This window comes from Stegodyphus dumicola, chromosome 8 (assembly GCF_044657685.1).
Source record: "Stegodyphus dumicola isolate Sdum_Otavi_A_Nest chromosome 8, ASM4465768v1".
NCBI lineage: Eukaryota > Metazoa > Arthropoda > Arachnida > Araneae > Eresidae > Stegodyphus > Stegodyphus dumicola.
In genome coordinates, this window is record NC_140775.1 from 20,173,441 (window position 1) to 20,299,566 (window position 126,126).

Here is a 126,126-nt window from a genome sequence, read left to right on the forward strand (position 1 = left end):
GAACTTGTTAAGAGCAACTTGCTCGTTTCATGTCCCCACAGGTTAAATCACCGAAACGCCCTTGCAACCAACCCATTAGCCGGGGAAGAAGTTCACTCTAAATCCCTCTGAGAGTGGGATTTGAAGAGTGACAGCAGATTTTGCTCCGTTTCTCGTTAAACAACGGAGATTTACTCTCTTGGTAACAGAATATGTTTCGTCATCTGCAACTATGACAATGGAGAAGAGAGTGAGTTGAGAGATAGAATGACCCCCTGTCGAGACAGAGTGCCCGAACAGGTTGCTGAAGCTCGCCATTTCAAGCGAGGACAGTGTCGTAACAATGGATGCACCTCCTTTGCCAAAAGTAAATTCGCTTTTAAAGCACATATAAAGTTATTTCTTACTAGAAATATCTTAAGCACTATAAATTATAGTCTTATAGTTAGATTTATGTGTAAAATTTGAAGGATGTAATAAAAAGTAGTTTTAGTTTGCTCTCTTTGTAAGGTATCTGTAAATTTGCTTTAGAGTGTAATGCTGTAACGTAGTTTTATTTATAGCTAACACGATGAAAGCTATATGCATGCATGGTATTTTTTGTAAACACTTCTTAATTTTTAGTTTTGTACAATTTACACAACACTATCGATTTTAATTATTTAAATTCAGTTTTGCATGCATTTTTAATTCAAATAGGAAGAACAGCGGTTAAAAAGAAATCCATACTATAGATTTGATTTTTTATAACACAACCAACACAAGTTGGTAGAATTGCAGCATATCAGCAAGAAATAAAAATCGTATATATACTTTGGTGAAGTCTTATTGTTTTTAACTTATAGTACTTTTTAATAGTTTTTTTTTTTTTTTTTTAACTTTTAGATTTTTAATGTCATTTTTTGTCATGTCATTTTAATGCCATATTTTTAGTGTCATATTGATCATTTATATACTGTATGTACATGTATTTCCTAATAAAAAGTTTTTCATGCATTGCTTATTACTTTGTTCATGGAAATTATTATAATTCTGCAGTTATGCTAATGATTTCTGCTTGGATTTAATCAATAAATAAAATACATAAGAATTTTCGGCAGAATTATGAAAAATGAATTTTTATCTTACACATGTGAGCTAATCTATATTATTTCACTTTAAAATTTACTTTATTCTTTGCATATGAGACTTGGAATTAGAATTAGCAGATATAAAAATAAGTTATACTCTAAAAATATATGTAAACAATTATTAACCTGTAATGATTAATGTATAGAATTCTAAAAGTAAAAAGCGTTAGAAGCTAACTGAATATTTTAAGCTTTATTCATAATTTGGGTAATAGGTTAATTAATTTTAAGCTCATCATAATTTTGTAATAAGAAATAGAAACATTTCTTTCTCAATATTTTATGCAATATATGAAGTTAAAAACAATAGCATGAGAGTATTTTATGGTAACTTATTTTCTGAATCTCATACATTGCAAACAATGTTGAATAATTTTCATATAAGAGAAATTAAATGCACACTTTTTTCTTACTTCAATTTGTATATTAAAATTTATTCGATTTTCTATGCGTACTATGCACAAGTAGACAAACAACCAGTAACATCAATTCACAAATTGTATTAAAATATTTATTTATAAGTAGCATTTTAGGAAGTTAAATCTAGCAGAATATAATGCAGGTTTACTGAGATATATATGATCAGCTGTTTTAACACATTCAAATTTTCATGGTTATAAAATTTTTCAAGAAATATTTTTAATAAATTAATTTTCCGACTATTATGATTATTTAATGGCTAATTTAGCTCACATGATTGCATGTTCTAATCTTGTGAATGAAAGCTATGAATAAGCATAATTTGTTTTTTAAAATTAAAATATGCATGCGAAATTCAGAATCTATATCACTATATAGAAGTTTTTAAATTTCTTTTATAAAACTTGTAGAGACATTAGGTATTTTTTTTTTGGAAGCAGCCAAGATGAAAAATATACAACCGCCTTCGCCGGGAATCGAACCGCGGACCTCTGGAATACGCGTCCAGCATGCAGACCACCACACCACGATGACATGCCAAGAAGGCGGGACAAAAACCTTATAAACTAAGCAGTTTTGATTTCTCAAATCAAAATTTGAAAATTTCTGAAATATTTATTCAAAGTTTTATGTACCTGAAAGACCTTATTTTTTATTCAAAAACCAAGTTTTCAGTCCGAATTTCTTGTTATTCCAGTTTTTATGTATAAGTTGCATTGATTTCTTATTTTTATTACTTACTACACATAGATAAAGGCAAAAACCATGTTTCTGTAAAATAAAATATATTCTGTGTATTCAAAGTAATTTCATATCAGAAGTACTGTGAGATAGTGATAGCGTTAAGTATTTCAGAAAGTTAAATATTGTAACATGATACCGAATTTCCAATATTTTAATGTGATATATTTCGTTAGATTTGGAAAGAAAAACTATACGTCCAAACAATGAAGATATGATTGTCCTGTGATGGCTACTTTGATTCATAATCTTCTTCGTCACCAATAAATGTTTTTGTAAGTGTAGGTAGCAAATATAAAGCATATGTATATGTCAGATATTTAAAATCCCAATAGCTTGTTAAAAAGTAATGTAAAACATTTTTTCAAGAGATAATATTAACCAGAAATCTAAAACTTTACCTCAGCCATAAAATTTACATACAGCAAATACCAAATTTCAGTTTGCAAATAAAATAAATATAAAATAAGTGTATAAAAACGTACCATCAAGGAGTGAGCAGAGTATTATAATTCCTTGTAATGTGTGTGGTTTCACCCGAATATCGGGCGATATCTCACTATCGAGAAGAGCGAACGAAGAAAGGGTCACTCTTTTTTGTGTGTGAGAGGGGACCGTTTTTTCCTAGAGCAAAAAGTCGCTCCTTCGAGGTTAGTGCCATTTTGGCATTAGATGGAGGTGGGATGTCACTCCTTTGGGAATCGGATAGGACTCTTTCGGATTTAGTGTGTTCAGCTGGCTATAGCTTTGAATGAGAACAGAAGTTTTCTATTCCCTTTTCCTCGACTGGTGACCCCTCCCTAAAAATATAACATAATGGTGCTTTGATGAATCATCCTGATATGAATATAGTCCAGATCAAGTCCACAAATTCATAAAGGTTGGTCATAAAGGTTCACGAAGCGGCTGTGACTGTCATTGGCGAAAATCTCCGTCGGCTCACAGGTGACAATGCAAGTTTACACATTTACGTCTCAGTTTTGATGAAGAATCTTTCGAAAGACTGGATCCATGGTTTCCTAATTCTATTCCTCTACCATCAGCCTCTCGGTGGAGCTTTTGGATAGACAGTATTTTAAATGTTCTCAAGCCGCAAAGATACTATACATTTACAAACAGCCATGTCTTGTTCCAGGATTCGAACCAGGGCTCCGCACTATAGCAGTCGACTCCTTTGCCATAATTCCAATAGGGCAGCATAATATATTTAAAATGTGAAATATTTTTAAAAAATAAAAATTTATTAAATACCTATAATTTAATTATTTAATTATGCCTCCCAACTGCGATAAGGGTTAGCGGCGACTGGCGAAGCAAAGGGTCTAGGCTCAAATTCCGGAGAAGACATGGTTGTTTGTAAATGTTAGTGTCCGTGCGGCATGGGAGCACTCTAAATATTCGGCGAGCCGAAAGTCTTCAGGAGAGGTTGGTGCTAAGAGAAGAGAGATGGGAGATTTTGGGACCTGGGATGCTGTTTATCAAAATTGGGGACATAACTCAGCAAAGTTCTACTAAGCATGTTGCGGTAGGCTCTTGCCAACGACAGGCGCAGTCTTGCCCTCCTTGCCACGATGAATTTCGTGGACCTGTGCTGATGTTGCTGTCAGACAAGTGAGGTAAGTCACAACAATAATAACAACAATTATTTAATTACTATCTATTGATTTTTTTATTTAATTTCGCAGCACACTGCGGGGTCTTTAAGAATCTATAATCTTAATTTTCTAAATTCCTGTTTGTACTTTAGAATAGATTCAAATGAGAAAAAAGTAAATAATTAATCTTTCTCAGCATGTTCCAAAAATAAAAATATTCGTGCATTATTTCTTACTTATCTTTACATACAGCAATCAAAGCTCAATGGTTGTCTTTTTATGTACACACAATACTTTCGACAGCCTGTTTCAGACTTTCTGCTAAAAACAATGGCGGCTTAGCACATGATAAGCAGCGATAAAGTGTGAGGAGTATTGTTAACAGAAATGATGAGTTGACAGCAAGGGGGAAATGGAGAAGCGAACACAGTAACAACCTTGCTTGTCTTTTATAACGCATAAAAGCAACTAAGATAATAAACAAAAGCAGATGTCACTGTTTTCTTAATTTAAATTGCCAAGTTTGCTAATTTCTCTTTTACCTTCGAACCAACATAACAGAAACCAAATTTCAAAGATAAAATCAATATTTTTTTAGCAATTGCACAGCTAGGCCACAGTGAGCCTCAGATGTCTCATAATTCTGCTATAGTCCATCTAAAGTATTGGATTACTACCTAAAATACAGGTTCTGTACATGCAGCTCACGACAGGTAAGCTCCCTTCTGCTTTCTCAAGGCAAGCGTTATATAGCATTAGATTCATTTTCAAAAATCCGGGTGTTAAAATTAATTTGCTTTGCAAACAAACTCTTTAATTTGGATGTAAATAAAATTAAATGAGGATGAACAATCTGCGATTTGCATAGATTGTTAATGAAAGATGTATCTCTAGATCTAGGGATGCGCATTTTATCCCTGACTGAAACAAAGTTTTTTTATTTGTTTATTGGAATGATATATTGTACCTTGTAGTCTATGGCTATCAAAATGGAATCTATGCGTCTTTAAACAAGGGTCCTTTTAGTACTAAAGATTAAATTTATGTTCCACTTCATTCCACTGAGCAGAGAAGATCGCGTTGGGAAAAGTTAAGTTGATTTTGAAGAGATGAGAATTCCATACACGCACATAGCCAGACAAGATTGGTTTTTCTCAAAAGTATACAAAATCTAAGATTAATTTAGAAGATTAATAACAGATTACGAGCAAACAATATCAGGTTTTTAGCTATTTACATAATAAAAAGCAACGTAAATACCTACCCTTATCTGAACATAAATAATAAATTTTCAGCGCATTAGAAAAAATTAGAAATGATTCATCACAAATAATAAAAAAAGTATGTTCAAAGATACTATAAAAAATATGTTCAAAGATACATCCAGCGAAAATATATCGTCATTTAAAATAAATACAATCCCGAATTAAAATAAAACCTTTGACTTTAAAATGTAAATGAGTACATTTAATTCTTATTTTAAAATCTTGAAATTTTCTTCTGGAATAAATTTTTAATTTATCAGAATTGTTTTTTACTTTTCTTTCTATTAAGATATGCAGTCTGTTCCGAAGCTTAATTTTTTTTTTTTTTTTTTTTTTTTTTTTTATTGAACCTAACTTGCAATTTCAGTTGAAAAAATATACATGCTAATTTAAGTTTCCCGTCATTCTCCAATGCTGTTAATTATTTATTTTAATTAGCTATTACTGTGCGCAAATCTAGTCTTCTGGATATAGGTTAGCGTATAAAATATTCAAATTAGTTGATTGAAAGTATGTTGCGCAAAGAATGAATGTTGGAATTCAAATGTTTAGTATTGTTTAAATTTGATGTAGCTTATGAGAGGGATTGTTTTGCATTAGCTACGAATCAAAAGCCTCATTCAAGGGAAAGGCAAAAGTGGCAGTTAATTATTAGACTCGAGGGGAAGGATGTCACCCAAGATCTGAATTTCCGCCAAAGTATTATATTAAGAACTTTAACCGCCTCTTAGGCACTGAATCAGCTAGTAGAAATCCTGGTCAAGGCTGGTCAAGACTAACAACAGCATTCAAAAACCGTTTTCTAGCTCGAAGAAACCAATAGTTAAGATCTTCAGGCCGGTACAAGAACTCACTTCAGCCGTTTTACTGTTGCATGGAGACTTCGCCGGGTTAAATGTTATACGAAAAAAATTAATCATTTATGTCCCATATGCTTCATCTTCCAAAGTAACCGTTTGAGGTACTGTGCGTCGTTATCAAGTTCAAGGCACCAAGAGCATTGAGACCATCTTGTGGAGATGTGTGGAGCACGCAAGGTGAAATTGTCTCGTCTCTATTTTGCTGTGTAATATTCGCCCCAAGGTAGGCATCTTTGTGGAAGTTTCTACAACTGGTCACAGATATGTAGACGAAGTCTTGAAATCTCAACTGTATCCCTAAAAAATTAGTGTTGCTGGCACAGAAATTTTGCTAATCGATGGTATTGCGAGTATCTTTATTGTTGGAATACTTGTAAACAGAAGATATCATTCGAATGGATAAGCCACCTGACTCGTGAGATCTGAACCTGTCTGCACATGGGCTGAATATCTTAGGCCGCCGTAGTGCAGAGCGCCTAATTCTTCTGAAACCTCAGGGATTTGAAAAGTGCGCCAAAGCGCAAACGTGGCGCAAACTGCATGCCACGTTTTCCAAAGAAAACGTGGCATGCAGTTTGAAAAGAATTGATCAAGAGTTTGGTAAATTCTATGAAATCAAAATGCGAAATTTACATTTCTGTCGGTGGTAATAAAGTTATACACTATATTAAATGAAGATTTGTTTCAAAACAGCAGAGATGACTTTTTTTCATTATTTTAAAATTTTTACAACTTTTAATTCAGTATTTTGAGATTAATATATTTAGAGAGATTAATAATTTTGAGATATTATATCTATAAACACTGTAATGTATAAGAAAAAATAATTTTAAATCTTTTGGCAATAAGTAATAATTAAATTTCATTTTTTTCAATATCCTTTAATTTTGATCAGCGATAAAAAATAGATGCCTTGTTGTCCAATGTAGCAATTCCAATATTTTTTTTTATTTTTACAGCAGTGGAAAAAGTCTTTATTTGACAGTTTTCCTGAACTTCTGTCGTATGCCCACCAAGTAGTAGTGTCGCTTAATACTGGTAGCTCGGTCCGGAGTTCGAATCCCGGCGAACATGAGTGGTTACATGCGCGCTTTCGCGATTTTTTCTATCTGTATATAAGCCCGCTTCCCTTATAAAGTCCTCTACAAAGGCACCCCTCTCCTTAGGCAGACAGAACTCGAGTGTTTCGCCACAATCAACTAAGCCAAACTAAGCCAAACGTTTTCATTATTGTTGTCTGAGAGTTGTAAGCTTTCCCAAAATGATGCCCTATGAAGATGAGTTTTAATTTTAAGCAATAAAAGAAATCACACGTAGCCAAGATACGTCTATAGGTTTGATGTAGAAGAATTTTAATAGTGTTCTAATCAATCGCTCATGAGAATGATACGTATTACGTGGTAAACTGCCGTGATCAGGGGGCCATGGGTTCGCAGTTTGACGACAGAAGCATAAAGTGATTTTCCTCCATCTCAGTTTATAGCTCGACCGCCTCATCCGCGACCATGACGTATGCGCCATTCGGATCGAATTATTCTCGAAATAAGGTGGAAGGATGGGGACTTTCTTTTCCTCCAGCATAGCTCTTTCCGGAGAAGTAAAGACCTTTCACGTCGCAGTAAAAAATACCACCCCTTTTGGACAAGTCTATGTGTTTTGGCAGAATGCCAACCAGAGTTGCGCTTGGAGACGGTCGAACTATATCTGCGTGTTACTTGGTCTGTATTAACAACATTGTTTTCAATTCGTAAAACTGAAAGACGTCTTGACACCGTTCAGGCTCAACTCTGTCCCTCCCATCCATGAAAGCAATGTGTCACCTGAAGATTCGGACTGAAGACAAAGCAGCATCCGCATAAAATGTCTTCAGCATTTACAGTATTTTAGAACCAAACTTTCCACGCTCTGCACAAGAATTCATCGTGTACTATTAACTGAAACTACTCTGCATTTTCCATCCGTGCTGACAAATCCTTACGCCTTCTCCTAGGATGCAGATTGCGGACAAAGTGTCAGACTGGATTTCCTTCTGTCGCCCCTCTTGCTGTAAACAAAAATATCATTCTAATTTCTTCTAAGACAGATAACGTATTTAATTTTTAAATAATATTGCTTTGTGCACTGTATAAGCAAATTATGAAACATACAACTCTATTAATGTTTCTATAACTATTTTGCTTTCTCTTACCAGTTTCCAAATGAGCAATATGAGACGGAAACTCCAATGTGATCTATTGTCTTAGTATTTCAACAAAAGCTCTACTGGGAAGCATAGTATTGGATTTACTTTAAAGAAATAGACAATAGTATTATTTACATGACAGTAATCCATCTTTGAAAAAAGACAGTTAAAAAAGAAAAGGAATGAAAATCTGAAAGCTTTCGGATTTTATATTACGCCCAAAAGGGCGCTTTTTAACGTTTTGTACGGAACCTTTATTTATTAAATATCGCCCTTACTTGAACCATAGAATTCAATATCACAAAATAATTTAAAAAGAGCATATCGTTAGAATTTTCGATACACAGTCTAAAGCGCTGACGATAATTTCCCCCCCCCCGTGGCACAGTGTTGCCATTGCTCGCTTTGAAATCTTTGAGTTTGTTAATCAAAAATTAGTAAAATTTTTACAAAATTTTAAATAGATAATAAAACAAATTCGAAATTCAAATTTCGGGCTTCCAAGAGCCATGTTCACTTGGAGGACCAGGTTATTCAAAATTTGATGGCCCTAGGTACCATAATATTGACGGCTCTAGGTACTGTAATCTGCATTAATTTGAGAAACATTAATGCATTCATGCATATTCGATTCTCCATTATTTAGTTTCTTTAAATATAATATATGGCGACAATATTTGATGACAACAGTTTGAAAAATGAATCAACGCAGAAAGTGAAACGACGCAAAATACCGTTTTGAGACTAACAGCCCTTTGGGTCTAACGGCCCTTGGGGCTAAGAATTTTCTTGATTTTATTAATAGTATTTCGAAAGGTGAATAATGAACTGAAAAACCATAACAAACATTAAAACATTGAGTGAAGATCCTTCTGATGCGTACAAAAATACCAACATTCACATAACGCACTCGTAGTCTAAGTGAACACTTCAAGGGCTTTCCACGCCATATTTAGAGCAACGCTGTCTGCATTTTGTACTGCACAAGAACCTTTTGGGAGGCACAAATTCTTCTTCTTTAACTATTGAAGCTCACCACATTTAAAAACATTTTTAACGCAAATGAATCAAGCAGATAGCTTTTAAGTGCTTTGAAGAGATATGCATTTTAACGATTGAGATAAATGCGTTTGTTTAAAGCATTGTATCCCTCGTTTTAAACTATATTCATATACTTACAATTCGTAAAATTTCATACATTTATTACAAATAGTTCCTTCCTTAAAAATTTTAGTGTTTTAGTGTTTCCGCAATTGATATAAACCGCAACTTTCAGAAATTCACGGTAAAAAATCTGGATGTCTAACTATCTGTAACAATATATGCATACTTCTCCCTCCAAAAAATAAATAAATAAATTTGTTAAGTATTTTTGTGTCATTTTTGATCGTAAAAGGATTATTTTATTTGTTTATTTAGTTGATTAATTAAATTATGGAATTTTTTCTACTCTTTGGCATTTGAATTGACAAATTTTGACAGATTTTTTTTTTCTTTTGTGATACCCTTATTAAAATTTTAAGTTTCATTAATTTTTGATGAAAAAGTCATTGAATAAAAACTGTCATCGTTAAAATATTACCTTCTGTTTTAATCTTCCAGGTAAATTTCATATTTGGCAAACTCACGGATAAAAATAAATTTAGAAAAAGGAGAAAAAAAGCAAAAGACAAAAAAAGTTAATTTAAGATTAAGTTAATCAACTGCATTATTTTTTTTTCTAATTACGTTATGTAAATATTAGAGGATACGATGTACGCGTATGTGAACGATAAGGCTTAATGATGTCGTTTGTGCAGGGATGCAGTTAATTTTATTTTTTCACATGAAATAAAGATAAGAGATTTTTTTTTTTTTTTTAATGTGAGAAACATATTTAGCACAGTCTTTTCAAGCTTTTGAAATATTATATTACTTTACATTGCCATGCATTTATCATTCAGCGCTTTGGCAGCCTGTTCTCAGAGTGTTGCCATTCGTAAAACATAAGACTTTTAATTTATATTTTAAATTTAAACAGTCTGTAATTACCCGTACTTAATAAATAAAAATATTTAAAAGAAACAGATGCAATTCTTAATAATTAAAATATTTATTTTAATAACATAATTACGCAATATGAATTAAAATATATTTAACTTATAATGCTTTCAGATGATAATTTGTATGAATAGTTTCACCATTATCATCTTAATTAATAAAAAAATATTTCTAACACCATAATTGAAACAAAGCTTCTTTTTAATTTTAATTATACGTAAAATTTTACTCATCTTGTAAATCTGGGCTTAAACTCATTAGTTTCTATTTTATAAAAAATAAACAAAGTTAATTCCGCTGTCTCTAAATTCATAATAATAGAAAAAAATATGTTTTTAATTATAAATTAATTCTTTCCTCTTTCTTAAACCAAAAACCAAGAAAAATATGATGAAATTTGCAACAACTCAAATGTATATACTTCATCAACAGATAAAATGAGAAATTTCACCTTTTCTTTAAGACGGAAAAAGAAATGATATATGAGTTTCCCTAAAGAAACTGACACGTGAGGAAAAAAAAAACGTAAGACTGTGTGGACAAAAATGTGATCTCTGCTAATCGAATACAAACGCTAATAAAACTGTTTAAAAAATAATAATTAAAATAAATTTAAAAGTCTAAAAGCTTTCAGATTTTATAATACACCCAAAGAAACGTTTTTTAACTTTCTGTGCATTACCTTTATTTATTAAATATTCTTTGCACTTAAACCATAAAATTCAATTCAACAGCAATATCGCAAAAGAATTTTTAAATGAGCATACGTTTAGAGTTTCCGATACACAGTGTGCGAACTGGAGACATTTTTTTTTTTTTTTTTTTTTTTTTTTTTTTTTTTTTTTTTTCCCGTACAGTTTTTGCCATTGCTCGCTTTGAAATCGTCGAGTTTGTTAATCAAAATTTCGTTGAAATATTACAAATATGGAACCGATAATAAAACAAATTGCATATTGCAAATTAGGGCTTCCAGATGCCTATATTCTATGGAAGATGACGTTATTCAAATTTTGATAGCTCTAGGTACCGTTGTTTTATCACAATTCCAGAAACATACCTACGTTTATGCAGATTCTTCATTATTTAATTTCTTTAGGGAGATGATATTTGGTAGCAACAATTTGAAAAGTGAAACAACGCAGAAAGTGAATCGACGCAAATTGCCAAAACGAAATTAATAATACTTCTGGGCAAATTGCCCCTTTGGACTAAAAATTATAGGCATCAGCATTAAAATTTAAAAGGCTGTAATAAGTTCCAAATTATAATACATTTGTTTCATGCAATTAGAACATTTATCTAGCTTCCTTACACCAAAAAAAAAAAAAAAAAAAAAAAAACCATCAGGAAAAAAGTTTAATGCTATTGAGTGAAACTTCTGATTCATTTATGGCCACAAGCACACACCAGAAATAAAGAAAACACTAGAGAAAAGATTTACTTGACATTAAATTTAATCCGCAATTTGCAGTAAAGAACACCATGTAAAATGAAGAGTTTACGACGCCACTCGGCATTGAATTTTGCTTTTACCATACCTCCATTTGCATTTTCTAATCCTTATTGTTGACACTAGATGGCAGCACTTAAAAGAAAGCAACATCATAAATTTTACATTATTTTTCACAAATGAAATTTTAAATATTTATATCATTTTCTTTTGCCTAATTTTGTAAACTCACCTGCCTCTTATATTCCCGAAAGTTCTCAAATTTATATCTCCTTTAAATGCTTTACTTCCGTTTCGTTTCATTTTCTACTTAACAAATTTCATTTTCTACACTTAAAGCACTTAGAAACAAATTTGTTGCTTAAATAAAGTAGTTTAAAACTTCATTAATGGGAAGAATCGTCTTATGTAAAGTATGTCTTGAATAATTTTGATTATTAAATTATTTTATTTTCGCTAATTTTAATCAGTAATTGAATCTAAATGCAAATAAAACAGTTACAGGACACTTAATTTGGTAGCTGATTAGGCTATAAAATGAAGCCTTGCCAATTGTAATGTTTGTGATTTAAAAGTTTATGAACGGAAATTTTAGTAGAGCTTGAATTATAAACACAGTTCTGCTTTGTGATGTAACTAAATGAGAATAAAAGTCCTGTTAAGAAACTTCTTCAAAGAAACTTTTGGCTACCACACTTGTCTTAGAAAACGGAAAATAGGAAAAATTTATGTTTTTAGGAAAATAACTAAATCACACTAATTTCACAACTATAACACTATTCTACAGTACAATTTAGGCAGAAAATTTCATGTATTTTTAGGGTTATGAATTGATGCCAACGGTACTGAATGAACAAATTATTAGCAAAAATAAATGATGTATTTCTGTCCTTTTTAACAAGAAAATTTTAATCATAAAAAATAATCAAAGTAAATAGATGACAAATATGGTAAAATAATCATGTTATCATGAGTCTGAAATCTGACTTAAAACATCTCATGAAATGTCAGCTTACAGTCAACATCATCAGTAGTGGAGTTGTCGACCAGTTCAGATTTCTTCTTTAAATAGTTTGTGCTGATCAGCTCACTTAATAATGTCTGATATACTGTATATAAAGTTAAACATTTGATCGTAATTTATATGAATCTTATCTTAATGAGCTGACTGTACTGCAAGATATTGAGCAACGCAATTATGAATATATTTTGTGTTATGCTTCATGTATAGAATGCTGTGAATTGCCAAACAAGACACCTGTACTTTGTATTTTATATTCACAGCAACACGTCACGACTGCATGTTTTTGTATTTTGTAATTTTTTCCCCCTGAATGTGTATTATTAACAGTTTGTTTAAGTTCTTTGTATTAAGTATTATGTTGCATATAATCAAGAGTTATTACAAAAGTCTATTTTATATAATCAAGAGTAATGTTCAATGTAATATGTAGCTAATACTCATAGTGTATTGAGTGTAGAAATACGTTTTATAAAGTATAAAATGTCTTAAGTATAATGCAGTGTTGAATGTGAATGTATTATAAAAATTATAGTGTATTGAGTGTTTTATATATAGCAACGTGTTAACGTGCAATGCGAAAAGGAAAACGTTTAATTAAAAAGTTATTCTTGGTATGTTTTCAGAAGACAGCAAAATTTATGCAACAGTGAATTTTTAGCATAATGTTATTTAATTAAAATTAGTATGGGCTGTACTTTGTCCTCAAATCTGTTATTTCTATTTTGTATATTATAAATACAGCAAAGTAACCAATGCGTATTTCTGTATGTAATTATGTAATTAGTTTGTAATGTGTAATTTTGCTCTTTATTTAATGCCTGTTATATCAAAAACTATGTTTTATATAACCAAGTTATGTACTATATTATCAAGCTTATGCCTTTACCAGCCGTTCTCAACCTTTTGATTACCGCTTATTGTCTACACAAAAATTGAAAAACCTGTAGTACTACCACTAAAGTACTACTGCCCCCACCACTCTTGCACAAAGCTCAGATCGCATAAATTTACGAGTGTTAGAGAAAAAACTCAATCAGGATGTTGAGGTTTTAATTTTTGAATTTAATAGTTAAAACTACTTTGCATCTTTGCGTACCACCTATTTTTCTTTTGCGTACCACCGGTTGAGAACCCCTGGTTTATACAGTCAATTACATTCAATTACAGTCAATTACATTCAATTACAGTCAATTACATTATTCAGAACCTATGTTAAATTGTCAAGAGTAATGTTCAGCATAATATGTAGCATAGATTATTTAGTGTATTAAATGTAGCAATGAGCTTTGTAAATGTGCCTTAGTACAGTGCAGTGATCAATGCAATTCATATTATAAAATGTATAGTGTAACGAGTATGTGCAGCAATGTGTTCACATGCGATGTCAACAGGAGAATGTTTAATTACAAAGTTAGTTTTGGACTGTTTTCAGAGTACAGCAAAATCTCCACAACAGTGAGCTTTTAAAACTGTGTTATTCCATCAAAAGTTAATATGGAATGTATTGTGTCTTCAGATCTGTTTGCTGTATTTTGTATATTCTACTTTATGCAACGCATGCAGAAAAATCTGATACTTTGCCCTTGTATGGCCATGTAATGTCTTGATTTTGGAGTGTAGTTTTAGATAGTTGCGGGATCCAGACGATACCCGAAGGATGGAGCTGCGAGAGCGTAGCAGCTGATCATTATTGATGTTTAAACCTGGCCGGTGTACAGTCTGTCTATCATAAGAAAAAGCGGCCGAGCGGTGAAGTCGCTCAACACTGGTAGTTCGGTCCGAGGTTCGAATCCCACGAACGGTCTGGCTGCATGGGCGTTTTCGTGTTTTTCCCCATGTGTAACGTGTATACTTCCCTTAGAAAGTGCTCCACAAAGGCATCCCTCCCCTTAGGCAGATAGCCCTAGTGTGCTTCGCCATAATTAAATACACCACCACCTATCATAAGAAAAGCTCTCGCCAGTTAGTCTGCAGCTGTCTGTTGCCATAGAAACGAACCTTGATCCATTTTCCGTAGCGGTGTCTTGAAGACGAATGATAAACATTTTTCCCCTCAGCCAACAGTCGCCAAAAACAAAATGACAATAAAGCAACCCTTGGTTCGCTCCTATTTGAAATATATTAGCCCTGTTGCTATAGCGACCGCCACCCGCCAGACACTGTGGCGGGCGCTATTCTTTTCGTAGACAGACAGTAGTTGATCTCTGAGAAATTCTGTTCAAAACAGTAAGCTACGGTTGAAAACCAGTAGCAATTGTTCGAACCGCACGAAGTAAGCGGTAGTGGTTACAATAGCTCGAACACTCTCAAATGTAACAGCAGGTGACAGACGTTTATGTCATTGACGAAAGTGGCGCTAAATGTGCAGCAGCAAATAGCTGTTTCAACGATATCAAATGCATAACAAAATAATCGTGAGGCCATAATGCAGCAGTTTTGTTACCAACTACTTGGGAACAGAGTAAGCGGCTTATTACAGTCTTTAAGACTAAGAAGAGGAAATGTAAAAGGACTGTCGGCAACATCAATGCAAAAACATTAGTAAGAATTTTGGAATCTTTCGAAAACGATGGATCCTGGTCATAATACTATTATCACATTATTCAGACCATGTACAGCCATGTTTTTTAATCACCTTGTACGTTATTGAACTCTACACGTTTTTCACTGCTTGACACAATAACATTTTCATTGATCAAAACATTTACTGAAAATGGATCAAAGAAAACACGCAGATACGCTTAAATACTATTCATATTTAACGTTGAATGTAAATTATAAACATTTCTCACAGAACACAGACTAAAATCACTGAGCAGCAGATTCAGTAACACACCCAATCTATATCAGAATAATTTCTCCGAAAATATGTCTCAAATATGTTTTTAGGAGCTGGGTTCCTCAAAACGTGTTCTGAAAATAATCTAAAATGTTACTTTATTGGTGAGAAATCGCCAACTTGACAGTAAAATTTTTCAGCAAATTTAAAGGAAGACTTTTCAGCCAACGTATATGATTATCTTTAAGCTATTTTCATTATTTGAAAGTAAATTGCGCAGGATTAGTAAAATAATATATGAATTAAGCACATATAAACTATAAGTCTCCATATAGTGAAGAGTTCACAAAATAACACTCACATACTAGATGAACATACAGTTACTTATGCCCTAAAAAAATAAATATGTTTATAAAACAATGCACAATAAAAAAAGCAAACTTCATATACATAAAAAACAGATTCAAACAAATAATAACAATTACTTACTTTAATTGCAATATTACTTTAATTAATAATATTATAAGGTATTTTCCCGCCTTCTTAGCATGCCTTCGTGGTGTAGTAGTCAGCACGCTCGACGCTTATTCGAGAGGTCCGTGGTTCGAGTCCTGGCCAGGGCATTGCTCATTTTTCACCTCTCCTGCTTTCAAAAACTACCTAATGTCTCTACAATGTTAACTATCGCATAATCGATTCGAAGAGAATGGGCTACGAATGGATCAAGAAAATAATTGGTTTTAGATATGAAGACATGTTAAAGCCGAAAAAACCCGAAATTAGGCACCTCAGCCTCAAAATACTTGGTTGAACTGTGAATCAAAGAAAGAAGTTAACAGTACTATTCCAGCGAACCAAGAGGCTAAAGAATCTTGTTTTTTTTGGTCTGCAATACGTATTATGCAAAACAACTTCAACCTGGATTAGGAAACTAAAATATTCATGTGACTTTTTTATTAAAATATTAAATTTATGAAGGCGAACTGGGACCGAACGCAATATCTTGTATTTCAATAATGCATTCTCAATGATCTTTTTCCATAATAACATCAAAAATGGGTATTATTTCCACCTCGAAAACACAATTCTGCACGGAATCACTTTTGACTTAAAACTGTGGCCTCTATCGATTGCCACCACATAAGGAAAGAGAAAAATCTAAGCACCAACTCTTAATAAAACGGTGTTTTGCCAACCAAGATAATCTGATTTAGATTCACTTACGAAAGTGGAATTGCCTCTTCATCTTAATAGCCTGGGACTTCGCGATTGGTTTCTTCCCTTTTTAATATATATCTCTCTCTTTTATACTTCATTTTGCAAAGTAAAGGAAGACTATAATTACGGAAAATGTCGGCTATTATATTTCAATGGAAATATCCATTTTGACAGTGTCCGAATTCATTTTGACGATTTTTTTTTTTTTTTTTTTTTTTTTTTTGTGTGTGTGTGTGACATCTGTACATACGTACGGAATAAAGGATTCCTTTTTCCAAAATGGTTTTAATATAAATTCATTTTCGTGACGTCTGTACATACGTATATACCACGCATGACACAAAAATGATTAGCCGTAGAATGTTGAAATTTTGTATATAGGAGTATTATAACAACTAGTTGTCCATCTCTCTTTCTTATTGCATTTGGCAGCAGCAAGCCTATACTCACCACATATACCCAGCTCCTTACCCGGCTTAAAAGTTCTTACCCGGAGTTTATTTTCCTAATCGTTGGTTGTAATCATATATTTCTAATCAGTGAAATGTTTTAAACAACAAAAATATTCACGTTTTGGCAGTGCCAAATTACGAAAAAAAATCACCTTCGGCAAATAGCGAAGTCTAACTTCTCTCCCGATTCCTTTACTTATAATGTATATAAGCCGAGTAGAGAACTTGGTATTATACTTCTTGGCGAACTGAAGTAATGTAAATAGTTACATCCTGAGTAACTACATTAGAGGTTGCTTGAAACCAACGAGAGCCTTTACCTTCTATATTAAGTTATGCAACAAGCATTGTAGAATCAAGAAAAACTCTGTCACTAAATCAAAGGTTACATCAGCCTTTCGTTCACATTTTCATTTCTTATAATGATGCTCTCTTTTACGAAAACGTCAACACTCCTTTGTCTTTAAAGCTAACCGATAGACTAAAGGAGTATTAGATGAGACTGATGCTCTCGAATAATCCAAAATTTTAATTTCTGCCCGATGGTAATTTAATTTCGTATTTAATAACTAAATTAGAAACATAAGTCCGAAGCAACGAAACTTTAGCAAGTATAGAAATTTTAAGCAAAGGTGGATTTAAGTTTTTGCGCAAGACGCAATCGAAAGGGCCTCTGCTTTGCAGAAAGTCTTTAAATCATTAATGAATTTCTTTTAATTCTCTGTCTTAAGGTCGAAGACGCCAACGGTTCAGATAAGTTAGGTACTCCACTTCATAAATCCACGAATTGGTTTACAATAGTATATCTTAAAATATTTTGGAACACAGTGCCACCTTCTAATGCTTAAAATATGAAGTCATTGGTAGAGCAATTGGCTGGCAGAGGAAAAGCTGAATCGATACTATTAATTTTTTACCGCCTTGGGCGGATGGAGCTAATATTTATTTAAATATTTCTTCTAGTAATCTGCTAATATATAATGTACCTATTTTCTCATAACAAAAGACACTTCATTTAATTCTTTCTCTTCCCCAATCCTTTGGTCTTCTCCCTTCGTCCTTCCTTTTGTCTTCCGTAGTTTTCAGATATTAAACTTTTATTTCTTTTTAATTGCTAAAAACTACACGCAAAGATTGCATCATTAATGTATAGCATATATAGGTTTCATATGGTTGAAAGGGTTTAAAACAATTCCTGAAATTCTTTATTATAATGTTTATTAGTATCTGTACATATTTTTGCCGTTGTCGTAAACACTGGCTGGACTTCAAAGAAATCTTCCTTGTCCACAAGAAGTAGTCTTATCTGTTGAACAACCAGAAGCTATAACCAACTCTGCATATAATTAGTATGAGATTTGGGTGATTTGACCTGACTGATTGTTTGGTTAAAACATGATCTGAACAGATATGCTACCGTCATTTCGCTTCGGAACAATAAAAGTCCCAGTTTGTGAAACGTAACTTAAGGGAACTCGTACACCTTAAAACCCTTAAGATCTTCGACTATGTTATTGTTGCAAGAATTGGGATAACGTATTTATTTTAAAAGAACTTACTTCCAATTTTTACAGCTGACTACAAAGTATAGTCGCTTTGGGAATTAGTAGCCAGAAATTTTGTGTTGCCACAAATATTTTTATAATTTAATCTGCTTTGTGAAACAACTTTTTATGCGTTCACGTCATGTTTCCACCTTGCGAGCACAATTTAAAATATTCTGCTGTATAATTTAATTCTATATTTAATATAAAGTTTTCATAACATTTGAAAACAGTTGTGAACCAATAATACTAAGAATTTCATGGCAAATTCTTATTTTATTTTGAGTTGAAATTATAAAATGTATTTTATTAAAAGGATGGTTAATACTTTCATGATATCATATATATATTCATATATGATAAATTAAAATGAAGCTAAATAATACAAATTTTTTTAAATACATAATCAGCGGAAAATGTAATACCACACAGAAAATAAATGAAAACTTAGAACAGGTATTCGCCTACGTTTGATTCTCATACATACAAGCAGAATTTCTATAGAAAAAAGACTGATGTTGACTCCTTATGATTTTCTTGTACAACCTATTGAATTATGCACATTTTCTGATGCACTTCATTTAAACTGATTTCTTCGAATTATTTTAACTTGAATAACCGATCCCTCAAGGCAAACTGAAAGTGACATGAACAACTGCAAGTTTTGAAATTAATTGCCCCGGTTAATTTTTGTCGTACGGGAGTCAAATTTCTCATAATTTTATTGTTTCATAAGGAGTATAAAACTTTCCCAAATATTAAGTATAGGAATCGTGTGACAAGTGTTGGCGTTTTTGTGCAAGATAGCATCATTATAAAAAATGAAAATCTGTGTGAAAAGCTGATGTTAGTTGATCGAGGTAGCGTTTGATCTAGTGACAGAATTTTCTTTGACAATCCGTTTGATCTAGTGCGTTTGATCTAGTGACAGAATTTTTTTGAATCCTACAATGTTTGTGGCATAACTTCATATAGCAGATAAAGTTGTCCCTTGATCACAAGGGTTATTTTTCTAAAGCACTTGCTCAGGCTGTAACTGTTTGCATTACTCTATTTTGTCAAGAAGTATGGTACTAAGCTCTCTACTCTGCATACACTTTGCATACATCTATAGCTGATTGCAGCGTATATGGGACATGATGCGAACACATTACTTGCTAAATTTTGTTTCTGCTAACCATATCTGTAAACTGCCTTTAATTTATTGGCTAGCTTCTCTAAATCCCAATTAGCTATCATATCTCTTGTAAGGCGAGACAGTCCAAAGATGCGCATCTATACAACTATGTAGGGTTTCTCCCTTCCCTTAGAATAAAAATTTTACGGTTTTGCTTATAGCATTAAGAACAGTTCGCAAAGGTGAAGCATTAAACAAATCGTATTCATTTCTTGTAGAAATCTCAGAAGTTTCTCAATTTCAGAATTAGAGCATACAGTTTTCATATTCCCTATAATTTGGATATGCGTTAGTTCATTGATACGTTTGCCTTCACTCATGATTATATTCCTTTAAACTGTATTCGAATGCAGATGTGCTTCAATACTAAGCACTTCTATTTCAGCTTGTTTCTGTTCAATGGCATTTTAAACCGAGTGTAAATAACTGGAATAGTGGCATTTAAGAAATGCAATGAAATCACTGCATAGAAGCAGCTATTCAGCCAGTACATATTTCATTGGTTCTTTTGGTTGTCTTCGAGAAGTATCAAAAGATTATTAAAAAGCATACTTGCTCAATCTTTTGAAGTGGTTATATAATACAATATTAAGATCTGAAAGCTAGATTTCAGATGCTACTTGATTGGCAGTGATTCATTCGTCTTCGATGCTACCTTTTAATTTGTTTGACGTAGGATTACGCTCCTCCATAATGGTCTGATAAGAAAATAAAATTCAAGACTTTATTTGAGGTGTGCGAGAATGCTTATATCTTTGAAACTACAGATGTTACTATCAGTCTAAATACATTATTAGACAGATAAAAGAGCACATTAGCAAACCCAGTATTTTTTTTTTAATTGGACCGAGGATATACGCATAGTAACGTGTCAAATACAAAGACATGTAGGTGACATCAAAGCTCCGTGCAGGTGCACAACCGTATGTGAGTGATAAGATCGTCTGGCAGACAGTCGCGTGTTGACAATTAGTGTGTTCGGGTGCTGTTTGCTGCATTTTATTTTATTTTGCTAAGTGGTAAGGTCGTCTGGTAGACAGTCAGTGTGTTCGAATAATGTCTGCTGTATTTTATTTTATTTTGCTAAGTGGCAAGATCTTTGGTAGACAGTAGTGCGTAGACAGTCAGTGTGTTCGGATGGTGTTCAGTGGCGTAGCGAGGGGGTGAAAAAGGGTGTATGATTCCCTGGGCGCCGCTCGCAGACGGGCGCCAAATGGTCTCCAAACAAGATTTTCCGGAAAATTTCAGTTTTGATTTTGATCGATTTCTGGAAAATATATTTAAAATTAATAATTATTGTAATATAATTAATTATTTATTTTCTTGATTTGTCTGATAAAATGTGTAATAAAATGTTTGCAGTATATCAACAAAATACCTCCGCATACAAAACGTTCTTTCTGACCACTTTATTTCTCTAAAATAGAGTTTTTTTTTTTTTTTTTTTTTTTTTTTTTTTTAATGAAATGCTCATATAGCTCCCGCTTTTTATTTAAAACGATAACACGACCTTGTACCGAATTTCTCAAACATATCCAGTTTCCAGAAACGATTCCATAGCCTGGAAATGACATTTTTGGAAACTCCTAACACTTGCTACTATGGATTTCGTTTGACTCTCCTGTAAACGACTGATGGCCTGCCTTCCTGACTACCGATTCAACTAAGTCATCTTGCTGAGACATCGGATATTTACTGCTGCAAAGCATTCAACGCGTGTCAATTGTTTTTAATCTCCTACTACAAAGGAATGCTGCAGATCGCCCCTTATCTAATACGCATAGTTTTCGACGTAACAGACTAAATTTGCATATTTTGTAAAGGTTATAATTTTCCTTTATAATATCTTCTATTTCTTTTTGTTAAAACGGTTGTCGATTATATGGTTATTTCATACTGAACTCACAATATTCCCTAATTGTTTTGAGCAATGAATGTGACTGCGAAATATTACTCCGCAGTAGAAAAGAAACTGAATCTAAAACTCCATTACAGATCTACGGAGAAAATGTTTTTCCAAACCTAAGAGTCGCACTTCAAATACTCCTTAATATTTCATTATTAAATGCTAGCTATGTACGTTCGTTCAGCAAATTAAAATAAATTTTGACTATTTACAATCAACGGTGGGACAAGATTCCCTAAGTCATCTAGCATTTTTAAATGTGGAAAGGGAAAAATTTGAAAGGATCGACTTTGATGAGGTAATTGATAAATTTCCTTCATCTAAGGCAAGAAAAATGTATACATAGTAATTAATTGTATTAATGTATTATAATATTATATTATTATTAATTAATATATCTACATATCTGTACTATATATTAAACTTTTAACTGTTTAAAAATGTACTTTTTAAAAAACAATTACATAAATATGTAAAATAAATAATACCTTTTTAACTAATTCCAGATCATCGTATGTTTGATTTTTCAGCCGACACAGATACATTTCCGAATCCAGTGATAGTGTAGTTAGGTAGTGACTATTAATATGTTTTATTTTTATGGCAGATTCAGCATTTTATTACTATTTTCATTATTTTCTTATTACGAATATATTCTATACATTATAGTATTGTAAGTGTTTTTTTTTGGGGGGGGGCGCCAAAAAGGTATTTTGCCCCGGGCGCCAGTTATGCTCGCTACGCCACTGATGGTGTTTGCTGTATTTTATTTCGCCAAAAATAATTAATAATGAATTTGAAAAAGGAATTAAGGCGATCGAGGCAAAGAGAAGCAGAACGAAACAAATCGATACGACAATGATCTGGAAATAAAACATACGATGATCTGGAATTAGTTAAAAAAAAACAAAAGAAGAAAGAAAGAAATGTTTGAGAAAAGAAAGTAACAGATGATACTATGTATCTTATTTCTCATATCATCGACCAGTTTATATAGAATCATAATAAATAAAAAATTAAATATATTATGTGTGTAAAAGCTTTTGTTTATTTTATTTACTGTATAATATCCTCATATTTCCGTTAGTAATTCTACGCATTAAACACCAATGACTCTTTAAACTGAAAGAAAGAGCCTACGTTTAAGTTTTTTCTTTCTTGAATCAAAATGAAAACTATCCTAACGATGGATTAATAGTTTCCAGAGAGTGGAAAATGGAACATTTTTAGAATTTTTGCTTCTCTTCTGAAGGCAAATGCAGTGCAATAATCGACAAGTTATACTGAAGCAATTTGAAACAGAGAATAGATACATAAAGAAGTAACGAAAGCGGGAGAAAACCGAAGAGAAATCTCAGTATAATGTAATTATCTTTTATCTATAAATAAAGTTATATAATATTATTCCGATAATATAATACCATGTTGAGTAAGAACTACCTTCAGTATCAAAGACAAACACTGCTTAACAATGGAGATGATTGCCTGCTTTGTCATTTAGGTTTGCTGTTTATTCCAGGAGCTTTACAATGAAATTTGTAAAAGAAATAACAAAATTACTATTCATTTGTTAGTTTGAAGAATCCGAAATCATTTGACTGCAATATTTTCTGATGTTAAATAAATATTGATTAAAGAAGTTGGTAAAGATTTAATTAGAAAGTTGGACTTTTTAAAATTAATTCATTTCCCCACTCTAGAATAATTTAATGCTTTCTTGTAGCTTAAGCTATGAATGTAATTTTGGTAACTGAAGAAAAATACGCACAGAGTTCAAATCTTTGTAGACTTTTAAACGCATTAAAAGATCGTGATTTTTCGGAATTACCATTAAAAACCTGAAAACATCAGAATAATTCAGAGTTCTGCAATGATATTTATGCACAGTAGATCCTAAAGCCGCTTAGGTTAAATCCAGATCTTAGCTCGGATAACATTATGGAATGACTAATTCGAAAAAGAATGCAAAACAGCACTCATAAATTACGGTGTGTGTTTGGTGTATTTAATTATGGCAAAATATTCGACGGCTATCTGTTTAAAAGGAAGGATGCTTTTGTGGAGGACTTTCTAAGGGAAACTGGCTCTTATACACACAGCATATGGGGAAAGCCACGAAAATGCTCATGCAGCCAACTCGTCGTTCGCCTGGGATCGGACCCAAGTCGAACTACCAATGTTCAGCGATTTCACAGCACGGCCGCCGGTGGGCACTTATAAATTACGAATTAGTTTTAAAAACATATTGTAAATACAGACTATACGTATTAATAAATTAAATAGTAAATAATATTAATTAAATAATTTTTATATATTTAAAAACTAATATTTTTTTTTTTTTTTTTTTTTTTTTTTTTTTCCAATTTTAACTCTAGTTTTGAATCAAGACTCTTATTCACCACAGGTTTCGCAACATTCATTTCATTAGTTATCAGAATTATAGGTTCTTTATTATCAACAAGTTCTAGTGTTTTTAATTTCATTGTAATAATTTAAACGATTGTCGTTGATTCGAGTTCATTACTTTAATTAACATAAATTAAAAAGAAGGAAAAAAAGAAATTACAGTATTTCTTCTCGTATTTTTCTCCCTAGCTTTTTATCACAAAGATCTGTAAATTTCAAAAATATTCCTTAATTTTCTACTTCTTCAGAGAACGAGTTCCCTAAATTTTGAAATAGAATCGTCCACATAGTGATTGTTTTTGTCTTACTAACAAAGCCAAACACTCTAAGACTACGTGCGAAATTTATACCAGCTTAAAACAAGAATCAACCATTCACAGCGAAGCGAACACGAAGTGACATTTTGTCCACGAATTGGCTAAGTTCGCAATACATTCATCTTCTTTAATTATTCATATCTGATTTGAAGCCTAAGGAGTAGCAGAGATAACAATAAGAATGTAAATTATTGTATCTCTTGTGGTATGTAACATGAAAGGATTCAGAAAGTGAAGCATCCTGACACAAATAGGGTTACAGAGGTAAGTCCATTTAGCATTGTGTTAAATGACTATTTAGCTAAATTGGTGATATAAAACAAAGCTGGCGATGGTTTTGGCGACTAATTTCTGTCTCCAAATTTGTCTAGAAATCGCCAAAAGTCGCCAAACTTGGAGATATTTTGATCCGATCCCTATGTAACTGTAACTGGTCCGATCACTTACGTAACTGTATCCAGCTCTATGTGTCTGTAACAGTGTATGTCTTCCAGCAATTTTGAGAAATCAAAGATACTGGAAATTTCTCGGCGGGTGGCATTTATCACTGCAAGAGATAAAGAACGTTTAATTTTACCACAGACAGGAGACAACTAGTTTAGAATGAGTTTCGTAAGATTATCACATTTGACTATAACTGTAAAAGTTTAACGAATTCAACTATTGAAAAGTAATAAAGGTAGTCCTTATTAATTTAGATCTTTATTAGCCCAAAAGAGCATTAGCTCAGAAGTTCTACTCGTCTGGAAACGGAATTTTGCGTAGGTTACCTATAGAGCTATCAAATTTTGAGTGAATATAGAGTAATCCTCCTCCCGAACGTGGGCGCTTGGAAGCCCGAATTTTGAATTTCGAATTTTTTTATTGTTTATTTCACATTTTGTAAAATTTAAACGAATTTTTTATTAACAAACTCAGCAATTTCAAAGCAAGCAACGGTAACACCGTACGGGAAAAACATTTTTTATATCCAGCGCGCAAGACTGTCTGTTGGAAATTCCAAAGATATGCTGCTTTTAAATATTTTGTGACATTGCTGTTGACTTAAATTTTATAGTTTAAGTGCGAAGAATATGAATATAAATATACATATAATACAGACAGATATAGTATAGAATATAAATGGCATAGTACAATATTAGGAATTTTGATATGATGCTTTTAACTGTGCTTTTGTTTAAATATGTGTTGAGTGTGCTGCGTCAACGATAAGGCTGATTATTACCGGCGAGGAGGGTTGCAGCACGTTTGTATAATACATTCATTACATTACGGCGCCATCTAACGGTTTTAATAAGACCTGACAGCAGGAATGCCACAACGGTGATATGAACCTAAAATGTGAGTCGTCAGCGCAGTTTTCTAATATGTATGCCCTGAATGATTGGGTTTCCAGAATCTTCTGTTGACAGTGACAGAGGAGAAACACGCCAAAGCTGAACATAAAAGTAGCAAAGGAACAATCTTGCGTTTGACGTAGTCATGATTTCAATCGATTTCGAAGACAAACAAATACAGGCGACAGGTGACGGAAGACGGGAACGCCTGGTGTTTAACAGAGGTAAACAGGCATATGTCCCACACCCTCCCCTATCTAGTGGCAGCAACTCCCTGGAGCCTCATGAGGCCACCTCGGGAGTTTATTGAAGAATTTTACGTAACAGTACATGGCCATACGGAAACGTTTTAAGAATACATTAGCTTTGACAAACAGGTACAGGTTCCTCTTCATCAGGAGCAAAGAAATCTGCAAAGAAAGCAATGGTACTAAAACGAACAAGAATGTAGCACTATATGTCGGCAGAAGTAGTAACAAAAATTGAAAAATTAAGTTAATAGAATTTTAAAAGTGTAAGGAAGCATTTGATTTTACTTAACGTCTTTAACTAAACAAGATAAATCTTTTTGAATGTGAAGACTTGTTCATTTCGCCTTTTCGGACATGAAATTCGGGTTCCTTGATAGTAAACTTTAACGCTCTTTTAGTTTGGCCAATATACCTCATACCACATTGATAGGATATGCTCCCCGAAAATGTTGTTGTTGTTGCTGTGACGTACGTCACCTGTCTGACAGTACCATCAAAAGAAGCCCATGAAATTTCATCGTGGCAAAGGCCTTGAAGTGACAGTATGAATTTGCTTAATTCGGCACCCCAAATTTTGATGGAGAGCACCCAGAGGGAAATCGATTCGAGGGTCTTCCATCCTTCTTCCCTTAGCATCAACTTCGCTAGAAGACTTTCGGCTCGCCGCATATTTAGAAAGCCCCCATGCAGCACAGACATTATACATTTACAAACATCCATGCCTTCTCCGAGATTCGTACCCGAGCCCTTCGGTACGGCAGTCAGAGTCACTAACCACAATCTCAGTTGGGAGTCACTCCCCAAGAATTACATCCTTAAGAATTAGAACTGGAATACATAAGAATAAAACTATGGATTTTATTGACAGGCGAAAAAATGTCTTGAAAATAGAACTTCTGGCAAATCCACGCAATTCTGTAGTCGACAGAAGGATGAAATGGAAGCAAGACAAGGTTATCTATGCTATTTTGAATAGCGGAATGTCTAACTTTGATGGCAAACTAAAAAATCTTTAAAGGCTTTATGAATGACCACGGGAGAAAATCCTTAGTCAATGGCAATTAATCTCAAGTAATTGAGTTCATTAGCAAGCAAAGGTTCGGAGAACAATTTTAGAAAGCTCAAAGTCGCTATGCAAAAGAGAATGAAAAACATAATTTTAGCTAAAGTATTTCCAAAAATATACTGAACGTGCCATTATTTACATGCTTTTATTAAATATAAACTCTGTTCGAAGCGTCGGAATACTTATGTGAAATCGGTTTCAGAATTATTTGAATTAACTAGCTGTTTTACTTAAAATATTTTGTATAACTTACTTCAAAACCAGCAGGTTTTTCCAAAAGCTGTTTGATAGTATACGTGAAAAAAAATTAAAGTCATTTCGTTAATAGTTAATAACTTATATTTGTAAATAAAGTTGAGAAACACAAGTGTTCGAAAACAAATGTGTGTTACTGTATATATGGTTTTAGACAATGCCAACTTAATACCCGAAATTGTTGTACAGCAAGTGGCGTAGTAACAGCGATAAGCTCTTTTTCTCAGTAACAGTAATTAAAGTTTTGTCGGATTCGATCCATCTATGCGAGCACCAAGTGCTTTGATGAAGCTTAAAAATGTCAGAAACGCGTTGCTCGAATTCAACACTAACAGACTTAACTATCTTTTAAGAAACAAAATTATCAATTATTTACTGTTGCAATATTTACTAATAACTTATGGCAGCATTATTTAATTTCTTACGATCAAAATCAACTATACTGAAAAAATAAAATCTCAGGTCTTGAAAAAGAATCTTTGCAACGTTAACAAGATCCAATTCAGTGTTTGTTTCAGAGCCTTAAACACTTACTTTAGAACCATTAGATTCCAATCTCTGAAACAGGAAAATGCATTTCGAATTTACAATGATTCCCGGAGGAGATGTTCATGCGCATGCGCGAATCCGCGGTGAAGGAATTCGCATCGCGGCTCCAGAGGACCTGATCGTCATCCTGGAAACCGAGCCCTAGAATCTTTCTATCCCACCAAATTCTTTTCCCAAAATGGCGCATGTTTATACTATCTTCAAGCATTATATCGCGTAGAGAACAGAGACGTAACAGAGGTAAGCTTCCGTCTGTTTACTGTTTTCGTGCTTTCTTCCAATGCATCTTATTCGCAAGCTTTTCCTTTACAGCTGCTGCCTCGGTTCAGTCAAAATAAACAGTATCTGTCACTCCTGGCAACAGGAGGATGGAGAAATATAAACACTATTTGCAGAAAGAAACAAACCTTAACGTGACGAAATATGCTGGTTTGAAAGGAAAGGCAGATCGAGATTCCAAAGAGGCTAAATCAAAAATCGCTATGCATAAAAATTTTAAATGACAACAGAATAAAAATCTTCTACGCTTCACTAATCTTTCACCGTATAATTTTTATATTTTCGAAAAAAATAAGCGTAAAACAAAAGATTTATTTGTAATAATAGAAAAGTACAGAAAAGGAATAAGTTAAATATAGGGTATTCGAAATGTGCTTATAAAAATACTAATGATGTTAAATGTTTATAAAATATAATTGATCAATTTTTTAATGTATCAAACTTATTGTTATGTATTGGACAAACGATTTTTCTTTGATCATGTGCATAATATTAGCTTTAGAAGTGCATATTGATGACATTAATAATGTAAATATTAATAAATAATATGAATCTGATACATTATAAATTATGTAGAAAGTGTATGCTATTAAAAACGATATTAACGAAATTTAAGAATTGAGTTCATTATTTTAAAATTTAACAGTTTGTTATTCTCATGCATTCTTATGTTATAGTTCATAAATTAAGTTAGAGATTTTCTCCCGCAACACTGGCAACAGTTCTCAGAATTGGCAGTTTGCCAGTTCACTTACCCGCTGAATTGCATGACCGCCTTTATCCTGCCATGAGATTTTTTTCGTTTTTTTAGTTTGTAATTTAAATTTATAATTTCTAATTTGTGTTAAAATTATATAAATTTATAATTTGTGTTAGTTTATAATTTAAAATATTTTGCTTCATTACATTTAATGATGTATATATCATCTCAATAATGGGAGTTTGTGAAAACGGAGACCAAAATAAGTAATTATATAAATTTAGCTATTAAATGTGGTTCTAATACAGGTTATCATGTTAATGATAAAAAAAACCTGTGCCACTCGGAGCGTTAAATATCATTTCATTTAAATCTTGCAGAAGCTTTCAGAACTGCCGCTGCAAATTGAATTGACTGAATTGACTGCAAATTGAATTGAACTGAATTGAGATACCTATTTTTGTCCACATTTAGGTTCTATGGCTAAAGTTATGCTAGAGGACTGAGTTTTGTAAGCATCACACAAATAGGTTTTAAAAAATTAGCTGTAAAAATTTTAGCTCCTCGGTGTTAATTGAATTTGGTATATATTTATTAATATCTCTTTTTTTATAAAACTTACTTGATTCATTCTTTCAAAGTTCAAAATATAGGCTCAATCCAATTAAAATGCGCAGATATTTTCTGTCATATTACGATTGCAAAAGCTCTAGGTTTAAAACAGAAGTATTTCAAAGAAAAAATATCACCAAGGGGTTGACTGAAATCAATAACTAGTTTTAACTCTTTCCAAGCACCTTAGAAGAATATTTACAACAAATATTTCCCTTTGTGTTCATGTTCCAGATATAAAAAAAAAACTAAATTTAGAAGAAAATAAATGAATTCCTGTATCTTCCTATAGTTTAAATAACAGTAAATGGCATTTATTTAAAACTTTTCTCATTAAGTTTCTATAATTTCTTAATTTTTGAAGAAAAATAAGGTTGACTTCTAACTGCGCAAAATCAGGAACTATTTAAAGAAATGCTACTTGTAATTCGTATAAGCATAAAAATGTTTTTAAAAAATTCTGAAAGGTTTCAGATTTTAAATACGTCCAAAGGGGCGTTTTTTTAACGTTTTGTGTGTTACCTTTATTTATTAAATATCAAGTTCAACGTACTCAAACTATAAAATTCAGTTCAACAGCAATATAGCACATTGATTTTAAATAAACATATCTTTAGAATTTCCGATACAGAGGCTGGAGATAATTTTTTTCTCGTACAGTGCTGCCATTGTTCGCTTTGAAATCGTTTAGTTTTATAATCAGAAATTCGTTAAGTGTTATAAAATATGAAATCGATAATACAACAAATCTCAACTTCAAATTCGTGCTTCCACATGCCCATATTCTATGGAAGATTACGTTATTCAAATTTTGATGGCTCTAGGTACCTTTGTTTTACTACAATGCGAGAAAAATACATACATTTATGCAGATTCATCATTATTTAATATCTTTAAATATAAAACAGGGCGATAATGTATGGTGGCAACAATTTGAAAAGTGGTGCAGCTTTTTAAAGTTTTCAGCGCAAAATGCCTAAACGAAATTTATAGTCCTTTAAGGGAAATTGACCCTTTGGACTAAAAATTGCGAAAATTAATTTCAGATACTGGAATAATCAAAACGGGATCTACCGGAAGCAGGATGATTAAATAGTTGATTTTAATGGCTTCTATTTCAATAGGAAACGTTTTCTGGCTTCTCCATTTGCATTTACGCATTTTGTCAGCACAGATTTCCAAATCATTAAATAATCGATTTTAATACCGGTTTATAGGTTCTGTTACACCGTAGATGCGTTCTACTAATAAAAAAGGTCGAGTTAATTGGGTAAAAATGAATGAAAGAAAAGGTATTTAAAAAATTACTTAGAAACATGTCTTTAAAAAACCATAAATCTCTCTTATGAACTTACAAACAGAACTTACTCTCTCTTACAGATAGAACCATAAATTGTCTCTGTCTGTAAATTTTTCAATCTTGTTACGAATTTATTGTGCATACATTTGAACTAAAGTAAACCATAAATCAAAACCTTAAGCAATGTAATGAGAAAATAGATTCTCGTATTAGCGCAAAGAGGTGTTAGCCTAGAATGGCTATTTGTCTCAAAATGGCATTTCGCGTCGAATCGCTATAAACGGTTGTATCACTTTTCAAATTGTTGCCACCAAATATTATTGCCGTGTATTATATTTAATGGAATTAAATCATGAAGAATCTGCATGAACGAATGTATGTTTCTCGCACTGTGAAAAAGCAACGAAACCTAGAGCCATTGTATTTTGAATAACGTAGTCCCCCACCCGAAAATAGGCATTTGGAACCTCGAATATTGAATTTTGAATTTGCTTTATCATTTATTTTTACATTTTGGCGAATTTTTGATTAAGAAACTCAACTATTTCAAAGCGAGCAGTGGCAACACACTATACGGAATAAAATATTTTTATCTCCAGCGCGTGAAACTGACTATCCGTATGCTATTTTTAAATATTTTAGCAGAAATTCTCTCGAAACGTGTATGTATGTGTAAATGAAAAATAACGCGCCTTTGGGTGTAATATGAAATGTAAAATCGTAATATAAAATTTTAATGCTTTATTTATGCACAATCCTTATAAAGCGATCACTGAATTTTTCTCTAGAAGCTGGTCCTTGAAGTACAATGAAGTTAACTGAGACAACACCTCGGAATTATAAAGCAGAGGAATATTTTTCATTCATAGAATTTTTAACTCTTTATAGCCTACTGTTGACCAGAGAATTCACTATGAAGCTAAACAGTAGATTAACACATATATTACAATAAAGTAAGCTAGATATACGGAAATATTTCACATATAAAACTATACAGTATTCTTAATGTCGTATGTTTTTTTGTTTAGAAAAGTATCAGTATATATGTTCTGTCACACACGATACAAAACAGCTATCAGGATGTACATGTATTATTCCCATACTGGATACAAATTAAGATATTATTTATGTCTCTAAATATTAGACATTATAGAAATGGAAACATATTGTCAAAAAAGAAAAAAAAATATTGTTAAATACAAAGATTTGTAATGCTTATTTTGTTACTAACTTATAATGTTTCAAGATTAATAAAAATACACATATTTTAGTATAAAGTTAGTTTTAGTAAACGTTCTAGTTAATTGACTTGTCATTGGCTACTAGAACCTTGGGAAAGAGTCTAGCCACTATTCGCAGGTCTTTTTACAACTATAAAAACAAGGTCCAAGGGAGGGTTAAAATACCATTTTTTTTTCCACAAAGAAATATTTGACAGACACCCCGAGAGATCCTGTAATCCCGAGAGAGGCCTTCTTGACAGAGGGCCTCTCTCGGGATTACAGGAAAGCCTCCATTTGGGCTTTAACTTAAGATAGAAAATAAGGAACTAAACTAATTCTAACTAAAATTTCGAAGGAGCTGTACAGGTGACAGGTGACGGAGGACAGGTACGCCTGGTGTTTAACAAAGGTAAACAGGCATATGTCCCGCGCCCTCCCCTATTTAGTGGCAGCAACTCCCTGGAGCCTCATGAGGCCACCTCGGAAGTTTATTGAAGAATTTAACGTAATTTCATGGCCATACAGGGGTGTCTTAAGAATACATAAGTTTTGATCGATAGGCGAATGATTTGTTACATCTTGGTTTGTTAGACACAAATTACAGCATATACAAACACATACACTTATACTTGCACATATAAAGACACATACAAAAACTCGTGTAAAACACACATAAGAGCTCATATATAACACATATAAAACATATAAACACATTATAGAATAATATAAATTAGATATTAGTTTGCACACACTTATACAAGTAAAACATATACTTATAATGAAACATAATTAAGCTAATATATATTATACACTTACACATTTAAAGACGCATGTAGATCACATGTAAAATGTGCATATAAAACATACATAAAACATGCAGTCACACTGTAGAATATTAGTAGATTGCTTGCACTTGCACAAGCAATATACACAATGCTTATATACTTTGAGTAGTTACGCAGTGCTTATATTAGATACACGATGCTTATACTAGATAGTTACACAATGCGAAATCAGATAGGCACGCAATACGAATAGATACACAATGCGATATCAGATACACTATGCTTGTAGAGTATTAGTTATTAGATTGCACACAATAACACAGACAAAATAAAACACTGTACAACAAAATAAAACACAGTTTTTACACGTAGCACCATGCAGGCTGTGTTGCGTGATGTTGCCAAGCTCAATAATTCTGTGGCTGGAGCTGTACAGAAATAACTAACCAAGTTGGCTCGTAATGAAACCTTCTAGAGATATTAGGTTTTGGAAGAGGAAAGATGAAAAATGAACAGCCGGCTTCGCCGGGAATCGAACCATGGACCTCTGGATACCGGCCCAGCGTGCAGAACCACTACACCACGAAGGTACGCTAGGAAAGTGGGAAAATACCTTATAACCTGACCGGCGACCGACGGGTACGTAAGACTACGGCCGAACGACTTAAAGCAGACTTAAAGCAACCACGTGGCTCGAAGGCCGAACACGCTCTATTGAAAACTTCTGAGCTTTCCTTCGGGAGTGATTGAACTTCTCGTTAAATACTGATTCTACCTTACTTACATAAATCGCGAGACTGAAAACTCATTCTGGTAGAGAGTTGTGGATGTGAAACAAGAATTTAAAGGAAAGGATTTCAAAATTAGAAACAGCTATTAGAAAACTAAAATAAATCCCTACAATTGTTATAAAGTCTCACTCTCTTTGGTAATATAAACTAGATGAGAAATTTGAAAAAACGTAAGTGACTTATCGCTATGTCTGGGACATTACTGCAAAGTGTGTAAAAGACCCTTTTATTTAACTCAGAAAAAGTTAGCAGAATGCATGCTTGTGATTACAGAAGCGGCCAGGATTCTGTGGCGTAAATCAGAAACGTAATGAATTGAAATTAAACTAGTTCATCTTAAGCTCGCCGAAAACGCTGCACAGAAAAATGCGCTTAAGTTGGATCAGACCTCATGTCGATGTGAGAAGCCTAACGAAGAGAAACGCTGCAGATAAACTACTCTAAAAAAATCAACTAGCAACGTGGCCTTCAGTAGGCGGAACACGCTCTAATTCTATCATCTAAAACCTTCCTTAAAATATTACTCTTGCTATCTCATTTCAGTACGGGTGAGCTAGAAATTAGCATTCTGACAGGAAAATGTAAAGCGAGAAAGATAGAAAAGCTAACTGGTTAATAAAAATAAATAGATACTCTACAAAGTACTATTTATTTTTAGTACTGCATGAATATAAATTGATACTGGTGAGTGCAGTCCTTGATTTCTTTGAATAATAGATAATACAATAGACATCGCTTAATGTTGTCTTAATGTAACCATTTTCGGATATTGCCGAATGCTCTGCCCCTTTAAATACGAAAACATGGAAAATACAGCGCTTACTGTGGTCAGCAATTCGGTTAATGATACCAAAATATTTAAGAATTTTTTTAATCGAAGTAAAGTTCCGAAATAAAAGGTAAAGTCACCAAATAACTGCATTGTAAGAATTGTTAAGTTGCAGAAAAATGTCACCAAGTCAGGGATTAAGTCGCCAAATATTTTGGTTTAAATTTTAGTTAATCATTTCAACTAAGGCAAAAATGCTCAGTTTGACCTCAGTTAGTATTTTCTATAATTCTATCGATTCTTAAAGGATCAGACACAGGTCCCTCTTCTCCAGGAAGAAGATAATACCTTCAAAATTAATATTATTTTCCTGAAAAAAAAACATTCCTCTGAAAACATCTACGCCAATTGTTTTTTGTTTGTTTGTTTGTTTGTTTGTTTGTTTTGTTGTTGTTTGTTTGTTTTATTGGTATAATATTAAATTTTACATTGATAAGTTCATTTCGAATGAGAGATGCTCCGAAGGTTTGGAAGCATAGCATTGGTCAAATAATTTCCAGAACAGTTATAAACTAAATTTGCATTAAAGACATTATGAGCAGGCCATAAACAAACTTTTACATTTTCCTAATTAAAATGCTGTGAAAGTATGTATCTATATGTTCTAATTACATTTATATTCAATCAGCTAAATTCTTTTGCTTTTTGAAGAATATTTTTTCTCATTGTTTACGTTATCATTCGGTTAGGGTCATCAAAATAGCCTTGAACAAACATGATCAGAGTAAGCGGGTGAAAAACAATCTGATATCACATGACTTCTTTGTACGACCTATTAAATCATACACATTTTTTGCTGCACTTCATTTAAACTTATTTCCTCGAATTATTCTAGATTGAATAAGGGATCTCTCAAGGCAACTTGAAAATGACATCAAAAATTGCATATTTTGAAACTAAATATTCCTGTCATTTTATGGTCGTACTTCTTATAATTCAAACTTCTTATAATTTTATTTTTTTTATAACGAGTATAAAACTTTCCAAAATATAAGTACATGAACCGGAAGAGCGCATTAAAAGTTAGGTTTCGCTAGTTAGATTAGAAATTGTTTTTTAATTTGACATTGTCAAAATATGAATATTTTCGTCAATTAAAACACTTCTGTAATTGGTAATATACACTGGTTATCATAAATTAAGGAAAAATCACAAAAATAGCGATAACTCGCTCAAAAATAAGCCAAACCGTGTAAAATTTCAATATGTTGCCAAGCAAGAGTAGCTGAGTAAAACTCCAATATGCAAATTAGAGGCGCTGCACTCGGAATACGTCATCTGCGAGGAGCATAAAAGTCCATGTTTGAGAGCAAGCCCACATATATCACTGTGATGGTGACATCAGAAATCTGAGATAGCCAATTCGTAACAATGATCTCCAGGCATCATTTGCCTGCAGAACTAGACAGAAAGCCATTGGGAGACTAGAGACAGGACAAAGTCAAACAGAAGTGGCCAGATGGCTAAATGTGAGTCCTTCTGTGGTTCTTAGACTTTGGAGACAATTTCAAATCACAGATTCGGCATCTAGGAGGTTCAGCCAAGGACGGCCAACTGCTACGACGAGCGCCGATGACCGATATTTGACATTATGTTCACTCAGGAATAGAACCGCTACTCCGACTCTTCTTAGATCCTCCCTTGCTGCAGCCACCGGAAGGTTGATGTCAACGTCAACTTTGCGTAAAAGGCTTCACGAAGGTGGTCTGTATGCGAGGCGAACAACCATTTGCGTGCTGCTCAAGTCACGCCATAGGAAGGACCGTTTACCGTTTGCAGTGGGCACGACAACATGTCCACTGGAAGCCTGAGCAATAGAGAGCTATTCTCTTTACGGATGAGCCCAGGTTTAGTCTAGAACGTGATAGTAGGCATTATTTGATATGGAGAGAACCTGGAACCAGTTATCATCCGTCAAACATCCGTGAAAGAAATGCATACGGAAGAGGCAGTGTCTGTGTTTGAAGTGGCATCTCTTTGGGTGGACGCGCAGACCTACATGTTTTTCCAAGGGGAACCGTGAATGCTCATGTTTATAGAGATGACATCTTTGATGCTTATGTGCGCCCATATGCCGGGGCAATAGGTGATGCTTTCCTGTTACAGGACGACAATGCAAGACCACACAGGGCTCGCATCGTATATGATTATCTTTAACAGGAAAAAAATTATGCGCATGAAGTGGCCAGCTTGATCCCCGGACTTGAATCCTATGGAGCACGTTTGGGATACTTTAGGGAGACGTCTAGATGCTCTCAATCCGCCCCCTTAGACCCCTGCCGCACTTCCAACTGCTTTGCAAGAGCAATGGCTCTCGCTTCCTATGGAACTGATAGACCGCATAATTGAAAGCATCACGCATCGCTGTATGTGCTGTATTGCTTCTAGAGGCGACCATATTCCGTATTGAAGTTACTTTTCCTGTATCAAACTGACATCTTCGATTTGTTCATTTTATACATGTGCTAATTTCTATACTACCAAAACTGTCTAGTAATTTCTTTTTATGTTATTTGATACCTTACTATGTGGTGTATATTGTGCGTAAGTTTCATAAAATTCTACATGTAACTTTTTCAGTAATCGTGATTTTTCTGATTTTTCCTTAATTGATGATAACCAGTGTATGACTACAATCAATGATTGCGAAAATATAGGCTGAGTAAGGACATTTAAGTTAGGTAAGAAGGTGAATATCTATCTATCTGTATCTATATATTACAAATGCATATACTCTCACACACACACACATAATTGAAATGAAAAAAGGTGTTATAGCATTCCCATATAAAAAGTTTAACGTTCTACGGGTACGGGTAATCATTTTTGAGTTATGCGAAATATGTGCTTAGGTACGTACAGGCGTCACGAAAAAATCCACTTTGAATCTATTTTACAATCCGTTTTAGAAAAAACAGTCCTTTACTCTGTCCGTACGTATCGACGTGACGAAAAAAGTCTATTTTGAATCTATTTTACAATCCGTCTTTGAAAAACTAGTCCTTTATTCTGCCCGTACGTACAGATGTCACGAAAAAAATCAACCAAAAGGATTTGGGAACGGTCAAAATGGATATTTTCGTTGAAATATGATATCCGAAAAATTTTGCTATTGTAATACTTCCTTTACTTCGTGCATGGAAGTAAAAAAAAAAAAAAAAAAGAAAAAGAAAAAAAAAAACGCATCTGGGCAGTATAGCTTCAAACTTACAAGAAAGAAAACATTTTATAGGAGGGAAAGACTCTTACTTATTACAGGAGAAGTTAATTCTTCTCCTGCATATTTTATTATTATATGATTTTATAAATTATAATATGCTTATTCGCTTCAAAGAGCTGTTCACAAAAGCACTGAACTCTCTTATCTCATTAGGATCTGAAATTAAGGGCTATGCATTTACATGAGACATTAGAAAAAATTTCTGGAAGGCATAAAAAAACCTCGCTTAAAAGCATTCTAGGAAACGCTTTGTAAGAGATTTGTCTGTACACAATGAATAGCTTGCCGTTGGATTTTAAATTAATTTTGTCTTAACATTTACTTGAATAATAACTCAAAAGTACGTATCAGTAAAAATAAAACCGCTTTCATTTAACTGAAGTTAGTAGGCATTAGCTTTATAACAAGAATAAATTATAATATGCTTATTTTACTATTCATATGAAGATTCTGCTCTGAGCTCACTTCATTTCAATAAAAAATAACAGTGAAGTAATTGTTTAACTACGCTTTAAGAGAATTTTAATTAGGTAAAAAACCTTTATTGTTAAAAACCGTTAAATGGGTTTATTATTTGCTATTAAATCTAATTTTCTAAATTCTTATTAGACTATCCAATAAGAATTGACTATTTATTCAACAGATGACTATTTATTCAACTGCTACGAATACCAAAACCTAGGATTTTAAAATACCTTTCATCATCCACTGACAAACATAGATCAGGAACATCAGCAAAAGTCAATATCTGCTCAGTGACATATGACACTGTACTGCCATTGCTAAGAATATATATGGCAGCCTGGAATAATTGACTGCTACTTCTCTAGCCTTCGAAAAATCTAGACCCCCCCCCGGCAGCTACGTACATTTGCATTTTATTATGTATTTTTTCCTCTTCGTATGGAGTATTTACCTTATGTTTTATATCCCTGTATTACTTACTGAAAATAATTTTAAGATTTCTGCACATACAAAATAATGTATTTTTTCCGATTCCTAAGAGGGGACTACAACACTTGATGATTCTAATAATACGAATAACTTCTTCACAGCGGTGGTTTCTCAAAACGACACATCACATTAATACAACAACAATGCTACGGCACTACAACTATTACACAACGTAAATACATAGAATATTCTCTTTCGATACAACAGCGCCCTCATACGATGAAAAGTTGCAACAATGTATAACTTTGTTGTATGACTTATCTCCGTGGGTATACATCTCACGTTAATGTTGTACTAATACACTGTTCTGTTACACATAATGTATAGATAATTTTATGTCTTGCTTTTAACGTTAATTATATGAAAATATTTATGTAAATATTACCATGTTCACATTTCAATGTATATTGTGCTACAATTTATATCTTTACAGTAGTTTATACAATTTGTGTCTTTACAATATTGTATCTGTGTATATGTATAACTATTTTGTTTCTTTATGTGCATGCAATTGATGTAATCCACAGAACTGAGTTGTCTGGACATTTTGTCTGTTCTCCTTCCCTGCTAAACATCCTTATATTATTAAATAAAATCGTAAAATCGAATTTTAAAGGCTAACTAATTTTTTTTCCAATTTTAGTAATTAATAATTTGCGTAATCTTTAAAATAAAATAAGGATCTTGGAAATTAGATAATCCTATAAGACTTAGAGTTTTTCTATTTATTTCAAACATTCTTCTAACACTTCTAACATTCTTCAAACATTCTAAACACCACCCCACACTTCTGAACATCTCGGATATATTATGGTCATGGGACAGAATTATTTTACCTTTTTTATACCCTTTTTTCTATTATTATAGCCCTTTTTTATATTATTATACCCTTTTTCAGGACAAATGCTAGGTTCATTTACATAAGAAATAAAAATCTGATGTGTACACTACATGACTTCCTTGCACGGAATATTAAATTATACGCATTTTTTTGCATTTCATGAATTAAATCTACATCATCGATAGCACATAAACCACAATTGAATAAATGCACTGTTTAAAATTCATTGTATTTGTTTACCATAGCGACACTCTGGCGCCAGGTTCACTTAACAGCATTACATTTCGTCCATATTATAACTTGACTTATGACTTACGTTTTTCTGGTCATTAACCACTAAAGAGTTTTCACCAGTAGATCGCATTAAAGTGCACTAGGCAAAGATATTTTCAAATAAATGTTACTAGGGAAGTACCAACACCCGTGGGCAAAGAATATTCAGCTGCGTGAGCAGGCATATCTTAATACTTACAAAAGTAGGCGTTCATCATAAAAATTGTGCAGTGATAAGCAATGGCATTAAATTGAAGCATGGAGGCAGGTGCAGTGAGTTATATGGCAAATGCAGATGGTGAGTGCAATATAGCTAGTGAGAGTGTAGAATAAGCAGTAGTGAGACATCATGAAAATGGCGCGAAGACAGTTTGAAGCTGTGAATGGCATAAGAGATCAAAGTCTTTCAGAAGTATGCAGTAGCTAGATAGGCCGTAAAAAGTTCAAAAGTTCGTAGAATCATACGATACATATTATAACTCGGAATGCATATAAATTTATATCATTTGAAGAATTATCGAATCGCTTCCATATGTTCTATTCAAATACCATAATAAATCTAAAACGATGTATAAAATAAATTAAGCAAACGAAACAAAAAAGAAACAGTTTTTCACAGACAATTCAGTATTTCTCATTCAATTAATTCAGTTCTCACTTCCCGACAAGGCAAAAATACATAAAAACTCAAAATACCTATATTAAAAATTACGAAGTAACTCTTAAACACTTATTTCCTCGAATAAATTCCAGAATGGATTAAGGATGATTTAATTCGCAATAATAAAATAAGGCGTTATCTTTGAAGCTTAGTTTCTCTAGATTGGCAACAAAGCCGCTATTTTGCCCAGTTTGAAATTTAAACAAACATTTCCGCCATCCGCAAAATGCATTAGGCTGGCTGCACATAATAACTTTTAAATTGTTGATAATTCCACAAATATTGCATGCAGATTTACTAAAGGCATAAAAATCTTAACCGGAAGATAAGAATAATGTAATTCAATCATTTGTAAAGCAAAAAATGCACAATTTACAAACATATAAGAGTAAAGAAACTGAGCTCACTGAGCCGAGTAACAGAGTGGATATATATATATTTATATGCTTTTGGTGCGATTGCAACCAAAGTATGAGGTGCACATCTACATGTTATAGCAGTCCTACATACAAAATTTCAGCATTCTGAAGCTACTCCTTTTTGAGTTATGCGAGATACGTACGCACAGACGCCACAAAAAATTATCTTCAGAATTCCTTTTAAATCAGTTTTATAATTTTTTGGGGCAAAAGTGTCCTTTATTCTGTCCTTACTTGCGGATGTCATGCAAAAGCATCATTAAATTGCATTGGATAGCAATCATTAAATTAATTTAATCATTAATTACATCATTAAATTGCATTGGAAAGGTCAAAATCGATATTTTCGTTGATATATGATACCCGAAATTTTCCGCGATTACAATACTTCTTTTTTACCTCGTACAAAAAAGTAAAAATGACTCAATTTTTAACATATTTTAAATAATATTATTTTTAATATTATTTTTAAGAACGTATTGCAATATTCAAACTCCAAAATTTATCTTTTGAAAATTTCATATTAAGTTGCATAACGAGAACAATATATATCTTTAAAGACAAAAAATAGCGCCTAAATATTCGGTTTTTGAATTAATAATAACTATTTAACTAATAAACGGGTGCCACAGGTAAAGATTAGGAAACGCATGATAGAAGTTTATTTGAAAGCGTAAATTTAAATGCATGAATTTAAAAAACAAATGCTAACTGTTAATGTATATCATAATATATTATGCACAACAATAAGTTTTAAAATATTCAGCAAAATAGTTTCAGCATTTTTATTAAAATATTCTATAAGGAAAATAGGTTAGTATAAATTTTCCTTGCACAATAGCAAAAATTAAGTTGAGATGTGTAGCAAAATTCTGATAATTTATTGTAATCATTGAAACTCTCGTTTGGGTTAGTTCAGTTACTTCCGTACAGAATACATTTCAATTTACATAAAAGGTTATCTATGATAAATATTTTGCAAGCTGCATATAGTATGAGGTTACTTATTTACCCTGAATTTCCAAATTTCTTACATATTTTTACATTTTTTCTGATTCAGAGAAATAAATAACTGACATTTCAAAAATAACTATACATGAAAGCGAAGGAAAAAGACTAGAAAGTATGAAAAATTTTAGCATTTATCTCTATAAGAAATGCCATCATCCACTACACGTCGGAAGTATTGCTTCCTGTAAGAAACACCTTTTTTTTAAAGGCTTAGAATTTCTGTCCCTGTCTTTCGGTCCATATATCATTGAAACGTTCCATAATAGCTCGTGTCTACCAACTGAAAAATATTCTTTTAGCTAAGCTGTGCTATAATTTTGGAATGTAAAGTTATTTTTCAATTCCCAGTTCATATTTTGACGTTAGAAATATTCTTAGCGAAACTTTTCTTATTTAAAAAGCCGCTGAGTTGTGTTATGTTACTCTATGATGCGCGTAACTTGGCTAGTATAACCATTACGCAAGATAATATATTTCATTTTTTTTTCCATCCATTCTACGAGATATAAGATTCATAGTTTATATTTCAAATGCTAATGATGTTCTTAACTAATTAAAAATTCAAAAGCACTTCTTAATAATTTCAGTCTTTAATTTCTATGATATATCATATCGATATATTTTAAATATATTTAATTTGTCATAAATATAGCTGATAATTTTATGAATATTTTTAACGTTAATTTAATTATATAAGTATGTGACACATCCAACATCATGTACTTTAAGTAGGCTATATACAAATATCAGTCATATATACCCTATCCTTTTAGTCTTTTAATAAACAAAGTTTTCTCTTTTTTAAAAAAAATCGGATAATATAACAGGAAACCGCTGATGGAAAGACCAATATTCTATTCATCATTCTGCAGAAAATAACAAAGAAGTAAATGGAATCACTTTCAAAGGAAAGACATTCTATTAACTAGCAAAGAAACTTGGTCGTCTACTTAACGATGGCGAATCACGACATAAGATAAATGTGTATGTGTACAGTATACATTACGATATAAGGTCATGGATCTAGTGGCAGGGGGGATAATCAATAATAAATGAATCAGGAGACCTTATAAAACCCCAGCATTAAAATGCTGTGTTTAAGGTATATCGATTCACAAGCTTGAAGAAAGTTAAAATGATGTAAGGTAGCATAAATATTGAATTTTTTTAAAACAGAAACTGATTTTTCCATGGCTTGAAAAGGAAAATGATAATGGCTATGATATTAAAAAAACAGAAAAAAAATTATAAGCCATATTTCCCTTCATTGTACGTGCCTTCGTGGTGGGACTGAAAGCACACTCGACGCGTATTCGCAAGATCCGAAGTTCGAACCCCGGAGTGGAATTGCGGATTTATTCAGGTTCGTGGCTTCGAAAAATTCTAATAAGAAAATTCATTTTATTATATAAAATAAAAATTCATTATTTTATCACAAGGAGCCAGTAAAAGTTGAGAAGAATTAAACCTTCAAGCAAATTTTCTAATTCACAGTTAGGCAAGAGCACATGAAATATGCTCTTGCCGAAATATTATTTATAACTGAATTCTTAAAACTGCAACACTAAATATAATAGAGAATAGTATGTTGAAGACGTAAGCATTCACACAACGCGCTGAAACTAGGCCGATTTCTACAATTCTTGGTAAATGCGCAGTATGAGAGAGTTTTCCAAGGCCGGTTTAAGACACCTTTCTATCGACCTATGAATCATTAAAAAACATCCGCCAGGATTTTTAGTAAAATATGAAAAATTATGTTTACGTATAGAAATGTATCCTATTTAAGCCGAAGGAACATTCTTTGGATTAACTGGGACGCTCCAGGAAACGCTTGCAAAAAATTCACAAAGAACTGAAGAACTGTTAATCGAAGCGAATTTCTGCATTGACAGACAAAAAGGCGATTAACTATCTTACACAATAAGACAAATGAAGAAAGAATGCAGTAGGCTGAGAAAATCTTTAATAACCGAAGTCCATTAAGGGAAAAATGATTGGTGCTAAAGTAAAACAACAAGAAAATGCTTTTGACTGAAGATAGTGTTATCAGTGTGGATCTTTTGATTAATCACATCCTCGCTTGTCAAAACATAAAATGGCTAAGTATGTTATCTGTAGTGACCAACTACCCGGGAGTGTGCGGGACCATCCCAAAATTCAGTCTTCTCTCTTCAAGATAGGTCAAGAAAAATGTCCTGCATTATGTAAATATTATCAGATTTCGTAAAGATGAACTTTGAGGGATATAATTTATTTGATATTCGTGCTTTCTAGATACATATTTTAGAAAATTCGTGAGATCTGCGAAAAAAGGGCTTGCGAAACAATTTCTGGAAGTATTCTAGCTGCATTTCTTCTTTGAAAAATGAGCAGTGAAACTAATTCATTTGAAAAGTTTTTAATGAATCGTCTTTTGAAAGTATTCTAGAATGAAAGCACGTGAATCGCTTAATCATAACAATCATGTTTATTCTAAATTTATACCTTTTATAATTAACCTCGAATTACAGTGCAGAAATACAGTGCATATTTCCACAGTAAATACAATAAAATTTCTTATGGCACCATATCTGAAATTGTACAGCATTAAAGGAAAGAAACAACCTTTTGTTTGGCGTAAATTTAGTCAATAAGTCAATTTGTTTCGGGGACAAACAGCTACAGGTCCTTCTTCATCAGAAATCTGCAAGACTCAGCAGGGACCTGTACGTGTTTGCCCTCAAAAACGATTGACTTAGTGAATAAATCTAGGGCAAATGTCGATGTCAGCAAACTACGAGGAAAGTTCTGTGATCCACAAGCTTGGTAAATAATCATTCTTCACAGGACTAGAACCATAGGTCCATTTTATGGTAGGCGCGGGCTTGGCAGGAACCGTACTGGTTCTGTCGTGTCCGTTGCCTTCGCTGTGGGAGCGTTAAAATCATGTAGATATTAAGCGCTGTGCCGGGAAGGGGCGGCTTCCCGCGCAGCCTACAGTGGGATGGATTGTGGCGATGAACATGTGAAGTCCCTGCGGCCTGTTCGGTGGGTTGGCGCCCCGTCGGCACAGTCGTCCGAGGGAGGTTATATGAACATGTAAGGCAGCTCAAAGAAGCAGCCAGGAAATGTGGCCCGACTTGGTGTTAATGTGATCCAGAAGTAAGATATATTCTTGGTCAATTTACTGACTACATGTGTTTTGCAAAAATTATTAAAGTCAATTTATGCATTTAAGAGTTCCTTTACTAAATGAAAAATTGACATCAACTTCTAACTGAATTATTAATTAAGAATAAAAATGATCAAGAGAACTCGGCAATTATTTCGATCCTGGGTCGTCCTGGCTAACTTTAACCGCCCCTGGGGCAAGAGAATTACTTGTTTCAAAGTATTTTTGTAAGACAATCTACTACCATGAATCACATAACGCGAAAGGAAGTGATTATGTGATTCATGTAACTTTTCGTTATTCGTTAGCAACTTTTCGTTAGTAACTTTCGTTAGAAGTTTTAAGTGAGTAAAAGTTTCCTCAAACTTCCCAGTATATGAAGTTGTTTTAAACTGCATTCTCTCTCTCTATTGCGAATGATACATCTATCAAATCATCTTATATGCAATTCATTTTCCTTTATGCCTAACTTGACGCTCTTCATGCAACAAAGTCTTCTCCGTGAAATCATAAAGTGCTTATAGCATGTTAGAAACATAATGCCGAAAAGAACTTCTTATCAAATTTTTCGTTGCTTCCTTTTTTGTAAAGTCCTTTTGTAAGGATTTCCGTTTGAATTTGACAGACATAGAGAGCAACACGACAAACCTTTATTGCTTACAACTCAGAAGAATAAGCGAAGTATCCTTGAGAAATTTAGCATTTCTCAGAGCCAATTCCGTTATTCGTATTTAATTTTATTATACGTATTTTCATTATACATATATACGTATACAGTTTTAGTATTGTCACTAATCTCACTTGTCTGGCATATGGAGGTTAAAATCGATGGAGAAAGCATGACATCACAAAGTTGAAGTTGAGGAAATATCAACAGCGTGACGTCACGACTGATGACGGCCGTGTAGCGTCATGTAGCTCGATGGCTTGTATCTCCTGTCCTGCTTTTGCTTTTTTTCAATAATCTCCACATTCCATTTTATGCAACAATTTCTTGAATGACATTCAATAAGCAACTGTTACCACATACGTAAACTATGCTGACAATTCTGTGAAGTTTTGATTATAATTGCATTGAAACAAAATGGGTCAATACAGAGCTCATGAATGCAACAATCATTCCAATTGTGCACCAGCTAATGTTGCATTTCATAGATAAATGCCATAAACAGATTATTTTACTGTTTCTGTATATTCTTATTATTTTGGCTTATGGAAGCGGCCATTAGCATTCGTTATGTCACACCGTGACGTTTCATGGCTTCATTTTCATTGCACGGGACATACGGAGAAGGGTTACTCCATCTATTCCATAGTCTGGCATCAGAAAAAGTCCACGAAATTCATCGCGGGAAGGAGTACAATAATACGCCTGTCGTTAGCAAGATCCTTGGGCACAATATATTATATACAAGACATTACCATGCATAACCGTGCAAAGACACTGTACTTTTATTATCATCCACGCCTTCACTGGATTTGAACCCGGTAAGGTAGTCAGAGTCAATAACCACTGTCCTGTTTGGGGGCCACGTATATCAGTATTTAATAAATACCCGAACTAGGACAACTTGAGAATAACAGAAAGGAAATTTAATTTTTCTAATAAGAAAGCGTATAGAACAAAGAATTAAAGGGAAATATGTAAATTAGAAATTTTAATAATTTTCCAAATCTCCTTTTATTTACAAGCTCAAACTTTCATATAAGAGATTGAAATTTTCGAGTTGGAACACTAGTTGCCTTGAACTAAAAAGCATCAGCTTTGTATAATAAACTTTATTGCTATTCTAAAACATAAAATTCTTTAAGAGAAAAATTGCCTGCAGCGCAGTGCGGCTAAGAACGCTATTCTACTGAAACATAAACATGAACAACTGTTGCCATTCACACAAACTTTATAGTAAAATAAAGCACGTTGCCAGTAACAAGATTATTGCAAAAATCATACATAAAATTAAGCAGTGAGAAAATAAAATATACAAAGAAAAAAAGAAATGCAAATATTAAATATGCATCCAACATTAACTCCCACCCTTGCCATTGCATTAACAATAGATCATTCCCGATGCAATGGCAATGGTAAAAGTTTTACTATAGGTCTTTTAAAATAACCATTAACAGTTTTTACTGTAACAACTCTAACATTGCCATCCTTTCCTGGATGGATTTCAACAATACGACCTAAAGGCCAAACACCAGGAGGCATGTTGTCCTCCTTAATTAATACAATATCACCTACAGACAAATTTGGAAGTTGTTGCTTCCATTTGTACCTTTGTTGTAAGGAATTTAAATACTCCTTATAATATCTCTTCCAAAAGCCTTGTTTCATTTGCTGTAATAATTCCCATCGTTTTAATAAAGTGGGTTTGGGAATATTAGAAAAATCCTGTTCTGGGATGCTAGTGATAACATCCCCAGTTAAAAAATGTGATGGAGTCAAAGCATCTAAATTACCTACATCATTGTGATTAGTTTTAGATAAGGGTCGTGAATTTAACACAGCTTCAATTTGAGTTAGTAAAGTAGTTAATTCTTCAAATGTTAACTTTGTCTCTCCTATCATTCTTTTCAAATGAAATTTTATGGACTTGATCCCTGATTCCCACAAACCACCAAAGTGGGGAGAAGCAGGTGGAATCATTTTCCATTCCATAGTATTTTCAGCCAAATAATTTAAAATCAATTCATTGCTGTTAAGCGAAAGTAGCAGAGTTTGCAATTCGGACAATTTTCTTTTTGCGCCAACAAAGTTCGTACCATTATCCGAAAATAAGTATCGAGGCGTACCACGCCTCGATACAAATCGCTTAAAAGCAGCAATGAAAGAATCTGCAGTTAAGTCGCTAACTACCTCAATATGGTAATCTTTGGTAGCTAGACATACAAACAAAGCTATATAACCTTTAGTGGTCTTAAAGCAACGACTTTTGTAACATTTCAAAATTACAGGACCGGCATAATCAATACCTGTGCTAAAAAATGGTCTCTCAAGTGTTACTCTTTGTTTTGGCAAGTTTCCCATTAACTGATTATTAGATGACAATTTATATCTGTGACAAACAATACATTTATGGATGAAAGACTGAATAAGCTTCTTACCATTTACAATCCAATAGCTTTGCTTTAAAATGTTAGCTAGTAAACTGGACCCTGCATGCATATAAGTTACATGATATTGTTTAACAAGCAACAAAGCAATCCTGTGTTGACCTGGTATAATTATGGGATGCTTAGCATTGAATGACAAGTCAGAATTTTGCAGCCGACCTCCCACCCGTAAAACACTATCATCATCTAGAAAAGGAAAAAGTGAGCTTAAAACACTTTTAGGACTTAAAAATGAATTATTTTTGAGATCCTTTATATCTTTATGGAAGTGCACAAACTAGATCCATTTAATGATCAACTTCATAGCTGCTTGCCTTTCATTAGATGAAGGTACTACTGCAGGACTTTTTAACCTATTATCTTCAGAACCAAAGACCCGTTCTTTGCACCTAGAAATAAATCTTAAACAAAAAGAAATTACATTAACTATTTTAGATAAAGAAGAACAGTTCTGAAATAAATTGTCCAGAGTGTCATTAGTCAAATAAGCTGTTGTACAAAAAATTGATTTTGTCCTTTGTTCAGTTAAGACAGTTGCATCACTGTTAGTCTCATTACTGACAGAACATTGTAGAGGCCACTTTGAACTGTCGAACGCTAAGAATGATGGCCCATGCCACCATAGGGATATGTTCGGTAGAACTTTAGGATCGATTCCTCTAGAAGGAAGATCGGCAGGATTTTGTTTCGACGAAATATAGCTCCACTGTTGATAGGGAATAGCATCTAATATTTCTGAAGTCCTGTTTGCCACAAAAGGCTTCCATTTTCGAGGATGAGCTGCTAACCAACAGAGAACAACCTTAGAGTCAGTCCAAGCGTGAAAGCAAATTTCAGTGGTGGAGAAGGCTTTACGGACAGCTTTGATTAATCTGGCAAGGAGCAATGCACCTAGGAGTTCCAGTATAGGTATGGACACTTGTTTAATGGGAGCAACTTTGGTTTTAGCAACCACCAAATTGACTTCATTTCTGTCGTGAGATGTTGGTTGAACACAGTAGATAACAGCAGCGTAAGCAGATTCTGACGCGTCACAAAAACCATGCAGATAGATGTGGTTAGACGTAGTTTGAAGCCACCTTGAAATTTTAACATTTTTGAGAGCCTTAAGATCTTCTTGAAGTAACTGCAACTTCTTTTCCCATTCTTTAGGCAGTGGGGCATCCCAGTCAAGTTTTAAAAACCACAATTGCTGATAAAACATTTTCAACTTGACTGTACATGGTGATAGCAAGCCAAGAGGATCAAAGATTTTAGAAGATTGAGAAATGAACCTTCTTTTAGTAATTTCAGTCCCAAAATCCATAGAAATGTTAAATAAAAATACGTCTTCTGTAGAGTTCCAAAACAGCCCTAAAGTCTTGGCACATTCATCTGAGTGAACTTCCAGGTCACCTTCTTCATGATTATCAATGGATAAATTTTCGAGAAGCTTTGAGCATTTTGATCTCCATTTCCTTAAATTAAATCCACTTTTCTGTAATAGCTGTGAAAGCTTAGAACATAGGTCAACTGCTTCCTCTAAACTGTTTGCTCCAGATAAACAATCATCTACATAGAAATCACTTTTAAGAACGGAGGATACATGAGGATGATCCTGTTCTGAATCCAAAGCAATTTGCCACAAACAGCGTGTTGCTAAAAATGGTGCAGATGCAGTGCCATAACTAACTGTACATAATTTATATGTCTGCATTTTTGAATTAACAGATTCTCTCCAAACAATTCTTTGTAAATGTTGATCCTCATTATCTACTAAAATCTGGCGGTACATGTTTTCTATGTCAGCAGAAAAAAAATCTATTTTATGTACACGAAAGTTGAGCAACATTGAAAATATATCTCGTTGTAGTGTTCCACCTACCCCTAAAACAGAGTTCAAAGAAACTGAATTTTTAGGTTTACATGAACCGTCAAATACTACACGAAGTTTAGTGGTAGAGCTACTCGGTTTAACAACAGCATGATGCAGTAGATAATATACTTGCTTATTTTCTTCATTCTCAACAACTGGAACCATATGATTTAAAGTTTCGTGTTCTTGCATGAACTCCTTGTATTGCCTACCAAGTTCTTTATCTAAATCAAATTTTCTTTCCATGGATAGAAAACGAGAAATAGCCAAAGGTTTGGAGTCCCCTAACTCTTCAGCATTACTGAAAATGGGCAGTCGGACAACAAATCTGCCATTTCCGTTTACTCGATAATTTTCTTTAAAATGCTTCTCACAAAACTCTTCTTCAATCGTTGATTTCTGATTTTGGAACGTTAATTCTTCCAACTCCCAAAAACGCTTAAGTGTTGCATCGACGTTATCCTCAATATGTAAACTAATGCGATTAACACTAATGGGATGCGGAGTATTGCCTTCTGTTTTAATTCTGCCTGATACAACCCAACCAATAATAGTATTTTGCGCAATTACATTTTTATAGCCAACAATCTGCCCTGGCTGAAGCAGAGAAAAGAAATAGTCAGCTCCAATTATCATGTCTATTTGTTTGGGCGTACTGAAATTCGGATCTGCAAGATTAATTGAATTCAAATAATCAAGGTCCTTGCTATCAATCTTTACTGAAGGCAAATGCGGAGTTAATTTTTTAAGAATATATGCTTGTATTAAAACACCATTTTTTTTCAACTCAGATTTCGGAAACAATTTTACGTTTACATAACCACGAGTCAAAGCTGCTTCAGAATCACCAAGTCCCTTTACGCAAATACGGGCATTTTGTCTGCGTATATTTAATTGTCGAATAAATGATTCACTGATGAAAGAAGCTTCACTTCCACTGTCAAAAAGAATGATACATTCATGACCTTGACCAGCAGAATCGTAAATTATTACTGCCGCCGTTGGTAAAAATGAAGTACTCTGACCCTGAATAGAAAAACTCGAAATATCATTTTGTTCGTCTGAATTAGAAATTTGTTCATCAGATGGAGATGAATTTGACACAACTACGTTATTACTTTTAATATCTTCATGCAGTAAAGTATGGTGTTTTGCTTTGCAAATAGAACACACATTCTGCGATGAACAAAATTTTAATTGATGATTTCCGAAACAATTGAAGCATAATAAATTCTTGCGAATGATATTTTTCCTAGTCGTAATATCTGCACCTTTAAATTTATAACACTTTGATAAAAAATGAGAACCATTGCAATGCTGACATTTTAGAACAGAATTTTTATTATTATGTGAAACATTCTTCGAAACAGAGCACTGATTTTTATGCGATACTCGCTTTTCATTATTATGAGTGTTTAACATTTCAAGTGAAACACATCTTGAGTTTAAGAATTCCAAAAAACATTCTAAGGTAGGAAATTCTTCTTCACCATTTTTTTGTGACCATAAATGGCGCGTTTCCGGATCGACTTTTTCTAACAAAAAATAAATTAGCCAAACATCTCTAGACGAAGCCTTTTCGCCAAGAGATTTTAATCCACGGATAACTTCATCAGATGTATCAGAGAGTTTTCTTAGATTAACAGAATCAGCGCTAGTAATTTTGGGTTGCTCAAGAAATGTTCTGACAAGCGACATTACAATTTGATTTTTTCTATCATAACGATTCATCAATTTGTCCCAAGCCTCATCGTATGTAGTTTCGGAAATCGGAATGTGCTTAATAATAGCAGCTGGTTCGTCTTTTAAAAGTCCTATCAAATATTGGAATTTCTGAATTTTCGCTAATGACTGATTGGTATGAACTGTCGCCATGTACAGATCTTTAAAATTAGGCCAATCAGTATATTTACCATTGAAACTCGGAATGTTTAAACGCGGAAGTTTAAAGCTAGCCTCAACTGCAGTGGGATTTGAAATCAAAACATTTCTGGCCGTTACGGATTCAATGGCGGATTGATACATTACTTTCGTTTCAAAATATTTAGCTTCGAATTAAGCAATTTCAGAAGCTTCTTCGGGTAAAGCAGCATCATATTGATCAAATTCTTTAAATATTTGTTCAATTCTTTCTAATCGTGCTTTTAATTCCGTTAAACTTAACTGATTATTGAAACTATTGTGAAGCCGCGTTAGGGTAGATTTCGTTCGTCCTCTTAATCTTTTAAGATCAGATTCACTTAATTCTGTCATTATTACCATGAATAATGATTAATAATCACAAATAACTTCAACAAGATACTTAAGCAGCAAAAAATATTTCCGCTTATCTTTCTGACGTCACGCAGACGATTCGCAGTACCAGTACTTAAAAGTTCGTTAAACACAGTTCTAAAGCATATAATAATAACACATTAAATAGCATTTAAATGCCTCACCTGGGGAACCAAATAGTTGCCTTGAACTAAAAGGCATCAGCTTTGTATAATAAACTTTATTGCTATTCTAAAACATAAAATTCTTTAAGAGAAAAATTGCCTGCAGCGCAGTGCGGCTAAGAACGCTATTCTACTGAAACATAAACATGAACAACTGTTGCCATTAACACAAACTTTATAGTAAAATAAAGCACGTTGCCAGTAACAAGATTATTGCAAAAATCATAACATAAAATTAAGCAGTGAGGAAATAAAATATACAAAGAAAAAAAGAAACGCAAATATTAAATATGCATCCAACAAACACTTTGAAGGAGATTCAGATTTTCAAAATGAAATGCTAAAAGTGTTCGCAAAAATGACACCATGCATGAAATGAAAACACGATTATTAAAAAAAAAAGTCCAGAGCAAATCCTTTATTAAAATGTTTTTTAAGAGATGAAGTTAAAAAAGTAAATAAATTTTTATATGAAATTTAAATACTTAATAAAAATGTATCAAGCTTTAAAATTATAATAAGAAATTGAAATACCTAAAATAATAAATATATTTTTATTATTTTAAGCAAACATAACTTTGAAAAGGATTTTAAAAGACTTTTTTGACAGTCCAAGAATTAAAACTTTCTTAGATAAAGCTTTCTCAAAAAGATTCTTAGATTCTTCTTTCTTAGATAAAGATTCTCAAAAGCTTTGTTTCCTTTTCTCTTTATTACTTTCTCAATTTCATAAATTTCATCTTTTTACCTTATTTCATTAAGTCTTTTTCATGAAAAATTCCTTGAATTTCTTTGTTGCTTGCTTATAGGATTAACTGATTATATACAGGGTGTGCCAGTACAGCGGTGACAAACTTTCAGGAGAAATAGAGTACACCTAGACGATGGGAAATCACATAGCAATGCATGGTCGGAAACGCTTTCCTGGTGCGGTAGCGACGACACAAAACGCAAAAAAGGAACGATGCGAACAGTCAGACAAAACATTACAGTACATTAGTACAGCAGAAACCTACAAATAAGAACAAAAACAAACACCGATCGTCGTTAAAGAAGTTGTTCGAAATTACGAGCCCGGACCATGATGCAAACCTTACTTCTCTGGCGCATAGAAGATCCACATCGCGAACGGAAGATCTTATGGAAGATGCATGACGCACGGTTCCTGCATCAGAATCCGGGTCGTTATTTCGAACACCTTCTTTAATGATGATCGTTGTCTCTTTATGTTGTTTTATGTTCTTTATGTTGTTTTCTTTGTTTTTGTTGTACTCCCAATAATAAACATGTTTTCTCACCACCGTTCGTGCCCTTTTTTTCTTGACTTTTGTGTCGTTACTACCGCGCTAGGAAAGCTTTTCCGACTATGCATTCCTATGTGATTTCCGATCGTCTAGGTATACTTTATCTCTCCTGAAAGCTCACCGTTGTACTGATACACCCTGTGTATGAACCTCTTACTTATAGACGAAAATTTAACGGAAAATAACCTTCAAAGATGGATTGGGTTTGGTTGACCAGTGGCCTGTCACCCACGCTGTCCAGATTAGCATAGCCTAGATTTCTTTGTTTGGGAAGCACTTAAATAAGCTCTTTTATGCATGAAACATCCGTCGAGACAGAGATTGATCTGACTGCAAGAATTGTCTGCGCTGCAGCAGACATCGAAGCGAATCCGGATGTTCTTGACTGTGCCCGCCAGCCATGGTCCGTCCGCGTAACTCATGCAGCGCTTGTAATGATGAAAACTTTGAACATCTCTTGTAATATTTTGAAATGGTATCATCTACTACAATGTTATGAAATATTTATCAGTAGCTAATACTTCTGGTAATCTCTTGTTTCTTCATTACTTCCATGCCTGATATCACTTTCCAGTGGCGTTCCTGGTTATAGGTTGCTATACAATTCTCAATCCTTTTGACGTGTCTTCTCTGCCCTTAATTTTCAAATTTTCATTACTATGCGATTCATACTGTGGCGTGTTCAACACGTTCGCTTATTCGATTCGTAAGAGATTAAGGGACTTACTAGCATGTCATAACATTCATCTTTTTATAATCCTTCTTACTTTAAATCACTTTATTATCTAACCTAAGACTTCATTAATCCAAAGGGGCTCTGCCCTTGAGGGACTATTGTTTTCGTCTTGCGATTTTGCGTCGAATCACTCTGAATGTTCGCTTCACTTTTCAAATTGTTGCCACTAAATATTATCGCCCTGTATTATATTTAAAAAAATTAAATAATGAAGAATCTGCATAAATGTATATATGTTTCTCGCATTGTGATAAAACAACGGTAACTAGAACCATCGATCCAAATTTGAATGACGTAATCCTACTGCGAATATGGGCATCTGGAATCCCAAATTTGAAATTTGTAATTTGATTTATTATCGATTTGGTATTTTGTAACATTTTATTTATTTATTTATTTTTATTACTTTTTATTTATTTTGTGTTTTACTTCTCCTATTTCTACAGAGGCTGTTCGGATATTTTTAGACGATTTTGTTTTGCTGTAAAAAAAATTTCTTTTTGGAATTTTTTTAACTGCAATTATATTTTTGAAAGTATAAATTATCCTCAGTTACTTGACAATTTTGCGTTCACGCAAATGTCGCTTTTAGATAAGCAATGGATGAAATGCTACGCTTGTGTTCTTTCAGAACAAAATTATTCTTATTTAATCGTTAAAAAGGGCGTGAAAGCCATGCGCTTTCGATATCTAAATCTGCGATAGGTATTGTTGTCAATAACAAAGGAAACCAAATGTACTTCAAAATTCAGCTTCATGTGTTCCAAATATGTATCCAAGGGAAAAAATGGAATATTTCGAATGTTGCAAAAGTAAGATCTTTAATGTTAAAAGAAAATTCACGAAATCAACGGACAGTTGCAGAATCATTAAAATACTCTGTGTCAACTGTAAACAAAGTGATTAATGCTGATGTGAAGCTAAAACAGGCAAAAACACACAATGTGCATCGTCTTTCTCGCCGGTAGATCGCCGAACATAGAACGCGCTTAAGAATTCTTTATAAGAAACATTTATCCGGACAGAAATGGAAAAACGCTATAACAATAGACGAATGTTGGGTGCACTTAAATGACTGCAATAAAAATAGATCCATGTATTATCATCAAAGAGGAGAAAAAGTCGTAAAACGTGGTTCAAGGGAACTAAAGAAAGTTTTCTTAAGGGAATTTATCAATCAATCGTTTTTGTTTGTTTCTGGTTTTGCATACAACGGCAGATTAAAAATAAAGAGAGCGGAGAAAAATGTTAAGATCTACTCCGCATATTATCAAAAACATATTTTATACTCAATTTTCAAATATGAAGTACATTCTGTTTACACACAGTGTGATCAATCAGTAGAACTGCATCAAGGCAAAGCAAGCAGGGGCACATCAGTCTACTGTTAATTTCCCGGAAAAAGTGGAACAAGAAACGGTTATCAAGGTCAAATCTTTCATTTTTTCCTTACTAAATTTCCTGATCTGTCATTAATGTATTCTTGCACGTTTTTTATTGACTATTTAAATTCCTTGTGCACCACATAGTATCACCCAAGGCTTACAGAGCTAAGTAAAAGAAAAATGCAACAACACAACTCAAAACAAAATAAACTTACAAATTCACAAATGACACGTAAGAGATAAATATACAGAAGAAAGAGAATGTCATTTTATCTTGGAGCAAATACAAGAAGAGGAGAAGGAAATGTAATGTTCACAGAGTTTTAACTTAAAAATGAGTTCTTTTCGTCCTTCTGTAAGCTTTGAACAATGTAACAACAAATGTTCGACATTTTGCATTCTCACGAAGCTGCAGGAACACAAGCCTGTATGAGATAACCCAAATATCTTCAGATATGAGTTGAAATTACCATGTCCAGTTAGAAATTTAGTAATTTCAAAAATTGCAGAAATTTTTTTTTATTATTCAATCTGTAAGGAATGGAAGGAAAATATAATTTAATCAAAAAGGTAGTAATAAAATTTCTGTATAATTCATAACACTTGAGTATTGTTTTATCCGTACTCTTTTTCTTGAAGAATAACTTAGGCAGTATCATTGGAGTATTAACTTGAATATTTGTAGCTTGTTTTGCTAACCAATCAGGCCTTTCATTTCTCAGATTGCCAATGTGGCCACGTACATGAGAAAAGATGATATCAACGCCTTTATTATTATGGTCTTTAATCATGGTATGAAAAGTGACACTTAATTTATTACATGAGAAGATATTCATAAGAGAATATAACGGTGGCCGAGAATCAGTGAAACTAAGAAATTTAGCACTTAACAAACAGTTGTTAGATATCCACTTAATGCACAATAATTCGGCTTGGAAAACGTTGCATTCATTGGGACTTCAAAGTGATTAATGCTGATGTGAATCTAAAACAACAACAACAACAACAACAAAAAAAAAAAAAAAAAAAAAAAAAAAAAAAAAAAAAACACAATGTCTGCGAACGGACTGGCTGCATGCGCGCTTCCGTGGTTTTCTTCATGTGTAATGTCTATACGAGCGCGTTTTCCTTAGAAGGTCCTCCACGAAGACATCAGATAGGCCCTTGAGGCGTTGCCGTAATTACATAAATGAAACCAAAACCAGTCAATAACCAAAAGAAGTGGAGAAAAGTTGCAATGATGTGATAAGACTTTCTGTCTGAAATCCCAGGTAAAAGGCACGCAAATGTATTTACTTGTTATTTACATAGGTAGGATCAGATTTTTCTCATTAATTAATATTTATGAAAAGGGCGAGTATAGGCTGTAGTCTATGAGTAGTACCATTTTTTGTATTGTATGACTAACTGAACTTTTTAGCACTTGGCATCAATAAAAAAATTATATTTATATCCTTTTTCTTAATATTTTCAGATTGTAGACTAGTATTGTCATCAGAGATGAAGATATAGTCCGTTATCTATGGAATCTTTATGTGAACCAGATGCGTATATACCGTACAGGTACGTATCAAGTTTCTTGTTGAATTAAAATATGTTGATATTTTATTTAGAAAAAGAAGACACATTTTGCAAATCAACAATCCTATAAGCGTGCTATTAGTTACGGCGTTGAGAGATTAGTTGCCAACGGTGATCAAGAAAGTTAAGGGATAATAAATAAATGCTTTGGAGACGACAGAACATGCGAAACAACAATTCGCCTGTTATATTAGTTGCTAACTGTATCTAATACTAACAAATCTTAATAAATTCCCTTTTAAAAATACTCCATCCGTATCGAAATGATTGTCCGATTTATAAATGTGTATCGAATTATGGAGACAGAAACGGGAATAGTGGTTTTGAACACGTTACCTGCTACTTTTACAAAATAGAATTTTGGAATATATGTCGATTTATCTTAATTCTGTTTTATAGAACTATGGGAAAGAAATGCAATTTAATATCTAAAGAGAGAAATATGATGCTACAGGAGCTATTAAGAAACTTTAAAAATGAAAGACCTGAGCATGGTATTCTAGCAGCTATTGAAAAAAAGCATGATATGTCGGCCGCAAGAGTTTCTGAGATATGACAATGCTGCTATGAAAGAGATAAATACTGACGAAATATGCAGTTTTATTGTTAATCTTTTAGTAGCCCTGACTTTAAAATCTTGGATTTAGGATTATTTAACATCGTACAAGCATTAAAACATCCAGTTACGTCTTAAGACTTAAAGAATCAGTTTTATTTAACTCGGATAAAAGTTAATAGAAGGCAGCTCTCGTGCTTACAGTATAAGGTATTTCACCCTCCTTCCACCATGCCTTCCTGGTGCAACGGTTAGCACACTCGGCACGTATTCGAGAGTTCCAGGTTCGAGTCCAGACAAGGGCATTGCTCATTTTTCATGTATTTCTGCTTCCATAATACCTAATGACTCTGCAGTGGCGACCGAACTAAAAGGTGGTGGATGATGATTCTTCGCCACCAGGATTTGGTGATTGGGTCCCCTAATCGCCAGTCGCCCTTTAAAAGGGGGAGTATCTAAGGTACCATGAGTGGGCGCAGCCGTACCCACCTAACCAAACAAATTGGTCTTATGATTTCCTCCATCCTTCCAGCATGCCTTCGTAGTGTAACGGTCAGCACACTCGGCGCGTATTCGAAAGATCCAGGTTCAAGTCGAGGCGAGGTCATTGCTCATTTTTCATGTATTCCTGCTTCAAAAACACCTAACGGCTTTACGACAGAAGCCAGCATTTATGGCTTAAATTTAAGATAATGAATTTGACTTAACTAAAAGGTAAGTTAGCCTCGGGGCTACACAAATAGAGAAACGCGCAAATCCTAAAGTCCTAAACGCTGTCCTAAAGTTGTGCAATTTTTAGCATTTTGTGAAATCCTATTACTTTTTTAACAGTCGCTGGCTCATGCAGTTTGGTGTGCTTGTAAATAATTTTGTTATTCAGTTCCGATTCCAACAGGTTAGCATAAAACTGTTTACATATAATGCTAACGTTATTACTAACTTTATCGCTTTTGGTGACTGTAAATTGTTGTTTTAATTCCTGAATATGTTCCTAAACTTCATTCCAATGTAAATTGCCAGTAAATTTAATGCTGTGACTTCAAAGTTTGATCTGAACAATAACCGCTGTCCTCCATTCCAAAAAAGTTGCATTTAAGGAACATATAATCTGTAGGGCTTTTAGAATAAATTCGTTTATATTTTCTATGATCCGGATAATGCATGAATTTTGTTGATCGTCAACACTGGCCTAAATTTAGCACCATTCTGCATAAGATTTCTTAGAAGAGGGTTTTAGATGATATTAAGATGACCTGTGATTACATGCTTATGCTGAGGACCAAGGAAATCCATGTAAGTTGGAGACAGGCAATAACGTGTTGCTGTGGAATCAATGTCATAAAGATTTCCAATTAAGCTGCTGAAAGATTTTAAGGGCAGACAGGAATGTCTTGACAGACAGGAAATTACCAAATTTACTTCACTTCTATTAAGTTTAATTATTCTGATTCTCAATAATTTATTTCTTTTAAATTTATTTGCATTGAACTTTATTGGAATTGGTGCATAAATTATATTGTTAATTAAGTTTTGCTTGAAATTCTTATTTTTTGGCTAAATATATACAATGTAATAGAAGTTACAACTTATTGTTAATTTCATTAATATTGTTTATATATATATTAATAGTAACTACAAACAACAGTTTTCTTTAAAAATTATTAGAACATCCTAGGAAGAAAATGCATAGGGACTGAAAAGTGCTAGCACAAAATAGAAGTCCCTTTTCCCCAAAACGGATTCAAAAATGGATTTAAAACGGATCCAGAAGAGACTTTTTCGTGAGGCCTGTACGTACGTACGCATGTATATATCTCGCATAACTCAAAAACGAGTAGCCTGAGACATTTGAAATTTTGTATATGGGGCTGCTATAGCATGTAGCATTAAAATTATATAAAAAATCGCTTATTAAATTTTAATTTATCTCTTTACATTTTATTTAATTACTTTAATCTTTAATTATTTTAATAAATAATAATTAATAATAAATTAGGAATTAATTAAACAATAACTACAAGTTAAATAATAATTGATAAATATTAATTATTAATTTATTAATTATTAATACCAATTAAATAATTATTAATTAATTTGATACTCATTAACTATTTAACTTTTAAATTATTAATGATTTTAACACTCATTTTGTTTATTTATTTACTCTTGTACCTCTTTCGTGATGGTCTTTCATAGGACTCCGGCACTTCTACTTTTAGAAATTAAGCTCTAAAAACTGTCCGCAAAATATTCGAAAACGTTATACAAATTAATTATCCAAAATAATTTATGAAAAAGGCGCATATTAGTATTATAAAAAATGTCATTTACTAAAGGAAGTAACTTGTTATTAGTACTAAAGGAATTATTAACTTGTTATTAGCGATAGAATTTTTTAAAGATATTTAAAATTAAATTATGTATACTTTAGTTTCATAGTAGCTATTTTAGGTATACTGCTGCGGCAGAGGTTAGTTGTTTGAAAAGTGAAATAGATAGCAAAGGTGATTCGCTGCAAAAGTGAGTGTCGTGAATAATAGACCTTCCTGCCAAAAAAAAAATGTATGGTAACATTTAGCACTGTATCAGGAATTTTAAAAATATACGACTCGTACTATTTATTAAGATCTTGTGATTTTGCTGCTGAATTTTATGTAGCGTAAGTGGCAAGAAAATTATGTTTAAAGTTAAAAAGACAAAACAAAGTTGCTTCAGCAAGAGTGAGTCTAAGAGCAGATAGATAAACTGAGAACTTCGTGAGAGAAAAAGAATTAACAAACCCTCTGGTGCAATGTTAAAATCCTTTCAGATGTTCCTTTTTTTAATAAAAAAAAAGAGAACCTTATATCCTCATGACATTTAAATCCGGTTTAAAGTATAATGTACTTAAAAATCAGCTAAAACCTTCCCAATTCCATTATATTAAGACTGTATTTGAATAAGTAGTGGATATGCAACGAAATGTATTTCTCCAGTAATCTTCAAGAAGGGAGCCGTTTAACATTTAAATACTGCGGATTAGAGGAAGAGGTATTTATTCCTCGACGCCTAATGAATCTGATCTTAATAATCGCTCGTCGAGCTTCATTGATCGCCGTTTCAGAGAATCCATTTTCCTATAATTTGAAGGAAGATATCTTGTTTCGCGTAATTAAGGCGACTCCTAAAGTAATTAAAGCCATTATCGTTACCCGAGAGCAATGAAAATACAGAAAACTTCATCAAAATGAATATTTAAATACCCTTAGTGTTTCAGTTGTGTAAAATAAAAAGGATTATAAGTGACAGTTTTTGAGAAGCTCATATAAAATATTCATTTTGTTGACGTAGAAATAAATAAGAATTATATATTTTTATAATAGCCGTTCTGTGTGTCTGAATGAGTAAAAATAGCTATGCAAAAAATAAAACGCTTTAAAGAACTAGTTTTGTAAATAGTAAAGAATGTCTTCTTGCTCGATTATTTATTTCCTTTCGCTTTCCTTGTTTGCATTTCGTCATTATTCGGGTAGTTCAGGCACTTCGTTGTAGAAATAAATTACTACAAGTAGTCCTTCACGTACGTTGGTACGTTGGCATTATTTTCCAATTTTAAAATGGTCAGATAATACCCGAACTAGCGTAAGCGAACCTAAGTTAGGTAGATGAAAAGTATATTTCCATAACTTCTGGCTAATAATACATGATACCGTCAGATACATGAAGCATACGAAAAGAAAGTCAGCTAATAACCAGACACAGGTAACTCCTGCATATATATTTGTACTCTAATAAATGAAATTTGGCACCTTCTTCAAAAATTCTAATCTTGTTAAATCTTAAATAAATGCTGATGTCCCAGTGTCTTCTTTTGGCTGTTCTCGAGCCTGAAGAGACGATAGATAAATAGGTGATCTTTGTACTGTAGCATTCCCATCATATAGTAGGCATTAATTTATGTGCGAGATCATGCAGAAATAGTACTAGTATCATAGAACAGTCATTATTAGGCAGCATACAGTTGTCATTAATATAATATCGTAACACCTTCAGCTATTTTCTGTCAACCATCCCGAAATTCTCGAAAAGTTATTTTCCAAAGATCACTTAGCAGTTCTCTGGATAGTTGAACTTGGCCTGTAACCCGTGACGTTCTCAAGTCTTTATTTTCTTTCATGATGAAAGAACATTATTTCGTTCCTGAGAAAAGCTGGAGCGTGTGTGTCCTTCGTCCAAAATCCCATGCATCTGTTTATAACTGTTTTGTTGTGCCTCGAATGCCTGTCACCGACCAACTCGGATTGAGCCGAAGATTTATCGTGAAAATTTTTCCAGGCCAGTCAACGTCCTCAAACAATCAAGGTGTTCTCGCCAACTGAGAAACGCTCTTAAAATTTCGGCCCCTAAACAATCGAGACCAAACAATTGAGGGCCTCAAACAATCGAGGAAATTTCCAGACCCTCAAACAAACGCTCTGAAACTTTCGGGCGAATAAGAATTCAGAAAGTCGTCCTGACACGCCCAGGAAAACTTGAAATGAAAAACAGTGAACGCAGTACCAAAGAGAGAGTTAGTAAACTACTCAAAGGTTTTAGGAAAAAAAAAAAAAAGAGAGAGAGAAACCCCCTTTATTGTATTTTCAGCTCTATCAAGAACAATTTTTATTCGCTCTGTCAAAAGTATTCTCATCTCTCTGTGGAACGATTCAGTAGCTGGTAACTGGAATTTTCTGCTACCTACTCGAAAGTAATCTACTCGGCACGGCCAGCTGCGGCCACAACAAGGCTTTTTGCCTTACATAGGAACTTATACCCTGCATCAAGAAAAACTCTCTGAGAACGTCCATGTAACGGAGTGGAACTTCAGCCGAATTGATGCATCATCTAGTTTTTGGTTTTATATTTTTATTCCTTTTCCGATGAGAACATTATCTCATAAATTATTTGCAGAATAGCTAAGAATTAGAATCTTAAAGAAATTAATTGCGTTACCTCCTTGTTTCAACTCGCCATATATCATTATCAGTAATAGTATCATACACCACTCATTAATATCATCATCAATATTAGCACCATACAGGTCTCATCATACAAAAGTTCTTACTATCATCATCAGTATTAGTATAATACCACAGTCATTAATATAGTACTTGCGAGATGGCACCGGAAAAATTGGTTGCTATCTGTCAGATATACACTAACAAACGGTAAAGCCAGTAACTCAAAACTAAATTACAGAAGCTGGGAAGCTTCTGACGTTCTTTGATAGCTTGTGTTATTCTGCTGCTTCAATATCAAATCGGTATACGCCATTCAAATCCCATCAGATATTTTTTAATCCTAACCTGCTGTCTTTCAGCATACTTGCTTCAGCAATGGATACCCTGTTCTCCAGTTCTGTTTTTACTTCCAATACAGTATTCAGTAAATAAAATATATATCTTACGGTGAAACACCGAAATCTGGAGAATGTCGACTTTCACCGGTGAATGTCAACATTCACATAGTCGCTTGGCGCATGTCCGAAATATTTTCCAAATACTCTTATTTCTGACTTACACCGGTAAATGTCGACATTCACCATGTGCTAATGGTGAATGTTGAACATATAAGAATATTATATTTTCTTCTCCGTAATTCAGTCTCGAAAAAACGCACTTGAGACTTAAAATGAGAACTTAAGAATATAAGAACTTAAAACACACAGTACATTCAAAATGAGAAAGGAAAATAATAGAAGTTAAAAACTTACTAAATTATGTGATTCAAATTTTATTTACTGCAACAACTTAAACTATTAGGATACTTTGAATTTGCACAAGAGGTCCTTGCTTTTACAACTGCATTTATTTGTGGAACACTTCCTTTTGCAATGACAGCACGTACATATACTCATCTCTTTTCGACCTACACCAGAGCATATCTGTGATTGTCGACATACACCAGTGAGGGTCCGAATGTACAAGAATGTAATGCAATATTCGATCTTTCACCAACGCATTTGGTGAATGTTGACATTCTCCGGTGAAAATCGACGTTCTCCAATTTTCACGGTAACATATATATGTATTGGACACTTCGTTACAATGCAGACTTTGCGTTATTTCTAGTCCAAAGGCGCTTTGTCCCTGAAGGACTATTGTTTTCGTTTTGCGATTTCGCGTTGAATTACTCTGAATGTCCGTTTCACTTTTCAAACTATTGCCACCAAATACTATCGCCCTGTATTATATTTGAAAAAATTAAATAATGAAGAATCTGCATAAATCTATGTATGTTTCTTGCATCGTGATAAAACAACGGTACCTAGAGCCATCCAATTTTGAATGACGTAATCCTACTGCGAATATGGGCATCTGGAAGACCAAATTTGAAATTTGTTTTATTATCGGTTTCATATTTTGTAAAACTTTAACGAATTTTTTATTAACACACTCAACGATTTAAAAGAGAGCAATGGCACCACTCTACGGGAGGGAAAAAAAACTTTTTATCTCCAGCGCCCGGAACTGTGTATGGAAATCCTAAAGATATGCTTATTTTATAATTATTTTGCGACACTGCTGTTGAACTGAATTTTATGGCTTAAGTGATAACACGATATTTAATAAATAAAGGTAGAACACAAAACGATAAAAAAGTGCCCCTTTAGACGTAATTTAAAATCTGAAACCTTTCAGATTTTTGTTTTGTTTTTTCTTTGTTGTTTTCTGTTGTAAATCCCCTAAGCACATTTAATGGATCTAGGTACATTCAGATATTCACATAAGATACCTAAGCACATTCAGATATTCACATAAGATACCTAAGCACATTCAGATATTCACATAAGATACCTAAGCACATTCAGATATTCACATAAGATACCTAAGCACATTCAGATATTCAGAGAGTCACATATTTTTTACTTATCAAAATTAAATATTCAAGTTAAAGATCCATTTGATTTATCAAGATTATCAGCAGAAAATAATAAAGTAAATATTTAATTTGTCATTTTAGTTCCTTTCTGTATTCCTTGCGCAGGTATAGTTTTTAATAAATAATCGTTTCCAAATTAAACATTGTTAATAAAAATTCGCATTTTCATTAAAAATGTCTTTTATCGTTACCCATCAATAGCCTAACGGTTAAAGTCGTAAAACACTGCTAATTCGTCTGCAGTTTATTCCTGTTGGTTGAATAAGCTAGACGTATAAGATTTCCAAAAATGTAACATAACCGAAAATTAGTTTTTTACAGAAAGTCCTCCATAAAAGCATCCATGGGTCTCTTACTTATCAGGCAGAAAGAAATGGTACGCTTTGCTCTTGTTTAGTCTAAACTTGTTGCTTCTGAACTATAAAACGTAACCCACGTTCCAAGAAATTAATAAATTAATGATTTTAATAATTAATAAATTATTTTTAAATATTTAAGGGAAAATTTTTTAATAATTCTTTTCCGTCATCGTAAATACTGCTGTTTACCTTCTCTTGAACTTTTGCAAATATATTGTTTATTTAGCCAATAAAATTCCATTGCCAACTTTGCAGTAAATAAAGCATTTAGATCTACTTAAAGACACCATCACTTCTTCATTTCTTCTCAGAATTTGACGCTTTTCTGAATAACTATGTCCAGTTGTTGTACGGAAGTAAAGGAGTGGGTGTCCGTTACCATAACAACAACAACGAGCAGATGTTATTGGGCACGAAAGGCGCTGCTATTTCAAGGTCTAATTTATCACCGGCTCTTTTTCAACAGACGATCGTAAGATTTTCACAGTTCGTCCGGGTGTGCCGAAGCTAAGAAAAATATCGCTTTTGCTTTTCGTGGAACTACTGTGTACAGGCAGTGGGTTCTTTATCCGGACTTCAATATGTGTTATTATGCTTAAAATATATTTATTAGTGTGAATTAAGATTGTCGATCAGAAGTTTGCAAAGTGAAGATTATTTTAAAAACTGCATTGCTACGAGCGAATTTTGAGATCAATTTGTATTGTCAAAAAGTGGCATTCTCATTAAATATTGCTTTGCAGTTTAGTGAATCTTGGTGATAAGTAAGGGAAAGTGATCAGTTCTTACTATCAGTTTATTATAGAATTTTGTTTCATTTCATTTTTAATTTTTCTTTATTGTGCACTGCTGTGACCTTTTATTCAGTCTGGTCTTGAAACGTTACAGTTTTTTATCAATAAACTCATTAGCCTCACATCTCTTTTCAGGAATGTTAAATTTGTAACTATATAATTACAGTATTTTCCAGTAGGTATTTATGATTCATTTTCTTACATTAATTATTTGTAAGGATATGAAGCAGGTTTTTCATTTAGTCAGAAATTATCTGATGGACTAAATTTATATCGATTTTACATGAATATGTAAAGGGAAATTGACTGAAACTTAAGGCTGTAGCATATACATAAAGAATGGAAGAAAACAAACAAGAAAAATCTGAAACTCAACCTGAGTCGCTTGTTAGTAGGATATGTGGAGCCGCAGCGCTTGAAAGGTAAGTTCTTATTTGCTTTCATTACCGTCTTTGAGAAGACATTTCAGCAATGGATTTTTTATCATTGTTTTGACTGATTCTGTTTATCTTCAAGTTTTCTCTTTTTATAACTAACCTGTTCTTTCTGATTTCTTTCACATATAATAAATTACAAATAAATTTTGTGGTCATTTGTTAAACTTTACATATTTGCAAGTAATATAGCAATTGTAATTATTAAATATGCGGCTGTAATTTTTTTTTTTTTTCCGAAATGGCAAACTTTTGAAACCTGATCAGCAACTTAGGCCTTACTTTTAAATATCCTTTTTAATTTTAAGATATTTTTCAGCTATTATTAAGTTAATATTCACTTAACAGATGTAATTTTTATTTTTTGATTCCATTCGCGTTTGGACAAATGTGAAACAACCGTATCATTAAAATTTAAATTCAAGGTTATATAATTCAAGATCATTTATGACATTAAAAATCTAGTTTACAGCATAAGCCACCTAAGAGCTTTCTGCTTAAAGAGACTACTTACTGGGAGAATTTTCAGAAACAGAACTGAACGATAATTTTGAAAAATTCTGATATTTAACAAAACGGAATTTATAACAAGGAATTTTACTTTTCACGTTTGGATTTTCTTTGAAGATTTTGAACAGATAAATGCATTATTTGCTTTTATAATGTACATTTTGTTTCTCGTATAAATTAACTGGCGAATCCAATAACTGTTAGAATTGTTAAAAAATAATAGAAAAAAAAGTATCTGAAAGCTTTCAGATTTTATATTACGCCCAAAAGGGCGTTTTTTTAACGTTTTGTGTGTTACCTTTATTTATTAAATATCATGTTCTTCTCACTTAAATTACATTAAATTCAATTCAACAGCAGTATCACCAAACATTTAAAAAATGGCATAGCTTTAGAATTTCTAATACACAGTCTCGCGTTACTGGAGATAAAATGTTTTTTTCCTGCACAGTGTTGCAATTGCTCGCTTTGAAATCGTTGCGTTTGTTAAATAAAAATTAGTTTAAATTTTGCAAAATTTGAAATAGATAATAAAACAAACTCGAAATACAAAATTCGGGCTTTGAAATCCATGTTCGGTTGGAGGTCTACGTAATTCAAAATTTGATGGCTCTAGAATGCGAGAAATATTCATGCAGATTCATCATTGCTTCAACAATTTGAAAATTGTTTCAGCACTTTTTGTGATTCGACGAAAAATGTTTCAAGCCTAATTTCTGGAGTAACCCCCCATTGTATTACCCATCGTGCTTTCAGAAGATTTCTGCAATATTATCGTATCTTAGTGCAACTTTAAGTAAAGAATATAGTTAAATTAGCCAGAATTCTTAAACAAATGAATTCTATCTTAGCTTTTCAGTTTTTAAGATTTATTAAATTTAAGTACATGTTTTTCAAAGGAGGGAAAGTTAACTATTTTGTTATTAGTAGAGAAAACTGCTTTCTTACATATGTCTTAACTCACTGCTAAATCTATGGTGAGCATTTTAATCCGGCTTCAAGAAAGGAAAGAAGAAATTCTGGAAAACAATTTGCTGAAGATTTTTAAAGCTTGTAATACGTAATTCTAAAATTACCCGAAGAACTCATTTAGAAAAGCAAATCGCGTTGCAAGCAAAAGGGAATAAAAAAAAATATTTCAAAGTTTTTATAAGGTAGAATTTATAAATAAATAAATAAATAAATAAAAATAAAAAAAATAAAAAAACCGCTAAGTTGCGTAAAGAAGAAATTTCAGAAAACAGATTGTTAGAGATTTTTCAAGTAAGTTATAAAAACAGAGTGTTAAAGCTCGAAAAAAAAAAGGGAATTTGGAGCAATAAAATGCTAATTCTTTTTTATAAGGAAAAAAATAGGAGGTGAATTTAAAAAATAAACTTGAGTTTTATCTTTTTCTGACCAATATGACACACCAAAATGATACTTATAGTGCAGGTTCTGATAAAGGCTATGTCAGAGTCCTTAAGAGATGTAATTGAACATGAACTTAAGATGCAAAATGTAACTGAACAATTCAAGTATTAGTGAAGTGAATGGCAACAGAAAAGATAGATAAGACGAGACGAACATCTCCTTATCATTAGCATAACCTGTTCACCTAAATCAAATCTTCACACTAAAATGGTATCAATAGGTGTTATCTTATCCTTTAAAATTTTAAAGGATGAAGCTGAAATCTGAATCCACGGCTAAATCATATCGCATTATCTTTAGAATTTTATCTAATGGCTTGGAAATATAGACTTCTGAACTCTCGAAACCTTTGTAAATAGAAAAAAAAAATGAAATATAAAAAACTTTACATAGGATTTAAACTTTATCAAGAGTATTTAAAGTATATTTAAAGTAATAACAGTTTTAATTTTTTTAAATTCTATGGTATTTTTAATTTCAATTTGAGTTTACCATACATTTATTAGCCCCAAAGTCTCGTACCTTCACTAGTCTCGAAATTGCGTTTACTATAAACGGCGTATCATTTTTCAAATTATTGCCACCAAATATTATCACCCTGTATTGTTTTTTAAAAAAATTAAATAAAAAAAGAATATGCATGCATGTATGTATAAAAAATATGCATGTCAAAAAACGACGGTACGTAGATCCTTTAAATTCTGAATAACGTAGTCCTCATTCCCAACATGTCCACGTGGAAGCCAGAATTTTGATTTTTTTGATTATTTTTTATTTCATAATTTGAAAAACTTTAATGAATTTTTTATTGACAAATTCAACGATTTGAAAACGAAAGTAAAGGCTTGGATTTACCACTTTTCTTTGAGAACGAAATTTTTAATCGTGCGGGGCAATATAAATTCCTCGACTGTCTGAAACATGTTATTTCAAAATTAATGCACTTAGTTGGGCCGCCTAGCCGGTATAGTGGTTAGTGGTTAGTGACCTGCGTAACGCTAGAGGGCGCTGAGAGCATCATTGAGTGTGCAGTTACTTGATGGAAGGTGTGACGCAGTGGTTATGTGAGATTTCTGAGATTGTGATATTATCATACTCCATTAAATCAATTAATATTTTATTGATTTGTGATTATTGATTGTCGATTTATTCATATTTGATGTGATATTATGTTTTACTGAAGCACCATATATTCGAAACTTAGATTACCACTGAATCTTCATACCACTGATGCGCAGTAACGATGAGCCCGGGCTCGAATCCCGAAGAAGACATGGTTATAACTGTCCGTCCCTTCATAGAAGGCAACGGTGGGCATCTGTTAGGTGCTTCCCTAATGAAATGGCCACCACTTCCGGCCCTTGTAGTGGCTCAAGGCTAATGGCTATTAAATAAAGCGCCCGTCACATTAAAAAAATATACACTTAGTTGGAGTTTTCCAGTCAGTTATATGTTTCAATAAAACCACCAAAACAGACCTCAAGAGTTCACTCGATTTTGATCGTCTGTGAAATGGTCGTCTTAAAAAATATGAGTATCGCTAATGCTCAATACTAATATTTACATATATTTTTAGAACTGTTCTCTTTGGTCACCACGAGAGATTTAATTTTATTCATTGCCGAAATAGTTCATTTGAATAGCGCAAAGCATACGAGGATTATTTACCTAAGGGAAGAGATGCCTCCGTGGAGGACTTCGTAAGGAAATTAGCTCCATTATACATGGAAAGAACCAACCGTGCAGCTAACCCCTTCACCTGGCATCGAACTCAAGTCGGACTACACGCATTCAGCGGTCATATTATTGACGAAATATATGCTGTGTTGGTGCAACTAATCTTAGTAAGTGAGGCCCAATTGTTAAGGTTACAAATTTAATGCTTCTTTATTTAAATATGACAAAGCACATGAGTCTTCTGTGCCTAAGGCGAAAGATTGTTTTTTTCTGAAGGTATCCTTCTTTTTAGGCAGATACCTTATAAGGAAGGTTTTCTAAAAGAAATTGACTCATATTTACGTTACACGTGGAGAATACCTTGGAAACAATACAGTTACAGATTTGACAGACACATAATCATTCTGATTATGTAAGAAAATGTCGCTCCATTTTGCTGAATTTCAGTTTCATTGAAATTATTTAATTTTTTGGTATTTCATATCTTTTAACCTTTTCCCGGGGGTGGGACATATGTGACCCGTACTAAGGATACAGCAACTGGGGGCTCGGGACAGTTTGCCGTTGGTGACAGGGGTAGGAATTCTATCTAGCGCTTGAGGCGATTGATTCATATTTCTATGAATAATATATTAAATAATGATTCTTCGTCAAAATATTTTCATTTTTAAACTAAGCTTTCTTCCGTATGATTATATTCTACAGTATTTTCAAATGGCGTTCTGGTTAACTTTCTTCATGTGACTTCATTTCGCAACCCATTTCTGAACTGCGAAACGCAGTTGAAATAGAAGTTCAGAAATTCTTTCACAAATCGGTCTTTTTGTGGAATTTCCATGTGCTCTAAAGCAGAGCTTTCTTAAACTTTCAGTCGCGACCCCTTTTTATCACTGAGATTTTTTTCGCGACCCCAAGACCCCATTTGCGAAAATTTTGTGGGACCCCCATAAATATTGCGCAAATCTGACACACGCGTGAGTGAAACTGTCAATTTTTTCATTTGCACTGTAATATACTATTGCAGTTCTAGGTCATTAACTTTAATTTATAATTTTAAAGCATAGAACAATGTGAAAATTTTAAATAATTAACAGACGAAATGACAGCGTCACGTGCAAAGCAAGTAAAATGAATGAATGAGTAAAACGTAGTTTTTCTTTCTCGGTATTGTCTTATCTTTATGTATTTTCAGATACATTAATATTTGTAAAAATATTTGGTAATTGTAAAATTATTATATTAATAATTTTAATGAAATATCAAAACTGCTACAATTTTAGCGACCTCTTGCTGCAGGTCCCACGACCCACAGTTTAAGAAACTCTGCTGTAAAGTATATATTAAGAAAACAAGATGGATGAATTATTGGACAGATTGCATGAAACTTTCTTCATGACTGTGTAAACAGCATTAATAAAATTCATGTCAACTATATTTACAAAATTCGAAAATATGTAGAGAATATTGGACATTTTCTGAGTATGGGACATTTCATTAAAATGCGGGACTGGGACACACAATATGGGAAATCTAAACCCAAACTCAGCGAAATAATTTAAGAATTTTGTGGAAAGATATTTCTTAAAAGATAACCTGGTGTGAACTGTGTTTTACTCTTGTTGAAAACTAGTAAACGAAAAGAATATTAACTTGTTCAATGACTTCGATTCTACTCTAATGTTAGAATATTGCATGCGCAAATACAGTCATTGTCCTATTATTGCTTTTTGAACTCTTCGTTATTTTAATACGTTTCAGTATCACGCGAAGTTTGTGTGATTGCGTGTGTATTCAGCTGGTAAAAGCACATATACACATGGCGCCCGTCCAGACATTCACTGGCGATAAAACCTGAGTTACAACTAAAGACGTAAAAATGTTAGCCAACATGCGAAATACAGACATACACTACAGCTTCTAAAAATAATATTTCACGTTTTCTAAATGTGCGTGTAATTTCTCGGCGAACTAACTAGTAGTCAAATTTGTTTAAAGTCTGGAATTCTATTTCCCGTCTTTATTAATTTTAAACGGTTCCATTAAAATTATCTCACCATTTTAATGATCTCGAGAAAAATAACTATCTTTTTACATACTAAACGCAAAGCCGAATTTAAAGACTCTGTAAAGGATGGGTTTTTAAATTTGTTTTTCTGTTTCTTGGAATGTCGCCACTTAAGGAATCATTTGGATGTTAAAATATTTTTTTAATAATTGCGCGTCTTATACGTGTATATTGCGTCTTATAACGTCGATACTCATTTATTCGGAGTTAGCATTTCGCAAGTTTGTGAATGGGTCAAATCGTTATAGGATGTTGTGAAAACAGAGACAGTGATTAAACCATTTAAGAAGTGGGGCATTAGTATTGCACTGGAATGGTACAGAAGACAATTTGTTGTATGAGGACCCAGATGCTGATTTAGAAGAGCTTTCAAGTGAGTTTATACTTAGCTCTGGAGTTGAGAGTCTGGGTTTTGACAAAGAAGATTAAAACGTGTTCTTTCCCAGACGCATTGGGTACTTGCAGAAAGTATTACTTTGTATTTGTATTACTTTTACTTTTTAAAAAAACTGTAAATCCACTATAAAGATAATTAATAAAATTTCATCCTTTAAAAATATGTATAAAAAATGGAGTGCGTCTTATACACCGGCAAATACTCTGCAGAACAATTTTATAAAAAACATTAATAAAAATGTATTATCTATATAAACAATGGCAATGAAATATGCCAATCTCTTAAAACCAGTGGCATAAGAAATACGATGAAAAATTGTTGCCAAACCCATGTTTCTAAAAGAATGAAACTATTCAAAATGATGCGATTTCATCAAAAATCTATCAACAGCAATAAGAAAGGAAAATTGTTGCCAAAATCACATTTGTAAAGATGTGAGATGTGAGAAGTGTACTCGGAAGCTTCATTTAAAAAATTTTTTAAAAATACAAAATATTATCATTTTTCCAAAATTCTTTTTCTAAAAGCAGTCGCAAGGATGAAATTTTAACGTGTCCAAAAATCAAAGAAAAATAAACTGTACATTTTTAAAAATAAACTTTTTTAGAAAAAATCCCATTGAAAAGGTGCTAAGCTCACTTTATTAAATAAATTCGTATTTGATCGATTTATTGAAACACGAAATTTATTTTAAATTCTCAAAATAGCTAAGTGCCTACGTTTCATGACGATGTGAAAATGGAGTGTGTAGAGTAAAATGTCGCTTTCCTATAGCCCATTATCTCTCAAAATGACGCGATTTCGTCACAAAACATAAAATAAAAAAATTCGAATTCGAATTTCGAAAAATTCGCTTCGAGGTGCTCTGGCTCTTGTCTAGATGCACCTATGTACCAAATTTCGTAGCCGTGGGTCTATTAGCTAACGAAAGACACACACCCAGACAGACTCTTTCTTTTATTATATGTATAGTATAGATATCCTTGAGGAAAATATCAGCATTTTGTTTTATTTCTCAGGATAAGAATAAATTTTATTAACTCTTTATCGACTTGTGCATTCAGTCCATTTCGAACCCGGTACGCATGCAACAATGTTTTAAAAAGACAACGAAACCCACATTGCGATCAGATGGAATTTAAGCTTTCAGAAGAAGAAACAAAATGCGAATAAAGAGGACTCACTTAAACGACTGCATTCTCTCCTCACGTATACTTTTTAGAGAAAATGATTCGAAGCTGAGTAAGGCTCGGATGTGAGTCTTCATGACTTATCGCAGCTCATTTTTCATTTTGACAAGCGCATTTCAGAAAAGGCTCTTGGGGCACTCAGATCAAAAACCTCTTCAGCCTGGAGTATTCATCCACTTTATAATTGCCAGGCGCATGTGAAAAAAAATTGTTTTGGTATGTCTTCGAATTCCTCCTTGAAATATAAGTACAGTTTAACTGTTCGAATAATTCAGAATACTGAAGTAGCAAAATTAGAACTTCTTGTTTCCAAGACGGTGTTTGTAAGTTCTTGGGGAGAGAGAGGAAATTTCAGATAGAAATTATCACTATTCATTTGTCACAAATTTTCTGTCCTGATCTCTCTCAAATTTGCAGAATCTATATTTCATAACGATTTATTCTTGCAGTAATCTCTGTATGAGGGAAACATAAAATAAAACTGGTCGGGTTAACCCTTTAAAGAGTATTATTTTATTGCGAAAAGAAAGATTGCTGTATTTTTTTAGAAGTGATCTTAAGCTTGCTATAGAAGCATTCAATTTGATATTAAATTTATTCCTGAATTCCGAAAAATATGGTAGGAAGTAATATATTATTATTAAATATGGAAGAAATCCATAGAGTTGTGAAACCGAATTTAGTAACTACAGTTCAAGTACATAGTATACATCATTAGGGATATCTGTACAGTGTTATTATTATTGATAACCAATATCTATAAAATGCAAATAATAATAAATTCACTGCCTAACAGATTATATCTGTATTCTCTTAATGGTTCTTATTTTCACAGGATCGTAATAAAATATTAAAAATATATGTGTACCATTTATTATAAGTGGTTCGTTTTGCTGTAGTAGGAAAATTTGAATTTGGCAAAATTGATACAAAGTGGTCATAAAAACCTTCCCCGATAGATGAGCCCCTAGCGGCTTATCCGCCCAACTAATCGAAATTTAATTCCAGATATTGTTATTTGAAAATAAGCGCCTGAGATTGTGATAAATTCAAGCACCAGAGATCTAACGGTTAAGGTTTCAGTGAAAATATTTCGAAATTTTCGAATGGGAAACCCATTTTTTAGTTCCAAAAACTTATCAGCACACTGAAAAACCATAAATGGCTTTAGAAAAACGACACACATATGACGAAAATATCCGGCGTAAAGCATTTCCAAAGAGCATTGTATAGAACCTGAAGTGCCTCCTTTACAGACGATAACGCACTACATGCGAGAGACTGTTGACGACAATGACGAACGTAACAATCGCAAGAGGAATCTATAACTTCACATTTTGTGGCATCTTTCAGTTCTGACAAACCCCGTGGATTTGACGTGTACATCTTAGATTTCGGTAATCTCAGAACCAAACGGTCCATCGAAGTGAGGCCGGGGGATTGCATTGGCCACAAAATTGCACACAAAGTGGCGGGAGATAACTCTATTTTGAAACGCTGTAATACGTTGAAAACTCGCAATTCCAATAAATGTTTTCCCTCTCCTCTCTTGTGTTGCCGAGGATTCTTTATCGTGCTCTTTTTGCAAATATATTAGGCCGGTAATTTTTGTTATACGTGTATGCTCCAATGCCATTTATTGGTTTTCAATGCTCTGATCAATTTCCGAAAAAAAAAAAAAAAAAAAAAAATAGTGGATGTTGCCATTCTAAAATTTTGAAAATTTTCCACTTAATGTAACCGCGAGAGAGCTATTGTTTTAAAGCATCACAATCTCGAGCGCATATCTTCAAATAACAATATCTGAAATTTTATTTGGATTGTTTGAGTATATCAACAAAGTTTTTTTATCACCACGCTACAAGTGCGTGTGTTGCGAGCGCTTTCAGCAATTAGATCAGCAGTCACCAACCTGTGGTCTGTAGAAAGTTATTGATGGTCCGCAGAAAAATTGGGACATGATTTATATTTTTATGAAGAATCAGTTTAAAAAATGACGAGTAACAACACCTATTATGTAATATGGATTCTACAATTTTTAAAAATTTTAGCTACTACCTTTTAGCGAAATTCCTTCTAAATTTAGCGACTTTTTAGCTACTTTTGCAGGTGTATCTAGCGACATTTGAAAGTGAGAGTTGGCATCCATTAATATGCTGCTGTTATCAGTAATAGCGCGAACTGGAATCCTCTTTCCTTTGGAATTAAAAACATCATATATTATTGTAGTCGTTAATGACACAGTTTGTCTCCGTTTCAATAGGCAACTTGATGGATTTTTAGGAAAACCATCTGCATTCTTGTTTATAATTGCATCACCGGAATTTTTCGTTTTTGTTTTGTCTAACTGTTGATCGATGGCGTCCCGTGAAGTTCTAAGGGACTATTTTTTAAACAGTGTTTTCTTCGCAAAACGGAAGAAGGGTTGTTGATAATAAAATAGTAAAAGTAGTATAATATTTTTAATGTGCTTCAAGTTCATCTTAGAAATAGCAAGACCTTGAAAAGAAGCTTCTAGTGATAGCCCACTTCCTTTGATCGCAAATATTCAATATCAGTAGCGTGACATCTTGACTTCCTGGCTAAAATGTGCTAAAATGTCTAAGGTCTGTTTTTTTTTATCTGTTTTCTATGTTGCATTGAAATAGTTTTCTATGAAATTTTGTTGCATATGACATGCAATGTAAAATTAAACGTATATCTATCTGCATTGTCATCTTTGTCGATTTTTTTTTTTTTTTTTTTTAGAAATATGCGACGATTACCATTCGCATTATTATTACTTAAGCGATCATTATACGCACTATTATCAAATTTATATATTTTAGAAAATATATGTTTGATAATGACGTGAAATTATAAACCTAAATTCAATGTGTTACTTGAAAAGCAGATCTTTCGTAATATACCCATTATACTATCAGACATGTGTGGACAACTTAATATAATGACTCAAAAAAGAAATATTTTAAACGTTTCAGATTTTAACGGTCACCCAAATGGGTTTCTTAAGTTTTTTTACCCTTTCGCTGAGCTCGCAGTCTACCAGTCTCCTGTTATACACTACCTTGGAAACTAACCCATTTTTGTATTTGTGCTTTTAAGCACATCTTTACTATTAAGCACCACTTTCTTCGCACTTACGCAAATATGCAGTTCAAGAGCAAAATAGCAAAAATCTTAAAAGCAGCATTTCAGCATACATTTAGAATTCCCGATGCAGTGTTAAGTTTTGGTATACATTTTTTTGTTTTTTTTTTCTTTTTTCAGTCTCTTCTCAGGTCAATATATCAATGCTCTGTTTTCTTACTAAGATGACTTTACAATACTTGTTTTCTCTTTTTATTATTAACGTTTTGTGTGTTTACATTACATATTAAATATCGTGTTCTTGTCGTTTACGCCACATAAAATTTAATTCAACAGCAAAATCACAAAATATTTAAAAATGCCATATCTTTAAAATTTCCCATAGGCAGTCTCGCGCGCTGGAGATAAAAATGTTTTTTTTTTCCTCCCCGTTAAGTGTTGCTACTGATCACTTAGTAATCGATGAGTTTTTTTAATCAAAAATTTGTTAAGTTTTACAAAATATGAAATGGATAATAAAACAAATTCCATGGAAACGTACGTTATTCACATTTGATGGTACTGTTGTTTTATCACAGTGCGAGAATATACATACATACATGCAGATGTTACATTTCTTTAAATATAATACAGGGAGATAATATTTGGCGGCAACAGTTTGAAAAGTCATCCGCCGTTTATAGTAATTCAACCCAAATGCCATTTCGAGAGTAATATTCCATACGGGACTAACACCCTTTTTAGGATAATAATATAGTACTTAAAAGCAATAAAAAGAAACATAGAAATAAAAACACTCATTATAATTTGTGTAAAATAATTTTCATGTACACTGCGGGGAAAAAAGGGACAATTCTGTGCGACTTGGGATATATATTAGATTTATATATAGCATTGTTCTAACATAGGTATTTTGACAGAAAATGGGACTGTTTCTTAAATAACATACCAATTTTTCACTCAAATTATGCCTAAATATTAAATTTTCTAAAATTTGGTGCGAATTTTACAAAGTATTCAAAAATTTATCTTGGCGCATTTTTTTTCAGTTTTCGACAAGAATACTTCACTTGGCGAACTTCTTAATATATGGCAACCTATTTTCCTTTCACTTCCATTGTACAGGAGCGGGGGAAAAAGTCACATCGTTCTTACTTTTAAATAATTTTAACAAAGTGCCTAAACCACATTTGATGTTACTGTTGCTTTCAACAAATATGCCATATTTCAAAACGCGCCAATATATAAATTCACGTATATTTTCGGAAATTTTGAATAATAAACTGTAATATTTGCAGGTATGCTTAGAAATACGTCTACATTAAAATAATGATAAAAATTTTATAGATTATAATTCAAATTTTTTTTCGAAAAATTTATGAATATTATTTAAAAATTCAAATTTTAAAAATAAATCGTAAAAAATGGACTAATTTTATTTGGAATGAACTTAAATTTTGAAATATGAAAGGAAGAATCAAATGAGTTTAATAAAAAAAAGAGATATTAATAAATATATATCAAATTCAATTAACACTGAGGAGCTAAAATTTTGAGAGCTAATTTTTAAAAACTACTCGTGTGATTTTTACAAAACTTAGCAGTTTGGCGTAATTTGAGTTGTAGAATTGAAATATGGAAAAATATTGGCATGTCATTTCAGAAAAAGTCTTATTTGGTGTCATACAGGTTATACCTATATTAGAACAATGATATATATAAATCTAATACATATCCTAAGTCACGCTTTCGAGACATGAAAAACGCAAGTCGAATTTTGTCAATCGGTCCAGCAGAACGAGAGATATAGAACTGTCTTTTTTTTTTTTTTTTTTTTTTTTTTTAAACATCTTGAAGGATAAGTATTGCTTTCAATTTTAAATTCCAGTCGTGGCAAAATTTATGGACTGAATTATGCCTCGGAATCTGACAGGAAAAAAAAAAAAAAAAAAAAAAAAAAAAAAAAAAGAAAGGTGGAAAGAATCTATAAACAGCTTTAGAAAGTGTTATATCATTGTGCGAAACAAAAGGCTTTTTTCTCCACGCGCCCTCCCCTAATGCCGCTTCTTAGAAAGTTGCCATTCGCCAGAGCATAAGTTTTTAATTAAAGTTTATATAGTTTTGTTATTTAATAGAGTTTCAGTTCTATAGTTTCGAAAACCCTTCGGCATATATATATTTTTTTAAACGTGTATGTTGGCTTTTCTTAAGTTTAGTACTACAGTTGATGTTATAACAAGTAACATAAACATATTTTCATTCATTCTATCATTTATTTTATATTTTATCAAAATTTTACATAATATCAAATATGATCTATCAGCATGAGTAAGGATTTCAGAAAGGAGTGAAAAGCAGGAAATGAAAAAGAAACGTTAAAAAACAATATGCATTGTTTAATTAGTTTTCTTCAAAAGGGATGTAGACATATTAGCATAATGAATTGAAAAAAATTGAAGATCTGTATCGATGTAAAAAATAAGGAGAAACTAGTGAGCGTGAAATAATTAAAGTAGAAAAGCCTTTCTCATGGGAAAAAAAATTGGATCGGATTATAGAGATGAAATTAAAAAACTATCACTTCAATGAAATTGATGTGCAAGAACTAGACGATTAGTTGACGCAGTAGGCGATTTTAATGACGAAAAAAACGAAAATCGCGTTACCTGAAAATACCAGTTCATAATAAAAATGTTCCAGTTTTTGTTCTGAGTACTGAAATACTGTTAAGAATAATGCATGTAAGTAATGCAATAGGAGAAAGTTTTTTGAAGTATTTATTTATTTTAATGTAATCCCATTAGCTTTACATAAATGCAAACGATATGTTTTAATACAACTTATGAGTGTCAACAATATTTAATTTCAGTTTACAGTTTATTGTTGTTCTACAAAGAATATAATTTAAAAAGATTAGAATACTAGATTCTCTCGATTTGGTTAGTAAAATTATATGCTGTAAATAAAAAGACTTTGTTTGAGAATCTTGGATGTTTAATGTTTCTTTATTAAAGTAATTGTTATTATTATTGTCATTATTTTAGTTTTTAAACGAATTAAAAATTATTTTAGAAATTCAGTGAAACAAGAAAAGTTAAGGTCTTTAATAACGCTTACTATAGAAAAAGAAGTTGCTAAAGCATTAGGAGATATTATTGATTATTTTTCTAGAATGAAAATCAATGAAGGAAAAGTTTAAGTTTTTTAAAGACTGGTCAATGGCTATATATGTATATTTTTTTCATTATATCAGAAGTACATTTATATGGGCTCAAAAGCGACCGAGCTGTAAAGTCGCTGAGTACTGGTATTCGCACCCGGATTCAAAACTGGGGGCAGTTGGGCTGGCTGCATGGTTGGTTTCATGTTTCCTCGGTACTTGCGTATTAACGTAACCACCTTGGCGCAGTTTGACCATTTTTTACAGTTGAAAAGGTAGAAGTTACTCATCAGTTGCAAGTTGGTTGTTTTCGCGCCTTTTTTTAGACAGATTCCTAAAGTATCAAGTTTTATTGCAAATCTGTAAAACACTATCATCACTGGGAAAAGAAAACATACTATAGCAATTTAAAATAAAAATTTAAATTGTTTAGTAAGGATTGCGTAATACATTCAAAAAATAAAACACATTCTTCTTCAAATCTTTCTGCATTCTCTGCCCTATTCTTCTCCCGAAGTACACAGCGATCTTTTTTGGGGGGCGTGCTTTAAAAAACATCAGAGAATCGAGGAGATTCGGTTTCGTGCAAACTTCTGCAACAGCAGCTATCTAGGAAACACATTTCCTCGTTGTACTCATTAAAAAATTTCTGCAAAATTCTGTGTTCCTGAGGAAAATTTACAGCAGGTTTTTTTCCCATTGCTGGTAAGCCCACTAGCGGCCGAGTGGTAAAGACGCTGAACACTGGTGGTTCGGTCCGAGGTTCGAATCCCGCGAACGGGCTGGCTGCATGGGCGTTTTCGTGGTTTTCCCCATGAGTAACGTGTATACGAGCCAGTTTGCCTTAGAAAGTCCTCCACGAAGGCATCCCATCCTTTAGGCAGATAGCCCTCGTGTGCTTTGCCATAAATGAATAACCCATAACCCAACCCATTGCTGGTAAATTCCACAAACTTGTGTGTTTCCTGTTTTAAAATTAAAGTTAAAACAAAAAATATCCCGATTTGTTTATGAAAACTCTTGGAATGAAAAAGAAAATTAATAAAAAGAGAATGCGTATGAAAATGGCGGCGTTGCTTGACTGAAGGTTTGCTATGCGAATGGTTGCTGAAGAATGGTTATGCATGTAGGTTGCCTGAATTTGGCGCATTTGGAAAATTTAGCAATTTCTAAGGTGGTTACCTTAATATGTGAGTAACGTTTTCTCCATATGTAACATGGATATGAGTCAGTTTCTCTTTGAAATTCCTCCGCGAAGGCATCTCTTCCCTTAGGCATCCCTCGCGTCTCTCTCGGTAACCAAACCAACCAGTCCAATTCATTTATTATGCCATAGTTATTCTATTCGTGCCTATACGCTTAATGTCTGTATACGCTGTTATAGGTAATAGATCTAAAGATTTTGAGACTTTTTCATTCCCAGAGAAGCAACTTATATAAATGAGGCCCTGATTAAAATTTTTTCTAGGACCCGCTAGTGATTTAATCCGACACTGATTGTATAGACACTTTTATTTTAAGAACATTTATACTTTCTAGTAACGTGTTTCTGATTCATATTTTATGTAACTGATACAGAATCTTTTTTTAATAATGCTATGTATTTTTAAATTTTTCAAATGTTTTTGAAATTCTTATTAGTTAACCCTTCTTTTAAATGTTAGATAACAATCTGAAGTTTTCGGATTGTAGTTTTCTTGTTTTCGTATTATTTTAGAATATAATACATACTTCGTATTATTTTAGTATATAATATATTATATATTTCTTTTGAGGCCGCTGAATTCTAAAGAGTTGGATAAATCTTCTATAGATGGGTAAAATGTTATCATTGTCAGCTGTATTAGCAAAATTTGTCCCGCTGTTTCAATTACAATGGAAGAATTTTCTTGAAATGATGTTTTCCGCCCTCTACTCAGTATCGCAAACAGGGCAGAAAATGATGTGCATATATATATTCAATAATGCATTGTTATAACATAATACCTGTCTTCATCATATGTTGTGAGTGACTCCTTTTGTGCGTATTGTGCTTGGTAATATATTTTGTCAGCAAAACTGTATTTCCGTTGTTCCCTTCGCCCTTTTTAGTCGAAAGGGGCGCTATTAGTCTCGAAACGGCATTTTGCGTCGATTCACTAAAAATATGCCCGTTCCACTTTTCATACTGTCGCCATGAAGTACCGAATATACCCGCGTATAAGTCGACCCCCCACTTCCGAAATCGATCGAGAAACTTCGAAAATTTTTTTTAAAGTAATACATTTATTCAGAATCATCTGAGAAAAAAAGTAAACATACTGTTACGAATTTGGTATTTAAAAAGCTAATGTTAGTTCAATTATAAATTAAATGGTTTTATTTCTCGCGCAGTGCAGCGCGTGACGAATATTAAAAGAAAGCTAAGCCGGAAAAATTAAAAATACAAGAGCGCGTGCGTTAAATAAATAAATATCTCTTTTTGATTTCGAGAAAGTACTGGAAAATTCTAGCGCGTGATTTTAAAAGCTTATAAAAGGAGGAAAACATCTCAGTTTGTAGTTGTTGCTTAGTTTGTTGTTGTTTAGAAAACTACTGTTGTTGATTGTAGCGAATTCGCGGATTAGCGTTCTTTAGCTGTTTTGAATGACGTTCTATTGGACATTTGAGTAGTTAAAAGATAACTACTGTGAGATATTGTAATACTGCATGATAATTTGAGAAAATTTAAGCATTTTTGTTGTGATAATAATAAATTTTTGTTCATTTTTCATCGGACTTGTGCATTCATTTCATAACGAACCCGTACGCACGCAACAATTTTTGGTGTCAGGAGTGGGGTTTGAATGCCAATAACAAGAGCGATGGAAGAACAATTCAGGCAAATGATGACTGCATTTGCTGCTTTCCAAGAAAAGATGGAAGGAGCCGTCAACTCCGTTAAGGAAGATATAAAAGCTGTACAAGAGAAAATGGATGCTGGTCAAATATCCGTTAAGGAAGAAATGAAATTGGGCCAGGAATGCGTTAAGGAAGAGATGAAATCCCTTAAAGACGAGATGAAAGCAGGTCAGGACGAAATGAAAAGAGAAATTACCTGCGTAATAGAAAATAAATTTGAGGCTATGGAAGGCAGAATAGACGCGGTTGAAACTAAAGTTGGACAAATAGAAGAAAGAGTTTCTTCGGTAAAAGAACATATAGAAGAGAGAGTTTCTGCCGTCGAACAACAAATTGATGATAGGGTTTCTGCTGCCGTCACCAAAGAAGTTGACAGCCTAAAGAAGTGCATAGCGACGGTAGGAAACAATTCTGAAGGTTTTAAATTTTTATCGATGCCTGCTCGTTCCGTTCTGAAACTATCTACATATGATGGGAAGACCTCCTGGCAGGTGTATAGGACACAATTTTCTATCATTGCGGATGCGAATGGATGGGATTCCCAAGCTAAGGCCTGTCATCTCGCCGCTTCTCTAAGAGCAGACGCAGCGGATATCCTGCAGACGTTTCCCGAAAATCAAAGGCTAGATTTCGAAGCTCTATCCGGCGCTTTGGAGCTGCGCTTCGGCGAGAAATGTTTAAAAGACTACAGCAGGTTCCAATTAAAATCTCGTCAACAGAAGCCTACCGAAACACTTCAGGAGCTCGCCGCGGATGTTGAAAGGCTGTCCCATCTCGCCTTTTCGGAATGCCCGACAGAAACAAGGGAAATCCTGTCCTTACAATACTTTATCGACGGCATCCGAGATACTGAAATACAGAAAGCTCTTCGAATGGCAGATGTAAAGGACATAAAAAGCGCTCTGTTGTACGCCATGAAGTTCAAGGCAGCCCAGCAAGCAACTAGTAGAGATCGCTACCCTGTTAGAGCTGTGCGAGTCCATGAGCCAGTGGATCAACTGATGGCTCGTTTAGATGATTTAGCCAGACAAGTCGAAGATTTGATACGGAGTAGGAGCGAGAAGAAAGTGGCTCTAAGGTGTTGGAGATGTGGTAGTGAAGGTCACCTAAGACGGAATTGCAGAACACCCCAGGGTACGGAATATAAAGCAGATGATTTTACCAGACAAGTCAGTGGCTTGAGACGGAACAGAAGTGAAAAGAAACTAATTCTAAAGTGCTGGAACTGCGGAGTTGAAGGCCACATACGAAGAAACTGCAGAACACCCCGAGGTACGGAAAATAAGACCATTTCCCAGCAACAACGCAGTAAACAAATTAGTGACCATATCGAGGAACGGAGGTTGCCAGATAGTGAAAAACCTTGTTTTAAAGCTCTTAAAATTTATACAGTGAGTGGCAACAATAACGGACTGTCCATCAATGGGAATATCGATGGAGTTCCTTGCAGTATGATCATTGACACAGGAGCTAATGTTACCATCATTAGGAAAGATTTAGCTGAACAGTTTAAAGATAAACTTATTTGGACGCCATCCTGTGTTACCCTTCAGACTGCGTCTGGTGACAAGATCGACATAACTGGGAAGTTAAACGTAAACATCACGTTTGGAAGTGCCGCCTACCATCACACAGCATATGTGGCGGATATTACAGATCCATGCATACTCGGATTGGACTTTTTAAGGAAATACAATTTTTCCTTAGACTTGAAAAACAACAAACTGCTTTCAGGATCTGAAGACATGACTATCTATCCTAAGAAGGGATCCTCACCTGGAAATGCCGACGCTTTGTCCGAAAGAACCAGCTCGAGAAACAGCCGAAATCATGCTAGGGTCGAAAAGAAACACCAGACTACCAGCTATTCTCCATCTCAGATGCTCTTCGGTCGAGACCTTCGTCTGCCTTGTGACCGCCTGTTTCATCGCCGTACGGATGCGCCTTCATCGCCTGAGGAACACATCCAAGATGTCAAGGCCCATTTTGAAGTGATGCACCGTTCCGCACGAAAGCGAGTGGAACTTGGCGACGGAGAAAGTGAAGACCAGATGCGACACAAGAGCTACTAGACAGAGATCCAACAAAGGAGACAAGGCGTGGTTGTGGAACCCAATTCAACGAAAAAGACTGAGCCCTAAATTACAGTCACCTTCGGATGGTCCATATACAGTGCTGAACACGAATGACGTCGTGGTTCGGATCCGTGAGTCTTCGAACTCTTACGACAGGTTAGCTTATTACTACGGCCATAGTACGTAATGTAAATAATTGTAAATAGTATCAGACCATGGTCCTTTTCGTTTATAAATGTGTATTTAGTATTTGATTTGTATTTAGTATTTGATTTGCATTTAGTATTTGATTTGTATTTAGTAATTGTTTTGTATTTAGTATTTGATAGCATTTGATTTGTTTTATGTATTGCATTTATTGTTCATGTTGTTTATTATAGTAATGTAATGCTTATTAATGCATTTATGCCACAGTTGTAAGTTTAGCTTCCTGTCCAGGGATTGTACTGCCCGGGACGTGCAGTCCTTGGGAAGGGCAAGTGTTACGAATTTGGTATTTAAAAAGCTAATGTTAGTTCAATTATAAATTAAATGGTTTTATTTCTCGCGCAGTGCAGCGCGTGACGAATATTAAAAGAAAGCTAAGCCGGAAAAATTAAAAATACAAGAGCGCGTGCGTTAAATAAATAAATATCTCTTTTTGATTTCGAGAAAGTACTGGAAAATTCTAGCGCGTGATTTTAAAAGCTTATAAAAGGAGGAAAACATCTCAGTTTGTAGTTGTTGCTTAGTTTGTTGTTGTTTAGAAAACTACTGTTGTTGATTGTAGCGAATTCGCGGATTAGCGTTCTTTAGCTGTTTTGAATTACATTCTATTGGACATTTGAGTAGTTAAAAGATAACTACTGTGAGATATTGTAATACTGCATGATAATTTGAGAAAATTTAAGCATTTTTGTTGTGATAATAATAAATTTTTGTTCATTTTTCATCGGACTTGTGCATTCATTTCATAACGAACCCGTACGCACGCAACAATACGATAAAAAATACCTTGGTAAATAAACAAAATCAAAATCCTTCAACGTCCGATTCATGGTCAGATTCGCCAAACATTTCATAGAACTCTTCTGTCGTCATTGGTTCGTCATTATACATATTTTCAGTCTCGAACTCTGTATTGTTACAATCACTACTAGAGCCTTCGTCGTCATTTTCACTTTCAAAAATAGCATCATCTTCCGTCCCGTCTAGTTCGTTGCTAATACAACATTTTTTAAATGATTTTATAATCATTTCAGAGAGTATTTCATTCCAAGCATCTTTAACCCACTGAGCAATTAATGTAATATCGGGCTTTTTAATGTTGCCTTCTAGAATTTGAAGTTGATCGTATATAGTAACCTTCTGGAATTTGTTCCGGAAAATCTATCTGCATTTTCCGTTTTTAAAAGTTAAAAGAAATATTCAAAACTGTTCAGTTATTGCGTGGGCTATTTTTTTAAATTTTGACGTGTACGCCTGTTAACAAAAGTATTTCATGAATGAACAATAACTATTATAAAGACTTATACGTACGTAAAAACTATCTGCATTTCTCTTTTCTTGGCGTGTTGGCGAAACTTTTTTATTGCTCGATATTGATCGGTTGTTCGGGGGCCGAAAATTCTTTGGTTTAATCGAAACTTACTCTAGTTAAAGTATGAGACTCTGTGATTAGTTCGTCACATAATTTAAGTCATGAAATTACTTCAACTAAGTGACTTATTTGATAAGTCGTCCAATTTCAGTGCGGGAAGAAAACAACTGCATTATATAAAGAAATTTTTGAATTTCCGCTTCTTTTAATTTTTTATGGCCCCGCGTATAAGTCGACCCCCCCACTTTGAAGTCTTTTTTTTGTCCAAAATATCTCGACTTATACGCGGGTATATAAGGTATTATCGCCCTGCATTATATTTAATGAAATTAAATAATGAAGAATCTGCATGAATTTATACATGTTTTTCACACTGTGAAAAAACAACGGTACCTAGAGCCATCAAATTTTGAATAACGTAGTCCGCCACCCGAATATGGGCGACTAAAAACCCGAATTTGGAATTTTGATTTATTGTCTGTTTCGTGTTTTGTAAACTTCAACGCATTTTTGATTAACAAGCTCAAAGATTTCAAAGGAAGCAATGCCAACACTATACGGGAAAAGACGTTTTTATTTCCAGCGCGCGAGACTGTCTATCGGAAATTCTAAGGATTGCTGTTTTTAAATATTTTTAGGCCAAAGAGACATTAGCCCAAATGCTCTAGAAACGCGTATATTGTGTAAATGAAAATAACGTCCCTTCGGGCGTAATATAAAATCTTAAATTTTCATATTTTTTGCATTGATATTATTTTTTATTGAATTAAAACAATTATTAAAACTCTTCAAGACCTTAAAATACACATTCATTTTGCTTATGTTTGGAGACACTGTGGTGTAGAGACGTTATTTTTTTAAAGCAGGAGACATGAAAAATGAGCAATGCCCTCTCCGGTACTCGAACCACGAACCTCTCGAATACACACCGAGCGTGACCACGAAGGCATGCTACGAATTAGGGAGAATTACCTTATATACTCCCCCTTTTAAAGGGCGAATGGGGATTAGGGGACCCAATCGCCAAATCCTGGTGGTGGAGAATCATAAACCACTTTTTTTAGTTTGGGCGCCACTGTAGAGACATTAAGTATTCCGAAGCAAGAGAGATGAAAAATAAGCAATGCCCTCACCGGGACTCGAACCACGGATCTGTCGAATACGCGCCGAGCGTGTTGACCACTACACCACTAAAGCGTGCTAAGAAGGCGGGAGAAATACCTTATAGTGAAAATTTTGGGGATGAGAGCTCTGATGCTTTAACAAAGTCCATGAATCTTAATATTTATTTAAGCCCAGGACTGAATTAACCATTAAGCAAAATAAGAACGTGTTTAAGGTATCAAGAAAAGGGGGAACCCCCCAAAAAAGTCCTTATTTGTTCGGGAAAGGGGACACCACAAAATTTCCCATTGATGATTTTCACACGTGTGGTGCAGCTATAAACTGACAGAAAGAAAATGACAGAATGAAAAGAAAATTGGTGTAAACATATGTTTAGGCATTAATATATTTTAAGTGCGTAGAGCCTCTGAAAGTCTAAATCCGGCCGTGCGTAAACCTCAGTATTTCAATTTCTGTGTGGAAAAGCAATTTTTGGAAAGATATTATCTGAGCAGTAAAGTTTTTTGTAGCAGTTCTGTATAGAATAAAAATGAATATATTTTCAACATATTTTTTAACTAATTTAAATTTTATTTAAAGCCATTTGGACTTGTTCCGCAAGTATACTGTGTAGTCCCTGCTAGTATCGGCATTGATGATGTCAGTCATATTCTTCTTGATTTTGTTCGCGAAGTCTAGCAGAGGAAGATACTTAAGACGACTCGGAAGGATCTGTCTGCATCTCGGCCTTAATTGTTTCCAAATCTTTGCGGAATAAAGAGACAGCTTCCACTTTTCAGAATTCCTTTCTCAATTTAGATTTTTTAAGTTTAAAATTTTTATTTAATTACTATTTAAGTTCCCCATTACATTTTTGGCAGCATTATTATTTCTATATTTGTAAGTTACTCATTATCTTAGGGCTATAACATATTTCTGAAACCTCGTCATATACATTGAGAGACAGAAAACGCAAACTGACTTAAGGGAAGGGAGATGAAAAGAAAAATCTTGATTGATTGAGTATTTCGGCTTAGTCCTAATAGTTTCATAGCCAAAAAATAAGAAAATTAAGAAAGTTAAGTCGAAAATTCTTAATTAGTTTCACTGTGTACGTTTTTTATGAAATTACATGATTTGAAGAAATAATCGCTGTTATTAAATAAAGAATATGTGATTTCATTGCCCTGTGCCGTCTAGAGATACCGACTTTTGAACACAACCAGTCATGTAATCAAGCAAGTGCAATTTGAAGTCCAAATTTTGAATTCCTTTTTTCTATTTATTTATTTATTGCGAATTTAACGAATTTTTGACATTTCCTTATTCTTATAAACTGTGTTATACAAAGGGTATTTACATATTTTCACAATTTTAGAAAGATTTCGGGCAACTTAAGTGTATTTTTTTAATGTTCGATCTGACAGCATTTTTATCGACTTAATACTGTATCATGATTTCCATGATAATATAGCTTTTAGTTAAATTTCCAGGGGTATTGATTTCTATTCCTCTTCCACTATTTTCCAGTTTCCATCAATGATGGTGGGTTTGCGCTTAGAAAGAGCACTCGTCCGAAGTCAAAGGCACAAAAATGCATAGGTGAAACGTCAGGAATTTCGCAACAATGTATTGAAAATGTATATATGCAATACCTGTATCAGTCTTTATTTTTTCAAGGAATGCAGTGGTACACTGCCCCTCTCCATAAAGACAGTTCTCTAACTCTCGTTCTACTGGGCCGATTGACGAAATTCAAATTGCGTTTTTCATATCTCGAAAGTTCGATTTAGGATATAGGTACTTTGACACAAAATCGGACCTTTTTCTGAAATAACATGCCATTTTTTTTTTCATATTTCGTGTCGACGACTCAAATTATGCCTAAACATTAAATTTTGTAAAATTTAGAGTGAAATTTACGGAGAAATTCAAAAGTTGATCTTGGCGTATTTCTTTCAGTTTGCGCCAAGAATGATTCACTTGGAGAACTTAATTTATGGCAACCTATTTTCCTTTTACCTTTTTACATTGTGCAAGAGAGGGAAAAAAGTCACATCCTTCCTACTTTCAAATAATTTTAACAAAGTGCTTAAACCACATTGGATGTTATTATCGCTTTCAACAAATATGCCAATTTTCAGAACGTGCCAATATATAAATTCACATATATCTTGGAAAATTTTGAATAAAAAAAACTGTAATTTTTTGCAGGTATGCTTAGAAATACATCTATTTTAAAATAATGGTAAAAAGTTTATAGATTATAACTCACAATTTTTTTCTAAAAATTTATAAAAATTATTTAAAAATGCAAATTTTAAAAATAAATCGTAAAAAATGGGCGAATTTTATTTGGAATGAACCTAAATTTCGAATTGTGAAAGAAGGTATCAAGTAAGAGTAATAAAAAAAGAGATATTAATAAAAGGATATTATAGGAGGTAAAATTTTGAGAGTTAAATTTTTAAAAACTGCTCTTGTGGTTTTTACAAACTTGACAGTTTGGCATAATTTGAGTCGCAGAATTGAAATATGCAAAAAAATTGGCACGTCGTTTCAGAAAAAGTTCTATTTTGTGTCAAAATACCTATATTAGAACAATGCTGTATATAAATCTAAGACATATCTTAAGTCGCTCTTTCGAGACATGAAAAACGCAATTTGAATTTCGTCAATCGGCCCAGTAGAACGGGAGATATAGAACTATCCCTCCCTTTTTTGGCAGTGTGCATTTCAAAATATGATTTGTTGCCTTGTCTTGATGAATTTTTAATTTACCTTCTAAATAGTTTTCATATAGGGTTCTATAGATTATTCTGCGTTGAGCCACATGCTTCGCAAAAACTGTTGAACACTGTGTTTTTAGCCATTTTAAATTTTAAATCCGATATATTATTTTATTTTATTGTTACTACAGATATATTTAATGACTTTGCAATTGATTTCTGCGTCAGCGGACTTCTTTTTGTTACCATCGATTTAACTTCTGAAACGCAGAAGTAATGGTACGGTTTTACCCTTTCTGATTAATAATGCTACTTATTTTACTCTTAGGAATTTTAATACCATTCATTTCACAAAGTAAGAACTATGGAATAAGAACTTTTCTCTTCAGAAAGAAAAAACATATGTTTCAACCTACAGCTAGTTTACATGCGACATTTTGAAAGAAGAATAAATTTAAAAGTAGCCGAGGATATTTTTAATTTGAAGTAACAAGTTGTTGCCAGAAATTTTTATCCAAAAAAATTAGCTTTTCTTCTAATTATTTACTGAAATCGTTGTCAAAGTGTGTGAACACTTTCTGTATCATCGCTTCCGACTCTTATGGAGTCCTTGATGGCAATTTTTATAGAAAGGGATGAGTCCAAAATAATGTTGGCATTATTTTGAGTAGTCACTGTTCTACATATTTTTCGCTGCAGTTATTTTTAACACTTTAGAATCCTTATCACATAACTTCATCTTACCGCGGCAGTTACTCCGACTGGACGAAAGCCTTCGTTTTTCTATATTACGGATATTATCCTGGATATTGTGGCTCTCCACCGAATATACCAACCAGATGAGCCCCAACGTGTTGTAAGTCCTTCTGAGTTCCTAACTCTGGAGGACTCTGAAGGAGTGCACAGTTTGGATCTAACTTTAAACTGCATACTCAGGCTTGAAATCTGGAGTATATAACTCTGGCTTGAACTTTGGAACCGTTTCACCGTTTCAGTTTCACTGCCTAATATTTGTCGTAACTTCATTTAACTTTTAGAAATTATTCAGTCTGGGGGGGGGGAGTATTACGATTTTATTTCAATAATTTTGCCTCCATTTGATTATTCTGTATGGATTTCTTACTTCACAAAGTAAGAACAATGGAATAAGAACTTTTCTCTTCAGAAAGCGAAAAACATATGTTTCAATCTACAATTAGTTTCCATTAAAAATTTAAATGGTATGCACTCAAAGCTATTTAAAGCGACATCTGAATAACATATTACTTCAGTTTTCAAATTATCTTTTAAAATCCAAAAAATTATCTCAGCTACTTATACAAATAATTTAGTCTATTTTGGGTGTTAATATTGGTGAAGGTAATTCCGCTTTCTACGTTATTTTGAGCTTGAACTTTCGTTGGTCTTCCGTACGGTATTGGTGGTTAGGGTAGACGATTGCGATACCGAAGGGCCCGGGTTCGAATCCCGGAGAAGGCATGGATGAAAATTGTCTGTCCCCTCATAGTGGTAACGGTGACCACCTATTAAGTACCTCCATAATAAAATTATCACCACTTCTGGCCTTAGTAATGGCGAAAGCCTAAAAATAGATAGTGCCCGCCATTATAAAAAAAAAAAAATAAATAAAATTCTGAAAGGTTTCAGATTTGAAAATACCCCCAAAAGGGGCGTTTTTTTAACGTTTTGTGTGTTGCCTTTAATTATTAATATCATGTTCTTTCCACTTAAAACATAAAATTCAGTTCAACAGCAATATCGCAAAATAGTCTTTAAATTACCATATCTTTAGAATTTCTGTTACAGAGACTCGCCGGGCTGGAGATAAAAATGTTTTTTCTGTGCAACGTTGCCATGGCTCGCTTTGAAATCCTTGAGTTTGTTAATCAAACATTCGTTAATTTTTTACAAAATATAAAGTCGATAATAAAACAAATTCCAAATTTCAAATTTGGGCTTCCACATGAACATAATCGTAGGAGGATTACGTCATTCAAAATTCGATGGCTCTATGTACCGTTGTTTTATCACAATGCGAGAAATAGACATGAATTTATGGAGTTTTTCATTATTTAATTTCTTCAAATATAATGCAGGACTCTAACATTTGGTGGCAATAGTTTGAAAAAAGATTCGCCGTTTATAGTAATTCAACTCAAAATCGCAAAACGAAAATAATAGTCCTTCAGGGACAAAGCCCCTTTGGACTAAAAAAATTAAAGGAAAAAATAACTTTTAATTTCGGAAAAACGTTTAGTTTCGTTAACTGCATTGCCATCAGGTTTTAACAAGATACGAGACGCTATAATTTGAATTATCATGCCCTATCCACGACTCTGCCCAAACTAATTAGTATTCTAAAATATTCATTGTGAGGGTTGCAGGTCCAAGAGTTTTCTTTATCGAAATATAATCCAAATGTTATCCATTCTTGTAATTTCTTAGCATTGTACTCTCATATCGCTTTGTCAACCAGAGACCAAGCATTAAGACTGCTGAGCACTTCAACCAAAGTTTAAAGATTCAACCAAGGCTCGATCAGGGTTCAAGTTCTGGTAAATGGGCTAGATGCATAGGAGTTTTCTAGGTTTTCATTGTATTTAATGTGAATAATAGCCAAGCTTCTTTAAAAGTCATTCACAAAGGTATATAATCTATGCATGATTTTCCATAATTCGACTAATCCAAATCCACATTACACCACCCTTCGCTGTTCAAAATTAAATTTTATTAATTAGATTATTTGAGAAATAGTTTTAGCATTACGAATTGGCAAAATAATCTAAGTGGTCTACTGATCTGTATATAAATAAAATCGACAACTACTATAGTGTGCAAATTAATTGGGACAAAGCGTTTTCTTTTTCACAGAATTTTAAGTTGGTTGCCAGCTGGCCGCAGCAGGTTTCCTAAAAAGGCAGTTTAATACACTTTGATATAGTCTGGATGTTTGCTTTCGACCACTTAGAACTGATGTAGACCATAAATTAGGATTATTACACGATTTTTAAGTTTGTTTCTGTGAGAAGAGGAGGTTACTTTTACATACTTTACAAACACGCTTTGCATTCGTTCATTTTAGTGATAAAAGGCCTAAAATGAGGGCAAAAGTTATTGCATTTTATAGTCGCATATTCATGTCTGTAAGAAGTTTTGGTTTCGCTGTTGATATTGAAAATACGAGCTTTTCTCGAATTCTGAGCAGACACAATGACACTGCATCATTTTATTCTGCAAAGAAGGGCAAATGTGGAATGAAAAGGAAAACAACACCAAAATCTGATCCATTTCTACCACGAAATAACATTACTAATGCAATAAAAACTAGCGACGACCTTAAAAGACATCTGTTGTCTATTGGTGTTGATATGCATCCTTCAAATGTTCGGAGCAGACTTCTCACTGCTTGTCGAAAGCGAGATAGCCAATTAAAATCAACTTTTTGACACGTCAGATGAAACAAAAATTATTGTTGTGGGCCATAAATACAAACCTTGGACCATAAATGATGGTAAATTGTCCTTTTCAACGACGAGACTCATATATTTGTTAATGGTTGCGCATCTATAATGTTGTTACACGAAGCAAGGATGAATGAGCTCAACGTGTCCGACAAACCGTGAAATACCCTCAAGAACAAAATCTTTCGAGGTTTGTTAATCGCAGACGTTACTGAAAATTTAGTTCCAAGTTCCAAAGTGATGAATTCATGGAAGTATACTATATAAACATTTAGAAATGTAGGATTGTGACATTTTTGAAAACCTTTTCAGGGACATTTGGGCATGACTTGGCTCTATGCTGCCACAATTCGAAATTTATCAGGTGGTCCATGTGGGAAAATAAAATTGTTGTGCTAGGTTAGCCTGAAAATACCCCAAACTTAAATTCAATCCAATACCCTTGTGGCACATCCTCAAGGACCATCTTAGAAAAATGGATTGTAAGACAAAAGAGTGCATTATTAAGAACGCTGTAAAAGTGTAGTTCCATCATAAAGAAGTAAAAAATATATGCACAAGAGTATTAGAGTCAATGCCTAAACGCATTTCTGCTAAAGAAGGCTATATTTCCTTTTAATTTTACTGTTATTACTGTATATGAAGGTATGTAGATAAATTATTATATAAAAATAGCTTTGTCCCAAATTTTTTTACGTACTATTTCAAGGAGGTAAAAAATGGTTCATAAATCAATAAAATATGTCTTCCTTTCTCTAAGTTGAAGTTTGAATTTAAAAGGAAATCTTAATGGTTAGGTTAAGTTTTAATGACTCTGTTTATTAATGCACCTCCATTAATAAATCACGTTTATATCTATATTAAGTGCGATGTTAAGTTTTCGCTCTATCAAATCAGAAAATATTTGAAGAATCTGACTATTCATTTCAGAATTCTATTTTGAACTCCAAAAAATAAGGATTTATGCCTTATTGGCATTTATTGAATGTCGTCATTTATCAAACGACCGTTGCCAAGGGAACCAGCAACAAACAAACAAGCAAAACATTCCCTGGCAGTCAAGAGGTCATTACAGAGTTTCCATTGGCTACGACTAATGACCTCATGTTTTTCGAGCTGAAAAATCAAATGTTTTCGATTTTTCTTTCTCTACCAAATTCTTCTACGCTCTTTGGATTATATTGCTGTAACCAATCCATATAGTTTAGTCAAGGAATAAAACCTATAAAAATTGTGATATTTTTACTTCATAATATCATAATAATTAGGGGTTATTATCGTTACTGAACACTAATTAAGACGTTTATAATTATTATCCTCTGACAGTTTGATAATATTTGCATTTATCAGAGCCAGATTTAGACTTGATAAGGCCCTAAGCTATTTGAGATATGTGGCCCTTTATAAGTCTGTTAGTATATATTTTAATACTATTTATACTATATTTTAATTTTTGAGGAGCTCTAAGCTATAGCTTGTATAGCCTTATACGTAAATCCGACCCTGCATTCGATAAGTTGTAAAATGTGTACAGGATAATGTTAAATATTTTTGTCGCATTTATAGAACATTTAAAGAGATTATGCTTTAATAACTTAGAATTCAAGACATCGGAAGTAATCCTGAGTAAAAAAAAAAAAGGGCCTTTCATTATTACATTATACTATAACTATATACTACACGAAGCTACACTTTAATTACACTATTTCACCATGACTTTTCACTTTCTTCTGCAAGCTAAATTACTATATCCATACAAAAAATAAATAAATAAAATAAAATATCCCAAAAGGAGTTTGTAAAGGTTTTTATGCTCTCTCTGAGTTCACTCGCAGTCTACCAGTCTCCTTGTTGCACTCACTCCTACTACCACAACCTCTTCCCCGCCTTTTTTTTTTTTATTTTGCTTTATTATTAAACGTCGTTTTCTTTGCACTTGCTCCATATACAATTCAACAGCAAAATCGCAACAAATTTTAAAAGCAGTATAGCAACATGTGTAGAATTCTCGGTACAGTGTTAAGTATTTTGGCATATATTTTTTCTATTTTCTTCACTCTTTCAGTTCACTATATCAGTGTTCAAGATGGCTTATAATTTTGTTTGTCTTTTTTCATTACTAAGGTTTTGCGTGTTGACTTTGTTTTTTAAATATCAGGTTCTTCGAACTTACACTACATAAAATTCAGTTCAACGGCAAAATCACAAAATCATATTGAAAAACAGCATATCTTTATATATCATATATATATATTTCCGATACACGATCTCGCATACTGGATAAAAAAATCTTTTATTCTGCACAGTGTTGCCACTGCTTGCCTTCAGGTAAATGAGTTTATTAATAAAAAATTCATTAAAATTTTACAAAATATGAAAAAAAATTAAAAAGTGTAACGTCACTCTACGAAAATATTGAATGTGTTTAATTAATAGATCATGTATTAAGTGCAATTTTAGTATTTAAATCAATCCGATTCAAAAGTAAGAAACGAATATTCTTAAGAACTGCATCTATTGTTTTCAGATAGCTTAGTTTTTTAATCCACTACGGACAGATTCAGTTTGAAAGATAAATAAATAAAGTTGCCGAATGGCAACACACTTAAAAGAAAAGTGAAACGGCACTTTTGTATTGATTCTCTGCAAAATCCCATTTCGAGCTCTTTTGGACTAAAAAATGGAAATTAACATTTTGTATGGCTACAATTTTTGACAGCCAGTAATACTTTCATAATTCAGAGTATATCCTTTGCTCCGATTTGCTTTACTTCTTACAAGCGTATTAGAGCATCATACTTTAATAAAAGCTTTATGAATTTCTTCTCTATTGCAGGAGTGATTTGTTCCTCGTGAAGTTCCGAAAGTTCCCGGTATTGTCCACATATAGAGACTTCAGTAGCCATTCATTAATTTTGACTAAAAACTTGCTTGACACCTTATGATCGATGGTGAATGATTGCTGCAATGTTGGCAAAGTATTTCTTAAGCAGATTATCATCCATGGCAAAAAACGGCAACATTATTGGCTACTGCAGAATCCGTGAACTCTTGCTTGAAAAGCCGTTGCTTAACCCTTTCCAGCACGCTACCTTTTAAAGTCAAAGTTTTGCTTTAAAAAAAAAAAAAAAAAAAGTAGGCAGTCTGACTAGGCCTAGAGGTGTACACAAGTCAAATTTTGTGAAGATAGAAATCATCGTTTTAATTCTGTGGTTGTACCCAAAGTGGCACACTGATTGAATACAGCTTCGAAAAGAGTGCTGAAACGAGCATTGTTGTCAATGAACTGAACGATGAGATGCGGAAAAACAAAGAATACAGACTCTCAGTTGTCCTAGATTATCGGTGAGCCCGGTCTGGGCACACCTAGGGTTCGCCGTTTGATTTTGGGCAAGATTTCAAGGTAAAAATTTAAAACTAATATAGAATAAGGAGATTAGCATACAGTTAAAAAATAACATAGAAATTACTTTTCAAACAATTCCTTTTATACCCTAAAAATGTCTGGAAGATTTCTTTGAAAAATGAGGGTCTTAAAAAACTAAACATGACTAAAATATATGAACTGGTTTGTGTTGAGCTGCCATCTACTAAAAATAAAGAAGGTTCAGAGTAACCTATAGTAACCTATAAATCCTTTTTCATTCAATTTTTCTGTGCGTACAGAAGGAAATTTTTAGTTATGTCCAGACCGGACACACTGTGCCACAAAGGGTTAAACAAATCGGACCATAAGTGAATGCATGAAACAATGGCAAGACAGGGATGAGTTCTCTGAGTTTCGCAAGCTGCTAATGATATTGGGGAGGGTAGCTGCAAACCTTATTGTGCGTGCATTTAAAGGGCGTATGCGAACTCAGGTCGACAGGCGAGTGTGAAATCTATTGAGCTGAGTGTAGAAGGTGGTGTGACATAGCTGTTTCAATTGATAATATCCCACCTAGAACCGTATTTTGGGATCTATAGTCGGCGTTTTGGACCTCGGACAGTATTTGCTTCTAATAAATGGCACTACCACTAGAGTACTCATCCGTCCTCGATCATAGGCGCCAGACTTGCAGGAAAACCAATACTCATAAAAAGACAGACCAATTTTGGTCTTTTTGCAGGAAATCCGGTATTCATAAGAAAAGGAATGTTCTTCTTCTGCAAATAACTTTCTCATTTATTGGAATCACCAGTGTCTGTGCGATTAAGAGAGCTTATTACTGTTAGTTCGACACGGGTTCGAACTCAGGCATACGGGTTGCTTCATGGTTAGTTTCTGTGTTTTTCCTTAAATATAAAGTGCATGTGAGGCAGTTTTCCTTAGAAAATCGTCTGTATCCTCAGGCAAATAGCCGTTGTGTGAAGCTGTCGTTCATTTGAAACCTTGTATTGGTTTCAAGAGAAAGCTTTTCATGTTTATTTCGCTGTCTGTAAATATCATGGATTTTGTTTGTGATCACGGGCAACACAATTATCGAAGGAAGGAGCATCTCTTTAACTGTAAGAGAAATACACATACTTTAAAAATTTTCAAGAAGATTATACAATAATAATCTTTAAAATTTAATCCTATCCTAATTTTCCGTCGATCTCGAATCGCGGGAAAAGTATATTTACGAAACACAAAAAATAACAGTGCATTCTTCAAGCTTTTGACTAAATTAATTATATCCATTTCAAACTAGAAATAATTACTTCCCACTCACTCATTTTCATAAAATTCTCCCATTTTTACAGTATGCAGTTCGTTTCTTGATCGAGACTATGATTTGAGACTGATTGAGGTTTTCAAGTAGATATTTTAGCTGACAAACACTCTTCAGTTATTGTCCCTGAATGTTCTTTGCCATAACTAAATGAGTGCATTTTGAATTTTAAGACTTTTATAGGCAATATTTCATTTTGAAAGCAAATGTCTAAAATGTCAAATTTAAATCTCTTTCTCTCTATTTTTAATATAAGTCGATGACGACAATATGAGCTCTTCCGCTACCCTACAAATCATTTTTCGTAATCTAACAGAACCACGTAATAACCGCAAATAAAGCAGCCTTTTACTGCGACATATTTTTCCCCTTTTACAAGCCTGAAATTTGTTTAGCTCCCCTTGAAGTCAACTCTTTTTTTTAAATATTTTTTAGGTAACTATTAATAAAAGGTGTTAAATATTTAAGTTTTTAATAGCTGTAAGTTTATCGAATATTTTAGTGCATAAAAGTTGACATATTTTTAGCCTTGTGTAGTCTAGTAACTTGCCAGTTTCTTTCTTGAAGGAAGTCACTTTTTACCCGTTCTTTTTAAGTAAAGCTTTGTAAAGTCTGTCAACTAATAAAGATTTGTTTGGTTTTGAAGGTTATCAGATGTTTCAAAATATGAAAATTAAATAACAAGCATACCGATTAAAGCCTTATAAAATATATTTTATACCAGAATAAAATTACCTTGTAAAATACTACTGAATTTTAATCTTTAAATTTCATACCGCTTCAGAGGGAAAAATTATTTTTTAAGCATCTGATATTAAGCATAAGGAAAAGATTAGCACAGTAAAATAGTACTGAAATATGATTTTTATCAGTGAATCTTATAATTTGGCGAGGTACCTCAGATGTACTTTTTGTTTTGTGTTTGATTATTTTTAACATCATAAAAATTTAACTTACCTCACTACAGTTCAATATAAATTTGTATAAATGAATAATTTTAAAGACATTTTGCTTATCTTATCTTATCTTAGTTCCATATTTATTATTTTCTCTCTGAAAAGTTGTGTTTTATAGTACTGCGTTTATTGCATATTGCATTCTTAGTAGTAAATATTATTCATATCAATAATATTCATCGATTAATTTTCTAAAATACAGCATGAAAATTTGACCCTGACATGTACACAGAATAGACAACTTAAAGTACGTGATTTCATTAGTTTTACACTTTACATATTTAACATTATAAAACAGAGGTTTTAATTATGTAGCGTGATTTTTTTTACTTTGTTTCAAATGAAAATTTAATTATTTTGTGATGGTAAACAGACGATACTGCCATGTGGAAGGTATGAATCTTAATAAAAAACCACTTTATTTCTACGCATATTTTGATTTCTACGCAAGTTACAAAGAATAATTAACACACAGACTTAATTTGTGAAATAAAAAATAGAGACTAAAGCAGCTAGAAAAGCTGATTAAAATCTAATAATCATGAAGTATAACTAAAGCGATAAAATAAATAAATAAATTTCTAATTAAAATAAAAATTAACTAAAATTAAATCAATAAAAATAAATGAGTAAAATGCAACATACGTGTTTTCTACATGATTAAATATTTCTTTCTAAATTTATGAAAAAATAAAATTTAGCATCAGTTTTAAAAAAACACAGGATTAGGTAAAAAAAAACTACTAAAGAAGGAAGTGAAACTGATGAATATATACTATGCTTTCTTTCAAAGATTTTTATTCCAAAAATTTCTTATTTAGTCATATTTTATTCCTTCTTCCTTAATCAGAGGATATTATTGCCCTTTGTGATATTTAAATATTGAACTATAAAACAGGAAATTACTGAAATTGATTTGAACAAACATTTCGGTTTACTCCGTTATAGTGTTACTATTTAGGCACTTCAAGGTCATAGTAGCCTTCCCCTCACTTGCGAACGTAACACGTATCGTCACTGCGCAAAGGAAATTAGGATATTTTCACAAATTTTGGAGGATTTTACCTTCTTTTACGCAGTAGTCGTTACTATGTTTATGAGGCATACTTTAGAGAGGAATGGTCTTAAAGTACCTGTTCAGTAATTGAAAATAACATACTATTAAACCTGAAAGTAACGGCTACTAAAATTTATTTCCTTGGAAGTGAGGGGCCGTATCTAGGCTCTGGTGAACTCCTGCGGTGTGTACTGCTTCATTCGCTCATTATTTCACATGAAAATATAAATATACTTGTGTTAATCGCATGTTATTGTTCTGGGGCTTGCAATATTTCGTCGTGTCTCTGAATTTATTTATTTATTAATCATTAAAAAATAAACTTTTCTTTTTCAAGTCGTCCAAAGTATGAACTAGATCTGGATCAAGACATTCATGTACTCAATCAGTCTGTAATTCTCGCCGTCTTACTACGATGGTTTTTGAGAGATGTTTTGAGTACTGTCGTCAAGCAGAAGATCGTGGCAGCGACTTTGAGACTTTCAAGTCAATGCTTAACTAAAATACATAAAACTCGAAGTTGAATTTTGATAGGCTGATACAAACCGGAAGGAATAGGAGGGTTCTTTTAATTCATCTTAGAATCGATCACCCTCCTGTTACTCATAATTACTTACTAAAAGCCGAGAAAAAGTCCCTATGTTCAAATTGTCATGCTCATCTATCGGTGTGTCACATTTTAACATTGTCCAAATTTTAAGAGTCTTCATAAAAAGTATTTTAATATTTCTTTACTTACGTCTTGACCGTTTAATCGGAAAAGAGGTGAATTTTAAGGTAATTCCTTACCTACAGAAGACTAAATTTTGCTATTTAATTTGATTTTGTTTTTAAACACGTAATTGTGTCTTAACACTGTGTATTTTAATGATTGTCATGTTTGTGCTTTTAGTTGTTTCTGCATTTTAACTCACCGTAAAGCTTCCATTCATGTCACTTTCACAACTGTAATAAATGCTCATCACTTTTACTTCATTTATTTTAGAAAGTGGAATAACTCGAAGAAGTGCTTGGCGCATTAGCGCCTATTTAGGCTATGAGCTGAAAATTTTACTATCCATCCATCCTATGACGGTTTACATTTAATGTCAATTTTCCACTTCTAACAAGTTTGGCTTTTGGTATATGTAATTACGGCAAAGCCACGAGAGCTATTTCCCAAAGGGAGGGATGCTTTCGTGGAGAACTTTCTCAGGGAAACTGCCTTGTATACACGTCACACATGGGGAAAACCACGAAAACGCCCATCCAGCCATTACGTTCGCGGGATTCGAACCTCGGACCGAACTACCAGTGTTCAGTGACTTTTGCCGCTCAGCCGCTGGTGAGCTCTTCTAACAAGCATCCGTGGATACAACATGCTTTTCGTCAATTTAATAGATGATCCCTTCTGTCTCCGCAGCATTTTTCCCCTTTCCAAGAGGGGAGATTAAATTATGTATTATTATTATATACTAAGTATAAATTATGCATTAAGTAATGTATACTCATGTAAATATTTACAAAAGTCATTCTTACCTTTAATTACCTTACGTACCTTAAGGTTATGACATTGTTATTTAAGATGCCGTAAATAAATATGAAGATGATGAATAGATTTAGCGAGTACTTTCTCAAATTTGAAGGGCTCTATCCAAATATATATATATATATATATATATATATATATGCAATCTAAAATTTCAAAGCATTTCTTGTTAAAAGATTTTTAAAAAAATGTTTACAAATTTTTTTTTTTTTTTTTTTTTTTTTTTTTTTTTTTTATGTGTGAAAATTTACGATCTGGTCCGGATATTTAATTTCGAATTTACTACATAAAACAGTTTTAAGCTAAACAGTTACGATATTCCTAATAGCTTAAGAATTAATTCCCACAAATTCAAGATACTGATTATAAAATCATATATTTGCAATAAGCTGTTCAAAATAACAATGCCAGACAATACAGAAGGAAAATATTTTAGGATATTATTCCATAAGAAGTTAACATGGACCTTTTGCTATTACTGAATAAATAAGGCATTATTATTCAAAACTTAGTTGGCAATATATCTCACAAAATCACTTGCATAGGAGGCTTCCATCAAATATTTCCACGAGTGGTGTGGAAACAGTTTCTAAATTCGCGTAATGAGAAAAATAAATCCTTCTTTCAAGTGTTAAAACAAAACTCGTTGAACTTATTTGAAAGTGAAGAAGTTTTGTAAACACGTAATTTAAAAAAGATATTTATTATGATATGTAGAACAAACAATGCATAGCTAAACAATATCTGGAAAGTGTTTAGGTATGCGTCATAAATTAGAAAATTCGGGACATCAGAGCAGGATGCTAGAAATTTTTCCAACTTGTTGCTGCATGAAATGCATTTTCTGATAATTCTAATACTCCTCTAGCCGTTTTAGTAAAAAATAGTTTTTTTACTGTATTATTTGTTGTTTATTTTAAATCTTTTATAAAGAAAAAGGAACTTAAAAGTTTAAGAGCTATTCTCTGCTATAAAGCTGCTCGATACCGTTTTCCTCCTCTCTTTTTTAAAGCTGTGCTTTATAACTTCCTGCTTAAAACATTTTTTCATTTTTATCCGTGAAAGAAAGCATATGGGCCACGCGGAAGTATATATCATCTTGAATTCCATCTTTTTGAGCATTCCAAAAAATAAGAAACTGGTGATTTGAAATGGAAAGCAAGCAATACATTCCTTCCTACTTCGAATAAGTGAGCAACTATTTTTATCAGTTATTCCACTTGTTGGAACTCAATGCAGCATTAATATGAAACTTTTTACGACCGGAAGTTGTCTGTGTGACTTTGGGAAGCTGACTGAAAAAAGAAAAACTGAACATATAAATACGGCGCTGACATACTGCTTCTGTTTATCTTTGCTTCCTGCCATAATCTTTTCATTTCTTTCTTTCTTTTTAATCGAAACCAATAATACTTGCATACCAAATAAGCTTAAGTATAAGAAATCCAAATTTAATAGTATTTTTAACCTGCAGTACAGATATTTAATTTATTATTCTTGATACAAAAAAGCATAATCTTTTTATGCAAATTGACTACTGCAAGTGACAAGTGACGGAGAATGGGAACACCTGGTGGCTAGCAGAGGTCAGAAGCGAAACACACGAAAGTAAAACATAAAATTAGCAAAGAAACAGTCTTGTGTTTGGTGTAGATTTTTTAGCGAGGACTATCGATTCAGGTATAAATCCTTCTTTATAAGGAGTCGGACAATCATCTTTCTGATAGAACATTCACTTAATTTACTCTTTATTATGTATCATGAGGGGGTTTCTTACTGAGAGCAAAGCTCTAGGAGTGGCATATGCTATTATGGAAAGATAGTAGGGAAAGACAAAAAGACCTCATTTCCCAAAAATTCGCAAAAAATCATTTGCTACTGAGGAAGAGGGGCCTATGTCTATTCGCCTTCAAAATCAATAGTTTTACGAAAACTAAAAATTTTTTTCTATTACCTTCAAATGTCACACTAGCGTGTTTATCTTTCTATTTAAACTTTGCTGATATAGCAGGATTCATTCTTTAACACCTAAGTATCCTTTGGTGAATCATACAACAAAAGGTCACATTCATCGCTGTAGGGTATATTTTCACTTGAATCGTTATAATAGTCCAAAGTCATTCTTCTACAATCACTTACTGCAGCAAGAAAAATCTTCTTTCGTACGTAGAATTTAGTACATAGAATTCCGAGAACGACCGGACCGAGTCTGGAGCTGTACTCTGGTGCTTTGCCGTGAAGCTGTCTTCACCGTTATAGCCTGAAGGCTGTATTGCTGATTGTTTCAGCATGCTTGTCGCAGTTTTTCGACGACTGTAAACACGTTTTTGGAGCTGTCCTGAGTAATGCTCGTTGAGTAATAACTGAGTAATACTGGCTAACAAATTATGTTTGCATTCTTCATCAAGTGCTCTCGTCAATCACTCCAAGGAAGAAATCATATAAATATACAGAAAAAAGACACTAAAATTGTTTAATGTATTTAAAAAGCCAGTAATAATATATTTTTACAATATAAAATTTTTTATGCAATAAGTACAATATAAGAAAGTAAAACGCGAAACATAAGAAGATACAATAAAAAAATACGAAGAATGCAAAACTAAAGAATGGAAAGCAAGGAAAAGTGTTTTTTTTTTAATAGGAGATAATTTTAAAATTAAGCAATTTTATATGAAATATTAGAAAAAATGCATCAAGTGCAGCCATCCTTTTTATTAAAATTGAACATTTGTACCTAAGAATATGTGATTTTGTTTCTGAAAACTGTTCGTATTTGTAAAATTAAAAATAATGATAATATTTCCTGGTTAGAAATAAATTTTTATAATTATTTTATAAGATACATATATTAAGATCACGCAAGCAAAACTGGTTATAAATACTGCCGTGGAAAGAGAAAGAGTACTTAGTGTGCATAAAAATTGCTCCGTAAATCAAGATCCAAATATCAACCTTCTTCAAAACAAAAAAATTTTTAAAAAAACTTTTCTTTAAATGTATATGAGTATGATACAATCTAGGATTATTCAAGTTTCTTTTTTTCTTCAGTATTATTTTTCTTAGCATTTCTTACAAATGATAAGAACTTAAAACTAAATTCAGTAATATAAGATTACAGTATTCCACAGATTACCTTGTGTTAAAATTATAACTTGAAGCTTCCTATCAAAATTTTAAAGTAAACCCTATTTTCACACCAATAGCTAGGATAAGACAATTGGGGTATTAGCTAGGGTAAGAAACTAGCTAAACTAGGGCAAACTATTAGTTAGAGTAAGAAAACTAGTTATTTTTTTTTTCTCATTTGGAAAGAATTTCGTGATGAAATTCTTACCTTTGTCTTCTGAAAATGTATATTAAGCAAAAATTCAGTCTCAATTTTTGGTTAAAAGTTTAAGCAAAAAAGAATTGTTTTCCACTTTGTTTTAAATGTTCCCTTATTTAAAAATTTCAGAAGAGCCTTTTAAACATAACTAATTGCTCCTCGGCTTGCGCCATAGTTAAGAAAGATTAACAGATGCACTGGCATAGAGGCAGGACAAAGATGCCTTTGAAAAGGAAGTTAATTACAAGAAAAAACAGCTTAAATAAATTTAAGGATGACTGATTGTTTGCTTGTTGTTGAGTCAAGCAAAACTTTCCATTATTCATAAGAGAATGGTTGCCAGAACCTCATGAAGGTTGGACTTCTATTTCTACCCAAATTTTCAAGGAAAACACCTCGGGGGTGGTCTGGGGATCTTCTGTACCACCAAACCACACTAGAGGAATTTCGGTTTGCCATATATTTAGAATACCCACATGGTACAAAGACGCTATACATTTGCAAACATCCATGCCTTCTCCGCGAACCCAGGCCTTTCGGTACGACATTCAGAGTCATTAAACATTATCCCGTCTTGGCGGCTGGAGGATTATAAATAGTCAATAATAAACATTATAAATAGTCATTAATAAATACACATGAATGATTTCATGTAATTCTTGTAAGCAAATCTTGTTAATAAACTATTGTTCAACTGTATATGTTTTATCGTTATTTCTTACTCTCTTCTAACAGCCCTCAAAAGTATTTCTCGGGGCAAGCTAGTTTACAAGTATTCACCTTGAATGAACACGCAGAGAAATCTTGAGTTCAAGGATTATTAAAATGAACATTAGAAATAATGTACTAGTTAAAAGAAATCTGAAAATTTTTAATTTTAATTTTTCTTCTAGGAAGCACAGCAGTGGAGATCTGCAAAGCCGCCTGAAAACACGTAAGATTCTTGGTGTAGGCGAAACAGATAATGGAGATGTTCACAGATCAAAGGTAAAGTTAACTTGAATTTTATGGTTATATTCTACAATTAGCAACATATCTAAGAGAAAAAATAATATAACATGAAATGTAATTAAATAAATCATTTAGAATTTTATTTGAAGCATCTGTTTGTTTACATTTTCTGCAAGATTATTCCATATTTACGTACATTATATAGAACTGTAATTTAAAGCGAATGGATTAATTTTATTTCCGTACAAATCATTGTTTGGGTAATTATCAAGTTATTTTGCCTTTTCGGCTATACGTTATTTTCTTCAACATTCAGTTTGTATGTGGAAATAGTATTAACTTCTTTTCCACAAACGTACTGTCATCGAAAGCAGAATCTGTTTATTATCTAGTAACACAAAGAATGGACGTAGATCTCCAAAATCATCTTACACGTCCTCATAAAAACGAAACTGCGGGTATTAAAATTCCCGAAAGTATACTATATCTTATCCGTAGACTTTTCATTCTTATAATTATGACCCTAATAATATCTTGCTCCGGGTTTTACAGCGATCATAGAACATAACATAATAAGCGTTTTCAAAGCAGAATGAGCATATATTGTTCCAAATGAATACTAGTGTGGTGATCCTGAGGCGTGAGGCTCGCTCACTTTTCGGTCTTTGTCGCCATTTGTTAGCACTGACGGTAAGTGCGACGTACACATTGCCGATGTCCTTGACGACGGTAAATGACTTGAATTTCGATCACGTGTCTATTACTTGGTAGTCAAGTACTGTACCGCTGTCGTAAAATAGTTCCTATGCGGTATTTTCTGATATTTGCGCTACTTCGTGGTGCGAGCGTTTTTATTGGCCCTCAAGATCGCTACATACTCCCTCCCCAAGCATTTTGAATGCGATATGCCACAGCATGCGTTGTGGGTATGGTTGCGGACCTATGCGTTGATATGATTGATCTTTGCATTGTTGAGCATGTCTAGTTGGGTCCGTTGGATATTGTGGAGTGAAGCGCCGTGGTGTGTGTGACATAGTTATTTGTCTCTAGGTGAGCGGTGAGTGTTCTTGTCACATTTAAGATCATCCTTTGTGGCGGTTCCGAGACGTGAAGCCCATATGTTCAACTTTTCTGCTTGCTTGTGTCACCATCTTTTAGAACTAATGGGAAGTGCGCTAATGTCCTTGGCGACGTTAGATTACCCGTTTCGATCGTGGGTCTGTTATGTCAAATATCCTACCACTATTGCTAAAAAGCTCCATGTGTGATAGATTCTAGTATTTGAACTAGTTCGTAATGCAAGCGTTTTGATTAGTTGTCGGGATGGTTACACTAGGGTTTCATAAGCATTGGTAGATTTTTCTGAGAGAACCGTAATTTAATTTTTGATTGTCATCAACGAGCTCAGCTATTATTCCAGTTACGTATAGCAGTGGGCAGCAGACGAACACAGCTCGCATTTTAAATTTACGAATAATAGATTTGGAATGAAAGAACTGCTTAATCTCGAAGCTGCTGAAGGGTTAAAATACAATGATCTATCTATGAAATTAATGGTGGAAGAATAAGCTAAAATTGAATTTAGAACAATTTTTCGGAATCTTAAAAAAGCATTTTAAAGGCCAAGCATCTTTCCTGCAAAAGTCTACAGTAACGAACAAGTTATAAACACTTCAACAAACTACAGTAACAAATATTTTAGGAAATCAAATCTAGTGTCACGAAACTAATTTACAGAAGTGATGCAATATAATTATATGTCATTCTGTCATTCATAGACATGTGAGTCTGCATTTTATCGATGCCAATGTCATTTGGTTTTTCAAAGTGTAACTTATGGTGATGCTTCCACAAAGACGTTTTCCGATTTGAGGGATGTCACTATTGTTACTGAGGTTTACGAAGGTAATGAATTTGATTTTAAGGTCAGATTTTGCTCTAAAAGAACTTTGTTTGTAAAATTGCTAATGTGTTGTTCTTACTCAATGGCCATGTAATAAATCTACTCACTGCAGTACCACACAAATCTGTAATCTAAATCTTTTTTTGATATGATTTAACTCTGTTTAATTTAATACCTTATTGAATCAGTAAATATTACCGCTTGTTGTTATGCTTTCATTCAACTGCATTATTACTGAAGAAATTGCTTATTGTTTATGATTTAATTCAAGTGCATTATTATATAAGAATACAATCTTTTCGTTTGTTGTAATTATTTAATTTAAATAAATTGGTTAAAACTGAATTTAATATGTTCAACGTTTAACATAATTAACGGAGAATACCATAGTACTTTCTACCATTTTTCAGCTCTAAAAGAATTTGCTTAAACTGCATAGCACTTTCATTCTGTACAACAGAAATTTAGGATAACTGATGCTAAATATGGAGAATTACTTTTGGATGGTAATATTTATTATTCATCAATCACGGTAACGTTATTATTAATTAAAGATTTAATAACTTTTCATGGTAAGTTTTTTTTTTTTTTTTTTTCTTAAGAAATTATTCTAAATGATCCTACGCGGCAAAATATTAAAGCACATTGCTATAGAATAAATATAGAATTCACTATGGCCAACTCTTGAAATCCAGCTAACACAGTTCTTAAGGAATTGCCAGGATGTACTTTTCCAGCTTGATATTGAAAGCATTAGGAATCATATAAGCAATGCTTTTTTCTTATACACACTAATGGAGCAAAACCTCTATTTTATTATTTATTTATTTATTACGTATTTCGCCATTTGGCCCTATACAGAAAGGGAGGGAGGATTGTTTTAATGCAAACTGGCTCATATCCATGTTACGTATGGGGAGAACCACAAAAACGACTGTGCAGCCAGCCTGTTCGCCGGGATGCATAATTCACAAGTGCACCTCAGTATCGCCACTGAGGGATTTCAAAAATGGACCAATGAGCTTCTATTGCTCTTGTCACGTTGAATCTTCGAAACTGTGCTTGTGAGCGCATGTTGTTGTTTACGTTTTATTTTGCATTTGTTTGGCAGTGATAAATATATGGCGAATAAATGCTGCTTTCATTTTCGTACGAAATCTCGTAGTGCTTTCATTTTATAAGTTCGCTCTTTATATCGAGGAAATGACTCGAGCTATAATCAGCCTCGAATATTACGCATTTACTAACACCTGTGGATTCAAATGTATAATTTTTTTTATTCAGCTGAGAATAAATAAAAGTATTAGGATGAATCTAGTATTTTCTTATCTCAAAGCTTGCATTCCTTTGATTTGGCAAGTGTAAGTTTCAAAATACATATTGTGAATGATTTTTTTATACCTATTGTTAACATTAAAAGTTATATATGAATAAATTAAACATATTCGTTGTGAATAAGATAAATTCATTCTGTTTGAAGAGTATTTCTTGAATAAACAATGCATTTAAGAACAAACCGTTATTAATGGGAAATTTAACACACTAAATGTGTAGAAATGCAAATTAGGAAAGTTCACTTTGAATAAAATTGTGTCTTGGCTATTATTATTATTATTATGCATCTTTTTCATATAGACAGCAATAAAAGTTTCATATAGACTGCAAAAAAATAACTTCTATTTACATATATAATTATGCTTACATTTGATCTTTCGCACTGAAAATTTTCACAAGAAATGCACGATGCTTTAATTATTTTGTACAGGAACTTACAGGGCAAAATATTTAAAGCATCTTGCGTAAAAAGCGACAAAAGTCACGTGAAAAGACATAAATATTACTGGAAGACCATTGGTCCAGTCTAGAAGCCACTCCCTTGGTGGCGATACAGATGTGCACTTACGAAATGTCCTGCCGGGACATGAGCTCCCGGACCAAACTACCGATGTTCGGTGTTTTACACTGCTCGACCGCTGGTGGACAAAACCTGTGTTTAACAACAGAAAATATATCGGAGCAGCTCTACTCAGTTTCGGGGTAGTCAGTAGGTTCCGCATATACTACCAAATGTGAATTCAAATAATGAAAGGAAATTTTCGCTTCTCATGTCTTCAAGAGAAAAAAAAAAAATCATTTGTCAACTGAAAAGTCACCAGTAACGATAAATATGCCCATTATAGGAATATAAAGCATGGAAAACAATGTTATGACAGAACATGTCAAGAAACTAATTTCTGAAAAAAAAAAATGATAAATGAATAGAGATCGGAATTTCTGTAATCTTCTTGACTCAGGATTATTTATGCTAGCTTTATATGCATATATATATATTATAGCATATTTTTTCATTATATGCCAGTTGTAAACTGGCATATAATGAAAAAATATTTTGCTTAAAACTTTATATCACAAAATACATACATTGCTTTAATATTGTTATTTTTTTTCTCTCTCTCTTTCTTAGATCAGTCAAGTTCTCGGCCACAATGAGCATCTCTTTGTGAGATTTCCACGATGCTATTGGTTATGGCACCTTGCTATGGCCGTTGTGTTTACAGCAGCTGGCTTTATGGTAAATCTATTTAGCATTTCATCGCAAAATTCTAGTTTTTTAATACCTTATCCATAAATGCTTTGACATAAAAATTCTGCTTATCTTTGATTCTTTTGTCAATAATTTGAATCTTTAATTTTTTATCAATTATCTCATATTTATGAGTATACGTATCACCATGTATTTAATGCATAAGTATGCTTTTTATAAAAATCATGTATGTGCAGTAGGGTTGTACTTAAGCCCAAACTATAAGATCCTGTAGTTACAGAAAACGTCAGCAAAGCTTGGCACAGAGCAATTAAACAAGTTTAAAAAAGCTTAATAAATTTTATCTTGTTATTTCAACCATCATCATTGAAATTAAAAGTTCACTAGTTACAACTGCATTTAAAATTTCTCGTATATCCTAATGCTGCCATTTACTGGAGCATTAAAAAGTATGAGATTGAGATCAATTGGAAAATGGTAGCCGTCAGCGGTTTGAATGGAAGATTTGTGGGGCCATTATAAAAAGTGCATTTCATAAAGAATAATGAAGTTTCATCATTTATATGTTGCAAGCTTGCCTTACGCATCTCTAAAAAGATAAAAACACTGATATGAAAATGAGAAGGCCAGGTAACTGCCAACTTAACCCTGTTAGATTTATAATTCTCTTGCTACAAATTTTGACTCTGTTGGATGCATATGTTTCATTTACAATGAAAAATTTCAAAGTCTACACTGAAAGCAAAATATTTATATTTTTTATTTTCAACTAAAATGAGTGTTTTATTTTACTGCAATTTTTAATCTTTTGAATTTCTACGTGCCTCATATTCCCCATTACCCACAAACTGACTTGTTACTTTGACACATGGCTCAATGAGCCCGTGATTTTAAATTTTTTTAATTAAAAATTTCTTATGGTCCTTGAAAATTAATAAGTCATTTCTTACCCCATTAAAGATCTTTTAGCTGATAAAATAAGCATGAAATATGCAAAATTGATCTGAAAAAAAGAATCGTCAAAATTGTATGACTTTCACCAGATTCGGAAGAATGTCGAAACCGTGCAAATTTAGCCGTATAAAAATTAAATTTCATTAAATACAAAATTCAAATTTTTTATTTCTCTACAAATAGTAATTTTAAACCATTATTTATTTGTAAGTTGCATATTTCTAACATAAAATAATAGTCTTTCAGAAATTTGCATTCTAAAATTTAAATATGAATTGCCAAGTTTAGAGAATGTGTACCAGTGTTTCTCAACTGGGGGGAAGAGGGAGGAATGTGGTCAGCCTTTCATCAGTTAAGTATTTAATTTTAGTTTATGGATATAAGAGCTACTTTTATTCAAGGTTTGGTATTTATTAACATTTTCTTTACTTTTTGTTGTTTAATTTATAAAACACATTCTTCTTCTTCACTTGCATTACAGGCCTATTACAGTCTAAGGCTGTCTCAACAGGATCTGATCAATCACTACAGTCTGCCAACGATTGATTTTTTTGAAAGTCTTGAGATCTACCTCCACACCAGTGTATCAAACTTGTGTCAGATCTTGTTCTTTTCCTGGTACCCCCTACATTTGCAAAGATAAAACACATTAAGTTACCTAAACTTAAATAAATTTTCGAGTTTGGGAAAGAGAGGAGGCATGATCGTCTAGCAGTGGTGAAAGAGGTGCATAGGATAAAAAAGGTTGAGAACCATTGATGTATGCTAATGTCTAAAATCCCCCAAAGTGTTGAATTAAAGAATTTTCATACATTGCGGATAATTCTACTATGAGGAAAATGTTTCTCATTCAAGATCATATAAAACTGTAAGTTTCCTGTATATTTTTACAGAAACGCATCATATATCAAAATAGTTGCAGTCTGAAAGCCTATCTTATTTGATTTATTCCTTAAACTATAACTTTACGTTTGCAGTTAGTGGTTCAAGAGACATTTAAACATGCAAGTATTTTAAATATCCTTTACAATGAGAGAGTTTGCAATAAAGATATCAGTTTATGATGAACATTAAATGTCTAAAACAGAAACTGTTGTCTAATAATTAAATATTAATAGTAATAAGGGATTTTATTTTCTGAAATAAATTGTGCATGTATTTTTTAGTCCCCCCTTCCCATATTGTAGACATTTTTTTCCATAAATAGAAAATATACAACTGATATTATTCTCCTGTTTTGTCTTTTCAGAATCTTTTCACTCCAACATCGGAACAGGGTGCCTCAGAAAAAGGCGAAGATAGAAGTTCCCTGCAGATGATGACCAATTTTTACGGATCAGTATTACTAGGTTGATATATCACATTGACTTTACTTTTTATGCTTTATCCATAAATTACATTTTGGAATATATGAAAAAAAATTTAACACAGTAAGTGTTTGAAATCTTGAATTCTCACTTAGATAGATATCTTCGCTAAGTCCTATTAATTAATGCAAAAGAATGGTAGTGTCCCAACTGGCGATCTACCGAATTTTGTTAGTTAGTTAATTAATTTTATAATAGATGGCGCCACCTCTTTTTCAGACTATTTTGTTTGTAAAAGCAATGTTGCTTTCACATGCAATTTTTCCATTGAGTTTGCGAAGAGCTTTAAAAATGCACTCTTCGAATGTTTGCTACTCTCAAATAAATTTCATGTTTACAATACTTTGTGAAGAGCTTTTAAAATGCCGTCTTCGAATCTTTGTTATCAATTTACTCTCAAATAAATTTCATGTTTACATTACAAACAGTTGAAATAAAAAGCAGATGAAATAACACTTATCTTAAGTGGCAACAGTGTTTAATTTCTCTTTCTTAAATTCATTATCTCTTTTTTTTTTTTCAACACTCTGTACATAGGTTTTGAAACAACTTAATATAGCAGTACAAAATCGGGTATATTTTCTCTTACCTGTTTCATTCACTATATGCGTGAAATTCTGGATATAATCTGTATATAACACTTAGGGGCTCACTTTCAATTATATTAATATCAAGTAATTTATTGAAATACTTAAACCAGCTAATTAATTTTAAAAAAATTCTTTCATTTTGAACATGCAATAAGATGGCAGAAGAAAAAGATGTGTAAAAACAAACAATTTCAGTGGCACCATCGCTCTGTAAAGCAACTACACAGTTAAGTAAGGTAGATTGCCTATTGGGAAAATACTGAGAAAGCATTTGCCATTCTATTCAGTCGGAAAATAAAACTTATCTTAAGTTAAGTAAGGTAGATTGCCTATTGGGAAAATACTGAGAAAGCATTTGCCATTCTATTCAGTCGGAAAAATAAGAGTTCAGATGCGAATAATCCTATGTTTCCTTCTACCATACACTCTTACTCATGGGGCCCCTTCTTTTGAGCTATGGGAACACTCATGTCCAAGTGGGCTGAAGGGAGCCTCCAATTCTTACACTCTTACTCAATCCAAACAACACAAGCAGTTACTGAGAACAAGATGACAGTTTTCAGATCATAGCCTAGTTAAATGATGTTTACATTAACTAATATTTCATATACTGTCTGTCATAAGCTATTGATATGTCCATCATATCATCTGTATGGGACAGAAAAAAAACAATACCATTTTAGAAGCAAAAATTAAATTTCATTGAAAAACTGATTTAGCACACTTTTGCTTGACATTTTGAGGGCCTATGAAAATGTGCTAGAAACAATAGAAGAATCTAAGCAGTCATGTAATTTTAAGCCAATCATGTCAGTCACATTAAAGAGACACCTCCACTTTTTGATACTAAATCAAGCTGACCTACAAGTTGCAGATTTAGAGATAAATATTCTAACTAGAATAAAATTTTGATTAACTCTTTACCTACTTCTTTAACATCTTACTCTCATGCATCAGGCTTCAGAGACTTAGCTTAATGCACTACCACAATAACCATCACTTCTGATATTTCCAGTATTTTTACTATTTCTCAGCTTTGAAAATTGAAACTACATTTGTGCACCAGTGGCCAAAATTTTAAAATAAAAAATACTATATATAACTTCATTAATTTTAACAAAAGTTCTATAAAGAAATATACCACTGGAAAGATAATTTTATGCATAATATTATGGAGTTTACCATGCTAGATTATCTTCATTACATAAAAAGTTATAACTGAATAAACATATGAAGAAAACAAAACTGTCTTATTTGAAGAAAAGGGACTTCTTCAATTAAAAAAATTGAAAGCCAATTAGGTGTTGCCACAAACTGGACCCAGTAAGATGTCAGCCACATCTTTTGTTACAAGAATTTATAATAAAGAATCTCATTTATTTGTTTAATCATTAATAAACTGATGACTACTTTTTGTGATTTTTTAATAACTACTGTCTTTCACAAATATTTTATTTATGGGAAGAAAATTTTATAACTTGTTTTAGGGAGATAAGCATAGTAAAAACATTCATTAGGATCACCTAGAAAGATATGCAAAGAAATTTCTTTTCATGAAAAGAATATAACTCTATAAGGTACTTTCTCTCTCCTTTATGCATGCCTTTCTGATGTAACTGGATAGCACATCCGACGCGTAACCAGAAGGTCCAGAGTTCGAATCCCAGCGAGAACACTACACATTTTTCATGTCTCTTTTATCAATAAACATAATTCTCATGATTAAATTAAGGGGACAGTTAGTAGAAACGTAATTAAAGGAGAAGCTTCTAAACTTGTGGAATTACTATCAACAGATTCAGCTGAGTGAAAATCAAATTTCTAGAGACAGGAAAAGGTCTTTTGCAAAAAGTAAAAAAACTGTTACTTGAGTGACAGGCAATGTAAATATATCTAAATATTAATGACAGGCTTGTTCCAGATACTATGATTTCAGTGCTGCTTGAGATCACTGTTGTTTACAATTTAATTTCAAAATTTTGTTTTGCGATTAAGTGTTTATCCATGCCCATCTATGGCCTGCTATTAAGTGAACAGCAATTAAAATTATTGTCAAAACTGTCCAGATTAAAAGAGTTTTAATTTATGATAAGTTGCTATTACATTTACGATAATTTACTATTACATTTACTACCAATCAATTTACTGAGATTATAACAGAATTACCAGCATTGAGTTATATTTTAATTTTCCTTTATCAGTGAATCTATTAACTATTTTTATATACTACTAATTCTGTTAGTAATTCTATTATTATATATTCGGTTTTAATCACAGTAAGAAAGAAGTCATTGGTTTTAAAAACATTGAATACAGAATGTTTTTTAATGCTGTAAAACCTTTCATTATAATCACCTCCCTAAAATGATTAGTATTCCTGAGACCATAATTAAAAAATGATATTGAATATGATAATCATGTCTTCTGCTGTGATGTGATATTTTATACATTCTGGGATAGGCTTTTTATTAAACCCATATTCTTTTCATAATTATTACATTTATTATTTACTTTGCATTCATGTTAATATCATTTAAAACTCATCAATAGCTTATTATAGATAATAAGCCACAATGCTCATTAAGTTATGGCTTATTTTACATAATAAGATATAACATAAGGAAGTATTGCTTCCTTTTCTGTTATTCAAATGTCATTCTAAAACCAAATTACAATATTCTGTAAATGAAGTTTAAATTTTGTTCAATAAATTTTGTGATACTGAGAATCAAAAAATGGAAAAATTTCATAAAAAATATAATTCATTAAATTTTCAAAAAATGATTTTTTCTATACCTTTATTTCAGATTATCTCTAACCAATTTAAAATAAACAACATTTGGAATTTCAAATTTGACAATTGCCATTTCAAATGAAAATGGTTAGCAAAAGTTGTTTTTTAATTTAAATGCTACACACTTGTAATCATATTTATCAGCTTTAAAAAGTATTATAATTTCAGGATTTGCTTTCCTGCTGTGGAGTTTCTTTGGAACAACAGATAAATCCCTAGCACGAAGTCTCATGTCAGCAATAGTGGTAGCTGAACTTGCACAAGTATTTGGTGAGTAATTTATTTAATCATATAATGAAAGGAAATTCCAATCAGTTATCATAAATGATATGGGTGGTAAATAATACTTGAAATACAACAATCTTCATAATTCAAGGGAAAAAAAACTACATAAGTATTTCATAAAATTTGAAAAGATAAATAAATAAATGAATAAAAAAATATATATAATCAGTTCTTAATAGTTAAAATAATTAGTAAAATATTCTTGTCAAAATTAGCACATATTAAATTAGCACCTGTCCTAAAAATGTAGTGTCATAATGCATGCTACAAAATACTTAGGTATAGCAAGTTCTTCATATGATCTATAAAGAATTTTATGTTGTTTATGATTTCAGTGAATTCATGACATGAATAACACTGTTAATTTTTAGGAATTTACAAATATTCTGTTTGGTGCTGGGCTCGTACATCTCGCAAAACAAAGGGGGGGTGATTCAAATAAGCTAATTTTAATTCAGTCAATAGCATATACAGAAGGCATTGCCAAACTGTATCTCACCAGGCACATGTGGCTTAAGTATAGCTCACAGTGTATTAAGCAAAGTTATCCAAATTTTAAAATTAAAATATCTATGTAATAATTTCCATATATATGTTGCATATAATTCACTAAAATAATATACAAGATAAATAATTACTCTTCTATGACTTATTGATGGTGAGAAGTTATTAGGGCAAAGAAAAGACAAGGACATCAGCAACAATGTGCATAAAATTAGCTGAACAATGGTATAAATATGTATGTTGTGCATAACTCATCTGGTATTCTGATTCATTGATTTAAAATATAATCTCTACATGACAGATTATGAGAACTTAAAACTATAATTTTGTATGCAAAATAGTGAAACACTCGCAATTTATTTTCACACTTCTGTATTCAGATTTTAACTTATCCATAACTATTTCAATACACACATTGTATTCTTTCTAAAGGAGTACACAAGTTCTTAATAATGAAAAGTTATTGATTCTATTTTTTAAATTACTATCTTTCTTTCACTCAAATTAACAGCATTTTCACCATATACTAGTAACTAGAATATTTTTAAAATTTAAATTCAGTGTGTTTCCTATTAAAAAAAATTCAATAGTCATAGAAAAGTTTGTTTGTATCATATTGATTTATATTTTTGAATATACAACATACAGAGTAAAAACTGCAATTATTTATTTGTACTTAAAAATAATTTATATATGCAAAATCCTTGTTAATTTAATTAAATTTTTTTTATACTCCTGATGAGCTGTTTTACTGTTTTTGAAATGCTGTAAACATCTATTCACAACCCTTAAAATTTATGAATTTCGACATGAAACAAAGAGCGCCATCCAGTCTGCAGAAATAGTTAGCGATGCTGAAGAAGGCATGGATGTTTGCAAGCTCATGGTGTTTGTGTTGCAAAAGGCATTCTAAATACACAGCAAGACAAAAGTTCTCTCAAGAGGTTGGTGGTAGGGAAAGAGGGGTGAGAGACCCTTTGTCTACTTCCCAGGATGTTCTCTCTCAAAATTGAAATGGAACTGCACAGTTTGAGTGGTGGGACTATATTTGTACAACCAATGGTGAAATTCTGATGTCTTACCCACTTCTACCTGTGCCTGACATAAAGATCAAGCCCTGATGTTTAAAGATTAGTTATTTTATCGATATGTATACATTATAATGCATCTATTGTCTCAATTAATGCTTCTTATGCACATCCATTGAGCTCATATTATTTAAGGAGACTGTTGAATATTTTGCTGCTCTAGTTCAGTATGACTAAGCATCCTCATTCTTGAAACATCACATTTTGTTTATTGAACTTGTAAAGTTTATACATAATAATAAACAATGCTGGCTATTTAGGCACAAAGATGTGGCCCATTTTTTGAAATACCATATGGTACCTTCATAACAACTATATCTGCTGCTGCAACTGGAATAACAATATCATTTTTGTATGCAATATTTGTATCTGTGAATAATGCAGACTTGCACGGGTTCTTCAAATGTCTGTATGCAAAACCAGTCACCTGCTACATCACAAAACAATAACATGAGAGTTGCATAAATCGCTAGTCACTAGCATTACACTGCATTCATTAACCATTTTATAATCAGCAGAAGCTAATTAAATATTCTCTTGCGAGAAGAATGCAACTCTTATTATGATTTTAAAAAAGGAACATATTCATGCACTGTCTTCACATGCACATTTAGTTAAGCATAGATATGGATTTTATACAACAACCAAGATTAAGCCTTACCTGGCTGAACTTCCGAAACATGGATGAGAACTCTGGAATTTATTTCCGAGAAGAACTTATTCTGCCATCTTGTGGGGTCTGGACCATCTCAATCTAGTTGCATCTTTATCTGTAGCTTGTCTAGCAAATGATAAAGTTACTCTTTTTTGAGGATAATGAGCACTTGAAATATTAAAAACTTGAGCCAAAATACCAGTTTCTCCACTGCTGTGCAGGGAAAACTAAGCTCTCAGAAGAAAAAGAATATTTTATATATATATTTAGGAACAACAGATTATGAAGATTGTTGTATATTTTATATATATATTTAGGAATAACATATATTATTATTATTATATATATATATACTAAAGAAATATTGATTATATTATCTCCTAAGATTAATTTTAGTAGAATTATCTAAAAAGAGTGAATCCATAAATATTAAGTTTAATTCCGAAAATTGTTTTAAAGTAACTTGAATGTAAATTGTTAAAAATGTTTAACGGGGACTTGAATTAAATCATGAATAACAAAATTTCAATTGTAAAAAGAAATTAAATTAAAAGCAAGTAATCATTGCCATTGATCCGAAATTAGTTGACTTTTCAAGGGGAACAAACCAACTCCCGTTCAATGAACAATAATTAAGAAATAAATACGAAGGCGTTTCCTCCTTTACTCAAGTACTAAGGCGATGCCAAACTGGCAATTTAAGTTAGGCCAAATATTTCCATGAATTGAAGGGATCAAGAACCAATGCATTGAATGGGAGTTGGTTTGTTCCCCTTGAAAAGTCAACTAATTTCCGATCAATGGCAGTGATTACTTGCTTTTAATTAATTACCTGCTTTTAATTTAATTTCTTTTTACAATTGAAATTTTGTTATTCATGATTTAATTCAAGTCCACGTTAAACATTTTTAACAATTTACATTCATGTTACTTTAAAACAATTTTTGGAATTAAACTTACTAACTATGGATTCACTCTTTTTAGATAATTCTACTAAAATTAATCTTAGGAGATAATATAATCAATATTTCTTTAGTAAATAAATTATTATTAACTTACTTTGCAGCAATTGCGCAAGTAGTAGAATAACTCGATTTCGCACTAAGTGAATTTAAGATACATATATATATATATATGGTCAGCATTTCATATTCACTGCCTTTTAGCACTGTCTGTACTGCCCTCACATGGTATACTTTTCAATAAAAATACATAGATCATAATTTTCAAAATGGTTACTTAACTTTTCAATATTTATATTCAAATAGTAATAAGGAAAGGAGCAATGTTTTAAATATACATATAATATTATTATAATTAAAAATTAAGCATAAAATAATTAATAGCAAAGTTTTCAAATTATGATAACTAAAAACACAAAAACTTATTACATTTAAATAAATGTTTCATTTTTTTCTTAATCTTTTCTTAAATTTTCACTTCTAGCTGTTCTGAACTTCGCATTCCAGAGCAATACATGGGACAATAACATACGCACTGACATCTCAATACGAATATTCCTACTGCTAGGCAGTGCCTATTTCTTCTGGGCAATTGGTTCTAGTCGTGCTGGATTGCGTAAATCTCTTTCTAATAGAGATCTTTCACAGCCTACACCAGATGATCAGCACTCTAGTCCATCGAGTCCATCTGCAAAACGACCAACATCAGAAGATAAAAAGAATGAGTAGCATTTCCAAAATCCACAATTTATTGTGAAACAGCTTCCAAAATAGAAGCTTTTGATTCTCTTTTCCATTAAAAGAACACTGATGTTATTCCTTCTTAGAGGATATTCATTGTTTTCTATAAATAAATAACAGAAAGTTGTATGCATACTTAATGATATTAATAAAATAAATCTTGACCAGGTCACAGCATCAATAAAATAATAAACTGATTATTCAAATATTCCTTTCAATTTTGAATCATCAAGCAAGATTAAATTTTAATATAGTTCTAAGGTTTTAAATATTACAAACAAAATACTGGATTGCATACTTCAAGATCAAGGATCTTGCATATTAAAAAATATCAGAATTACATCCAGGAAGAAACATTAAATACACACATATACACACATTCCTAAAAAGAAAAAAAAAAAAAAAAAAAAAAACTAGAAACCTAAAATTTTCTTTCCTCTCTCTTTTTCTTTGTATAATGAATAAATGTTTCCAATTATAAAATAAAAATTTGTTTCTTAATACAAAATATATGAAACAGAATACCAATTATAAAAATAAATATCTACAATATTGTTAAAACATAAGATGACGATTAAAGATTTAAAATGTGGCAACACAGTGTAGTTTTATTGCATGAGTTGTAAAGATGAGAATGAAAAGTTCTTCATTACCTAAATTCAGATATGGAACAATCTGTTTGTGCTTTCTTAGGAAATCTCGATCTTTTACAGCAGAAGTTTGACGGAGGGAGCACTGTCAAACTCTGCTGAATTTATTTTGTGGAAATAAAACCAGAATATCACGTATATGCAATATTTTCAGCACTTACGGCAAGTGACTTCAGCTACCATTGCAACTATAATTTAATTACTTAAAAGACAATCAAATACTATATTGTCTTGTGGTTTGCAAAAATTCTAATGTGTTTTTACAATTCAGGCATTCTTATTCAATAGCCTTGTGCATAAATTTACTTTTTTTTTTAAAAAACCATTCACTTCAATCTTCACTGAATTTGTTTAGACGTTTCAGATAACTACATTATTTATATTTTCTTATTCATCTTATCTATGAAATTTATTATGTAAGAAATTTCAAATTTTTTCAATAAATTTCTTTCCCCCCCACACACACCTCCAATAAGGATACACTCTTTGTCTTCCACTTGATAGTTTCCTTTCTCACACTTTGGCTACAATTTAAAAAGTTCAATTCTATATATGTAAGATTTTTTTTTTAAAAAAGTTCTTATAATGCAACATGATTAATTACATTAATTGATTACCACCTATTTTAGGAATTAAATGTAATAATCCACATCAATATATAAATAGTAGTTATGTTGATGACTAATTGAAAATTTTTAAATAATTGGAATTCACTAACATGCTAACTAGAATCACTTTTGAATAATGTGGCATTTATGCAGAGATGCAATGCTATATTTATACGATCCAACTACTACTCTATCATTTAAATAAATAAATTAAAACATAAACTATGATGTGGGGGAAAAAAAGGTGAATTACATTCAGTGCATTTATTTTCATTCATGTTAATTCAATCAAATATTTCATATTGTAATGAAGTTCTGTTCTGAGCATGAGATGATTATTGATGCAGTTATGCAGTAAAGAATATCAAGTCTTTCCGTCATTTATTCGCAATTAAATTTTTTAAGATCGAGATTATTAGTGTCTTGCATCAAATAATCTAACCAGGGTTTGTACAGTCCTTAAGAGTCCTCAAGTTTTTTGGAATCGATTTTTGGTCCTTAAAATTCCTTAATCATCTGAAATTTCTGTCTGTTTTTACGACTGCCATTTTGGATGTGAATTAGCATTTTGCAGGAATATTTTTGGCGATTCACTGACATATATGGCTATTTTTTGAATGGGTTCATGAGTTATAATTTGTTGCTATTTGTAATATAAATAATGGTGGGATACTCAACTTTCTGAGCCAGAAGTGAAACATAAGCATTTCAAAATTATTTCATTTTTTGAAATGAAAAGCTTTTAAACAACTTTCCGCTTTTGGGGATGCGAATTCTTTTATTAAACGGTTCTAAATTTGGTGATTATCAACATTTTGGCGATTTTAAGATCGGTTTCTATAGAAAATTTTTAATTTCGAGATCTGGGAATTTTTTGACGATTTTTTTAGAACATTCTAACATTGTTAAATTTCATTAATATGATGGCAATATATTGGAACTATATTTAAGAAATATCTATAGAAAATTTTTAATTCCGAGATCTGGGAATTTTTTGACGATTTTTTTAGAACATTTTAACATTGTTAAATTTCATTAAAATAATGGCAATATATTGGAACTATATTTAAGAAATAACATTAAAATAAAGCATTTTTATTTTTCACTGACATATTATAAAGTTCCATTTTGGCCACATATTATACAATTTTTTGAATCTGAAAAATAAGCAAGGAATAATGCTATAAAGCACAGTTTACGGAACAATTTTTAGCAAAAGCAAAATAGCTATGTAATTAATTAAAAATGTCTTTTTAATTTTTTCATGGTAAGAATTTTTCCCATCTCTCAGAATAATCAGAATTCTCAGAAAATGCATCAGTTTTCTCTATAAAATTAATTTCACACTTTTTTCCTCCGATTTTTTTAAAAACACTTCTGGCTTTTTGCTGTTACAGAATTGGTAGGGGTAATTTTTCTTTAGGATTTTAGACATTGAAGCTTGGAAAGTTTAGAAAGATTTTAAGGCAAATTTATAGACCCACGATTCTAAAAGATTCCAGAAAAATGTCTCCATGGGAGTAACACGCAGTTTCTTACATTTTGGAGAAAATCTGGAAGAACAATGAAAACATATTAGTTGAATGTTTTACTTCTGATCCTAGAATCACTTTCTTAACATTTTTATCTTCCCTTTATTTTCTCTACTTTTCACTAGATACGAGCATGGAATATATCAAAAGTACTTCTAATCTTATCATATGGACAGGCATTATAGAAAGGAATTTTTTTATTAATAAAGAAATTGAAAACTGACAATTCAAAAGATTCATCTAATCTTAATGCATCATACACAGAGCTGGTGCTAGGCATTTTGACACCTGACACAGTCTCTGTGGATCCTAAATTCTGCTGCTTGGTGCCTTTCTAAATTCTGCTTCCAATGCCTGCTCAAAATTCTAGAAGTTTTGCCATTTCTAGATTTTGTTGTTCAGTGTGTCCCTAAATTTTAAAAACTATGCCACACCAGCTCTGTGACCAGACTTTACCATATGTATTTCATATTTCTTCTGAATGTTCGTATAACTAAAAAAATAAAATTAGAAGCTTTTTCCGTACATTCTAAATGCATTTAGTCTTTTAGAATAATAGAAGTCTTTAATTAAATCTCAAAAATTTTAAGTGAAAAGGAAACGTGTTGAAAAAAGAAACTAAATATATAAAGAGAAAGAAAATAATTCTTCAAAGATATGTACAGTTATTATTATGTAAATTACCCAGCTATTTACAGTTTCAGCCTTCACTATAATTTATTTCCTCACCAGAATGCAAATTACTCAGAGTTTTTAAATTGAGGTTTTTGGAGTGTTAAGACGAGTGTGTTTCTGACCTCCACTTGCTCCCTGCATTAGTTCTGTCAACTCTGATAATTTGTAATTATTAGTCTTTCCATTACTGCTGCTGACATTTGAGTTTATTATGACAATAGAGTTACTGAACCAGATTAAATTCAAATTAAATTGTATAGTCTTTGACCACTAGTCCATATTTTTAGTTTGAATTTGACTCTTCTTGTTTAATTATATCACCACAAACTGTAACGACTTTGTTAGCATAAGAACTGGCCTATGTATTCCAAGTTCTTTTTGAATAAGAAGCTTATTTAAACCTTTATTTAAATTTATTATCTGATTTATACTTACTTTCAGACATAGTGATAATTTGTTTCACGTCCGTAGGGGGGAAGACTATTTAACTTTTACCAGATCAAGTAAACCCTCATCGGTAGTACAGTCAAAAATCGTTAATTCAGACACCCATAATCCGGAATGATCTATAATCCAGACCTCAAAGCTACAAGACGCATGCGCGCAAGACCTTTACGGCTGCGAATATGCGTCTGCGCATGCGCGTTTAATGTATAACAGATGGTATAAGCTAAGCTAAAATTATCTAATTCAGTTAATGTTGCAGATTGCGTTGTTCCTTAATCTTCGAATTGGATCTGGCTTATTAATTTTTGCAGGCTGTTAGAGCAATTTTATAAAAGTAAGCTTGAACTTTCGATTATGTCAAAATAGAATTTCCGATATATGTTTACTAATATGTAAAGGATCTGCAAAGCGAAAGTATGTTTCGAAGTCAATTAAACAAAAAGTGGAATTGCTGCAAAATATGGATAAATGCATAATCCTTTGTTTATCTAACCATTCCGAAATCTGTTTATCAATTTCACGCTGCTCTGCGGCGGGAGGGGGGAAACGGCGCGGTGCACGATGAATTGGAAGTTGATCTGTCAGCACTATCCTTATCTTCAGGGCAGATGTTTTTATTTTACTTGGCTTGTAATTCCTTACTAAATGTAGTATTTCATCTCGATATACTCCATCTTTGATATGATTTAAATCAAATTCCTCGTCATTATAATTTGCTTCCGACAGCGAAGAAAGTGACACAGAGATTATTGAAAACGAAAAAATTTCGATTGACAAATTAGTCAGTATTTTCGACACAGCAATTATAGGACAACAGCGGAACTTTGTAACTGAAGAAGAAATTATGTCTGTTTATAGAATTAAAGAGAAAGTATTATCACATAAAACGAAGCAACTTAAACAACTTACATTGAAAGAAATGTTTAATAAAGTAAACAAATAAATATTAAGCTTTTTTTTTTTTTTTTGTAAATTTTCATACCCTTTAGATCATAATTGTTCTTTATTTCATAAATTATGGTTTCATATTTTTAATTTTATAATTTCTGCATACCATCTTACCAGATTTAAACTTATGATCTATAATCCAGAAAAATCGATAATCCGGAATCGGCGAAGTCCCGACGAGCCCGGAATAACGACTTTTGACTGTACGTTGTGGAGTGGTTGGCAGTTAGGAGATAAAACACGCAGAAACTAATGAGAACATTGTTTTGCACATTGAGACAAATTTCTAATTGTAGAAAACATGCTTAAGGAGAAGGAAATTATAAATTAGCCAAAATGTCTGGGCAGGCCTTCAAATTAAAAAGACGCATAATTATTTTGTTGAATTTTATGTTTTGCAGCTTTTAATGTGCAATTATCCTAATATTGTTTAAAAATCAATGTCATAAATTGTATGTATTTTAAACTGTGAAATTTTATGAGATTGTAATATTAATAGGGTTTTTTTAACAAATATTATTAAAAAATAAATTTAATTTAATAGTGGCCATGTAAATCTATAATGACTAAGGTTATCTAATAC

General features: G+C 32.7%; 1 protein-coding gene across 3 annotated transcripts; it reads left to right on the forward strand.

Annotated features, from left to right (window-relative positions):
* The first annotated feature begins 4,519 nt into the window (after positions 1-4,519).
* On the forward strand, positions 4,520-120,852 carry LOC118200750 (tumor protein p53-inducible protein 11-like). 3 transcript variants are annotated; one of them, XM_085821635.1, is made up of 7 exons: positions 4,520-4,578; positions 57,302-57,390; positions 106,238-106,331; positions 110,663-110,770; positions 112,947-113,046; positions 116,617-116,718; positions 120,427-120,852. In XM_085821635.1, exons 2-7 carry the CDS (start codon positions 57,350-57,352, stop codon positions 120,669-120,671), a joined length of 690 nt encoding a protein of 229 aa, XP_085677761.1. In that variant the 5' UTR covers positions 4,520-4,578; positions 57,302-57,349; the 3' UTR covers positions 120,672-120,852. The 3 variants fall into 3 exon arrangements, with proteins under 3 accessions (XP_085677761.1, XP_035228618.1, XP_035228609.1); XM_035372727.2 differs by lacking the exon at positions 4,520-4,578 and adding an exon at positions 28,027-28,183; XM_035372718.2 differs by lacking the exons at positions 4,520-4,578; positions 57,302-57,390 and adding an exon at positions 65,692-66,439.
* Positions 120,853-126,126: the final 5,274 nt, after the last annotated feature.

Coding starts and splice junctions, on each gene's coding strand:
- LOC118200750 (XM_035372718.2), top strand. CDS start 66,357: ATGGAAGAAAACAAACAAGAAAAATCTGAAACTCAACCTGAGTCGCTT. Junction 66,440..106,237: donor GGAGCCGCAGCGCTTGAAAG/GTAAGTTCTTAT, acceptor TTTTTCTTCTAG/GAAGCACAGCAGTGGAGATC. Junction 116,719..120,426: donor TGAACTTGCACAAGTATTTG/GTGAGTAATTTA, acceptor TTTCACTTCTAG/CTGTTCTGAACTTCGCATTC.